The following is a 144,179-nucleotide window of genomic DNA, read 5'->3' as shown; positions in this document are numbered from 1 at the left end:
ACCTAGATGTGAAACACAACCTGTGTCTTGCTTAGTTTCAGGGTATTTTCTTAAGATACACTTACTTTAGTAGTGGTAGTAGTAGTAGTCACTCAGTCATGCCCGATTCTTTGCAACCGCATGGACTGTAGCTCGCCAGGTTCCTCTGTCCATGGGATTTCTCCAGGCAAGAATACTGGAGTGGGTAGGTATTCTCTTCTCTGGGGGATCTTCTTAACCCAGGGATGGAACCTGGGTCTCCTACATTGGAAGCATTTTCTTTACTGTCTAAGCTACCAGGAAACCACTTCACATTAAAACTGTTTTCCTGGGTACATCATTTAGGCCAATTGTTTCAGACTCTTCCTTCGCTCTGAAGCTATTAAGCAAAGCCACCAACAGGTAGAAAGGCAGAGTTAAGAGCCCCCTCCTCTCCCTTTCAGCATCCAATTAGTGGACATATTAATGAGCAATAAAGTGGCTGAAAGGTAGGCAGTTGGAAAAAGGAAAGAAGCAAGGAAAGATAATTTGTGACAAAAGAGATTTAGAGTCTCAGCAATTCAGACTGGGCTTCCCTGTGTGCTATGCCAGGCTGTGATCACTGGAATTTGGAGCCCAATTTCTTTCTTGCTTCTTTAGTCTTATCCAAAGAGAAAACTGGATTTCTACAAATTTATTCTATGCAAAGCAGCTCTGCTAAAGCTGCTTAAGTAGGAGCTCTTTTTGCCAGCCTTTCACTCTCAGAATAATAAACTACAACCACAGCCAAATTCAAGAAGCATCTTAACCTCTCTGACAAGAGATTCAGTGCTCTTTTCAGTTCGGTTCACTCCGACTCTTTGTGATACCATTGACTGCAGCACGCAGGCCTCCCTATCCATCACCAACTCCTGGAGTTTACTCAAACTCTTGTCCATTGAGTCAGTGATGCCATCCAACCATCCCATCCTCTGTCATCCCCTTATAATTCCACGTTCAATCTTTCCCAGCATCAGGGTCTTTCCAAATGAGTCAGTTCTTCGCATCAGATAGCCAAAGTTCAGCTTCAGCATCAGTCCTTCCAATGAATATTCAGGGCTTATTTCCTTTAGGTTGGACTGGTTGGATCTCCTTGCAGTCCCAAGGGACTCTCAAAAGTCTTCTCCAACACCACAGTTCAAAAGCATCGATTCTTTGGCACTCAGCTTTCTTTATAGTCCAACTCTCACATCCATACATGACTACTGGGAAAACAGTATCTTTGACTAGATGGAGCTTTGTTGCAAAGTAGTGTCTCTGCTTTTAAATATGCTGTCAAGATTGCCCATAACTTTTATTCCAAGGAGCAAGTGTCTTTTAATTTCATGGCTGCAGTCACCATCTGCAGTGATTTTGGAGCCCCCCAAAATTAAGTCTGTCACAGTTTCCATTGTTTTCCCATCTATTTGCCATGAAGTGATGGGACCAGATGCTATGATCTTAGTTTTATGAATGTTGGGTTTTAAGCCAACTTTTTCACTCTTCTCATTCACTTTCATCAAGAAGCTCTTCAGTTCTTCACTTACTGCCATAAGGGTGGTGTCATCTGCATATCTGAGGTTATTGGTATTTCTCCCACCAATCTTGACAGTTTGTGCTTCATCCATCCCAGCATTTCTCATGATGTATACTGCATATAAGTTAAATAAGCAGAGGCCTCTCGCCTTCTGAGATGATCCACACTCTGTCCCTTGAGTGTGTTTCTGCTATAGCCACTCTTGCCTTTTGAGATGGCCTGCAGTCTGTCTATAGAATCTGTATGTGTGTGTTCAGTTGCTCAGTCATGTCCAACTCTTTGTGACCCCAAGGACTGTGGCCTGCCAGGCTCCTCTGTCCAAGGGATTTTCCAGGCAAGAATACTGGAGTGGGTTGTCATTTCCTTCTCCAGGGAAACAAAACATAGTAATAGCTAAATCAGTGAATTCTTTGAAAATGAGGACTCGATAAAATTTAGCTAAAATAGAAGAATCTGTCATGAAAACACTGTAAGAAGGTAGTTTTCCTAAGATTTTGTGATTCTTGCTACAGTAAGGTGAAGAAGAAATCTGTGGACCAATATTCAAGAACATATTCTTAAGGCTTCCATACCATATAAGTACTGAGAGTGAAATTTTTGACTAATAACTGTTTTATTGGAACACATTCTTATCGAGTATACAATAGAGATACAATAGAATCTTTATCTCTATAAATAAACCCACTTCTTCACTATCACTTTGTCTCTCACTGAATTCTTTCTGAGCTGAGACATAAAGCACCTGAACTTCAGTACGTCCAGATACCAGGTGAGTGATTCTAATTAAAAGACCGTGGGTTCAAGTCCCAATCGGAGGTTGCACAGTTTCATTAGGATTTTGCCTGGTAAAACAAGGTAATCAAACCATTTACACAGCACAAAGCCTACCACCTAGAAGATTCTCTCCATTTTTTTCCTCCTGCCTCTTTCTAAAATATTGTCTGAGTTACTGTATGTTACTGGGATACATTGCATGCTAATAATGGGTTTGTTTCTGCTGATTAACAGGTTTTGGATTCAGGGACAATGAAAGAATACAGTCCACCACATGATTTGCTGCAAAACAGTAAGAGCCTATTTTACAAGATGGTGCAACAACTGGGTGAGGCTGAGGCCACTGCCCTCACTGAAAGAGCCAAACAGGTGAGGCTGCTGCAGGGAGTTGTAATTGAAGTTTGTCTCCAGAGTTCACACTCTTCACCTGATCTCCAACAGGCATCTGGTAACAAGCACTCTGTGCCCTTTTCAATCAGAAGCCTCTGGAGACTAAGCGTCATGACTGAGTCTTAATATTTTGTAGGTTGAAGGCAGGTCTGCTGAGAATCTGCAGCAGTGCTGGGGGTGGGGTCAGAACGTGTGCAGTCATGTGTGCATGAGAGAGATTTTGTATTGCAGAGTCCAGGTGGTTGAACTCTGGCTTTAGATTCTTACAGAGCATAGAACACTCTGCAGATGCTTTACATTTCATTCTGATAGGTGCTCAGTACATTTTTTCAAATATAAATTTATTTTTAGTTGGATGATAATTGCTTTACAGTATTGTGGTGATTTCTGCTGTATATCAACATGAATCAGCCATGGTATGCATATGTCCCCTCTCTCTTGAGTCTCCCTCCCACCACTTTCCATCCTGCTAAGTTGTCACAGAGCAGTGGATTTGAGATCCCTGCATGATACTGCAAATTTCCACTGGCTATGTCTGCATCTCCATTGCTGCTCTGCAGATAGGCTTATCAATACCATCTTTCTAGAGTCCATATATATGCCCTAATATATATTTGTTTTTTTTCTTTATGACTTACTTCACTCTGTTAAATATGTTCTTGGTTCATCCACCTTATTAGAACTGAGTCAAATGCATTCCTTTTTATGGCTGAGTAATATTGTGTACTACTCACACATCATAAGAGTACATCATGAGAAACACTGGGCTGGAAGAAGCACAGCTGGAATCAAGATTGCCAGGAGAAATATCAGATACCTCAGATATACAGATGGCACCACCCTTATGGCAGAAAGTGAAGAGGAACTCAAAAGCCTCTTGATGAAAGTGAAAGTGGAGAGTGAAAAAGTTGGCTTAAAGCTCGACATTCAGAAAACTAAGATCATGGCATCTGGTCCGATCACTTCATGGTAAATAGATGGGAAAACAGAGGAAACAATGTCAGACTTTATTTTTTGGGGCTCGAAAATCACTGCAGATGGTGATTGCAGCCATGAAATTAAAAGACACTTATTCCTTGGAAGAAAAGTTATGACCAACCTAGACAGCGTATTAAAAAGCAGAGACGTTGATTTACCAAGAAAGGTCCATCTAGTCAAAGCTATGGTTTTTCCAGTAGTCATGTATGGATGTGAGAGTTGGACTGTGAAGAAGGCTGAGCGCCAAAGAATTGATGCTTTTGAACTGTGGTGTTGGAGAAGATTCTTGAGAGTCCCTTGGACTGCAAGGAGATCCAACCAGTCCATCCTAAAGGAGATCAGTCCTGGGTGTTCATTGGAAGGACTGATGTTGAAGTTGAAACTCCAATACTTTGGCCACCTCATGCAAAGAGATTACTCATTGGAAAAGACCCTGATGCTGGGAGGGATTGATGGCAGGAGGTGAAGGGGACGGCAGAGGATGAGATGACTGGATGGCATCACTGACTTGATGGACATGAGTTTGGGTAAACTCCTGGAGTTGGTGATGGACAGGGAGGCCTGGAGTGCCGTGGTTCATGTGGTCACAAAGAGGCAGACACGACTGAGCGACTGAATTGAACTGAATATTGTGTGTATGTACCACAACCCCTGTATTCATTCATCTGTTGATGGACATATAGGTTGCTTTCATGTCCTAGCTATTTTAAATAGTGCTGCAGTGAACACTGGGGTACACGTGTCTCTTTCAATGATGAAACCGTACCTCAGGGTGTATACCCAGTGGTGGGACTGTTGGGTCATATGGTAGTTTATTCCTAGTTTTTGAGGAATCTCCATACTGTTCTCCATAGTGGCCATATCAGTTTACATTCCCACCAAGAGTGCAAGAGAGTTCCCTTTGGTTCACACCCTTTCTAGCATTTGTTTGTAGATTTTTTGATGCTGGCCATTCTGAACAGTGTGATGTGATACTTGATTGTACTTTTGATTTGCATTTCTCTAATAATGAGAGGTTTTAAGCATCTCTTCATAGGTTTATTAGCCATTTGTATATCTTCTTTGGAGAAGTGTCTGTTTAGGTTTTCTGCCCAATTTTTGATTGGGTAGTTTATTTTTTTGATATTGAGCTGAATGAGCTGCTTATATATTTTGAAGGATAATCCATTGTTAGTTGTTTCATTTGTTATTATTTTCTCCCATTCTCAGGGTTGTCTTTTCACCTTGCTTATAGTTTTCTTCACTGTGCAAAAGCTTTTAAGTAAGTGCCATTTGTTTACTTTTGCTTTTATTTCCATTACTCGAAGAGGCAGGTCATAGAGGATCTTGTCAAAGAATGTTCTGCCTATGTTTTTCTCTAAGAGTTTTTATAGTTTCTGGTCCTACATTTAGGTCTTTAATCCAATTTGAGTTTCTTTTTAATGTATGGTGTTAGGGAGTGTTCTAATTTCATTCTTTTATACATAGATGTCCAGTTTTCCCAGCACCACTTATTGAAGAAACTGTCTTTTCTCCATTGTATGTTCTTGCCTCCTTCGTTAAAGATAAAGTGCCCACAGGTGCCTGGGTTTATCTCTGGGCTTTCCATACTCTTCCATTGGTCTGCATGTCTGTTTTTGTGCCAGTACTCTGCTGTCTGATGACTTTAGCTTTATAGACTGAAGTCAGAAAGGTTGATCCCTCCAGTTCCATTCTTCTTTCTCAAGATTGTTTTGGCTCTCAGTACATTTTGGATGTAAGTCCTATCAAGGAACAGCTAGTTGACAAGTCTAGACAGCATATGGAAAAGCAGAGGCATTATTTTGCCCACAAAAGTCCATATAGTCAAAGTGATAGCTTATCCAATTGTCATGTATGGATGTGAGAGTTAGTCCATAAAGAAGGCTGAGCCCTAAAGAATTAATGCTTTTGAATTGTGGTGCTGGAGAAGACTTTAGAGAACTCCTTGGCCTGCAAAGAGATTAAACCAGTCAATCCTAAAGGAGGTCAATCCTGAATATTCATTGGAAAGACTGATGTTGAAGCTGAAGCTCCAATAATTTGGCCACCTGATGTGAAGATCCAACTCTTTGGAAAAGACTGATGCTGGGAAAGATTGAATGCAAAAGGAGAAGAGAGGCAGATTACATGATGGTTAGATAGCATCACCGACACAATGGATTGAGCAAACTCCAGGAGATAGTGGAGAACAGAGGAGCCTGGCATGCTATAGTCCATGCAGTCACAAAGAGTCAGACATAACCTAGCAACTGAACAACAACAACACGCAAATGTAGCTTGCCAATAAATACTCTTAAATTAGTTGCAAGATTGTTAGGCCAGGAATCAACAAGCTTTCTAATTCTATGACCTATGCCTCTTTTTACACGAATATTACAGTTGATTTGAAACACTTACTGAAAGAACAGATTTCTAATTCTGTGTCTGCTACAAACTAGCATAACATTAATTATGTGTATAGAGCCACTATATATGTGACTTTTGTGGGCAAAGTGATGTCTCTGCTTTTCCATATGCTGTCTAGGTTTGTCATATCTTTCCTTCCAAGGAGCAAGCATCTTTTAACTTCCTGGGTGTAGTCACTGTCCACAGTGATTTTGGAGCCTAAGAAAATAAAGTCTGTCACTACTTCCACTTTTACTCTTTCTATTTGCAATGAAGTGATGGGACAGGATGCCATGATCTTAGTGTTTTAATGATGAGTGGCAATGTATATGGTTATGTATATAGGGCCACCTTCCTCTTAAGGGACTTCCTCATCTATTATATATGGGTGTTGAAGCCAATATCTTATGATATCTGGACCCATCTAGAATTCAGTAATCTATTTCTCACTACTCAGTGTTTGATTATATGTAATGAAAACACATTTTTAAATTGAGGATTTTGACACATAGTTGGGGATATATCCCTCTGATGTGAAATTCCTAAGGTCAAAAGAACAAAAGGGTTTGTGGGATTTCTGGCTGTTTTTTGACTAGGTTTACAGGGACTCACAAATGCTTGTCATATCTTAGGAGGGAAGCTCTAAATGGGAGACACTATAGTGGATGAAAGTGCTCTGTGAATTTCAGGCATAAAAAATATAGGGCTCCAAGTGCAGTTTCCCTACATTTGCATAAAATGTAAGTACTTCTGAAAAGCTCAGAACACAATCTTTGTTGTCCCCAGTCTAGGCCTGAACAAGCCAAATTTGTCGACTCTTCCAACAGCTCTGTGATCATGGATAATTTCTTACCCTCTGAACAGTGGAAAGTACAGATCTTCTAAGGAGAAAGAATAAGAAGAAACATTGACAGAGGGAATATAGGCTATTTTCTATTTATTTTTATGTTTTTAGGCTGTCACCTCAGTTATCACATTTGTACAATGAGACCTCAGTTATCACATTTGTACAGTCGATTACTATCAACTCACCTTTGCTAGAAAGATTCTATGTGACCTGAATGTTACTCTTTGAGCACCTTTCTCACATCATATACAGTGCTTAGTGCTCTCACACACCTCATCTCTGAGAAAATGCTTTGTATACCTTTAAACACCATCCAGACTATAGAATTAAGGTATTGTGAATTCATGACTTATTCTGGTGACAACTTCCATCTTCCAGAAGATACAGGAAGCGTAAGGGGGTAACTGGAACTAATTATTTTTGTTTGTTTGGGGAGTTGAATCTGAACTTTACTGGTGGGACACAAATTTAAAATCAGAGCAGCACATTTGAGGAACAAGTCACTGCATACAATATTAAAGAGTAGAAATGCAATTGTAGAGGCATTTCACACGCAGAAAGTAATAAAGCAAAGACTGAGCAAGCAGACAGTATCATCACAGGAAAGGAGATCTCTAGAGTGCTAAACAGAGGTTTTGGTAGAGCAAACAGACCAACACTCTAACTGGACATAATACTAAACAACAAAGACTTATGGAGAAAATGATGTTAATATCATGTAGGATTTTTCTTCACAAATTAGAAAACAGAGGTGACCTACACTTTTTCCCAGTAGATCTTTCTAGACCCAATGAACAATATTCTACCTTTCTCCCCTCCAACTCTCATATTTCATAGCTTTCCTTCCAAGGAGCAAGCGTCTTTTAATTTCTTGACTGTAGTCATTGTCCACAGTGATTTTGAAACCCAAGAAAATCTGTCACTGCTTCCACTGTTACCCTGTCTATTTGCAATGAAGTGATGGGACAGGATGTGACTATCTTACTGTTTTTAATGTTGAGTGGCAAGCCAGCTTTTCACTCTCCTTTTTCACCCTCATCAAGAGGCTCTTTTAGCTCCTCTCCACTTACTGCCATTAGAATGATATTATCTGCCTATCTGAGGTTGTTGTTATTTCTCCTGGCATTCTTGATTCCAACTCATTACTCACCCAACCTGGCATTTTACATGATCTACCCTGCATTTAAGTTAAATAAACAGAGTGACAATACACAGCCTTGATATACTCCTTTCCCAGTTTTGAACCAGTCCATTTTTCCATGTCTGGTTCTAACTTTTTCTTCTGGACCTGCGTACAGGTTTCTCAGGAGGCAGGTAAAGTGGATTGGTACTTCTATCTCTTAAAGAATTTTCTACAGTTTGTTGTGATCCACACAGTCAAAGGCTTTTTAGCATAGTCAATGAAGCAGAAGTAGATGTTTTACTGGGACCCCTTGCTTTCTCCATGATCCAACAAATGTTGGCAATTTGATCTCTAGTTCCTCTGCCTTTTCTAAACCCATCTTGTATGTCTGTAAGTTATTGGTTTATGTACTGCAGAACCCTAGCTTAAAGGATTTTGAACATAATCTCACTAGCATGGGAAATGAGCACAACTGTGCAGTAATTTGAACATTCTTTGGCATTGCTCTTCTTTGGAATTAGAATGAAAATTGACCTTTCCCAATCCTGTGGCAGCTGCTGTTTCCCAAATTTGCCCTATTGAGTGCAGTACTTTAGCAGCAGTATCTTTTAAGATTTTAAATAGCTCAACTGGAATTCCTTCATCTTCACTGATTTTGGTCATAGTAATGCTTCCTAAAACCCACCAACTTCACACTCCAGGATATCCAGTTCTAGGTGAGTGACCACACCATTGTGATTATCTGGATTGTTAAGACCTTTCTTGCATAGTTCTTCTGTGTATTCTTGCCACTTCTTAATCTCTTCTGCTTCTGTTAGGTCCTTGAGTTTTCTGTCCTTTAGCATGCCCATCCTTGCATGAAATGTTTCCTTGATAGCTCCAATTTTCTTGAAAGAGATCTCTAGTCTTTCCCATTCTGTTCTTTTCCTCACTTTCTTTGCATTGTTCATTTAAGAAGACCTTTTTTTCTCTCCTTGTTATTCTGTGGAAACTCTGCATTCAGTTATGTATATATTTCCCTTTCTCCTTTGCCTTTTGCTTCTCTTCCTTCCTTGGCTATTTATGAAGCCTCCTCAGACAACCACTTTGCCTTCTTGCATTTCTTTTTCTTTGGGATGGTTTTGATCACTGCCTCCCATACACTGTTACAGACCTCCGTTCATAGTTCTTCAGATGTTCTGTCTACCAGATCTTATTCTGTGAATCTATTCATCACCTCCACTGTATAATTATAAGAGATTTGATTTAGGTCATAGCTGAATTGCCTAGTGATTTTCTCTACGTCCTTCTATTTAAGTTTGAATTTTGCAATAAGCAGCTGATGACCTGAGTCACAGTCAGCTCCAGTTCTTGTTTTGCTGACCATGTAGAGTTTCTCCATCTTTGGCTGCAAAGAACATATCATCTGATTTCAATTTTGACCAGCTGGTGATGTCCATGTGCAGAGTCATCTGCTGGGCTGTTGGAAAAGGGTGTTTGCTATGACTAATATGTTCTCTTGGCAAAACTTTGTTAGCCTTTGTCCTGCTTCATTTTGTAGTCCAAGGCCAAACTTGCCTATTACTTTAGGTATCTCTTGACTTCCTATCTTTGCATTCCAATCCCCTATGATGAAAAGGATATCTTTTTTTTTTTTTTTTTTTAATGTTAGTTCTAGGTCTTGTAGGTCTTCATAGAACCAGTCAGCTTCAGCTTCTTTGGCATCAGTGGTTGGGTCATAGACTTGGATTACATGTTGAATGGTTTGCTTTGGAAATGAACCAAAATCATTGTTATTTTTTAGATTGCACCCAAGTACTACATTTTGGACTCTTCTGTTGACCACAAGGGCTACTACATTTCTTTTAAGGGATTCTTGTCCACAGTTGTAGATATAATGGTCATCTGAGTTAGATTCACCCGTTCCTTTCCAGTTTAGTTCACTGACTTCTAAAATGTTGATGTTCACTCTTGCCATCTCCTATTTGGTCACTTTGAATTTACCTTGATTTTTGGACCTAACATGCCAGGTTCCTATGCAATATTGTTCTTTATAGCATCAAACTTCACTTTCCCCAGCAGCATCCACTATTGAGCATCATTTCCACTTTGGCCCAGCACTTCATTCATTCTGGAACTATTAGCAATTGTCTTCCCCTCTTCTCCAGTAGTTTATTGGACAGCTTCCAACCTGAGGGGCTCATCTTCTGGTGTCATACTTTTTGCCTTTTCATACTGTTCATGGGGTTCTCCAGGCAAGAATACTGGAGTGGGTTGCCATTTCCTTCTCCAGGAAATATACACAAACTACATTTGTGTGTTGTTGTTGTTGTTGTTGTTCAATCAGTCAGACATGACCAACTATTTGTGTAGTTCTTTATAATTTATTTTACGTAGTTCTTACATGTATGATTTCACTTTATTCTCATGATAGTCTTTTATTTTTGATCCCACATCATGGATGAGGTGATTGGGTCAAGGGTTCACCGAAGGTCAGAGAGCTGGTCCAGGGAACACATTATTTGTGTATTTTATAGATCCTATACTACTTTAGTATTATTGTTATTCCTTCTGCTTTCCTTTGGATTAAGTGATTTTTTCTAGGTCATATATTAATATTTGCAGGGCATCACTTCAAGCTAGAGGGGATTCTCTCTATTTAGTACAGAAGCTTCTTATAACCAAAAGAGAGAGAGAGAGAGACAGAGAGGATAAGCAAGGTAGGGAGAAATTGAGAATGAATATTCCCTAGCCTGCAGAGTTGGGTGGTTACAGTGATGCTTGCATTTCAGAATTTCTCTTCTCCAAGGTCCTTGACAGTGTATATGCTTCACACAAACACAGTGGTTTTTTTATGATACCTCATTGAAATACCTTAGAATTCACCAGTTAGTTGGAGAACTGCTCACCCATGATAGCTGAGATCTGTTTCCCTTAGGTAGCCTCTGTTTGTCTTGCCACAGCTGATTGTATCCTGTTGTCTAAGGCAGCCTGTTGAGATCTTTTTGTCTTTTGAAGTTTCAAATGACTCCTGATTTCATCAAGGATTACCCTTATTTTTTATCTACCAATATCCTTGATGTTTAGGGTGATTTCTGAGAGGATAAGGGGAGAGAAAATTCACTATTCAGTTAATCAAAAAGCAGAAATCTTAACTTGCTAGTACTCTTCAACTTTGATAATATACCTGCCAATATGTACACAAAGTTGCATGCGTATTAAGTTGCTTCAGTTGTGTCCAACTCTTTGTGATGCCATGGACTATAATCGGCCAGGCTCCTCTGTCTATGGGATTTTCCAGGCAAGACTACTGGAGTGGATTGCCATTTCCTTCTACAGGGGAATTTTACAGACTCAAGGATTGAACCCACATCTCCTGAGGCTCCTGCATTGGCAGCAGATTCTTTATCATTAGCACTACCTGGGAAGACTGTACACAAAGTTAGACTTGCTTTAAAGATGAGAAATTTAACCTAGAGTAATGGAAGCAAAAGCAAAAGTAAAAAAGTGGGACCTAAGCAACTTAAAAACTTTTGCAGAGCAAAGGAAACCATAAACAGAGTGAAAAGACAATCTATGGAGTGGGAGAAAATAGTTGTCAACTATGAGACTGACAAAAGCTTAATTTCCAAAATATATGAAAAGTTCTTACAACTCATAAACAAAACAAAACAAAACAAAACAAAAAATTACAACTCAATAGAAAAACGGGCATAAGAACTAAACAGACATTTCTTCAAAGAAGATGTACAGATGGCCAACAGCCACATGAAAAGATGCTCAACATCATTAATGATTAGGAAATCGAGTTCAAAACTATAATGAGGTATCACCTCACACTGGTCAGAATGGACATCATTTAGAAGTCTACAAATAATAAATGATGAAGAGGGTATGGAATAAAAGGTATCTTTTTATATTGTTGATGTGATTACAAATTGGTGCAGTCACAGTATGGAATTGCAGAACAGTATGGAAATTCCAGATTGCAGAACAGTCTGGAAATTCCTCAAAAAAACTAAAAATAGAGTTGCCATTTTATCCAGCAATCCCACTCCTGGGAATACCCCCAGACAAAACTATAATTCAAAAAGATACATGCATCCTTGTGTTCATAGCAGCAGTACTAAGAACAGCCAAGATGTGAAAGCAACTTAAATGCCTGCTGGCAGATGAACGGGTAAAGAAGATACAGTATGTGTATATACATATACATACATCTTCTTTATCTATTCATTCATCTAGGTTTGTGATATAGACACATGCATATACTGTATATACACATACAATGGAATATTATTCAGCCATGAAAGAGAATGACATAATGCCATTTGCAGTAACATGGATGGACCTAGAGATTATCATACTGTGTGAAGCAGAGAAAGACAAAAATCATATAGCACTTATATGTGGAATTAATAAAAAAACAAATGAACTTATTTATAAAACTCACAGAAATAGAAAACGAACTTAAGGTTAATAAAAGGGAAAGGAGAGGGAGGGATAAATTAGAAGTTTAGGATTATCAGATACATACTTTCACATATAAAATAGATAATGACCTACTGTATAGCATCAGGAACTATATTCAATATGTTGTAATAACCTACAATGGAAAAATAATCTGAAAAAGAATGTGTGTGTATAACTGAATCACTTTGCTGTACGCTAGAAACTAAAACACTGTAAATCAGCTATATACTTCAATGAAATAATTATTTAGCCAATTAATTAAAAAGAGGAGTTGGAGGATTATTGGGATTTAACTAGGGCCATGTAGCTCAGTAAGAATGAATGGTCAGAGTCTTGAGCCATAATTCTCTATATATTGAACCATTGATTCAGTATATTCAATATATTGATTCCTTTATCCATGCAGGAAAGCTTTTATTGCTCTATTGCTTTTAGTGATATCTAATTCCATGATAGTAGCTTTGTTTACAAGCTGGAGTATAAATACTAAATTTCAACCTATACTGGAGGAACTATAATGAGCCAAACCCAAGAGAAGAACCGAAAATGACTCAAGAAACCCAATATTGGGTCCTTTGTTCTGCTTGCCTTGAATTTGAACTTTTTTGACATCATCTTTTTAATCTTCACAACCATGCTGAGCTGGCAGTATTATCCTTTAGATGGAGAAACTGAGGTAGGAGAAGCTAAATGACTTCTTAAAGTCCCAGGTTAGAAAGTGTTAGTAATCTTTTATCATATTAAGTGAATTAATTGTGTCTTAACTTCTACTCTGAGCTTCTGTAAAGATAAAATCAAATGATTAACAAAAGGGCTTCCCAGATGTTTTGCTTTCATCCCATAAATCATGTGATATTGGTACTTTCTGTGGACTAAGGGGCCACATCTCTGAGCAGCATTGTAATCACACCCAACACTTAGCTCAGCCTGTTTTCAACCTGCAGTTTGTAGCCATCTCTTAGTTCCTATGAGGTAGGTCACTGTCTTGTTTCACCAATGAGGCAGCTGGTGCAGAGTGAGCTTAAGTGATCTTTCCAGGGTCAGCAGTGGTCCCAGGAGAGAGAGGTGAGACTGGGCTTCTCCATCCCAGGCTCAGCAGAGACCATGAGGTCTCTGCTAACAAGTGTTCAGTCACCTCAATGCCCTTTGTAACCTGCTCTTGAAAAAGATACCTTCTCTCACTCCTGCTGTCAGCCAGAGTGTGGTCTACACTAGGACAACAGATGGGAGAGAGGAAGGTCAAATCAAGGATTTTATACACAGGAAGCTTGTTTCATTATTTAGTTTCAAGTATTTTAGACCATGCAGTGAAGATCATTTTGGTTAAAAGTTGCTGCTAATAACATTTTTAAAAATAAAAATTATGTTGAGAAGGGCTATAGGGAAAGGAGCCAGCTAGTTTTGGGAGGACTGTCAACTGGGAGAAAATGAATTATATTTCCATGTGTTTTTTTCTTTTTTTTTTCATGTGTTCTTTTGGCTGTTTTTAGTTTCACAAAGAGAGTACATAAATATATAACCATACAAGCATGGCTAGCTTGAAAAAATGGAGGAGAGAGATGATATGCAATTAGCCCCCAAAAGCCTGACTTTTAAATCCTTGCATTTTGAATGAAAATAGTCTCAGATTTCACCCAGTGGAATCCAAGTACTTTTGGAGAATTTTATTTTTCTCCTTAAGTGGTCTTTTAAGATATAAACCACTTAAGTGGTCTATATATAGTGGTCTTTTAGTATATAATTTCATATGCAGTGTTGTTTTGAGGGTAGCAAGTATGCAAGCAAGAAGAGAAAAAGAATGAAGGTAGGGGTCTCAGAACTTTTGTATTCATGTATGAAGTCCATTATCTCTCATGATAACTTTGTTAACAACATCCACAAATGAACTTGGAGTCATCTTTTGTAAAATAGATCTGGAATCATATGACAAGAATGAGTCTCACATAGATGGTACATTTTCTGCTTTAAAGACAAAAGTTTTCACATTCTTATTTGGGGAAAAATTACTTTTGAAGTCTTTTCTTTACCCAGACACTTTTAGAGATAAGAGCTCACAAGTCTTGACATTATTTCATTTTGTTATGTGCATCTGTCAAGAAACTGAGATAGGATACAGCTACTCAAAAGTGATGGTTGTGAAACAGTGAAACTTGACAGCATTTCATTTCCTTTGTGTTCTGATTATACATTCATCAGAAAGCCTGTCTCTTCCAGTTCAGCTAGAAATTGGTAGAATTCAAAAAATCAAGCTGGCAAAGAACTGTCCTATTTTGGGTATCATCTTACATTTTAGAGAAGTTGCTTGGTTGAGTCATTGTTAAAGCTTTAGATTCTTCTTTCATTCTTGGGACAAATTATTCACAGATCACATTTCTATAGGCCCTCTAATAGCTTTTGCCACACAAATTAAATGCCAGGATATTTCATATATATATATATATATGTATCAATATATTTCATATATATATCAATATATTTCATATATCAGAGGAGGCAATGGCGACCCAACTGCAGTACTCTTGCCTGGAAAATCCCATGAATGGAGGAGCCTGATAGGCTGCAGTCCATGGCGTCACTAGGAGCTGGACACGACTGAGCGACTTCACTTTCACTTTTCACTTTCATGCACTGGAGAAGGAAATGGCAACCCACTCCAGTGTTCTTGCCTGGAGAATCCCAGGGATGGGGGAGCCTGGTGGGCTGCTGTCTATGGGGTTGCACAGAGTCGGACACAACTGAAGCAACTCAGCAGCAGCAGCATATTTCATATATATATATATATATATATGTGTGTATATATATATATATATATATATATATATATATATATCCAGCATTTCAATGTTGGTCAATCAGAATTTATAAAATACAGGGATTACAACTGGATACTAACATCCAGATTTATTGAGCTCATTTTATGTGTGAAAATGAGAAACCCTCATGCAGATGCTGGATTTCCTAGTGTCTTTGTCACTCTGTTTTTAATTTATCTCCAGGTTTTGAGTCAGTAAAATGATTTTGCTTTTAAATTTACTATAGTAACAAAGCATATCTGTGAATTAGAATGATCAGAACTCTAGTGAATCTACAGGTTATTTGGCATTAAGCCCAGCCCCACTGAGGATTCTAATGGGACTACTTCCTCCATAGAATAAGCACATCCCTGGTTTTTAAAATTGTGCCTCCAGTAGCTATGTGATTGTTTAATATGAAGATGTGGACATCTTCCACATGTATTCCAAATGCGTTGCCTTAGAAAGGAGGACTTTAAAATGCTTTAGACATTTTTTTTTAATTTGTTCTTTTTCCCCTTCAGGCACACACCAAAAAGAAATAACCAGATGTTACTCACAGTGGCCGTGTGGTTATGAATGCTTCCAATGGACAGCCCTCAGCCTTAATGATTGTTAAGTCAGCACTGTGATTCTACCACGATGTCAAGTCTATTCCAAAGGTGTTTTTCCAATAGTTTTTGTACTGCAAAAACTATATTATACTTTTTTTACACTAGTCCCAAATATTTACACATAGATGTTAGTTTATTTGGACTTCTTTTCTCCAATTTTACCCAATGGTTTCAAGCTCTAACAAAATGATTTATTATTTTTATTTATATATTATACTATTTTTTCTTATCCAAATCAGAGGTGAAGTCCACCAGTGAAAGCTGTCTACCAGGTTTAGTGCCTTGAGAGACTCCAGAACCAAAACTCATTTTATGAGGTATAAAGAAAGTTGTCACAGATGTCTTTTACTGTTCCTAAAATTACATATTACTTTCCAATTTTATCAGGGGTTCTATTTACTTGAAGACCATATGAAGTCATTATTTGTTTTACCACTTTCTTTAACAGTGCTAGGATCCATTATTGCACATAAATATTTCTGATTAAAATAGAGATATACAAAAGAAAAAACAAAAAAATATACTTTAGTTTATGTGAGATAGGAAAGAGAGGTATCCTCTGCCCAAATTTAAAAGATACTTGATTTAAAATATGTAAAGATAATATTTGATTATATGTTCTAAAACCGAAGGAAGAGAAAATATGCTTTCTCAAAATAGGAGCCCTTCTAGGTGATCACTTTCTTCTAGATGGAGAATTGTATTGTATTCTATATTTTACACTTTTTAAATTTATAACATAAAATTTTCTATGATAACCATTTTAACATACAATTCACTGCATTAGCCACATTCACAGTGTCATGAAACCATCACCATCTAGTTTATTTTTAGTGATTATTTTAGACCACTCAGACCACTATTATTTCTACAGTCATTTTTGGTAAGTTTCATTCTTTATGAATTAATCTATTTCATGTGAGTTTTCAGGTTGATTGGCTTAAAATTATTCATAAAATCTTATATGTTTAATATCTAAGTAGCTATAATTGGGTTCTATTTTGCTTTTTAATTTTCTTTGAGCCTTGTTTTTTTTCTTGAATAATCTTGCTTGATTTTTTCCTATTAATTTTCAAAGAATCAAATTCTGTGCTTGATTGATTCTGATTTTATGTTTTCTAGCTCATCATATTCTTCTGTTCCTTCAACTTTTTCTTCATTTGAGTTTTTTTTTCTCTAAATTCTTCAATTGGAAGCATATTAATTTTTAAACTTTTTTTTCCCCTATGCAAGTACATAAAACCTACTTTTTTATTCCACCTAAAGGCCCACTTTAGCTGTAGCCTACAAGTTTTGGTACTGAGCACTGATCAATAATCATAGTGTTATGTATTTTCTAATTATTAATTTGATTCATTATTATATATTTCACTCATGAGTTATTCATCAGTGTAATGTTCTCTAAACTCCAAATACTAATAGCTATTTTTCTCTTATATTAGCCATGTAAATTGCTAACTGTCAACCTTTATTGGCTCATAAAAATAGCAGTTTCTTATGATTCGATGTAATAGTTTTCTTTTGATATTAATATATAACTTAACTTCATTCTGGTCAGAGAACATTAGAGTGAGGATTTTAAATGAAAGGTTTAAAATATTGACACACAAAGTCCTTGTTTCCACCATTTTTGTTTTCTATTTGTGGGATTTTAAAATGTTATGTGTATAACCAGAAATTTTCAAATAAAAATCCTTCTCAAATTCTGGAATGTTTTTGATGTATGTTACAGATTGGTTCTTTGAGATATAGACTCAGATGGAGTTTAGTGTTGGGATGTTTATTAGGGGTGTTGTTGGAATTAGCACTCATGGAATTAAGAGTGAAGAAACTGGATAGAGCAGAGGGAAAAAACCAAGCTGGATCATGGGCCAGATGACCTTAGCTGACCCTTGAGGGCTCTGGAGTGAAGATGGCCCTTCAAAGTTGTCCTGACATGTCCACTGGCCAGGCCTTTATGCCTCCACCTGGATGGGTCATTGCACACAGGTTGCCCCCCAGAAGCTCTGGAGGCTGAAGATTGCCCACTGGCAGCACTTCCAACAACTAGGGAGAGAGTCCTTGAAGGGAGGTCAGAACAGCACATCTCCAGGTCTTCACGGTGTGTGTCGCAGCTCCAGAGGTAGGTGATGAGGATGTACTGTGAGCAAAACTCTTGGTGACTGATGTGTAAGTCAGAATGATGACTTGGTGATTCTCCTCAGTGCCCTGTGGTGTGAAAAAGAGCAGGAGCCCCATGTAGGGGAGATACTTCATTCTCTAGGATCAAACCAGTTGTTATTTCTCTGGAAAGATCAGTCCTCATCCTAGCTAACTCATATTTCTCTAATACCCTCTCATAGGTGGTCTGTTTTCTTAGAAAATCATGAGCTTCTCAAGACTTGGAACTGGATCCTATTCACTTTTTAGTTACATCCTCCAGCACAGTGTCTGTCACATAAGAGGTGCTCACTAAATGTTTTCTGAATGAATGATGACAAAGAAGAAACCTTCTTTCTAAACATTATAATTCTGAAATGTTAAGAGATAGCCTAGGATAACGCAAAACCCCGCTTTTGGAGTGTCACACTGATTGGCATGCCAGTTCTTTCTCTTCCATGTGCTAGAAATATGAGTGCCCAAAGAATGTACTGTCCAGAGTGGGATGCTTGAGAGTGAAAGGGAAGCAATAACCAGCAAGATGCCAGAAGAATACACTGGTATTGTCCTTGACAAAATGGGCTACGGTCCCCTTAGTTACTTGCCTTTGTGTCTCAACCTCTGAATCTTAGCTTCTTCATCTGGAAAATGAATATAATTCCTGCCCTTGAACCATTGCTTTGGTTGGGATGATGGATGGACTTTGGGTGTCTTTCCACCCAAAGACCAGGGTGGAATCATTGACCTTGGTGATTCTTAAACACCAGGAGAGGAAAGCAGGATAGGCATGGATAAAGGTAGGTTGGCCACCTGACACGAAGAGCTGACTCATTAGAAAAGACTCTGATGCTGGAAAAGATTGAAGGCAGGAGGATAAGGGGACGACAGATGAGGAGATGATTGGATGGCATCACCGACTCAGTGGACATGACTTTGAGAAAACTCCAGGAAATGGTGAAGAACAGGGAAGCCTGTAGTTCTTCAGTCCATGGTGTCACAAAGAGTTGGACACAACTGAGCAACTGAACAACAACAGCAACAACAACAAAGGTAGGTTGGAGACTGTAGAAGGTGTATTTGAGAAGGTCCTCATCCAATGGCCTAAACTGTTCTTCCTTCACATGTAGTTAAAATGACACAAGCACAGAGGGAGGAGTTCAAGCTCTGGAAGAACCAAGATGAAGACTTTGATACATATAGAATGTTTTACAGAAAGCTTACACTGGACAGTTCTAACTAAAATCACTCTTTCACTCAGCAACCATGCTCAGAAACCAACTCAGAATTATCTACCCCGATAGGTAGAAGCTTCGGGTATTCCAAAACACTGCTTGATCCCAAAGCTAATCATATTTAATTTTGGAAGATGCTACATGAAAAACATTTTTAAAATTAAATTTTGCAGACTAGATAAAAAAAAAAGACTTAATGAAACAGATTTTATATCTTAGCTTCCACCTATTGAGGTAATTATGAGCATGGTTGCTTATCTCAGTTAAATTAGAATCTTGGGGAAGGGAAGGCAGGAGTCAACACTTTTTAATACCCCACAGGTGATTCCACCCTGCAGCCAACTGAGAACCACTCTTAGAGGCAAAAGATCTCATTTCTTCATAATTTTCAGCTTCTTTCAATGTTAGAGGCTTCCTCCTCCAAGAAGCCCTCCTAATTAATTACATATTCTTCTCTTCCATCTGTCCATAGGTCTATCTGTAGCTGGGGTCAGCACTTTCGATATTTGATCATGCCTAAAGGTCACCTGCTGCTGCTAAATCGCTTCAGTTGTGTCCAACTCTGTGCGACCCCATAGACGGCAGCCCACCAGGCTCCCCAGACCCTGGCATTCTCCAGGCAAGAACACTGGAGTGGGTTGCCGTTTCCTTCTCCAATGTGTGAAAGTGAAAAGTGAAAGTGAAATCGCTCAGTCGTGTCCAGCTCCTAGTGACCCCATAGACTGCAGCCTACCAGGCTCCTCCATCCAGGGATTTTCTAGGCAAGAGTACTGGAGTGGCTTGCCATTGCCTTCTCCGCAGGTCACCTGGGGACACTGTTAACCTGCAGATTCAGACTCAGGAGGTCCATGTGGGCGGAAGTCCTGCATCACTAGGATGCTCCCAGGTGCTTCCCCCTGCTGGTGGGGGCCCCACGTGCAGGGTCTACAGGAAAGGCTCATTTGTTTGCGCAGGCGCATTTGTGATTGTTCTGGGGCTGTTCAGGCTCCTTTTCTAAGCCTTTCCTGAACAAGGGAGATGGGCGGCTGGTCTCCAGCTGTTTCCTGTCCTGGCTCTCATCCCATTCGGTCCTCACTACACTGCCCACGGTGTGGACACAGACCTATACACGCAGAAAGCTCCCCAATGAGTAAATGAACAAATGTGGTGAGAACCTCTATGGTGTTGTTAGCATACTGAAGGTCTTAGGAAGGTCGGTAGGAGAAACTCAATGTCCAGGGAGCCCTGGGTTCCAAGCACCGTGTGCGGTCAGGCTCCACACTGTGGTTGTGGTACCCAAGTCTAAAGATTAAAACATTTTATTGAAAACAAACAAACGAAGAACCTCAGCAAAACCGAATTCGTAGATACAAAGAACAGATTGGTGGTTCCAGAGGCAGGTGGTGGGTGGTGGGTGAAACTGAAGAGGGTGGTGGAAAGGTACAAACTTCCTGTTATTAAGGTCTGAGGCCAAGAGAAGCCCCTGGACTTCCCCTCTCCTCTATTCAGGACTCCCCAGAGTTCTGTCTCAGAACTGAAATCTTTCTCTAGCTAACTTCCCAGCTGTTTAAAAGCTTATCTCTTGATATTTGAGCAGCTTCACTCAGAAGGACAAAGCGGGAGGGTGAGGGTAGAAAAGGCGAGAGGGTCTGAGGTGTTGAGTGGTTTCTTCTCTTGGCTTTTAAACTAGGGTGTGGGCATGTAAAAGGCAGCCAAGGCAAACATCACAGCATTTTCACCAAAACCAGGTCCCTTAACAACTGTGAGAGAGAGGAAAAGTTATCTTTGTCAGCCGTGACCTCTATTTGGCAGCGCCTCCCGCCACTCCAGGCCTTTGGTAAATTTCTACTTCTCCTCAGAATAATTTTTAATTTCTGACTCCAGTTCTTGGGTGGAAAATTATCTCATTAGGTTAATATACAATAATGATGAAAGAGAAGGAGTGGTATCAAGAAAAGATTGAATCTTTTTATTCAAATATTTCAAAGGGAAGAAATGAATCATTCCAGAAACTGCTTCCATGTAAAATTCCAAAGTGCAGTATTAAACTGATGGTTTGTAATGATTTAGAAAAGGGAGCAGTGGTAACTGGGACAACCTCTTGGATTGTTAAGTAAAGAAATGTAATGCTGAATTAAATGCATATACTTATAATAACTGAGGGAGCAGAAGAAAACTCTAGTGAAATCCTAATATTAAAATTTTAGCAGTCATCTGACAAAGTTTCTCAAGGTGCTCTTGAGACGTAGTACTGAATGTGAGCACATACACACACACACACACACACACACACACACACACACACACATATATATTAATGTTAAGGTATTATTAAATGGAAATGGACTGTATTTATCTTTCTCAAGTCTTTATCTCTCAGAGGTGTGTACTGGAGTATCTATGGGTGAAATTGTATGTATTTAGGAGTTGTGTTAAATGCTGGAAGCACTCCAGCTTAATGAACCAAGATGTACAACATGTTAATAATTGTGCGGATCACCCCACCAACAAAGAATTATCTAGTCCTAGATGTCAGTAGGCCTGAGGTTGAGAAAGCCTGCTTCCAGTCCCCCTGCAGCTCCTTAAATACATATCCATGCTTAAAACCAGTCTCCAAGTCTCAAGTCTAAATCACTCTGTTGAACAAGGACCTATGGTATAGCACAGGGAACTCTGCTCCAGGTAGCCTGAATGGGAGAGGAATTTGGGGGTGAATGGATACCTGTATATGTATGGCTACATCCCTTTGCCATGCACCTCAACTATCACAACATTGTTGATTGGCTATACTCAAATATAGAATAAGAAGATAAATAAATCACTCGCTTGATTTATAGGGGTGTTTCTTGCTTCCCTGGTGGCTCAGAGGTTAAAGCGCCTGCCTGCAATGCAGGAGACCTGGGTTTGATCCCTGGGTTGGGAAGATCCCCTGGAGAAGGAAACGGCAACCCACTCCAGTATTCTTGCCTGGAGAATCCCATGGATGGAGGAGCCTGGTGGGCTACAGTCCATGGGGTCACAAAGAGTTGGACAAGACTGAGTGACTTCACTCACTCACTTGGGGCCCTGGTCAGAAGGGTGGGTGTGACTAAAGGAGAAAATGCTCAGTATTGTTGACTTCTGGCTCTAGTATGAGCCTGGGTCTCCCAGACAATGGATTTCCTTCAAGAATCCCACTCTCAGAGGTTAAGTCTTTGACCTGATAGAACAAGAAGGCCTACAAACCTCACCTGGGTGGGGTGGGGGGTGGGAGGGACAATGAATTTCCTAGGCTAAACATCACTTTTCAAAGTAGTGATGCAGATCACACTAGTATTTAAGAATCAAATAGTTTCCTAGGCTAGTCCAGTGCTTCTCCCTTATCTAGGTTTCTAGGAGAATCATACTCTGTTATTGGGCAGAAGAGGGTTTGATTTCTTCCTGTTCTGTTACCTAGAGTCCCGAGTCAGACTCCAGCAAGGGTCCTTCTGCCAGGTGTCCCTTGCACCCATAGAAGGAGAAATTTGATTCAGAATGAGAGGAGAGATTTATTCCCATTAAAACATGAGAGGTAGAAGCTTGTGGTCTAGAGCACATGCTCTCCCCCACACCAGCAGGGCTGTTTTATATGATATAAATATAAATTTATATGATTTATATGACAGCAGGGCTGTCATCTGGGAGCGGGGAGATTCTCATGGGAGGGCTTAGCTGTGCTGCTGTAGCTCTAGATCACAGTACTGGGTGCCGTGTCTCTGCACACGGCCCTTTGAACTGAAGTGTGGCCATTTTGCACCAGGGACTCTGGTCTGAAGGGCTGAATACCAGACCTCTGCGCAACAAACACTATGAGCAAATGAAACTCAACCCAACATAAAGGAAAAAAAAAAGCTTAGACTTTATAAGCAGATTCTATGTTTCCTCCCCGGGAACTGTTGATGGGCTTTGTGGGTGACACACCTCTCCCCTGTCCCCATCCTGCTCCTCATCCTGAGGGTGCTGAGGGCATAGACTCAGCTCCTGGAGCTGCTTTCTGCTGAGTGTGGGGTCCTCAGTCCCTGGGGAGGAGCAGGACTTCTCCTGCTGCCTGTGGACGTGTCTGGTGCCCCTGGGCCTCCTCCCTAACTGCTCTGCCTCTGAGCCACCACTGTCTGGAGTTTTCCAGATTCTGAGGGTCATGAAGGGGCACAGTAAAGCACAAATTCAGGGGTGCTCCAGTGCCCCATCACCCCAGCCTCAAATTGTTTCCTGGATCAGGCGGCCTGGTGTACGCAGCCCAGTGGCTCTCTCAGTGGTCCATCTGTGCCTTCTTCTATGAGGCCACATGCGTCCATGTGAAAACATCTCCACATGCCGCCCAGTGCATAGACCCCTCCCCAGGCATGAACGGGTGTTCAAGGTTAACTTGGTGCCCCAGGATCATCCCGGTCTGGGAGGCAGTGGGCTTGCATCACGTTGGAAGCCCTGGCTGTTCTGGTTGGTCACTGTTGCAAGGGTGACTGTTCCCTTTTTTATGGTGACAGGGTTGTATTTGTTCCCCCAACGAAGGTTACTAGCTCTTCTCTGAACACAGTGATTCCCAAAATTAGTCATTTGCTCTTTGGGGACACATTTTTGTTGTTTTTTGGAAGAGAAACTTCAGGTCAGAAGGAGGTTCACATGAGTACTCAAGGCGATCTGTTGACTTAGGTTGTCTTTCCAAAGGATGGGACTCAAGGCCCCCTTCACTTTAATGTGATGTCCCCACGGAGTGACCCCCTGCAACTTCGGGACAGACGGGTGGTTGGCATCACCAAGTGGGGTCCATTTCTCTCAGGAGTGACTGGGATTGAGGGCTGCTCTTTTGCAGGTTTTCAGAGCCACCTGGGCCTCTGGCTGGAAGGAGTGGCAGGCAAGTCAGTAGGTACAGGCATCAACTGGTTACCTTGGTTTCTCCTACAGGGAGGGCACACTTGAGTTGTCCCACTTCAAGGAAACTAAAGGGTCCCTTCTCTTGGCTTAGGAGTGGGTCTACCATGAGCTCAAACGCACTTGACTCTAACTTACCCTTGGGGCTAACAGCATGCAGATCAGAGCAAGTGGGAGTAATGTAACATTTTCTCCTGGCATAGCTTGGCTAAGGTGTCTTGGAAGGTGTGATTGGATCTCTCTTCTTTCCCTCATGATTGGGTCTCCAGGCTTAGTGAAAAGTCCATTTTATGCCCAGGGCATTTGTTATCCCTTTTGTCACTTGAGATGCTAATGCTATGCCATTATCACCTTATAAGGATCCTGGGAGCCCAAACCTGGGAATTATGTCTCTTTAGCCACTTTGTTTGCCATTTTAGTTCTAGTGGGGAGCCTTTCTACCCACCTTGAAAATATGTCCACTACTACCTAGAAATACTTGAAGTTGCCCTGTGCTGTTGGCATGACAGTAAAGTCTATCTACCAGTCTTCTCCCTGATATATCCCTCTAGTCTGAATGGGTTTTGTCTGGAGGACCTGGGGGTCTGGTGTTGGGGGTGTTCACTGTGTAGATGGTACACGTCTCCACTATCAGACTGGCTATACTTTTCATGCCACAAGTTATTCTGAGCTCACCTAACCAATTATACAGAGCTTCCCTCCTGTAGTGAGTTCCTACGAGTCTGCCTAGTGGCTTGACAAGCTGAAGTTTGGAGAAAAAACTATTGCTCATGTTCATTAACTAGCCTTCCATGGCCTCCTTGGAATAGGAAATGGCAACCCACTGCAATATTCTTGCCTGTAGAATTCCAAGGACAGAGGAGCCTGATAGATTACTGTCCATGGAGTTGCAAAGAGTTACAACTATTGTCCATGGGGTCACTAAGTTACAACTGGTAACTGAGCATTCATGCACCCACACATGGCCTCCTAGGTGTCTGTCTGTTACCAAACTGACTTAGGGTCAGCTTACCCTCTCATGTTGGGCTTCCCTATTAGCTCAGCTGGTAAAGAATCCACCTGCAATGCAGGAAACCCTGGTTCAATTCCTGGGTCAGGAAGATCCACTGGAGAAGGGATAGGCTACCTAATCCAGTATTCTTGGGCTTCCCTTGTGGCTGAGCTGGTAAAGAATCTGCCTGCAATGCAGGAGACCTGGGTTCAATCCCTGGGTTGGGAAGATCCCCTGGAGAAGGGAAAGGCTACCCACTCCAGTATTCTTGCCTGGAGAATCCCATGGACAGAGGAGCCTGGCAGGCTACAGTTCATGGGGTTACAAAGAGTTGGACATAACTGAGCAATCTTGGCACAAACAGGTTGCCAAAGAAACCCAGGACAGCAGCTCCTCACCTGTGTGCCTGCTCTTCCTCTGGGAGGGTATTCTTGCTTAAATAAACTCTGTAGGAATTACGAGTAGGGTTTAAGAATTAGGGACAAGTGGATGTGTGTCCTTGGCTTTGTTGACTGCCCTGAGGTTTCTCTCATTTGGGTTTCTCTCTCTCTTTAAAATGCTGCATTTACTAAGTCATCAAAAACCTCTGCTTTGCCAGATCCAATCATTACTGTTTCATCTTCATCTTACCCACCTCTCAGAAGCATGGTCTCCAGCTTCTCCTTCTGGAGACACTCTTCACTTCTGTGACTGCTCATTCTCTCCCACCTCAGTCTCCTTGGGTGAGTCTTTACCTGTGAATGTTGGAGGGCTTCAGGGCTCAGTCTGACTTCTCTCACTCTTGATGTTACTTCCTCTTTTTCATTTCCATAAGTCTTATTTCTTTCTTTTTTGTTTTTCATAAGTCTTATTTCTTTAACAAAAATTATTAAATAAGTAGGAAAATATCAGTATTTTATCCCACCTGCTTGGGATGTATATACTGCTAAAATATAAAAATTTGTATTTTCAGAAATCTTGAAATATTTCATATTAAAGAAAATAGAAATTTACTAACCATTTGGGGACACTATAAAACCATTAGCAAACCAGAGCATCCGATAACAGTCACTTCTCCAGCTGTCATTCTCTGGACAGTTTCAGTCTCATAGAAGACAACTGAGACCAAAAGGCATCTAGGTCTTCATTTGTCAATGAAGTTGACAAAATTATATGTCCAAAGTCATCATTATTATTCCTAGTGGAGACCCTCAGATGCTTACTTTAAAGCCTTTTAAATCTTACTTTACAAACAAGTTTAAAAGTAGTAAAAGCAAAATATTATTAGAAACATGAGGAGAAGAAAATATATTTTAAAAACAGACATGAAAATTTAAAAGTTAAATCATAGCTATTAAAAGTGTGTTAGTAAATCCATAAATCCCTATATCCATGTTTTGTTAGCCTCTAAGACTATTGGGGGCAGGAGGAGAAGGGGACGACAGAGGATGAGATGGCTGGATGGCATCACTGACTCAATGGACGTAAGTCTCAGTGTACTCCGGGAGTTGGTGATGGACAGGAAGGCCTGGCGTGCTGGGATTCATGGGGTCGCAAAGAGTCAGACACGACTGAGCGACTGATCTGATCTGATATGAAGACTATTGAAAGTGAAAATCACTCAGTAGTGTCTGAGTCTTTGCTACCCCATGGACTATCAAGTCCATGGAATTCTCCAGGCCAGAATATGGAGTGGGTAGTCTTTCCCTTCTCCAGGGGATCTTTCCAACCCAGAGATTGAACCCAGGTCTCCTGCATTGCAGGCAGATTCTTTACCGGTTGAGCCACAAGGGAAACCTTTTGTACTAAAGGGAAGACTATTGTACTAAATGGCACAACACTGCATGTTGGCAATGAAACCAAATAATATTTGTCATTATGTTCTGCAAACTCTTAAGAATGGAGGGACATCAGCAACACATTTTAGGAAAATGCCCATCAAAAATGTTAACATTATTTGTTTTAGTATTGAAACGTAATGGACTTCATTTCTGTTGTCCACATTATAATAAAAGCCTTCATGACAAGGTGTGACTCTAAGGATGGGAATTGCATACTCAGTATCTGTTGTAAGTTCTGTGAGGGTAGGAAACATGCATTTCATTTAGATTCAGTTTTCTACTTTTATACCTGCAGCTTCCCTGAGAATGCAGTTGAAAGGAGACCATTTATAAGGAATGAAGGGGAGTCTCTTCTCAGAAAACAAAACAAAACAAAACAAAAAAACAAAAAAATGCCTGAAGTTCTTTATATTCAGGAATAGCACTTCAGTTTTAACCCTGAATATCATATAACATACCTATGAATATTCAAAACTGAGATTAAATGTGAAAAATATGCAACGCAAGTTAATTTTATAAATGTATTTCTTAAATTCTGCTTCCCTTAATTAAATGGAAGCCATTTAATAAACACAAAAATATTTTAATGAAGAAAAACTGGATTCTCTTGATGGTGATTTGCAGGGGATGGAAAGAAAGTTATGATGATAACTCTGGTAGTGTTTTATAAATTACTTTAAAAAAATGACAACAGAAAGGCCAAGTCTGGACTTCTAAGTTTCTTGATTGAATTGAAGAAAGCTGTATCTGTATCAGATAATGAGTAAGCCTGTGAAATCCTCTATGATATCAATGGGATATACTGGTACTATAGAATCTATAACTATTAGGTCTATAACTTAAAAAAAACCTCTATATTTCTTATATTATAACATTTCACCATTTGGATATATAAGTAAGTAAAGTCGCTCTGTCATGTCTGACTCTTTGCGACCCCATGGACGGTAGCCTACCAGGCTCCTCTGTCCATGGGATTTTCCAGGCAAGGGTACTAGAGTAGGTTGCCATTTCCTTCTCCAGGGGATCTTCCCAATCCAGGGATCAAACCCGGGTCTCCATCATTTTCATCAATATCTTGTCAGTATTTCATTGACTTTTTTTCTCTTATGGGGGGGTAGCAATTGCAGAGGTGTCTCATATACCCCCTGCCCTCACACTCCAGAGCATCCCCATGACCAACATCCCTTTCTTTGCTACAACTGATGGATCTAGACTGACACATGATAGTCAGCCACAGTCCATAGTTTACATTAGGATTCACTCCTGGTTGCCCATTCTATGAGTTTAAACAAATGTATGACATTTTCATTATCATGTATCATACAGAGTATTTCCATTGTCCTAAGAATCATCTATGCTCCACCTATTCATCCCTTACTCCCGTCTCCACTCTCTGGCAACCACTGATCATTTTACTGTCTCCATAGTTTGCCTTTTTGTCATACAATTAGCATTATACAGCATGTAATCTTTTCATACTGACTACTTTCACTTAGTAATGAACATTTATGATTCTTCCATGTTGTTTCATGGGTTGGTAGCACATTTTGTGTGCGTGTGCGTGTGTGTGTGTGTGCTGAATAATTCTCCATAGTCTGGATGAACTAGATTAATTATCCATTCACTTATTGAAGGACATCTTGGTTGCTTCCAAGTTTTGGTAATTATGAAAAAACCTGCTATATGTATTTTACAGATTTAAAATTTTTGTTTCTCTTCCTTCAAAGTTAAACATATAATGAACCATTACTTCTAAATATGCATGCAAACCAGACTGAATAGGTACCTCCTTGCATTTACTTCATGCTTTCTCTATATTTACATTAGTTATATTATTTTTAATATGAACATATTCATTTTTTCCATCTTCCATTTACTTTGAACAATTCGGGGAAGTGTAATAAAACACACAAATAGATCTACAAAGAAGTGCCATCACAATACAGAGATGGTTGTTCTATGGAAACTGAACAAGTTGACTGATAGGCAGAGATGGATGGCAATACTTGATAGTCAGTTGCTGGATGAAAGTCTAAATTTGAAATAAGAATAGTGATTTGATGGTAGCTGAGGAAAAGTTGCAGTCCTATAGGACACACAGATGTGTACTATAAATAGTCTGGCTGTTTGTTTAAACAGTAAAGACTTGTCACCTGGACATTGAAAAATGATAACTGACACACATATACTCACCACTTGGTAAAAGGGAAAAAACGTTTGGCCCAGAATTTGATCTTTGTTTACAGAGTGGCATTTCTCACAGGACACAAGCAAGTTGTACTGTATAGTTTAATTCTGAACTTTGCATGGATACACGACATTGGGTTAAATGTACCCTTGCAGACAAGCTCATTTGAAGAGGCGGCACCTCAGGCTTTCTGACCAAAACTCCCAGCTTTGGGCCAAAGGTCAGCTGCCCTTTCTCTTTGCTTCTTATCCAAAGCTACTGCCTTATCTTGCAGCCACAGAAATATGACATGAACTATAACTTAAAATTTTTGTAATAGTCATGTTAAAAAGTAAAAAGGAACAGGTGAAATGGATATTAGTAAGACATTTTTAAACCAGTATGTTCACAATAATATCATTTCAACATGTAATCAATGTGACAAATCATTAATGAGAGAAAAATATTTTTACACTGTCTTTGACATCTATTGTGTTTTGTATATATATAGTACACCTCAGTTTTGACCAGATGAATTTGAAGTCCTCAAATGTGTTGGACAACCCAAGGTTTACAGTATTATTAGTTAGGACTTCTATGGATGCAAGGGAGTGAATATATTTCTCAGTAATTAGAAGGACAGTTTTGGTAGGTGTCTTGGTTTGGGTTCCCCAGTAGCAGACCCTGAGACAAAGATTTGAGTGGAAGTAGTTTATTTTGGAAGTGACCCCAGGAAAACACATTTAGGGAGTGGAAAAGTGATATACAGAAGGAAGGAAGTCAATAAAGAGTGTGTTAACAAACAAGTTACAGCTTGGGCTACTGGATTCCTTCTTGCTGGGTCACCATGGGAGAGAGAATTGCTTCAACTGATGGGCAACGCACTGGGGCATTTATCTACCAACTCCCCATTGATCGGTGGGTGAGGGTTGAATCCAGGGGTTTTGGCTTGTCTTGCATGTGGCCCCAATGTGCTCTACAAGCATAGAGCTCCCAAAACAGTGAGCTGCCTTAATTCTGGAGGAATGTCAGAGGATAGAAGCTGGAACGTGACAGTTTCTGCTCCATCAGATCACACCATCCAAGGAGAGATCCTGCTAGTCTCAGGAGCCCTGGAGGCCTGATGCCAAGCCTCTCCTATACATCACTCATCCTACTTACGTATCCTATCCCTGGCTTCTGGATCAGTCTTGCCACACAGTAGGTGTTTAATAAATAGCTGTTGACTTTCCTTTGGGTACCAGCTTTATTCTTTTAGGCATGTGTGATCATGCTAAGTCACTTCAGTCATGTCCGACTCTTTGCGACCCTATGGATAGTTGCCTGCCAGGCTCCTCTGTCCATGGGATTCTCCAGGCAAGAATACTGGAGTGGGTTGCCATACCCTCCTCTAGGGGATCTGCTCAACCCAGGGACGGAACCTGCATCTCTTATGTCTCCTGCATTGCCAGGTGGTTTGTTTAACACCAGCGCCACCTGGGAAGCTTTTTTATTCTTTCAGGCCTCTCCATGTAAATGGGGCACATAGCTACCAACAATCATGGGTCATGTCGTTATAACTCCCTCTCTAGAAAGGAAAGTGAAGTTTTCCCCTTTCTAACTCCAGGAAAAAACAAAAACAAAAAAGAACAGCAACAAAAATATCCTCAAGGAAGAAAGCCAATTGGCCTAACATGGGCCTTCACTTTATCTCTGGGCCAAACCCTTTGAACAAAGACATAGCATGCTCTTACTGGCTAGATTTGAATGAGATGTCCATTCCTGAGGTTATGGAGGTGGATATATTATGGGAAGGTGGAGTGACAATGAAATTTTAACCATATTCATTTAACTATGGATACTTGCTGGAATGTATTTAAATTGTGAATCCGATTTGTCTCATTTGTCTTGATAGAAAAATGCTTGAAGACCAGCACTGTCTCAGCTGAACCATTTTAGTACTGCTATTATATCTGCTGCAGATTTAATGATTGATGCTTTGACTATTTGACAGAGATACCATAGATCATTTAATAATTTATAGTTCCGTTCAGTTCAATCGCTCAGTCGTGTCTGACTCTTTGCAACCCCATGAATCACAGCACGCCAGGCCTGCCTGTCCATCACCAACTCCTGGAGTCTACCCAAACCCATGTCCATCGAGTCAGTGATGCCATCCAGCCATCTCATCCTCTGTCGTCCCCTTCTCCTCCTGCCCCCAATCCTTCCCAGCATTAGGGTGTTTTCCAATGAGTCAACTCTTCGCATGAGGTGGCCAAAGTATTGGAGTTTCAGCTTCAACATCAGTTTTCACACAATTATAAATTTGCATCATATGTCCCTGAGGTTTGTCTGGGAATGAATCAAGTCTGACAAGATTGAATCCCTTATTAGATGCTTTCTCATCATTTCCACTAGAATCAGTGGCTGGCTGCATTAACTCAGCATAATGTATTCATTGTTCATCCATGTTATAGCATGCATCAGTATTTTATAAAATGTCAAATAATATTCCATAGCCCGTAATACCATGTTTTATTTGTCCATTTATCAGTTTATGTACCCTTGGATCGCCCTGTCTCCAATTCACTTTTTCCTTTTATGAATAGTGCCACTATGACATTCATATGTAAGTTTTCATGTGTACATGGGCTTCATTTATCTGCCTTGGAGTAGAATTGCTGGATTATGTGGTAACTTTGTGGCTGTACCCCCTTATGTTCCCACTAGCAATGTATGAGAGTTTCAATTTCTCTACATCCTTTCCAACACTTGTTATTATTGCCTTTAGTTATAGTACTGAACATTTAAGATCAGAAAACACATGCAGATATAGACCTTAATACATCTTCTCTGTTTGTAAGCCCACTCATGGCAATGGCAACCCACTCCAGTATTCTTGCCTGGAAAATCCCATGGACAGATCCTGGTAGGCTACAGTCCATGGGGTTGCTAAGAGTTGGACACAACTGAGTGACTTCACTTTCACTTTTCACTTTCAGGCATTGGAGAAGGAAATGGCAACCCACTCCAGGGTTCTTGCCTGGAGAATCCCAGGGACGGGGGAGCCTGGTGGACTACCATCTATGGGGTCTCACAGGGTCGGACATGACTGAAGTGATGCAGCAGCAGCAGCAGCTAAACATGAATGGAATTTCCATTCCAGTGAATGGAAACCTTTTGGTCTGTATGTTGCTTTAGGTTTTAAAAAGTGCATTTACACATTATGAGACTCACAATAAACCTACAGGGAGTACAAAGAGTGGCAATTTCCCATTTTAGACCTTAGATGGGCTAGGTCAGAAAGGTTAAGTAATAAGTGAAGCATCTAAAGCTCTGGTCCCCTGGTTTCATGTTGAGTCTTCTCTATACAGTTCAATGCTGGATTTTAACATCTCTTCTAAGTATCATATTAATGTTCAGAACAAAATGCTGAGAAGTTTCAAAAGATCTTAGTTAAAAGCAAAAAAAGACAGCAGAAGCTGAAAGGACAGAGTGTATTTGACAGTTTGGAGATGCTAATTATGGTTCTGAGATAGTTGTGGGGACTGGAGAGAATAGTCTGTGGAAGCCTGATAAGGGAAGTCACTAGGCTTCCAGCTTCAGCAAGAGATTTAAGAGGACTGTAAATCAGGTGATGTTGGGTTATGTAAACTATAGATTGCATTCTCTCAGAAAGAGCTAACACCAGAAAGTAGGTAATTGTTATAAATTTCAGCTCTGTTTTCATTTTTTTTTGCAACAGAAAATTTTAAACATGCATGGAATATCAAAAAATAGTATAATAAATCCTCACAACGCCCATTGATAGAACATAATCAACATTCTGTCATTCTTAGAAGTTGACTTATAAAAATATTTGAATACATTAAGACTTTCCTTAAAATCATTTTCCCTCCAGCTGTATTGAGGTATAAATGACAATTAAAAATGTAAATATTGCAGATACAATCTAATGACTTGATACACATATATGCTCAGTTGCTAAGTCGTGTCTGACTCTTTGCAACCTATGGACTATAGAAAATACTCAACACAGCCAAGGCAATCAACATCACAGTCAATTCACATCCATTTTCCTTTTTGGTTTTTAATGTTGAGAATTTCCAAGATCTCTTCTCGTAGAAAACTGAAATTTCACAGTACATAATTGTTGACTGGAGCCACATTTCTGTATACCAGTTCTCCAGAACTTACTTGTATTTTGTAATTGAAGCCAAAAGTCATTATTAAAAAGGGAAATTATCAAAGAATAGCAACATGATCTTGTGATAAGCTCCACACATTTTGATCTTTCTTCATTTAGGGTGGAAGGAAAGAAAACCGCTGAGCTGGTAAGATGGCCACACAAATAGCTACATACTTATGGGTGGGAGCCCAACGTTTTGTTCATTCAGTCCTGGAGTCATTCGTTCATTTAAATAACACAGTCTAGGCAGTTTTGATGCACACTGTCCATCCACCAGTGAGACTGTCATGCTGGACTTGGGCTTGAGTCCAAATCAGGATTCATCATTTAATACATCTTTGAAGACTGTGGATAAGTGCTGTCCTTGAGCCTCATCTTTCTCATCCATAAAATAGGGATAATAAGTTGCTGAATAGGGTGTTGTTAGAGTTAAAAGTAAGGGGAGTTCCCCAGAAATATGCATGACCTGTGTTCTGTAACATATGCCACTGTTATTTGTCTAGGCCCTGAGCTCATGATGAAAGAAATCATGAGACAGTATCTCTCCCCTCAGATTTCCCTTTCGCAGACTAGAGAGCAGCAATAAGCTCACAGAGGTTCCCTGCACAATGCAGCATGTAAGATGCCAGAAAGCTGCCCCCATTAACACCATGCATTCATCTTCCAAAATCATCTGAGTTCTTCTAACTTTTTGTTACTTTTCCTTAGGTCTTGCAGCTCTACAAACATAATCTGTGCTAAACCCTGTTGTTGTCCAAGGTCAAAAAATCTGCTGGAGTTTGGAGCGAAGAAAGCTTTATTGAAAGAGTCAGGCAAGGAGTTCATGCTCAAAAAAATCCAAACTCCCTGATGGATTTCAGGGGAGACTTTTTATAGGGAAGGTGAGGGAGAAAGTGCAGTGTAAGTGATCACCTGCATCATTATTCTCCGATCGGTTGATGATGAGGTAACAGGGTCGTGTCATGGGGTTTAACATCTTCAGTCCTCAGGCTCCAGCTGGTGTGGGGGCTCCCTGCTCGTGTTCATCAGGCAGTTAACTTCTTCCACCTGGTGAGTGTTTTAGTATCTGCAGAACAACTTAGGAATGTGCATCAGACACTGTCATCTATATGATCTAAATCCTTCAGGGAAGGACTAAAGATTTTGTCATTGCAACACCTGGAGTAACAGGCAAATTCGGCCTTGGAATACGGAATGAAGCAGGGCAAAGACCAATAGAGTTTTGCCAAGAAAATTCACTGGTCATAACAAACACCCTCTTCCAACAACACAAGAGAAGACTCTATACATGGACATCACCAGATGGTCAACACCGAAATCAGATTGATTATATTCTTTGCAGCCAAAGATGGAGAAGCTCTATACAGTCAGCAAAAACAAGACCAGCAGCTGACTGTGGCTCAGATCATGAACTCCTTATTGCCAAATTCAGACTTAAATTGAAGAAAGTAGGGAAAACCACTAGACCATTCAGGTATGACCTAAATCAAATCCCTTATGATTATACAGTGGAAGTGAGAAATAGATTTAAGGGCCTAGATCTGATAGAGTGCCTGATGAACTATGGAATGAGGTTCGTGACATTGTACAGGAGACAGGGATAAAGACCATCCCCATGGAAAAGAAATGCAAAAAAGCAAAATGGCTGTCTGGGGAGGCCTTACAAACAGCTGTGAAAAGAAGAGAAGCAAAAAGCAAAGGAGAAAAGGAAAGATATAAACATCTGAATGCAGAGTTCCAAAGAATAGCAAGAAGAGATAAGAAAGCCTTCTTCAGCGATAAATGCAAAGAAATAGAGGAAAACAACAGAATGGGAAAGACTAGGGATCTCTTCAAGAAAATCAGAGATACCAAAGGAACATTTCATGCAAAGATGAGCTCGATAAAGGACAGAAATGGTATGGACCTAACAGAAGCAGAAGATATTAAGAAGAGATGGCAAGAATACACAGAAGAACTGTACAAAAAAGATCTTCACGACCCAGATGATCACGATGGTGTGATCACTGACCTAGAGCCAGACATCCTGGAATGTGAAGTCAAGTAGGCCTTAGAAAACATCACTATGAACAAAACTAGTGGAGGTGATGGAATTCCAGTTGAGCTATTCCAAATCCTGAAAGATGATGCTGTGAAACTGCTGCACTCAATATGCCAGCAAATTTGGAAAACTCAGCAGTGGCTACAGGACTGGAAAAGGTCAGTTTTCATTCCAATCCCAAAGAAAGGCAATGCCAAAGAATGCTCAAACTACCACACAATTTCACTCATCTCACACGCTAGTAAAGTAATGCTCAAAATTCTCCAAGCCAGGCTTCAGCAATATGTGAACCATGAACCTCCTGATGTTCAAGCTGGTTTTAGAAAAGGCAGAGGAACCAGAGATCAAATTGCCAACATCCGCTGGATCATGGAAAAAGCAAAAGAGTTCCAGAAAAACATATATTTCTGCTTTATTGACTATGCCAAAGCCTTTGACTGTGTGGATCACAAGAAACTGTGGAAAATTATGAAAGAAATGGGAATACCAGACCACCTGATCTGCCTCTTGAGAAATTTGTATGCAGGTCAGGAAGCAACAGTTAGAACTGGACATGGAACCACAGACTGGTTCCAAATAGGAAAAGGAGTTCGTCAAGGCTGTATATTGTCACCCTGTTTATTTAACTTATATGCAGAGTATATCATGAGAAACGCTGGACTGGAAGAAACGCTGGACTGGAAGAAACACTGGAATCAAGATTACCGGGAGAAATATCAATAGCCTCAGATATGCAGATGACGCCACCCTTATGGCAGAAAGTGAAGAGGAACTCAAAAGCCTCTTGATGAAAGTGAAAGTGGAGAGTGAAAAAGTTGGCTTAAAGCTCAACATTCAGAAAACGAAGATCATGGCATCCGGTCCCATCACTTCATGGGAAATAGATGGGGAAACAGTGGAAACAGTGTCAGACTTTATTTTTCTGGGCTCCAAAATCACTACAGATGGTGACTGCAGCCATGAAATTAAAAGACGCTTACTCCTTGGAAGGAAAGTTATGACCAACCTAGGTAGCATATTCAAAAGCAGAGACGTTACTTTGCCAACAAAGGTTCGTCTAGTCAAGGCTATGGTTTTTCCTGTGGTAATGTATGGATGTGAGAGTTGTTCTGTGAAGAAGGCTGAGTGCCAAAGAATTGATGCTTTTGAACTGTGGTGTTGGAGAAGACTCTTGAGAGTCCCTTGGACTGCAAGGAGATCCAACCAGTCCATTCTGAAGGAGATCAGCCCTGGGATTTCTTTAGAAGGACTGATGCTAAAGCTGAAACTCCAGTACTTTGGCCAACTCATGCGAAGAGTTGACTCATTGGAAAAGACTCTGATTCTGGGAGGGATTGGGGGCAGGAGGAGAAGGGGATGACAGAGGATGAGATGGCTAGATGGCATCACTGACTCGATGGATGTGAGTCTCAGTGAACTCTGGGAGTTGGTGATGGACAGGGAGGCCTGGCGTGTTGCGATTCATGGGGTCACAAAGAATCGGACACGACTGAGTGACTGATCTGATCTGATCTGATATGGCTGATCTATTGTTTAATATTTTGTTGCTGTTACTACAAATTCACATTCTTTCAATCATTAATTCTTGAGCCAACCTTCTGTGGCTCAGAGGAGGCCTGGGAGATTAAAGCTTTTCTACAAGCAAGAGGGGCTTCCCAGGCGATTTAGTGGTAAAGAATCCACCTGCCAATGCAAAGAGAAGCAGGACGCAGGCTATATTTATGGTTCAGGAAGATCCCCTGGAGGAGGAAATGGCAACCCACTCCAGTATTCTTGCCTAGATAATCCCATGGACAGAGGAGTCTGGTGGGCTACAGTCTATGTGGTTGCAAAGAGTCGGACAGGACTGAGTGACTGAGCACCGCATGCACAAACAAGAGGCAGGTAGAGGGCATGGGGTGGGGTCTATCCCAGGAAGGTCCCACAGGGTCCTGCTGTATAACAGCTGGACACCGTTCTGTAGCACCCTTATTTGGTCTTGATGAGGGCAGAGTGCCCTGATCAAGGGTTGCTATCTCCTTGTGCCAGCTTTCTCCTGGTCTTCACCACAGCTGAGGGAGCGTTTCTGATGCAGCCTGCCCCTCCCTCTCCGTCTTCTGGGTGGGGGCCCGGGCTCAGAGCGCGCCATTTCGTAGAATTTGCAGCCCGGTGCCCAAACGTAGGCGCCTCTGTCCAGTGCCTTGGGTGCCACAGTTTTCCTAAGTGGCTCCATCAAGCGCGCCTGCAGCCTCGCCTCACAACTGCGCGGCCCCGGGCAGAGTCCGCCTGGCCGCCCCTTGGTCCTGCTGCCCCCACCGCTCCCGACTCCAGGCTCCAGGGGCAGAGGCGCGGAGCGGGCGGCCCCCTGGTGCTCCACTCCTTGAAGCAGGTAGTTCTGTCTCCATAAGAGAGGACCGACCGCGCTGTGTCTGGGCCTCCAGCCTCCCCGCCGGCGCCTGCAGGAGCAGCTCCATCACCAAAGCAGCGCGACCCCGGCCCGCGGCCGCCCCCGCCGGCAAGATGCGGAAGCCCAACCCTCTGCAGGACGCGAACTTCTGCTCGCGCCTCTTTTTCTGGTGAGATCCTGCTTGGGCTGTGACACCTCCGCCGTCGTGGGGAGGGTGCTTGACGCCGCCGCTCCGCTTTTGGGGACCGAGGAAGGGGGTGGTCGGGGCGAGGTAGCGCTTTCCGCTGGCGTCCTGGGCACCTGGCTGCTTGTAGCCCGTGGGGCCACGTGGTCCCTGGCATCTGGCGAGCCGGGAGAGGGAACTCGTGGTGGGGCTCCCTGACTTGTAGCTCGCTGCCCCACCAGCAAACTCCTTAGGCCCTAGTAGGACGGGGAAGGGGTGAAGTAGGAGGGGCGGCGAGTGAAGCAGGAGGCAGGGAAGCTGAGAACCCAGGCTGCCCAAGGGGAGTCTCCCGACAAGCGGGAGGACTGGACCACCCTCTCCACATACCCAATACCACACACCCACACTCCATCCTTAGCCGGCTTCCCCAGTACTGCTCAGGAATTCGCAGTTCTAAACTAAATCCGCATCCTTATTTTTCCCCTAAGCAAGCAATTTATGAACAGCTTCCTTTATCCAATTAGTGCCCTGAACTGTTACCATCGTCCAAGAACGTCCCCATTTTCCCCATATTCCTTAGGTGACAGCTGAGTTCCGCCTGCACCAGGCTCCCTCGTCACTGTGCCTATGACAATGTCTCCCTTCCTCCCTCCCTCTCTCCCTGTACATCTCTCACTGCATTTCCTGGTATCTATTTGTGACAAGTTTCATGTGTGTAAAAACACTTGTTTTTAATGTAATGAATGGGGATACTATTCTTGAACACGTTTTGCTTTTGCCTGGGACACACAGCCAGGACTGGAGTATGTATTTGAACAGCCCCTTTCTCTACTGTGAATATCTCCACTTCCACATTTAAGGACCAAACCCTGGGGATTTGGTCCCTGAAACCTGTGGGGTTTTATGCAGATCTTTAGCCTTCAGAGAAGCAGTGCATGGTCTTGATGCAGGTGGTCCTGCCCAGGAGTCATTTGGTCCTGAAACCACTGAAGGGTCCCTGAACTGTGAGGAAACACCAATGAAAAACGCTACAGAGAGCTGAAGCTCTTACCTGAAGTCTTCATCTAATAGCTGGGACCTTTATTTTTTGGGGGCTCCAAAATCACTGAATATGGTGATTGCAGCCATGAAATTAAAAGAAGCTTACTCCTTGGAAGGAAAGTTATGACCAACCTAGATAGCATATTCAAAAACAGAGACATTACTTTGCCAACAAAGGTCCGTCTAGTCAAGGCTATGGTTTTTCCAGTGGTCATGTATGGATGTGAGAGTTGGACTGTAAAGAAAGCTGAACGCTGAAGAATTTATGCTTTTGAACTGTGGTGTTGGAGAAGACTTGCAAGTCCCTTGGACTGCAAGGAGATCCAACCAGTCCATTGTAAAGATCAGTCCTGGGTATTCATTGGAAGAACTGATGCTAAAGCTGAAACTCCAATACTTTGGCCACCTCATGCGAAGAGTTGACTCATTGGAAAGACCCTGATGCTGGGAGGGATTGGGGGCAAGAGGAGAAGGGGATGACAGAGGATGAGGTGGCTGGATGGCATCACTGACTCGATGGACGTGAGTCTGAGTGAACTCCCGGAGTTGGTGATGGACAGGGAGGCCTGGCGTGGTGCGATTCATGGGGTCACAAAGAGTCGGACACGACTGAGCAACTGAACTGAACTAACTAGGCAGGCCTGAACCTCTGGATTTTAATCACTCTTGGGTGATTATGAGGTCTTTTGTTTCTGGAACCTAACCCATTCATCTTTTCCCCAAAGTCTGATACTTCTTTTATGGGACAGCCTAAGGGATTCCCAGGGAATGGAAGCTCCTATGCTTGTTCTGATGGTGGTGTATTCAGTGTGTAGTTACATCTCTTGGTCACTTGGCGGCCCTTAAGGAAAGAGGGGCTTAGAAGAAGGAATGTGGGTGCAGTTACTCTAAATAATCTGAAACAGTCAAACATCTGCTTAAAGCAGGGCAAGAAACTCTCCAGTCATCTTCTGTCTGTGGATTTTCAAAATGTGTGTGTGGAAATGGGAAGATAAAGACTTCTCATTGATTTTGGTAGACACCCATTTCCAGTTTTCCTGCTGGAAGGAGAGAAGCTATTACCTCGTATTTCACACTTAAAGTTGCTGAACCAGAGAGGTTGAGTGAGTTGTCTACCAGCACACAGCTAGAAAGTGAAAGAGTTGGATCCCAAAGCAGGCAGTCTGGCTCCCTGTGTATGTAACTGCTGTATCGAGTAGGTTCTATTTGTGTACTTGTTTGTAAATGCACAGAGAAACTGATTCCAAACACACCTTTGGTCTTATTAGCAGGAGTCAATCAAGGGAAGTTCTTAAAGTTCTTGCTGTTGGAGATGATGCATGTGAAACATCTCTATAATCAAGCTTTAGGGCGACTCTTCTCAGAGTATAGCTCTTAGACCTGCTCATCCTCATCACTTGGGAGTTTGTTAGAAACACAAATCCCCCTGAACTCTTTGTAGACCAATTGTGTAAAGTTAGAAATTCGGGGGGGGGGGTTAAATAATCTCCAGGTGATTCTGATGGAAGGTTGAGACTGGCTTCTGCTTTCAGCCATCCCTCCCACTGGCATTACTACTTCAATGTTAACTTTTAAAAGGGGTCCGGACTTTGTGAAGTTAGTTGTTGACCACAATTTCCAGCCTGTACATAAAGTCTGAGGTACCCTCGTGATTTCCTTGTGTTCCCTACTCGCTGTCCTGGGGAAAGCTAACATGAGCCCAAGCAGGAAGTACTGCCCAGAGACAAAGTCTGCCTTGTAGAGAAAAACTGAGTTTTCATCTTCTCATTCGGTGTTTGCTTTTCTTCTCGTATTTCACCTGCTTTCTAAACTTGTAAATGATACCAGTAACTAGCTTATTGTGTTAATACAAATGATCTCACTGGAGTTTTAGTGTTTTCAAAGCACAGATGGGACTTAGGGTCAAAAAAGGCATGCATTATGGCTATACATAATTATTGTGGATTTTAGAAAATAATATATGCTTTACTATTTCTGTAATAAAATTAAAACTACAGAAGAAGAAATGAATAAAATTTAATTTCTGTTAGCCACGCACACTTATTGATAATTTGGCTGTTTTTTAGAAGTAGAATAACTGGTGAAAGCTGAATTCTGTTCCATCAGGTTTGCCCACTTAAAAACTGCTTGTGTGCTTATTTCACTGCTATTTGTGAGTATGTGAATTACATTTTTTATAGGCCTGAGGTGAAAAATGTCAAACAGTTACTTATTTATTGTTGTCCACTCTGAGCCATCATTGCTGCTCTCGTGCTTTTCTCTAGTTGTGTGGTGACTGGTGACTACTCTCTAGTTGTGGTGCATGGGCTTCTCTTGTTATGGAGCACAGGCTCTGAGGCGAGTGGGCTTCAATTGTTTTGGCTCATGGGCTTAGTTGCTCCATGCCACGTGGAATCTTCCTGGACCAGGAATCAAACCCATGTCCCCTGCATTAGCAGATGGATTCTTAACTACTGAACCATCAAGGAAGTCCAGTATCAGTTTTAATAAGAATTTATTTGATTTTTAGAGTTGTAACTATGTTTATTGATTATTTGTCTTTCTTTGAATTGTCTCTTCATAGACATTTTTTTCCCATGAGGCATTTTTATATTTAAATAATTTGCAATAGTGCATATAATACTTTTTCAGATTTTCATTTGTTCTTTAGAGGTTTTAAATTAGATATAATTAATTAAAATTTTCTTTTTGGTTTCTCCTATTGTTTTCATAATGTCTTTTTAAAATCCTAGCATCTTCTAAATCTCTGTAAGCATTCTATTTTGGCTCTCTTTTCTTTTTTAATTTCTAACAAAAAAGATAACTAGAATTTTTTTTTTTTTTTAGTATTTGGCAAAAGATAGACTCCATTTTCCCAAATAACCCATATTCCTATCATGGTTTATTGACTGATTCTTCCTTTTTACCATTACTGGAAATCAGTGGCACATTTTTTGAACCATGTCCAGTCTGCTGAGACTCTCTGTGGTAATGTCCCTGCTGCCCTGCACTGCAGCCTTGGAGGTGAGCTCTGCATTTCTTTCCCCCCTCATCCCAGAAGCCAGCAGGCTGGGGCTTGGTGCAGGGTCTGTCCCTAGAGATGAGGGTGGAGCAGGGTCTTGGATTAGTTGCACTTGGCCCATCAGGGAATGGTTATATCCTCGCTCCACTGACACTTGCCATGTCTCAGTCAGTGAACTGTCCCCTTGCAAAGTGAGTGTGGATGTGGAAACTGCCACTGGTGTCAAGTCAGACTCTACAGAGACTCTGATCAAGAGAAGCTGATGACATGAGGGGTGGATGTGAACTAGTCGATTGTTGAGATGGTTTAGGGAGATTGGTGCTGTTAGGCCCTCAGTAACTAATGCTTATGAATGCATCAGTCAGTCAGTTCCTTTGCTCAGTCATGTCTGACTCTTTGCGACCCCATGAATCGCAGCACACAGGGCCTCCCTGTCCATCACCATCTCCTGGAGTTTACTCAAACTCATGTCCATCGAGTCAGTGATGCCATCCAGCCACCTCATCCTCTGTCATCCCCTTCTCCTTGTGCCCCAAATCCCTCCCAGCATCAGGGTCTTTTCCAATGAGTCAACTCTTCGCATAAGGTGGCCAAAGTATTGGAGTTTCAGCTTCAGCATCAGTCCTTAAAATGAACACCCAGGAATGATCTCCTTTAAGATGGACTGGTTGGATCTCCTTGCAGTACAAGGGACTCTCAAGAGTGTTCTCCAACACCACAGTTCAAAAGCATCAATTCTTTGGCACTCAGCTTTCTTCACAGTCCAACTCTTACATCCATACATGACCACAGGAAAAACCATAGGCTTGACTAGATGGACCTTTGTTGGCAAAGTAATGTCTCTGCTTTTGAATATGCTGTCTAGGTTGGTCATAACTTTCCTTCCAAGGAGTAAGTGTCTTTAATTTCATGGCTGCAATCACCATCTGCAGTGGAGCCCAAAAAAATAAAGTCTGACACTGTTTCCACTCTTTCCCCATTTATTTGCCATGAAGTGATGGGAACCGATGCCAAGATCTTCGTTTTCTGAATGTTGAGTTTTAAGCCAACTTTTTCACTCTCCTCTTTCACTTTCATCAAGAGGCTTTTTAGTTCCTCTTCACTTTCTGCCATAAGGCACTTTCTGTCATCTGCATATCTGAGGTTACTGATATTTTTCCTGGCAATCTTGATTCCAGCTTGTGCTTCTTCCAGCCCAGTGCTTCTCATGATGTACTCTGCATAGAAGTTAAATAAGCAGGGTGACAATATACAGCCTTGATGTACTCCTTTTCCTATTTGGAACCAGTCTGTTGTTCCATGTCCAGTTCTAACTGTTGCTTCCTGACCTGCATATAGGTTTCTCAAGAGGCATGTTAGGTGGTCTGGTATTCCCATCTCTTTCATAATTTTCCACAGTTTCTTGTGATCCACACAGTCAAAGGCTTTGGCATAATCAATAAAGCAGTGTATGTGCGGCTCTTTAACCACCTGATGGTATCAAGAATGAGGCTTGCTGTTCCAAGCAGGGCACTAGGTCTGTTTGTCCCATTTCCCAGGAACCATTGTCCCACTCAGCTGCAGGTTTCTCTCCCAGCCCAGATGTGTGTGCCGGTTCTTCCTGCTGACAGCCAGCCCACTTGACCTCAAGTACCCTTTTCTTCTCTGTGATGTTGGCTCTTTTCACAGCCTTTGTTTTAAAGTCTATTTTATCTGATATAAGTATTGCTACTCCTGCTTTCTTTTGGTCCCTATTTGCATGGAGTATCTTTTACCAGCCGTCACTTTCAGTCTGTATGTGTCCCCTGTTTTGAGGTGGGTCTCTTGTAGACAACATATGTAGGGGTCTTGTTTTTGTATCCATTCAGCCAGTCTTTGTCTTTTGGTTGGGGCATTGAACCCATTTACGTTTAAGGTAATTACTGATAAGTATGTTCCCGTTGCCATTTACTTTATTGTTTTGGGTTCGAGTTTATACACCGTTTTTGTGTTTCCTGTCTAGAGAATATCCTTTAGTATTTGTTGGAGAGCTGGTTTGGTGGTGCAGAATTCTCTCAGCTTTTGCTTGTCTGAAAAGCTTTTGATTCCTCCTTCATACTTGAATGAGATCCTTGCTGGGTACAATAATCTGGGCTGTAGGTTATTTTCTTTCATCATTTTAAGTATGTCTTGCCATTCCCTCCTGGCTTGAAGAGTTTCTATTGAAAGATCAGCTGTTATCCTTATGGGAATTCCCTTGTGTGTTATTTGTTGTTTTTCCCTTGCTGCTTTTAATATTTGTTCTTTGTGTTTGATCTTTGTTAATTTGATTAATATGTGTCTTGGGGTGTTTCTCCTTGGGTTTATCCTGTTTGGTACTCTCTGGGTTTCTTGGACTTGGGTGATTATTTCCTTCCCCATGTTAGGGAAGTTTTCCACTATTATCTCCTCAAGTATTTTCTCATGGTCTTTCTTTTTGTCTTCTTCTTCTGGAACCCCTATGATTCGAATGTTGTAGCGTTTAATATTGTCCTGGAGGTCTCTGAGATTGTCCTCATTTCTTTTAATTCGTTTTTCTTTTATCCTCTCTGATTCATTTATTTCTACCATTCTATCTTCTAATTCACTAATCCTGTCTTCTGCCTCTGTTATTCTACTATTTGTTGCCTCCAGAGTGTTTTTAATTTCACTTATTGCATTATTCATTATATATTGACTCTTTTTTATTTCTTCTAGGTCCTTGTTAAACCTTTCTTGCATCTTCTCAATCCTTGTCTCCAGGCTATTTATCTGTGATTCCATTTTAGTTTCAAGATTTTGGATCAATTTCACTATCATTATTCGGAATTCTTTATCAGGTAGATTCCCTATCTCTTCCTCTTTTGTTTGGTTTGGTGGGCATTTATCCTGTTCCTTTATCTGCTGAGTATTCCTCTGTCTCTTCATCTTGTTTAAATTGCTGAGTTTGGGGTGTCCTTTCTGTATTCTGGCAGTTTGTGGAGTTCTCTTTATTGTGGTGTTTCCTCGCTATGTGTGGGTTTGTACAGGTGGCTTGTCAAGGTTTCCTGGTTAGGGAAGCTTGTGTCGGTGTTCTGGTGGGTGGAGCTGTATTTCTTCTCTCTGGAGTGCAATGAAATGTCCAGTAATGAGTTATGAGATGTCTATAGTTTTGGGGTGACTTTGGGCAGCCTGTATCTTGAAGCTCAGGGCTGTGTTCCTTTGTTGCTGGAGAATTTGCTTGGTATGTCTTGCCCTGGAACTTATTGGCCCTTGTGTGGTGCTTGGTTTCAGTGTCGGTATGGAGGCATTTGATGAGCTCCTGTGAATGAATGTTCCTGGAGTCAGGAGTTCCCTGGAGTCAGGGTTTGGACTTAAGTCTCCTGCTTCTGGTTATCGGTCTTATTTTTACAGTAGTTTCAAAACTTCTCCTTCTATACAGCACCATTGATAAAACATCTACATTAAAGATGATAAGTTTCTCTACAGTGAGGGTCACTCAGAGAGGTTCACAGGGTTACATGGAGAAGAGAAGAGGGAGGAGGGAGTTAGAGGTGACCCAAATGAGATGAGGTGAATCAATAGTGGAGAGAGTGGGCTAGCCAGTAGTCACTTCCTTATGTGCACTCCACAACTGGACCACTCAGAGATGTTCACGGGGTTATACAGAGAAGAGAAGAAGGAGGAAGGTAACAGAGGTGGCCAGAGGGATAAAAGGGGGGAATGAAAAGGAGGGAGACAGATCCAGCCAGTAATCAGTTCCCTAAGTGTTATCCACCGTCTGGAACACACAGAAATTCACAGAGTTGGGTAGAGTAGAGAGGGGTTAGGGAGGAGACACAGGCGACCTGGTGGAGAAAAAGGAGGGTCCAAAGGGAGAGAGAGCAGTCAAGCCAGTAATCTCACTCCCTAGTGAAAAATGGGTCCTGAAGATTGGGTCCTTAAAGGTACAAAATTGGTAACAAATACATAAAAGCAAAAATTAAAAATCTAGAGTAGAGTTTGGAATTTCAAAAAAACGATGTTAGAGAAAAGAAGAAGGAAAAGAAAGAGAGAAAGAACGAACAAACAAAAGCAAACAAGGTCGCGAAAATTATAAAGAAAGTACAGGTACAAAATTGATAACTAATACCAGACAGCAAAAATTAAAAATCTAGAGTAGAGTTTGGAATTTCAAAAATATGATGTTAAAGAAAAGAAGAAGGAAAAGAAAGAGAGAAAAAACGAACAAACAAAAACAAACAAGGTCGTGAAAATTGTAAAGAAAGTACAGGTACAAAATTGATAACTAATACCAGAAAGCAAAAATTAAAAATCTAGAGTAGAGTTTGGAATTTCAAAAATACAATGTTAAAAAAAAAAAAAAAAAAAGAAGAAGAAGAAGAAAAATAAAGAGAGAAAACAAACAAACAAATACGAACAATGTCACAAAAATTATAAAGAAAATACAGGTACAAAATTGATATCAAATACCAAAAAGCATAAATTAAAAATCTAGAGTAAAGTTTGGAATTTCAGATATACAATGTTATATAAAAGAAGAAGAGAAAGAAACAGAGAAGAAGAAAAAAAAAAAAAGTCACAGAAATTATATAAAAAAAAAAACTATAGGTACAAAATTGATAACATATACCAAAAAGCGAAAATTAAAAATCTAGAGTAGAGTTTGGAATTTCAAAAATACAATGTTAAAGAAAAGAAGAAAAAAACAAAAACAAACAAACAAAAAAAACAAGGTCAAAAAATTATAAAATATATATATATGAAGTTTGCTGAAGAAGAAAAAAATAGGGTCTTTTTTTTTTTTTTTTTGCAAAGTAATAGGTTATAAAAGTGAAAATTAAAGGAACAATAGAGGACTTAAAATTTTTTTTTTTTTAATTAAAAAAAAAAAGAAAGAATGATCGTAAAAATAATAAAAATATATCTAGGACTTTTTTGTTTTTGTTTTTTTTTGTGGGTGTTGTGGGTTCAGTTCATTTTTGGCTAGTTTCTTGGTCAGATTTATATTTCTCAAGATCTATAGGCCCCTTCCTATGTAGTCCGTAGTATCCACAGGGTTTTGATCTATTGCCTATAGCTTCCAAGGCGTTTCCCTCTGTTATATCTTCTTCTGTTTGCTAGTCTCTTCAGTATCTGGTTTCCGCCCTGACTCAAAGGGCACGGTGGAGGACACTTTTTTTTTTTTTTTTTTTTTTTAGGCTTACTTGTTCAGTCGCGCTGTGGGGAGGGAGGGAGGGATGCTGCAAACAAATAACACTGGCGTGGGCTCGCAGTGCCTCAGCCACCCTGGGTCTGCCCCTGCTCACGGCGCGTGTAGCCTCCCTGTCCACACTGCTCGGACTCTAGGTTGTTCCGCCGGCAACAATCCGAGGCTGGCCCTGGGCTGCATGCACCTCCCAGGTCCAAGCCGCTCAGGTTCAGGCACTCGGGTAGTCCTCAGAGGCGCAGACTCAGTTGGGCCTGCGTTTTGTGCTCTTCCCAGGTCCGAGCGCCAATTTGCTCTTCCCAGGCGAGCGCCAATGCTGCGACTTATCGCCTCCCCGCCACTCGGTTATCTGGATGTAAATCCGGCGCACCTTCTCAGGCAGATGTTGACCGTCCAGACCCCCAAGAAGTTTTAGTTAGCAAAGAAGCCTGCTTACAATTTTATAGATAATGTCTCTCTGGGGCTGCGATTGCCCCCTTCCGGCTCTGGCTGCCTGTCACCGGAGGGGGAAGGTCTGCAGCCGGCTATCTCTGTTCAGTCCTTTGTTCCGTGCGCGGGCCTGGCGGTCTTAGGTTAGGGCTGGCTTTTCGCGTGGTAGGTATCCCACAGTCTGGTTTGCTAGCCCAAATTATTTCGCTCAGATAGCGCTCAGGGTATTCAGGCCAGATTCTTACTCTCAGCGATGCAGCCCACGCCGCGCCTCCCTGCCCAGCCCCGGTTTGCTAATGGCGGATGCAGGCGTCTGCGCTGCTTCTCTGCTGGGGGAGTTACCGTAGGGCTCGCAATCTGCGAGTTTTAAATTGTTTATTTATTTTTTTCTCCCTGTTATGTTGCCCTCTGTGCTTCCAAAGCTCGGCACAGATTCGGCAGTGAGAAGGTTTCCTGATGTTTGGAAACTTCTCTCTTTTTAAGATTCCCTTCCCGGGACGGAACTCCGTCCCTCCCTCTTTTGTCTCTTTTTTTTTGTTTTTAATATTTTTTCCTACCTCCTTTCGAAGAGTTGGGTTGCTTTTCTGGGTGCCTGATGTCCTCTGCCGGCATTCAGAAGTTGTTTTGTGGAATTTACTCGACGTTTAAATGCTCTTTTGATGAATTTGTGGGGGAGAAAGTGTTCTCCCCGTCCTACTCCTCCGCCATCTTGGCTCCTCCCTCCTTCTCCTTTTCTATCTCCATGTAGGATTTACAGCTTTTGAAGGAAAATGATCTAACTGAGATAGGAGACCGGGGAACCCCACTGAGTGAAGGACAGAAAGCCCGGGTCAGCCTTGCCAGGTAAATGGGGTTTCAGTTGCCATCCTGCCCCTCCTCCTCTGCACCTCCCAGTGGACGTGAGCATGCAGACCCCGCTCACCGGGTTGGCCTGTGTGAAGCAGGGTCTTGGCCCTTTCCCTGGGCTCCTGGAATGAACCTGGAGTTGTTGGACGCCATCATGAATTCAGAGGTGGGACGCAGGGAGTGTGTAGTATCCTCTCCTGACGTCTCTCTACGTTTTCTAGAGCCGTGTATCAGGATGCAGACATCTACCTCCTGGACGATCCACTCAGCGCAGTGGATGTAGGAGTCAGCAGGCACTTGTTCAAACAGTGAGTTAGCTCCTGTTTTCTATCATCTCTGCTTTCCAGGAACCCTGTAGAGATTGGGGAAGAGAGCTCAGGAAAGCCTTTGTGCTTCAGGAGACTCAGCTCGCTCTGCCCTGGTGTCCCTCTCTCCCCTCCCTTCCCTCCACAGAAGATCCATCTTAGAGAATTTTGCATCATGATGAGGTCAGGACAGGAAAATACAGCAGATGCTTCCAATGTGTGAAGGACAGTGGGGTCTGTGCTTTAGGGAGTGAGGAATAGATGGGAGATTTCCCCGTGACCTGCAGTTGATAACCAGACACTGTGATGGATCCAGAGCCTTGAAATAAGAAAGATGGTGAATGGTTTTTAAATCGTAGAGTTGGACCCAGTAATCTAGTACTTAGTGTCAGTCCTTTTCCTCCATCATGTGTTTAAGGCACATCGGAAGCAAAATTTTCAGTACTGACACAGGGCTTCTGTGGAAAGGCGCTGTTGGTTTATGCTTATTATTCTGTAGGTTTGGAAATTCTTAATAAGGCCTAGAATTAAGACTAACTTATTCCACATCTAAGTATGAATTTAATCGTTTAGCGTTGCTTCATGGATGCTTATTTGATTTAATACTTAGACCCATGATGTAGGGTTAGCCTGAATGTGGAACTAGAGATCTAGAATCTGGTGGAAATCTTGACTCTCATTTTTGTGTTTCTGGAATACAAATTGCTTTTGCCTGGCCACAGAATGACTGAAGTAAAACAACTCTTACGCTTTTCTGTGAATAATGTGTCCTAATACACGCTGACTGAAGCCTCTGATGGAGTCTAGACTGGCCTTTTTGAAAGCTGCATGAGCTTGCTTTTGCTACAACAGCATCCACATCTACCCCATGGTTGCTTACCTTGCTGTTGTTCACCTTGTTAAAGCCAACAAGCCTTCCATCTGCACTTATTAATGCCCTGCTGTGTGCACTGGGATCAATGCCCTTACAGATGTCCCTGCACAAAACCTCTTAGTTTATAAGGAGGACGGAGAGCCAGGAGAGGGGAAGGACCCATACTGGGCAGAATAAGGGAGACTAGGATGCCCAGCTCTCATTTCTGCCTCTGAGGAACCTGTCTCAATGTGGAGCTTGTTAAGACAGATGCCTGGGAAAAGGTCAGCTGAGTCAGGGTTTAGAGGTTTCTGCTTCCCTGGTGGCTCAGAGGTTAAAGCGTCTGCCTGGAATGCGAGAGACCTGGGTTGGATTCCTGGGTCGGGAAGATCCCCTGGAGAAAGGAATGGCAACCCACTCCAGTACTCTTGCCTGGAGAATCCCATGGAGGGAGGAGCCTGGTAGGCTACAGACCATGGGGTCGCAAAGAGTCATACATGACTGAGCGACTTCACTGTACTGGATAGTAAGTGCTGAATGGAAGTGGATGTTGGAAAGCTCCCTGTGCCCCGGGCTGGGCAGGAAGTGCCCTGGGGGCGTGCAGGCTGGGTATGTATGTAGAGGCTGAAAATAAGACCCAGTTCCCTTTGCTGGAGGAAGAGTAGAAGCACAGGAAGCGAGGCTGTGAGAACAGAAGGCACGTCCTCACCTGGAGGAGGCAGGTTGTACAGCAGAGAGAAGCTGTTTGGGAATTCTCGCTATCAGGTCCTGTGTTAGTTTGCTGGGGCTGTGTCTGTCCAGGCTGATCTCACAGAGACCAGAGCTCAGGCAAGTCCAAGGTGAGGGTGTTGGCAGATTTGGTGTCTGGTGAGGACCCAATTCCTGTGTCCTCATGTGGTGGAAGGGGTAAGGGAGCTGTGTGGGTCCCTTTTATAAAGGCACTAGTCCCATTCAGGCAGACTCCACCCTCATGACCTGTCACCTCCCAATGGCACCATCTCCAGTACTTTCACAGTGGGGATTAGGTTTCAGTGTATGTATTTTGAGGGCGTAAACATTCAGTCACAGCAGGCTGCCAGAGATGGCAGAGCTGGGGGAGCAGTGCGTAAATAATAGAAATTCATTCTCTCACAGTTCTAAAGGCTAGACTCTCATGATCAAGGTGTGGGCAGTTTGGTTTCTCCTTAGACCTTTTCCTTATCTTCTGATGACAGCTTCCTCACTGTGTCCTCGGACATGGTCCTCCCTCTGTTCATGCACACCCCTGTGTTTCTGTCCTTATGTCTTAGTCTCCTCTTCTAAGAACACCAGTCATATGGGATTAGGCCCACTATAATTGAGGGTAACAACTACCTCTTTAAAGGTTCTGTCACCAGATTCTAAGGTTCTGGTGGTCAATGTGCCATCATATGAATTTTTGGGGGAACAGAATTCATTCACAGCAAATCTTAAATAGCAAATAAAGAGACTTAAGCAGATTAGTGGAGTGAGTGAGAGAGATATGTGAGGAGCTCTGAGCTCTGGATATGAGGAGCTGGGATTCCACATCCATTAAGCAGGGGTCATGAGGCAGGTACCACTGAAGGCTGTATGTGAAAGGTGCTTAGTGTTGGGGCAATGAAAGAGCTCTAGAGATGGATGGTGGTGATGGTTACACAATGATGTGAATGTACTTAATGCCATTGAGCTGTATGCATAAAAAATAGTTAAAATTGTAAATTTCATGTTATGTATATTTTACCACACACAAAAATGACACATTAGCATTGAATCTTTCAGAACAAAAGAGAGCAGGGCAGCTGACATGTGGCATGGCCCACACTCTGATCTGACCCCCCCTTTCCCACCCTCCTTTGATTGTGATTTGATAAATTTTCTCTTATTTAAAGCACCTAGTGGCTCAGATGGTTAAGAATCTACCTGCAATGCAGGAGACCTGGGTTCAATCCCTGGGTCAAGAAGATCCCCTGGAAATTTCTTGCCTGGAAAATCCTGGGGTTGCAAAGAGTCAGACATGACTGAGTGACCAATACTTTCACTGATGACTTTTCCCTTAGGTAGTGCCTTGTGGCTTGTCATGAGTTCAGTGATGGAATACTAGTAGTGAGACATGAGTTTCCATCCCCCACTCTCCTGGCATCATGAGTAGCTCAGCCTCCCTGTTCCCAACACTCCACCCTGAACTTGCAAGTGTCTGCTACCCTGTCTTGTGTGCCTCTGCACAAGTTCCCCATCACTGCAAGAGCAGTTTCTGCTGGCTCTTGTGTCTGTGTCACAGGGAGGGGAAGGGAAAGTTTATGGATTGCCATGTATCAGTGTGCTGAACACAAAAACTCTCTTAGGTGTTTATAAAGGTGAGGTGTTTATAACATGTTTATAAAGTTCTCTCCAACCTTTCGGTTTAATGACCTTGGATGTACACTTAATAGAAGCAAGCTTGTTAAGACTTGTATGCTAATCAGAACCACATTCTCTGGAGAAACTTAGGGCAGGAATCACAAAGGCAATTTAGGAAATCACTCAACAGCGACTGAGAATGTTCTCAATGAGTTAGGCATTTGGACAGAACAATATGCTATGAGAGATGGTGGTCGTGTTGAAGCTTATTTGTGGTGAATATTTTCTATTAAAAGTGAATGAATCACACTTCTACTTGCCATTTTCATCTTTCTTTAGTCATGAGTATATTAATATATACCAGGTTACTAATATTTGTGATTTTTATAACTATATTTTGTGATAATTAAGTGGGTTCTATTACCTATAGAAAGTGAGAGTCCTTAGATGAACTGATGCAGTCTCATTTGTGTCCAGCCATGGACCTTCTCCTGGATCAGCCCCACATCACCAGACCACTGCCTCCTGCATCATCAGCTTTTCAGGTCTGCCCTGATCAGACTCCCATGCTGCTGTCTACACAGCTCACCCTCCTGCTCCAGCCCTTCATAGACCTCCCCCTGCCCTCCCCTCCCATTCCTCCCATGTTTAGGAAGCAGCTCCAGGTCCTCAGAGAACAGGCTTCTTTGCCATCTGCCCCCATCAGCCTTTCTAGCTCTTCCCCACACCTACTCGGTAATCCACTGTGCTGGCTTTGTGGGGGTCCTTTCTCACCCCTCATCCCTGTCTGTCTATACATAGTGGTCCCTCTGTCCCAGAGCCAGGGAGCAGTGTGCCAGGACACAGAAGGAAGATGGAAGACGGGACCTGACATTCCCTCCTCCTCCTCCAGGTGCAGCCCGTGCCCTCTGTCTTTTCACTGCCCTCAGTGGGTGCACTTGACTATTTATGAGTCTCCCCACCCTCTAGAAGCTATGAATGCAGGAAGGTGCCTCAGCCCAGCATGTTCTGTCCCAGACCCCTGCACCTGCTCTGTCTTCTTCCAGGGATGTTTCCCCAGAGAATGTCGGGGCTCCTGTGTCTCCCCAACTACAGCAGCCCCCTTGCTTTTTCTTCAGAGCACACATCATGGCCTGATAGTACATGTCCTGTACTCATTCAGTGTATCCCCCTTTTACATGGTGCAAAGTAATGTCTGCTTTCTTGGCCTGCGTTGTACGTCAAGAGAGTGGCACCTCAGTAAACCTTTGCTGATTGAATGGATGAAGGTGCGGTTTCTGAATTATTTGTATCCCCTCTACCATGGAATGTATCTCCTCTTAACACAGCCCCTATAGAGAATGATACTGGATTGGCCAAAAAGTTCAGTTGGGTTTTCTGTAAGATGTTATGGAAAAACCTGAAGGAATTTTGTGGCCAACCCAATAAATAGAACACAGCCCTTATATAGATTTAATAGCTAACTTGTTTTTGAATCATTTTTATGACATAACTTGGAAATCTTTACTCTGAAACTTGAAAAATAGACTATCTTCTTCAGTTCAGTTCAGTTCAGTTGCTCAGTCATGTCTGACTCTTTGCGACCCCATGAATCACAGCACGCTCGGCCTCCCTGTCCATCATCAACACCTGGAGTTCACTCAGACTCAACGTCCATCGAGTCAGTGATGCCATCCAGCCATCTCATCCTCTGTCGTCCCCTTCTCCTTCTGCCCCCAATCCCTCCCAGCATCAGAGTCTTTTCCAATGAGTCAACTCTTTGCATGAGGTGGCCAAAGTACTGGAGTTTCAGCTAGAGATGGATAAAAAGCATTATTTAGGAAAATTTCAAAGTCATTAATTGGCCACTTTGTTGTAATTATTTATATTACTTCATCTCTGATGGAATGTTAGGAAGCAAACATTTTACCACTTTTGGGTGGCTCCATCTTGGACATAGAAACCCATTAGATTTGATTAACATCTGCCTTCAGGGACTGTTGGCAAGTAATTATGAATTAAGGAGAAACAGTTCCATTAAAAGCTTTAGTACTAAGTCTGAAGAGGTTTGCTCACTCAGGAATCTTAGATACAAATGCTGAACTAAGATATGTCAAAGGGCAAAATGAATCCTTTTGGACTTAATGAAGCAATGGTGTATGTGTCTACATCCTGGGGTCTTGCTTCTCATCACAGACCCAGTGTTCAGAGTGTCCCCTTAGGGACTTTTCTGTCATGAGTCCAAAGCACATGACTGCTCATGGTTAGGGAGGAGTGGAGAATGGGGCTGACATTTACTGAGTGGATTGGTGGTTTCATTTCTCAGCACCCGTGGGTGAGTTGTCCTTGGCCTTGTTTTGAGATGAAGAAACTGAGGTTTCATCACTCATCTGACATCAGGCTCGTGAGAGGGACTGAGCTGCAGTCTTCTGCCTTCACACTCTTCATTTGACTCACTCACAGACTGAGTTCTGGCCCAGGTTCCTGAGATTTGCTCTGTGAGGGACTTGGGCACCCAGAGTACCTGCTTGCAGCCCTGACTGTGGTCACCAGGGCCCCAAATCCAGCCACTTGCTTCCCTGGAGAGGTTGTGGACCTTGTGGGATGAGACTGGGGCTGAGTTCCTAGGGGTTTGCATTAAAAATGTGAAGCAGTTGGAGAAGTTACTATAAAAACACTTAAGGTTGGATACTGAGAGAGGTTGTTGGCCTTCCAGACCTGCCAGGCCTGTGACTTGCCCAGGTTAGACTTAAGAAAGAGCCCAGAATCAGTGACAAACACACATATGGTTTAATTATTAGGGCCCACTTACATGTGCAAAGGAAATCCTGGAAGGGCATCCTATCATTTGAGGCCCACGTTGGAAGAGGACATGGTGGTAGTCTTTGCTCCAAGGGCAAGGCGGCAGGAGAGGGGGGACATGACCTGTTATAGGGGAAGTTGATGTCAGGGTGGGCCATTGGTCACCATGAAAACCAGCAGAGGGTCATGTCCTTCTTGCCCCTTTGACAAGCATCATGGAGGATTGTGATCTGAAGCTAGAGCCGTCATTAGCTGGGACAAGCATATAGGAAGGTCAGTCATGTAAGTAGGTGTAGGTGAAGCAGACACTGGTCGAGAAGGGGATGTATAGAGAGCAAGAGAACAGCCATTTTGGGTGGCCTGATCACACAAGGGTCTTGGGTAAGAGAACTGGTGTGTCTTTTGGCCGTTGGATGATTCCCATTGTGCTTTGGGCCATCTGAATTCTGTTCTTTAATTTTCATATTTGGAAGGTGTTCAGTCCTTATGAAAGAAGACTGATTTCCTGGATGGGACTGGGACTGTTGTAGAGACTGATGGAGGCCACGTTGGCATTCATTTTCTGTTTAATATTATTTGGGAAGAAGTGTCTAGAAAAGGCACTCTAGCAAAGGTTACCAAGATTCTATTAATTTTTTGTTGTTAATGTATGCATCATAAATCATAAATAATCCCCTAGAAAATTGTCTAAGGAAAAGGCACACGTTTTTATATAACATAGATGCCTCTTTTCCCCTTCCCGCATAGTGATAAAATATTAAGTTCAGTCAAGTTTTGGAATCTCAGTATTGCTCAATTACTTTTCATTATGAAATGTAAATTATTGTTAAGCTGAGTTTTCAGAAAATATTTAGCAAGTGCCTCCTTCACTGGACTGTTTTTTAGAATTTTTTTTTTAGCAGAGCTGGGTTCACATTTGCTGCTGATAAATTTGAGGACCTATTCAGGATCATTGACATATTTGTATTTAATTTGTATTATTTGTTTTTTATTTAAACTATAGACCTTTGCTGTGTTGTTTTTGTCTCATTATGTTTTCAGAATATGTGTTTTCAGTTTGGAGCACCCCCATTAATGTGTATTTGCATTCTATACCTTTTACATTTGTAGGTGTATTCGTCAGGCCTTGAAGGAGAAGATCACAATCTTAGTGACTCATCAGCTGCAGTACCTAAAGGATGCAAGTCAGATTCTGATACTGAAAGATGTAAGTAGTTTCTAGAAGCCTGTGAAATTGCCAGCACTCAGGTGTGTTGAAGGCCAGACCTCCCAGCAGGTCACTCTCCTTGGATTCATGGTAAATGTCCTCTTCTCCCTCAATTTAACTCCCTCTTTTTCTCAGAGCTGATGCTATTCATGTTTTTGAGGATCAATCCAAAGACCTGTAAAGTGTCACTATTAAACTTGAAGCCACGTAAACACTAAAGCATATAGGAGTGCTACCACAGGACTACTGAAATATTACTGTTCTATTGAAATTTGTTAAGGATAATGATGCTATTTTATTTATAACTTGTGTTTTCCCCTTATATAACTTAAGTCAAAGTTTTTTACTTGGAAATTAGAGCTACTGAGACCTGTTTGTATCCACATGATTGTCAAGCACAATTTGCCTAAAGTGCATCTTCCATTAACACTAGAAGCAAGGTTGGGAAGCTAAGCACCTGGGTCAGAGATGCCCACTCTGCAGGTCTTCCTGCCCAGGTCTCTATGTGCCCAATATGTGTGGGAGCCTGTGCAGCAGGAGGACAAGGCCCTGCCTTCATGGGACTCCTGTTCTTATGGGGATGGATGTGACAAGGAGGATGACATACTGGCTGTCTCCTTGAGGAGCTGGTGCCTCATGGGGTCTGGATGACATGAAGGTGGGGGCCATGCAACACCTGGGGGAGAGAGTCTGAGGCAGGGTGTCCTAAGGAAGGAGCTGACCTGGCAGGTTAGAGGAACAGCGGGACAGTGTGTGTGTCTGAGGACAGTGAGCAGGGGGGCATGGAGGGAGCTGGTCTCTGAGCAGTGGGCAGCGAGCCTGGAAGTGGGATGGAAGCCTTGGATGGTCCAGAGCAGAAGAGCAATGTGGCCTGATGTTGGAGTTAAGAGATTCCTCTGATGGTCACTGGAGGGGCGACAGCAGAAGCAGTTAGAAGTCTTAGTAAAGCTGAGGAGACAGAAGTGTGGGCTCAGGATAGGGTATCAGTTTCTAGAGCTGCTGTAACAAAGCACTGCAAACTGGGTGACAAAACAACAGAAGTTTATCTTTTTCCTGTTCTGGAGGCTATAGATCCCAGATCCAGGTGCCGGCAGGGCCATGCTGTCTCTGAAGGCTCCAGGGGAGAATCCTTCCTTCCAGCTGGTGGTGTTCACGGATCTTCCTTGTGTTCCTTGGCTTCCAGCTGCAGCACTGTGGTCTCTGCCTCTGATGTCACATGGCCGTTGTCCCCGTGTCTGAGTCTCTTCTCATAAGGATATCAGTCACATAGGATTTAAGGTCACCCTGTTCCAGTGTGACCTCATCTTAACTTCATTACATCTACAAAGACACTGAATGCAAATCAGATCATGTTCACAGGCATCATGTTTAGGGCTTGAACTTACTTTCTAGGGGGCTACCAATCAACCCCAACTCCTAGCATGGCTGGGGATGGGGTGGAGATTAGTGAGAATATTTCAGGCTTACTGGTTGTTTGATGCTTCAGACCTTGGCTTCTTTGTTTCTGAGCCTCAGCACCTCCGTCATTAATCCTTGCCTGTTCCACAGGCCCTTGGTCAGTCAGTTCAGTTGCTCAGTTGTGTCTGACTCTTTGCGACCCCATGGACTGCAGCACGCCAGACCTCCCTGTCCATTGCCAACTCCCAGAGTCTACTCAAAGTCACTGAGTCGGTGATGCCATCCAACCTTCTCATCCTCTGTCATTCCCTTCTCATCCTGCCTTCAATCTTTTCCAGCATCAGGGTCTTTTCAAATGAGTCAGCTCTTCACATTAGGTGGCCAAAGTATTGGAGTTTCTGCTTCAGCATCAGTCCTTTCAATGAATATTCAGGACTGATCTCCTTTAGGATTGAGTGGTTTGATTTCCTTACAGTCCAAGAGTGTTCTTCAACACCACAGTTCAAAACCATCAATTTTTTGCTTCTCACATCCATACATGACCACTGGAAAAACCATAGCTTTGACTAGTTGGAACTTTGTTGGCAAAGTAATGTCTCTGCTTTTTAATATGCTGTCTAGTTGGTCAGATCCCTCATTTGTCAAATGAACTTCTGTCCTAAGAAAGATTATTAAATGCAGAACCTCTGCCTCTCTAGAAGCAATATCTCACGTCAACTGTTAACTGCTCTTTCAGGAATGGGGAGTTCAGGTTTCTCAGATTTGATAACAGTTAATTTCATGTTGGAAGAGGGTGATGCTAGTGTGTAAAACCTCAACGATGACAATATTATGAGCACAGGATCAGTGGGAGACAGAGTAACCTATTTAGTTTGTCCCTAGATCTTTTAGGGTCCCTTATTGCTTCTTTTGAGGACACTACCCTCAATTTTAGTGCTATTAGAACAACTATTTGTCCACTCGTGAGCACCCCTGGATGAGTTGGGGTCCATCCTTACTCTTTGTCTGGTTCATCTCTAACAGCAGAAAGGGAATGGTTGCCCTCTCAACCTCTCAGAGTTGTCTGTGCTTGGCTGCTCAGTGAAATTCCTATCCTTGGACCAATACTTGTTTCCTTGTGTGTCTTATAGGTACTATGTAGAAAAAGGTAATTTCATTAAATAAAGTCTTTGAATTTTGCTTCCCAAGTGGAACAAGGCACAGTATACCCTGAATAGTTTTCTAATTCTGTAGTATAGACAGTACCCAAATGCTTCATTGAGTTTCGCACAATGGATCACCTTAGGAGATAGGGTGAGAGAGGTCCCAGCTAGGGTCCTGGGGCACCTTCTTCCATCTGACCTGCCTTAACCAGAGATGCTCTCCTCTGTTTAGTTTTGCATCCTGTGATTTTTCTCTATATTTTGTTTGACATTGAGTGAATGAGCTGAGCCATATTTCGTGGGGTCAGAATATAGTGAAGATATTTGCACATTATTTTATAGGATTTTGTAAGAGAGGGATGAAGATGAGATGGTTGGATGGCATCACCGACTCAATGAACATGAGTTTGAGCAAACTCAGGGAGATATGAAGAACAGGGAAGCCTGGTGTACTGCAGTCCATGGGGTCACAAAGAGTTGGACATGACTGAGAAACGGAACAACAACAAAAGGAGGGAAACTGCAATGATGTGTCACATGTGTTCAAAGAAAATGATTAGATTGACTGTAGCTTAAACAGTTGCCTGAATAGAGGATACCTAGTTGACTGCTTGTGACTGGTTGTTCTTATGTTTTTATTTTTTAATTTTTTTGTTAGATCTGAGTGCATTGGTTCTTAGTTTTTGGTTTGCTGGCATGGGAAGTCAAGGATTTAGAGCCACCTCAGTCTCATGGCCTCTTTGTTTAAATACTATGGCAGGTAGAATATTGAATTTTCAGCTGGGAACTTCCTGCATTTGTGGGGAAGTGGTAAAGACCATGAAGATAAAGCTCATAGGTACTCTGTTTAGGGCTGGTTCCTACATGTCTTTCTCCCAGTGGAGCACATGATACTATAACAATGGTCTGAAGATTTGATGAGAGAGCATTACCTCTGGAGATGTGCTTGTTGCCACATCTGGGTCAGCCTTTTTAAGTTTCTTTCCTGGAATATCTTCCCCAATTAACTGTTTACTTGCATTTTAACATGATGCTTCTCTCAATTTCCATGTTGTCCAAAAACACTGTACTGATTCTTCTACCCACATCAGTAGTTTTAGCATCCATGAATTCCCATGGTAGTTATGTCAATGGCCTCCATTTTTAAAACATGAACATACATTTCTTTCATATCCCCCAGCACCTAGCGTAGGGTTTGACAGTGAATACCATGCTCATTTTGCTCTTTGGAAGAAAAGCTATGACCAACCTAGACAGCATATTAAAAAGCAGAGACATTACTTTGCCAACAAAGGTCCAACTAGTCAAAGCTATGATTTTTCCAGTAGTCATGTATGGATATGAGAGTTGGACCATAAGGAAAGCTGAGCATTGAAGAATTGATGCTTTTGAACTGTGGTGTTGGAGAAGAACCTTGAGAGTCCCTTGGACTGCAGTGAGATCAAACCAGTCAATCCTGAAGGAAACCAGTCCTGAATATTCATTGGAAGGACTGATGCTGAAGCTGAAACCCCAATACTTTGGCCACCTGATGCGAAGAACTGACTCATTGGAAAAGACCTTGATGCTGGGAAAGATTGAATGCAGAAGGGGATGACAGAGGATGAGATGGTTGGATGGTATCACTGACTTGATAGACATGAGTTTGAGCAAGCTCCAGGAGTTGGTGATGGACAGGGAGGCCTGGCATGTTGTAGTCCATGAGGTCACAAAGAGTCAGACGTGACTGAGTGGCTGAACTTAACTGAATCTAGATTTTTTTTACCAGAATTCCAAACCTAGAGATAATTTTCTTAGGAAAATAATAATTTGAGACTAGTTAACTTTTCTTAATTAGTATGTAGATTGGATTAATATTATCAAATGTAAATGAATTCCTCTCAAATTCTTTATTTTAGGGCAAAGTTACACAAAAGGGGACTTTTGCTGAGTTTTCAAAATCTGGGACAGATTTTGAAGATGTTTTCTGGGAGAAGGTAGAGAAGGCTGAACCATCTCCAGGTCCAGGAACACTCACTCTGATCTCCGAGTCTTCAGTTCAGTCTCAACCGTCTTCCAGACCCTCTTTGAAAGATGCAGCTCCAGAGGACCAAGATGTGAGTTTCTCATCCTGCAACATGCCCTTGTCTGTCTGCTCTTGGTGGCCTCGTGGACCTTCAGTCTGATTCTCTCGTGACATCTTTGTTTATCCCAAAGTAGATCCTAAGATTACAAGCCTAATTCCATGGAATTGGTAGAATTAGAAGAGCATGAAGGGAGCAAGCCTGCTTGGTGTTCTTTGGGTGTAGGATGAAGAATCTTATGGAGCTCAGTAGGGGGTGCACTGCTATGAATTTCCAGCTGTTTGTGGCTCATGCTGATATGAAAACCCATCAGTTTACCGTAGTTACATCTACTCACTCTGGTGGCTCCCAGCTTCCCTTATGCATCCAGAGGTTTAATGTGAAGATCTCTTTAGACTGAGTCTTTCTGTGACCACATAAAATCAGCTACTTTTCCTATATGTTGGAATGTTCTGCAGGTGATTGATGGTAATATTTTGCCCCTTTGTTAGATCATTTGTTGTAGGCCAGACACTTTAGAGTTAGTTCTTGTCTTCCTATTTTTTATTACCCTTTGAGACCTAGAGCCACATTGTATTCATCTTGAATGCCCAATGGTCAGCATAGAATTAAGTACATCTTTGGCTCATGTGACTCTATAATGCATTCTAGGTCCTACAGACAGAAATGAAGAAAAGCAGTAGCTCTCTCTTAAAAACATACACAGGTTCTCTCTTGGTATCCAAGCCCACAATATCCAGACCTAGGAACCTGGATGATTCTGATAAATATTCAAATTAGTCCATCACATTCCACATTCAGGAATCACTCCCTGAAATTCAGGAATTAAATAGATTTGGGTCATATGCCATCCTGTGCTGTCCAGACTCACATTATTTCAACTTCCTGTGTGGACTCATGTTGCTGTATTTGTCTAGGATTTGGAACACCAAGTATGGTTTACATTTCTATCACTGGAAGTGATACAAGTCATTTAGAGGGATATGTTAGTGCCATATCACTTTGTGTATTATTTTGGAAGAAGCTTCTGCATTTGTACTTGAATCAGGTAGTTGTGCTTGTGCTGAGTCATGATTGACTTTAAGCAAAGCCACCAACAGTGAATAATTTCATGCAAATGATGTTCTTTTTCTAATAGATTTCTGAAAGTAGGATGGCTGAGTCCAAGGGTAAATGCATATGTGGTTTGGCTAGACATTTGCCCACCCTTTTTTGTAGGAAATGGACCATCCTGCACTCCTACGAGCATATGAGATGTATCTGTTTCCTCACAGCTTTGCAGTGGAGGGCATTGTAAACTTTTGAAATTTGAGGGTTCCTTACTTAAAATTTTGTTTTCACTGCTGTTCTCCCTCCCAGACTGAGAATATCCAGGTTACATTACCACTGGAGGGCCATTTGGTTGGAAGAGTTGGTTTTAAGACCTATGAGAATTACTTCACAGCCGGTGTGCACTGGTTTATCATCATTTACCTTATTTTAGTGAACATTGGAGCTCAGGTAAATAAGAACATTTATTTTGGTTTTGTGCCCTCTTCATGGTATTTACATATTGTTTATACTGTATTTATTTAATTTATTAATATTAACATGTTTAATATATACTTTAAGAGATTTATTTCAGAGAATTGGCTCATGAGGTTGTGCAGTCTAGCTGGTCAATGTGAAATCAGAAAGGCAGGCCTACAGGCTGGAACCTCAGGCAGGAGCTGACCCTGCAGTCTTGAAGCAAAATTTCTTCCTCCTCCAGGAAGCCTCAGGTTTTGTTCATCAGGCCTTTGACTGACTGGACAAGGCCACCACAGTGTTGAGGGTGATCTCCTCTACTTCAGTTCCGAGGATGATGTGAATCATATCCGCTGAATACCTTCATAGCGACATCTAGACGAGGGTTTGGTTGAACCACTAGAGACTGGCCTGGCCAAGCTGACAAAGAAACTTGATCATCACAGTTTCTATCAAATTTTTTTTTCTTTGAAAAGTCCTGACTTTTATACTGTTTTTATTATGCTTTGCAGTCCATTTTGGTTTGCACTGAATGAAATCTGCGAGGAAAATAAGTGAGGCTTACTTATTGAGGTGAGGTTTTGTTTGTATATAACAGAAAGGTTCTAGGAAGAAAAAGAATGTCTTGTAAAGATATTAAAATGTAGCATGCCCTCCCCTGACCTGTGGTCATCTGGGGTGTGGGGCTTGGCACAAACCTGAGCTGGAAGGACCGTCTCCACGTTCTGGAGCCTTTCCATCTCCCAACCTAGTGAGCGGGGTGTGAGGCTCAGTGATGTCAGTGTGTGAGTGACTGTTGTTTCCTGCTCCAGGTTACCTATGTCCTGCAGGATTGGTGGCTTGCATACTGGTGAGTGATTCCTGGTCTGACCCAAAGGGCTGTGAAGTCTACATGAAGCCTCACTTTCCCACAGCAGGGGGGTTAGTTGGGGCTTGTTTAGCCTCTTCTTCGGACTCTCACATAGTTTCTCTGAAAAAGAAGTAAACTTCTGGCTGATGGAGTGAGACTATCCCCGTATTTGACCCTCAGCAGCTTCCTCAAATTCTTAGAGCTGAAAGTTGTGATTCAAATGGACTTTTTATAAGGTAGACAGACACAGGGCCCAGTGAGCTGGGAACCATTTTCCACCGTAAAACACGTCTTCTAAATCGAGGTCAATTTTTCTGTTATTTACCTAAATTCTATCTAGAGTGTAATACTTTTTCTTTGTCTTCCCTTTTCCCTAGGGCAAATGGACAGAGTACCCTATATGCCATGAAATATGGGAAAGGAAGGGTAATTGAGATACCTGATTCTGGCTGGTACTCAACAGTTCACTCAGGTAAATCATCTGGTCTGTTATACAAGAGTCTGAGGTGTTTACTAGGAGCCTGTGTGAACAACTAGAGCTCCCAGGAGTAATTCAGTAATGTCTTAACAGATGAAGAGTCTGAGTTGCATTTACTCTGTGAATTAATTAGAATGAGTATTTTTAAAATCTACTAGAATAAAGTGGGTGCATGAAGACTCTTAATTTGCTCTGTACTGGATTTTGGTTGTTAAACCAGAATTGCATATTGAGAAAATCAGTCACTGGAAATATGTGCTATTGTCTATTCTAATAGGTTGCTTTAGCTAAAGCTTACATCATTACATGAATGGGCAAGGGGATTAGAAATGGATCCCTACCCTGTTGTTTGGATTGTTTCAATTCTTTCTGAGTAAACCATGGCTTTTATTGATCCTGAGTGAAATCCTTTGTCAGCAAGTGTCCCACGTAAATGTGTTATTCCCTTGCAGGTATGCAAACTCCCCTTCACCACACTCATCTCTTGGGCTTCACTACTTAAGAAAGAAGTTAATCAGGGAGAAATACAGTGTCTAGAAATTAGAATTCCTTCTCTTTCTTTCCTTGAGATCACAATATTATTGTGTCCTCAACTATGTGATTAATATCTGGCTTGCCAGGCCAATATTAACACAGCTCTCTGTGTTTTTACAGGAGTGCTTAGAATATATGTAGCGTTATATACTTTTTAAAGGAAATCCTCACCTAAAATATTATATATTTCCACAGGAAACCTTCATACAAGCTTTCTACAAAGGTAGAATGTATTATGTTTGTTAGAACCCACTTATTGAAATTTGGTGTCTATTATGTTGATCACTTGCTGAGAAATGTGAATCTATTAGTTGTTTACCTTCTGAATTGAGGAACTATGGTAACTTAAAGAAAGATGGACTTATATTATATATTCATATAAGATGGTGTGTTAGTCGCTCAGTTGTGTCTGACTTTGTGACTGCATTGCCTGTGGCCCACCAGACTCCTCTGTCCATGGAGTTTCTCAGGCAAGAATACTGAGTGGGTTGTGATTTCCTACTCCAGGGGATCTTCCCGGCCCAGGGATCAAACCAGGGTCTCAATGCACTGCAGGCAAATTCTTTACCATCTGAACTGCCAGGGAAGCCCAGTAGGCTAAGGCAAATGCCCATTGATGGAATTCAGGAATTTGAACAGCTTTCAAAGCTGAAATAACAATGACACATCAGCTAAAGAGGAAAACAAAATATTTGATGGAATGTATATTACAGAGGTTTCTCCACTTTCTTTAGCATTGTGAATTCAAGAGATGTTAGGAGGGCTATTTTCATTTTTGTATGCATAGCAGGTACTAATTTATGTCATTAATAAAGTTAAATTTAGGTTATTGTATTCATTTCCAAATGCTTTGTGTTTCTGTTTTTAATTAATTTAATTGGAGGCTAATTACTTTACAATATTGTAGTGGTTTTTGCAATACATTGACATGAATCAGCCATGGGTGTACATGTGTTCCCCATCCTGAACCCCCCTCCACTCCCTCCCCATCCCATCCCTCAGGGTCATCCCAGTGCACTAGCACTGAGCACCCTGTCTTATGCATTGAACTTGGACTGGTGATATATTTCACATATGATAATATACATGTTTCAATGCTATTCTCAAATCACCCCACCCTTGCCTTCTCCCATAGAGTGCAAAACACTGTTCTATACATCTGTGTCTCTTTTGCTGTCTCGCATATAGGGTCATCATTACCATCTTTCTAAATTCCATATATATGCATTAATATTCTGTATTTGCTTTTCTTTCCAACTCACTTCACTCTGTATAACAGGCTCCAGGTTCATCCACCTCATTAGAACTGATTCAAATGCATGCTTTTTAATAGCTGAGTAATATTCCATTATGTATACATGCCACAGCTTTCTTATCCATTTGTCTGCCAATGGACATCCAGGTTGCTTTCATGTCCTAGCTATTGTAAACATTGCTGCAATGAACATTGGGGTACATGTGTCTCTTTCAATTCTGGTTTCTTCGGTGTGTATGCACAGCAGTGGGATTGCTGGGTTGTATGGCAGTTCTATTTGAAGCTTTTTAAGGAATCTCCATACTATTCTCCATGGTGGCTGTGCTAGTTTGCATTTCCACTAACAGTATAAGAGGGTTCCTTTTCCTTCACACCCTCTTCAGCATTTATTGTTTGTAAACTTTTGGATAGCAGCCATTTGACTGAAATGAGATGGTACCTCATTGTGGTTTTGATTTGCATGTCCCTGATAATGAGTGATGTTGAGCATCTTTTCTTTTTTTTAAATTTTATTTTATTTTTAAACTTTACAATATTGTATTGGTTCTGCCATATATCGAAATGAATCCACCACAGGTTTGTTAGCCATCTGTATGTCTTCTTTGGAGAAATGTCTCTTTAGTTCTTTGGCCCATTTTTTGATTGGGTCATTTATTTTTCTTGAATTGAACTGCAGGAACTGTTTCTATATTTTTGAGATTAATTCTTTGTCAATTGCTTTATTTGCTATTATTTTCACCCATTCTGAAGGCTGTCTTTTCACCTTGCTAATAGTTTCCTTCATTGTGCAAAAGCTTTTAAGTTTAATTAGGTCCCATTTGTTTATTTTTGCTTTTATTTCCATTACTCTGGGAGGTGGGTCATAGAGGATCATGCTGTGATTTATGTCAGAGAGTGTTTTGCCTATGTTTTCCTCTAGGAGTTTTATAGTTTCTCATCTTACATTTAGATCTTTCATCCATTTTGAGTTTATTTTTGTGTATGGTGTTAGAAAGTATTCTAATTCATTCTTTTACAAGTGGTTTACCCGTTTTCTCAGCACAACTTGTTAAAGAGATTGTCTTTTCTCCATTGTATATTCTTGCCTCCTTTGTCAAAGATAAGGTGTCCATAGGTATGTGGATTCGTTTCTGGGTTTCTATTTTGTTCCATTGATCTATATTTCTGTCTTTGTGCCAGTACCATACTATCTTGATGACTGTAGCTTTGTAGTATAGTCTGAAGTCAGGCAGGTTGATTCCTCCAGTTGCATTCTTCTTTGTCAATATTGTTTTGGCTATTCGAGGTTTTTTGTATTTCCATACAAATTGTAAAATTATTTGTTCTAGTTCTCTGAAAAATACCATTGGTAGCTTGATCGGGATTGCATTGAATTCATATATTGCTTTGGGTAGCAAACTCATTTTCACTATATTGATTCTTCTGATCCATTAACATGGTATATTTTCCCCTCTATTTGTGTCATCTTTGATTTCTTTCATCAGAGTTTTTTTTTAGTTTTCTATATATAGGTCTTTTGTTTCTTTAGGTAGATTTATTCCTAAGTATTTTATTCTTTTCATTGCAACAGTGAATGGAATTGTTTCTTTAATTTCTCTTTCTGTTTTCTCATTGTTAGTGTATAGGAATGCAAGATATGTTAATTTTATATCCTTCAACTTTACTATATTCATTGATTAGCTCTTGTAATTTTCTGGTGGTGTCTTTATGGTTTTCTATGTAGAGGAACATGTCATCTGCACACAGTGAGAGTTTTACTTCTTTTCCAATCTGGATTCCTTTCATTTCTTTTTCTTCTCTGAGTGCTGTGGCCAAAACTTCCAAAACTGTGTTTAATAGTAGTAGTGAGAGTGGGAACCTCTGTCTTGTTTTTGCCTTTAGGGGAAATGCTGTCAGGTTTTCACCACTGAAGATAATGTTTGCTGTGAGTTTATCATATATAGCTTTTATTATGTTGAGGTATGTTCCTTCTATGGCTGCTTTCTGGAGAGTTTTTATCATAAATGGATGTTGAATTTTGTCAAAGGCTTTCTCTGCATCTATTGAGATAATCATATGGCTTTTATTTTTCAATTTGTTGATGTGGTGTATCACATTGATTGACTTGCGGATATTAAAGAATCCTTGTATCCCTGGGATAAAGCCCACCTGGTCATGATGGTATGATTTTTTTTTTTTTTAATAAGTTGTTGGATTTTGTTTGCTAGAATTTTGTTAAAGATTTTTTCATCTATGTTTATCAGTGATATTTGCCTTTAGTTTTCTCTTTTTGTGGCATCTTTGTCTGGTTTTGGTATTAAGGTGATGGTGACCTCATAGAATGCGTTTGGGAATTTACCTTCCTCTGCAATTTTCTGGAAGAGTTTGAGTAGGATAGATGTTAGCTCTTCTCTAAATTTTGGTAGAATTCAGCTGTGAAGCCATCTCATCCTGGGCTTTTGTTTGCTGGAATATTTCTGATTACAGTTTTGATTTCCATGCTTGTGATGTGTCTGTTAAGATTTTCTATTTCTTTCTGGTTCCGTTTTGGAAAGTTATACTTTTCTAAGAGTTTGTCCATTTCTTCCAAGTTGTCCATTTTGGGGACATATAGTTGCTGATAGCAGTCTCTTATGATTCTTTTGTCTGTTGTGATTTCTCCATTTCTCCATTTTCATGTCTAATTTAGTTGATTTGATTCTTTTCCCTACTTTTCTTGATTAGTCTGGCTAATGATTTGTCTATTTTATTTATCTTCTCAAAGAACCAGCTTTTAGCTTTGTTGATTTTTGCCATAGTCTCCTTTGTTTCTTTTTGATTAATTTCTCCCCTAATTTTTATGATTTCTTTCCTTCTACTAAACCTAGGGTTCTTTATTTCTTCCTTTTCTAGTTGCTTCAGTTGTAGAGTTAGATTATCTATTTGATTTTTCTCTTGTTTCTTGAGGTAAGCTTGTATTGCTATGAATCTTCCCTTTAGCACTGATTTTACTGAGTCCCAAAGGTTTTGGGGTGTCGTGCTTTCATTGTCATTTGTTTCTATGCATAGTTTGATTTGTTTTGTGATTTCTTCTGATTTGTTGGTTATTCAGAAGCATGTTGTTTAGCCTCCTTATGTTTGTATTTTTAATAGTCCTTTTTTTCCCCTGTAGTTGATATCTAATCTTACTGCAAATATCTAATCTTGTGATCAGAAGAGATACTTAGAATGATTTCTTTCTTTCTTTCTTTTTTGTTTAATTTACTAAGGCTAGATTTATGGCCCAGGATGTGATCTATCCTCGAGAAGGGTCCGTGTGCACTTGAGAAGAAGGTGAAAGTCATTGTTTTGGGGTGAAATGTCCTATAGATATCAATTAAGTCTAACTGGTCCATTATATCATTTAAAGTTTGTGATTCCTTGTTAATTTTCTGTTTAGTTGATCTATCCATAGGTGTATTAAAGTGAGTGGTGTAGTAAAGTCTCCCACTATTACTGTGTTGCTATTAATTTCCCTTTTCATACTTGTTAGGACCTTACATATTGTGGTGCTCCTATGTTGGGTGCATATATATTTATAATTGTTATATCTTCCTCTTGGATTGATCCATTAATCATTATGTAGTATCCTTCTTTGTCTCTTTTCACAGTCTTTATTTCAAAGTCTATTTTATCTGATGTGAGTATTGCTACTCCTGCTTTCTTGTGGTCTCCATTTGCATTAAATATATTTTTCCAGCCCTTCATTTTCAGTCTGTATGTGTCCCTTGTTTTGAGGTGGGTCTCTTGTAGACAGCATATGTAGAGGTCTTGCTTTTGTGTCCATTCAGACCATCCCCATGGAAAAGAAATGCAAAAAAGCAAAATGGCTGTCTGGGGAGGCTTTACAAATAGCTGTGAAAAGAAGAGAAGCAAAAAGCAAAGGAGAAAAGGAAAGACATAAACATCTGAATGCAGAGTTCCAAAGAATAGCAAGAAGAGATAAGAAAGCCTTCCTCAGTGATCAATGCAAAGAAATAGTGGAAAACAACAGAATGGAAAAGACTAGAGATCTCTTAAAGAAAATTAGAGATACCAAGGGAACATTTCATGCAAAGATGGGCTCGATAAAGGACAGAAATGGTATGGACCTAACAGAAGCAGAAGATATTAAGAAGAGGTGGCAAGAATACACAGAAGAACTGTACAAAAAAGATCTTCACGACACAGATAATTACAATGATGTGATCACTGACCTAGAGCCAGACATCCTGGAATGTGAAGTCAAGTAGGCCTTAGAAAGCATCACTACGAACAAAGCTAGTGGAGGTGATGGAATTCCGGTTGAGCTATTTCAAATCCTGAAAGATGATGCTGTGAAAGTGCTGCACTCAATATGCCATCAAATTGGAAAACTCAGCAGTGGCTACAAGACTGGAAAAGGTCAGTTTTCATTCCAGTCCCAAAGAAAGGCAATGCCAAAGAATGCTCAAACTACCACACAATTGCACTAATCTCACACGCTAGCAAAGTAATGCTCAAAATTCTCCAAGCCAGGCTTCAGCAATATGTGAACCATAAACTTGCTGATGTTCAAGCTGGTTTTAGAAAAGGCAGAGGAACCAGAGATCAAATTGCCAACATCTGCTGGATCATTGAAAAAGCAAGAGAGTTCCAGAAAAACATCTATTTCTGCTTTATTGACTATGGCAAAGCCTTTGACTGTGTGGATCACAATAAACTGTGGAAAGTTCTGAAAGAGATGGGAATACCAGACCACCTGATCTGCCTCTTGAGAAATGTGTATGCAGGTCAGGAAGCAACAGTTGGAACTGGACATGGAACAACAGACTGGTTCCAAATAGGAAAAGGAGTACGTCAAGGCTGTATATTGTCACCCTGCTTATTTAACTTATAATCAGAGTACATCAGGAGAAACGCTGGACTGGAAGAAGCACAAGCTTGAACCAAGATTGCCGGGGGAAATATCAATAACCTCAGATATGCAGATAACACCACCCTTATGGCAGAAAGTTAAGAGGAACTCAAAAGCCTCTTGATGAAAGTGAAAGAGGAGAGTGAAAAAGTTGGCCTAAAGCTCAACATTCAGAAAACGAAGATCATGGCATCCGGTCCCATCACGTCATGGCAAATAGATGGGGAAACAGTGGAAACAGTGTCAGACTTTATTTTTGGAGGGCCTCCAAAATCACAGCAGATGGTGACTGCAGCCATGAAATTAAAAGACACTTACTCCTTGGAAAGAAAGTTATGACCAACCTAGATAGCATATTCAAAAGCTGAGACATTATTTTGCCAACAAAGGTCCGTCTCGTCAAGGCTATGGTTTTTCCTGTGGTCATGTATGGATGTGAGAGTTGGACTGTGAAGAAGGCTGAGCACTGAAGAATTGACGCTTTTGAACTGCGGTGTTGGAGAAGACTCTTGAGAGTCCCTTGGACTGCAAGGAGATCCAACCAGTCCATTCTGAAGGAGATCAGCCCTGGGATTTCTTTGGAAGGAATGATGCTAAAGCTGAAACTCCAGTACTTGGCCACCTCATGCGAAGAGTTGACTCATTGGAAAAGACTCTGATGCTGGGAGGGATTGGGGGCAGGAGGAGAAGGGGATGACAGAGTATGAGATGGCTGGATGGCATCACTGACTCGATGGATGTGAGTCTGAGTGAACTCTGGGTGTTGGTGATGGTCAGGGAGGCCTGGCATGTGGTCACAAAGAGTTGGACACAACTGAGTGACTGAACTGACTGAACTGAGCTGAGGCAGTCTTTGTCTTTTGATTGGGGCATTCAACCCATTTACATTTAAGGTAATTATTGATAAGTATGATCCCATTGCCATTTACTTTGTTGTTTGGGGTTTGAATTTATACACCTTTTCTGTGTTTCCTGTCTAGATAAGATCCTTTAGCATTTGTTGAGGAGAAGGCAATGGTACCCCACTCCAGTACTCTTGCCTGGAAAATCCTATGGACAGAGGAGCCTGGTGGGCTGCAGTCATGTGGTTGCTAAGAGTCGGACACGACTGAGTGACTTCACTTTCACTTTTCACTTTCACTTTTCACTTTCATGCATTGGAGAAGGAAATGGCAATCCATTCCAGTGTTCTTGCCTGGAGAATCCCAGGGATGGGGGAGCCTGGTGGGTTGCCGTCTATGGGGTCGCACAGAGTCAGACACGACTGAAGCGACTTAGCAGCAGCAGCAGCAGCAGCATTTGTTGAATAGCTGGTTTGGTGGTGCTGAATTCTCTCAGGTTTTGCTTATCTGTAAAGCTTTTGATTTCTCCTTCATATATGAATGAGATCCTTGATGGGTATAGTAATCTGGGTTGTAGGTTTTTCTCTTTCATTGCTTTAAGTATGTCCTGCCATTCCCTTCTGGCCTGAAGAGTTTCTATTGAAAGATCAGCTGTTATCCTTATGAGAATCCCCTTGTGTGTTATTTGTTGTTTTCCCCTTGCTGCTTTTAATAATTGTTCTTTTTGTTCAATATTGGTTAATTTGATTAATATGTGTCTGGGATATTTCACCTGAGGTTTACCCTGTTTGGGACTCTCTGGGTTTCTTGGACTTTGGTGACTATTTCCTTCTCCATTTTAGGGAAGTTTTCAACTATTATCTCCTCAAGTAGTTTCTCATGGCCTTTCTTTTTGTCTTCTTCTTCTGGGACTCCTATGATTTGAATGTTGGGGGCATGTGACATTGTCCCAGGGGTCTCTGAGGTTGTCCTCATTTCTTTTAATTCTTTTTTCTTTTTTTCTCTCTGCTTCATTTATTTCCAGCATTCTATCTTCCACCTCACTTATCCTATCTTCCACCTCACTTATCCTATTTTCTGCCTCATTTATTCTACTGTTGGCTCCATCCAGAGTGCTTTTGATCTCAGTTATTGCATTATTTATTATTGATTGACTCTCTTTTATTTTTTCTATGTCCTTGTTAAATATTTTGCACATCTTCTCAATCCTTGTCTCTAGACTATATATCTGTAACTCTGTTTTGTTCACAAAATTTTGGATCATTTTTCCTATCATTATTCTGAATTCATTTTCAGGTAGATTCCCTATCTCCTCCTCTTTTGTTTCATTTGTTGTGCATTTATCATGTTCCTTTACCTGCTGAATATTTTTCTGCCTTTTCATCGAGTTTAGATGTCTGTGTTTGGGGTGGCCTTTCTGTATGCTGGAACTTTGTGTTTCCTCTTTATTGTGGAGGTTCCTCCCTGTGGGTGTGGTTGGAGGAGTGGCTTGTCAAGGTTTCCTGGTTAGGGAAGCTTGCGTCGATGTTCTGGTGGGTGGAGCTGGATCTCTTCTCTCTGGAGTGCAATGAAGTGTCCTGTAGTGAGTTTTGAGTTGTCTATGGGTTTGGTGTGACTTTGGGCAGCCTGTATTTTAATGCTCAGTGCTATGTTCCTGTGTTGCTGGAGAATTAGCTTGGTATGTCTTGCTCTGGCACTTGTTGGCTCTTGGGTGGAGCTTGGTTTCATTGTAGTTATGTGTTCTCCACCGTCTGGAACACACAGAAATTCACAGAGTTGGGTAGAGTGGAGAGGGGTTAGGGAGGAGACACAGGCGACCTGGTGGAGAAAAAGGAGAGTCCAAAGGGAGAGAGAGCAGTCAAGCCAGTAATCTCGCTCCCTAGTGAAAAATGGGTCCTGAAGATTGGGTTCTTAAAGGTACAAAATTGGTAACAAATACATAAAAGCAAAAATTAAAAATCTAAAGTAGAGTTTGGAATTTCAAAAATACGATATTAAAGAAAAGAAGAAGGAAAAGAAAGAGAGAAAAAACGAACAAAGAAAAACAAACAAGGTCGTGAAAATTATAAAGAAAATACAGGTACAAAATTGATAACTAATACCAAAAAGCAAAAATTAAAAATCTAGAGTAGAGTTTGGAATTTCAAAAATACAATGTTAAAAAAAAGGAAGAAGAAAAATGAAGAGAGAAAACAAACAAACAAACAAAAACAATGTCGCAAAAATTATAAAGAAAATACAGGTACAAGATTGATATCAAATACCAAAAAGCATAAATTAAAAATCTAGAGTAGAGTTTGGAATTTCAGGTATACAATGTTATATAAAAGAAGAAGAGAAAGAAACAGACGAAAGAAAAAAAAAAGTCACAGAAATTTTTTTTTGTTGTTTTATTTATTTTTTATTTTTTATTTTTTTAATTAATTTTATTTTATTTTTAAACCTTACATAATTGTATTACTTTTGCCAAATATCAAAATGAATCCACCACAGGTATACATGTGTTCCCCATCCTGACCCCTCCTCCCTCCTCCCTCCCCATACCATCCCTCTGGGTCGTCCCAGTGCACCAGCCCCAAGCATCCAGCATCGTGCATTGAACCTGGACTGGCATCTCGTTTCATACATGACATTTCACATGTTTCAATGCCATTCTCCCAAATCTTCCCACCCTCTCCCTCTCCCACAGAGTCCATAAGACTGTTCTATACATCAGTGTCTCTTTTGCTGTCTCGTATACAGGGTTATCGTTACCATCTTTCTAAATTCCATATATATGCATTAGTATACTGTATTGGCGTTTTTCCTTCTGGCTTACTTCACTCTGTATAATAGGCTCCAGTTTCATCCACCTCATTAGAACTGATTCAAATGTATTCTTTTTAATGGCTGAGTAATACTCCATTGTGTATATGTACCACAGCTTGCTTATCCATTCATCTGCTGATGGACATCTAGGTTGCTTCCATGTCCTGGCTATTATAAACAGTGCTGCGATGAACATTGGGGTACACGTGTCTCTTTCCCTTCTGGTTTCCTCAGTGTGTATGCCCAGCAGTGGGATTGCTGGATCATAAGGCAGTTCTATTTCCAGTTTTTTAAGGAATCTCCACACTGTTCTCCATAGTGGCTGTACTAGTTTGCATTCCCACCAACAGTGTAAGAGGGTTCCCTTTTCTCCACACCCTCTCCAGCATTTATTATTTGTAGACTTTTGGATCGCAGCCATTCTGACTGGTGTGAAATGGTACCTCATAGTGGTTTTGATTTGCATTTCTCTGATAATGAGTGATGTTGAGCATCTTTTCATGTGTTTGTTAGCCATCTGTATGTCTTCTTTGGAGAAATGTCTATTTAGATCTTTGGCCCATTTTTTGATTGGGTCATTTATTTTTCTGGAGTTGAGCTGTAGGAGTTGCTTGTATATTTTTGAGATTAGTTGTTTGTCGGTTGCTTCATTTGCTATTATTTTCTCCCATTCTGAAGGCTGTCTTTTCACCTTGCTAATAGTTTCCTTTGATGTGCAGAAGCTTTTAAGTTTAATTAGGTCCCATTTGTTTATTTTTGCTTTTATTTCCAATATTCTGGGAGGTGGGTCATAGAGGATCCTGCTGTGATGTATGTCAGAGAGTGTTTTTCCTATGTTCTCCTCTAGGAGTTTTATAGTTTCTGGTCTTACGTTGAGATCTTTAATCCATTTTGAGTTTATTTTTGTATATGGTGTTAGAAAGTGTTCTAGTTTCATTCTTTTACAAGTGGTTGACCAGATTTCCCAGCACCACTTGTTAAAGAGATTGTCTTTAATCCATTGTATATTCTTGCCTCCTTTGTCAAAGATAAGGTGTCCATATGTGAGTGGATTTATCTCTGGGCTTTCTATTTTGTTCCATTGATCTATATTTCTGTCTTTGTGCCAGTACCATACTGTCTTGATAACTGTGGCTTTGTAGTAGAGCCTGAAGTCAGGTAGGTTGATTCCTCCAGTTCCATTTTTCTTTCTCAAGATCGCTTTGGCTATTCGAGGTTTTTTGTATTTCCATACAAATTGTGAAATTAAATGATAGGTACAAAATTGATAACATATACCAAAAAGCTAAAATTAAAAATGTGGAGTAGAGTTTGGAATTGCAAAAATACAATGTTAAAGAAAAGAAGAAAACAAACAAACAAAAAAACAAAAACAAAACAAGGTCAAAAAATTATAAATATATATATATGAATTTTGCTGAAGAAGAAAAAAATACGTTTTTTTTTTTTTTTTTGCAAAGTAATAGGTTATAAAATTGAAAATTGAAGGAACAATAGAGGACTTAAAATTTAAAAAAAAATAAAATAAAAGAAAGAAAGAATGATCGTAAAAATAGTAAAAATATATCTAGGACTTTCTCTGGTTTTGTTGTGAGTATTGTGGGTTCAGTTCATTTTTGGCTAGTTCCTTGGTCTGACTTATATTTCTCAAGATTTATAGGCCCCTTCCTATGAAGTCCATAGTAACCACGGGGTTTTAATCTATTGCATGTAGCTTCCAAGGTGTTTCCCTCTGTTATAGCTTCTTCTGATTGCTGGTCTCTTCAGTGTCTGGTTTTCACCCTGACACAAAGGGGAAGGTGGAGGACACTTTTTTTTTTTTTTTTAAGGCTCACTTATTCAGTTGCGCTGTGGGGAGGGAGGGAGGGATGCTGCAAACAAATAACACTGGCGTGCACTCGCAGTGCCTCAGCCGCACTGGGTCTGCCCCCGCTCACGGCGCGTGTAGCCTCCCTGTCCACACTGCTTGGGCTCTAGGCTGTTCCGCCGGGAACAATCCGAGGCTGGCCCTGGGCTGCATGCACCTCCCAGGTCCAAGCCGCTCAGGTTCAGGCACTCGGGTAGTCCTCAGAGGCGCAGACTCAGTTGGGCCTGCGTTTTGTGCTCTTCCCAGATCAGAGCAGCTCAGGTGATGAGGTGTTTGGCGAGCGCCAATGCTGCGACTTATCGCCTCCCCGCCACTCGGTTATCTGGGTGTAAAACTGGCACACCTTCTCAGGCAGATGTTGACCGTCCAGACCCCCAAGAAGTTTTAGTTAGCAAAGAAGCCTGCTTACAGTTTTATAGATAATGTCTCTCTGGGGCTACGATTGCCCCCTTCTGGCTCTGGCTGCCTGTCACCAGAGGGGGAAGGTCTGCAGCCGGCTATCTCTGTTCAGTCCTTTGTTCCGTGTGTGGGCCTGGCGGTGTCTTAGGTTAGGGCTGGCTTTTCGCGTGGTAGATATCCCACAGTCTGGTTTGCTAGCCCAAATTATTTCACTCAGATAGCACTCAGGGTATTCAGGCCAGATTCTTACTCTAAGCGATGCAGCCCGCGCTGTGCCTCCCTGCTCAGCCCCCACTTGCTAGTGGCGTGTGCAGGCGTCTGCGCTACTTCTCCGCTGGGGGAGTTACCGTAGGGCTCGCAATCTGCGAATTTTAATTATTTATCTTTTCTCCCTATTATGTTGCCCTCTGTGCTTCCAAAGCTTGGCACAGTTTCGGCAGTGAGAAGGTTTCCTGGTGTTTGGAAACCTCTCTTTTTAAGACTCCCTTCCCAGGACGGAACTCTGTCCCTCCCTCTTTTATCTCTGTTTTTGTCTTTTATATTATTTCCTACCTCCTTTCAAAGAGTTGGGTTGCTTTTCTGGGTGCCTGATGTCCTCTGCCAGCATTCAGAAGTTGTTTTGTGGAATTTACTTGATGTTTAAATGCTCTTTTGATGAATTTGTGGGGGAGAAAGTGTTCTCCCCATCCTACTCCTCTGCCATTTTGGCTCCTCCTCCCACATGTTTTCTTGTAATTCAATTATTGAAGAGATTGTCTGCTTGCAACTTAATATGGTCTTTTTATACTCTCTAAAGCTGCTTGGGCATGGAAATAGTTACTTTACATGGAAGTAAATTTCCATATACATTTACCATTTATAAAGGAAATGGTAAGTCATCTCTCTTATTCCCTTTTAATTCATGGTGGTATCAAATCTCAGTTTTAGATTATGGGACATGTTGTAAATAATGAGATTTGAAATATGGCAAAAGGAAGATACTAGTTTTTATCATTTTCTTTCTTCTGAGGTTTTATTAGTACTTGTAATTGGATTAGGAAAATCTGAGTTTGTATTTTACACCTGATTTTTTTCTCATGTTGTTTCTATTTAATAAGAGAACCATACTTATTTTTATATTCTTCTTTGTAAATATACCTAGTGAATGTATTAAACTCAAATAGAATCCATTATATATTTATTCTATAGTCTGTAGGTGAATTTATATATAAATTATATTTATAGAATAAAGCGCATAACATTTTTGTAAGCTGTCTGCCATGCTTTCACATAATTGAAGGAAAGACAGAGATCTTTTGTTGAGTGATGCTACTTTATTTCAGTTCTAACCATAGGTATCATCCTTTATGGCATCATAAGATCTTTGTTGATATTCTACGTCCTTGTTAATTCTTCACAAACTTTGCACAACAAAATGTTGGAGTCCATTTTCAGAGCGCCAAAGCTGTTCTTCGATAGAAATCCAATAGGTAAGTCAGACACCAAGTTTCTCAGTAAGTATGTCTTATTAATGCATTTAGTTCCTGATTACATTTGATATTTGACAATGGATGAGATACTTAGAAGATAATCACTGTGCATATTGATCTATTTTCTACATAAAACTTTACTGATCTGAATACAGGGGCATATAAGTTTTTATTCCAATTTTTGTGTGTAAAGATAAATGTTCACTTTGCAGAATGACTTAGAAACCCATTTGTTATGTGGCATATAAAATATCCTATGTTAGATGCAAACATGTTTTAATGTTGTTGACCAGTTTCTAAAAGCTGGCTGTGTCATATAGTGTTAAGTTAGGCTGTTGTCTAGATAGGACCTTCTTACAATGAATCTGCAAGAGACAGGCTGTGTGTTTCTTTCTTTTCCCATCCATTTCTGGAATCACAGAGCTCTGACATATGCCCATGCATTGAGGTTTACATAAAAATAGTAATAAAAATTCATTAAAATATCAAATTGGTAAAATGTAAGCATCTTTTTCAAAGAAACTAACTTTATAGTTTTACAGTGGACACTTGGTGACATGTAAGACCCTTTGTAGTACATAGCACATGGATCTTCAGTAGTAAGTTTCTCAATATGAGTGTCCCTGGAGGTTTCTCAGTGGTTTTTTCTTCCACCTTGAGGCCTTTGACTTGTTTTGCTTCTGAAGGTAGCCTCCTGACCTGGGTTTCTATGAAGCGTTATTTCATCAGTGTACATGCTCCTTTGTTCAGTTGGTTGGACTTGTGCTGAGGTCCAGGGCAGCTTTATTTTTGTAGGCGATGATTGACAGGACTTGTTGAGGCAGGTATGTGGACTGGAGGGAGGATAGGAGTAGCCTTGGCCTGGCCATCAACTCACCATGTGACCAAGGCCAAAGCAGATGGATCCTATTGGACAGGCAAATCTCAAGGCAGGATGTGGTCTGTCTTGATTTAAAAGTGTGACTCTGCCTGAAGTCAGCTGCCTGGGTTCAGTCCTGGTGCTAGTTACAAATGGTAATAATAGGTTATAGTTATATTAATATAATTCTTATGTGCTGGTTACTTAATTTCTTTGTGTCTGTTTTCTTATCTCTAAATGGGGATTCTATTAATACACTTTTTGACTGTGTTAGAAATAAGCTTATTGATATACTCACAACACTTAGCTCATGGTCAGTGACTAGTGAACCTTACTGATGAGGAGGAAATGCTATCTGGAAACTTCCTTTCCTGTGAAATGGGAGTAATTTCGCATGCCCTTCCTGTTTCACAAGACTCTTGTGAGGATTAATGCAAACTATTCAGGGAAGCATCTTGTGTAGATGTATTCAAAACATATTGTTTGGTCCAGGTAGTGAGCCAAGTACAGAATGGTTAACTACAAAGGCCCATACAGATCTCATTTTATTATGAAGCTGTAGTGAGGAAGTATTTGGAGAAGTCCATACTATTATGGCTGTGAAGTTGCTCCACTTTGTCAGTTAACGTAAAAACTATGGGCATCAAGTTGGGAGCCTCTGTTATTTCAGCCTCTGGGTGCTCATGACCACAGTTAACCAGGTTTTTCATGTTTAAGACCTGTAGGCTTCTCCAAATGCTGATTTATTTATTATTCAAGGATTTGGGATCAAGTTTAAATCTTCAAAGTCTCTAATCTTAGAGCAGTCAGCACACTGGTGCTTGTCTTCCTCCCCTTCCTCTATCTCTTAGCAGAATCTCATTCTTTCAGGAAAATAGAAGCCCAAATAAGTATTATACTGCAAAGATTATAGGCCTGCTTTGCACAAAATGCTTCAGGGCCATCAATTATTTACTCCTTCAGTGATATATTCAGTTGAACTCTTTCCTATAGTTTATTGTCAAAGTAAAATTTACAATAGATTATTTATGGTGGACTTGATTGCTGGTTTGTGATCACATGAAGAGAAAACCACATGTATTTATACTCTGGAAGCTCTGGTTCCTAGAACCAGACTATCTAAGCTTCCAAATTCTGTGTCTGTCAATCAAGGAAATGAAACCGTCAGACATGTAATACATTTCCCTGGGGTTTAGTTGAGCATTGAAGGCAAATCGTGGTGCTTATGTGGGTGAAATATTTGGTGCCTAATAGTTTTGTCTTTGGAAAAGGCAATGGCACCCCACTCCAGTACTCTTGCCTGGAAAATCCCATGGACAAAGGAGCCTGGAAGGCTGCAGTCCATGAGGTCGCTAAGAGTCAGACATGACTGAGCGACTTCACTTTCACTTTTCACTTTTCACTTTCGTGCATTGGAGAAGGAAATAGCAACCTACTCCAGTGTTCTTGCCTGGAGAATCACAGGGACGGGGGAGCCTGATGGGCTGCCGTCTATGGGGTCACACAGAGTCGGACACGACTGAAGTGACTTAGCAGCAGCAGCAGCAGTTTTGCCTTACAAACTAAAGGACATTAAGAAATAATGAGGAATTCAGCCATTTTTAAACATAAGTAGACATTTAAAAACTATTATTGGACAGGCTTCAGCAATATGTGAACTGTGAACTTCCTGATGTTCAAGCTGGTTTTAGAAAAGGCAGAGGAACCAGAGATCAAATTGCCAACATCCGCTGGATCATGGAAAAAGCAAGAGAGTTCCAGAAAAACATCTACTTCTGCTTTATTGACTGTGTGAAAACCTTTGACTGTGTGGATCACAATAAACTGTGGAAAATTCTGAAAGAGATGGGAATACCAGACCACCTGATCTTCCTCTTGAGAAATTTGTATGCAGGTTAGGAAGCAACAGAACTGGACATGGAACAACAGACTGGTTCCAAATAGGAAAAGGAGTACGTCAAGGCTGTATATTGTCACCCTGCTTATTTAACTTATATGCAGAGTACATCATGAGAAACGCTGGACTGGAAGAAACACAAGCTGGAATCAAGATTGCCGGGAGAAATATCAATAACCTCAGATATGCAGATGACACCACCCTTATGGCAGAAAGTGAAGAGGAACTCAAAAGCCTCTTGATGAAGGTGAAAGTGGAGAGTGAAAAAGTTGGCTTAAGGCTCAACATTCAGAAAACGAAGATCATGGCATCTGGTCCCATCACTTCATGGGAAATAGATGGGGAAACAGTGGAAACAGTGTCAGACTTTATTTCTTTGGGCTCCAAAATCACTGCAGATTGTGATGGCAGCCATGAAATTAAAAGACGCTTACTCCTTGGAAGGCAAGTTATGACCAACCTAGAGAGCATATTCAAAAGCAGAGACATTACTTTGCCAACAAAGGTCCGTCTAGTCAAGGCTATGGTTTTTCCTGTGGTCATGTATGGATGTGAGAGTTGCACTGTGAAGAAATCTGAGCACCAAAGAATTGATGCTTTTGAACTGTAGTGTTGAAGAAGACTCTTGAGAGTCCCTTGGACTGCAAGGAGATCCAACCAGTCCATTCTGAAGGAGATGAGCCCTGGGATTTTTTTGGAGGGAATGATGCTGAAGCTGAAACACCAGTATTTTGGCCACCTCATGCGAAGAGTTGACTCATTGGTAAAAATTCTGATGCTGGGAGGGATTGGGGGCAGGAGGAGAAGGGGACGCCAGAGGATGAGATGGCTGGATGGCATCACTGACTCGATGGACATGAGTCTGAGTGAACTCCGGGAGTTTGTTATGGACAGGGAGGCCTGGCGTGCTGCGATTCATGGGGTCGCAAAGAGTCAGACACGACTGAGTGACTGATCTAAACTGAACTGAGGACTGATTCTTGTTAATGTATGTCAGAAAACCATAAAATTCTGTAAAGCAATTATCCTTCAATAAAAAATTTAGAAAAAGAAAGAAATTAAGAAGGAAATTTCTTTCTTTCTTATATGTAGCCATTATTTTTAGAATTTTGTTCTTTTTTCTCCTGTTGGTGTCAGCATGCCTGGACTCATAAAATTTAATTTCCTTTGGAGAACTATAAATTTATTAGTCTTTATTTTTGGAGAATAAAATGATCCTATTAATAACATTTTAAAATTATGCCTCATCCTAGTATAAATCTTCCCTATATTCTCCTTTTTATTTAGCTGAAAAGTGAAAAGATTATCAACTATGGCTTAATCCATTGTACCAATGGGTGATAGAGTAGGCAGAAATATTTATTATTGGTATCAACTTTTAAATGTTAGTCTTGACATAGTTCTATCAATGGAAGAAAAATAAATGCTGATTTTAAGATGATGAATAATTTGTATTATTACAAAATTGTCCTTCCTTGATTCAAAATTAAATAGGTATTTGTTGACAGAAATATCCAGGGAAATAAAAGGTAACACCTGTGTAATCCAGCTAATCATAGATTTATCAGATAAGCTACAATCAGATGAGCTCTTGTTTATTAAGCAATTGTTAAATCTTTATACAGGGTGAGTAGATTTCACTCCTACATTGCTGCTGCTGCTGCTAAGTTGCTTCAGTCGTGTCCGACTCTGTGCAACCCCATAGACGGCAGCCCACCAGACTCCACTGTCCCTGGGATTCTCCAGGCAAGAACACTGGAGTGGGTTGCCATTTCCTTCTCCAATGCATGAAAGTGAAAAATGAAAGTGAAGTCGCTCAATCATGTCTGACTCTTAGCGACCCCATGGACCGCAAGCCCACCAGGCTCCTCTGTCCATGGGATTTTCCAGGCAAGAGTACTGGAGTGGGGTGCCATTGCCTTCTCCACACTCCTACATTAGGAAGTTCTAAAACTCGAATGCAGAAAGTTTAATTTCACTTGGTGCCAAATGCTCTAACCATTCACATCTTTCACAAAGGAGGCACTATAGGAGTTTCATACCTAATTGAGCTAGCCTTCAAGCTAGCCATCATCTCTTGGTTCCTGTTATATCCAAGTTGCTAAATTTTTTAAGGTGAGGTTAAGGTTTGTAATATTAGGTAAAACAGTGAATACCTTATATATTTTAGATAAACATTAAGTATTAAATATATATATAGCTTTATTTTCTCTCCCCTTAGTTCTTATATCCATTTTTGTTGTTGTTGTTGTTGTTGTTTGATATAAGAGAGACAACTTTGGTTGTCACTGGTAAGCAGTTTTAAACTATTAATGGACAGGGAGTTGGGATGTAGGTGGAGATGTTGTGATGTTTCAGTTCTGCTGGAATAGAGCTTCAGAATAACTTTGCCAGTCACTTCAATGGCACAGTCAAGATCTTGATTGAAGCACAGTTAACTTAAGCAGCACTATGTGGGATAGCTGTGTGTGTGTGTGTAGACCTCTTTTGTGTTAGATCATCACACAAGTATAAGCTTCAGATTATTAGATTCCATTAAAGAGATGTGAAATTTAAAGTTTGAAAATTGCCCAACAAAAAGATTGGTCATTGACTTTACCCAGAGTAAACTGAATGGATTTCTTTTATTTTTCAATGGTGGTTTTGAACCACTGTGTAATTTGAGATCTGTGGTGCCCTGTGCTCAGAAAAATAGACTTTGGTGTGAGGTCCTCTGAATGTGAATCCCAGCCCAGATGCTGACAGACAGCCTTTGTCAAGCAATTTAACCTCTGTCTCCCTCAACTCTCTGTACAGTAGGGATGAAAGTACAATAATAATCTCAACAATTTTTGTGTGTGTGAAAATCAAGAGAATTAATGTATGTAAAGCATTTAAAGCAATGTCTGGCAAATAGCTGACTTAACTTGTTTTTTGGACTAAGTGACCTGATGAAATTTTAGAGATTTTAAAATCTCTCTTTTTCCTACAAAACTGAATGAATATGATAACTTGATAAAAAGGTTGAGAGTGGGGAAGGATATGTGTGTTTTCCCAGACGCAAGAGAAAAACAGATAAGTGAGTAAAACTACCAAGTCACAAAACAAAATCTGCAGATTGCTTTCACTTTGCTTGTTTTTGTTTTTGTCAGGGCTTGACTTCATTCCTGAGCTCGTTTTATTTTTTTTAATTTATTTATTTTAATTAGAGGCTAATTACTTTACAATATTGTATTGGTTTTGCCATACATCAACATGAATCCGCCATAGGTATACACGTTTTCCCAATCCTGAAACCCCCTCCCACCTCCCTCCCAATACCATCCCTCTGGGTCATCCCAGTGCACCAGCCCCAAGCTTCCTGTATCCTGCATCAAACCTGGACTGGCGATTCGTTTCTTATATGATATTATACATGATTCAATGCCATTCTCCCAAATCATCCCACCCTCTCCCTCTCCCACAGAGTCCAAAAAACTATTCTATACATCTGTGTCTCTTTTGCTGTCTCGCATACAGGGTTATCATTACCATCTTTCTAAATTCCATATATATGCATTAGTATACTGTATTGGTGTTTTTCTTTCTGGCTTACTTCACTCTGTATAATAGGCTCCAGTTTCATCCACCTCATTAGAACTGATTCAAATGTATTCTTTTTAATGGCTGAGTAATACTCCATGTATGGATGTGAGAGTTGGACTGTGAAGAAGGTTGAGAGCCAAAGAATTGATGCTTTTGAACTGTGGTGTTGGAGAAGACTCTTGAGAGTCCCTTGGACTGCAAGGAGATCCAACCAGTCCATTCTGAAGGAGATCAGCCCTGGGATTCCTTTGGAAGGAATGATGCTAAAGCTGAAACTCCAGTACTTTGGCCACCTCATGCGAAGAGTTGACTCACTGGAAAAGACTCTGATGCTGGGGGAGATTGGGGGCAGGAGGAGAAGGGGACGCCAGAGGATGAGATGGCTGGATGGTATCACTGACTAGATGGACGTGAGTCTGAGTGAACTCTGGGTATTGGTGATGGACAGGGAGGCCTGGCATGCTGTGACTCATGGGGTCGCAAAGAGTCGGACATGACTGAGTGACTGATCTGATCTGAATACTCCATTGTGTATATGTACCACAGCTTTCTTATCCATTTATCTGCTGATGGACATCTAGGTTGCTTCCATGTCCTGGCTATTATAAACAGTGCTGTGATGAACATTGGGGTACATGTGTCTCTTTCAATTCTGGTTTCCTCGGTGTGTATGCCCAGCAGTGGGATTGCTGGGTTGTATGGCAGTTCTATTTCCAGTTTTTTAAGGCATCTCCACACTGTTCTCCACAGTGGCTGTACTAGTTCGCATTCCCACCAACAGCGTAAAAGGGTTCCCTTTTCTCTACATCCTCTTAAGCATTTATTGCTTGTAGAGTTTTGGATCACAGCCATTCTGACTGGCATGAAATGGTACCTCATAGTGGTTTTGATTTGCATTTCTCTGATAATGAGTGATGTTGAGCATCTTTTCATGTGTTTGTTAGCCATCTGTATGTCTTCTTTGGAGAAATGTTTATTTAGTTCTTTGGCCCATTTTTTGATTGGGTCGTTTATTTTTCTGGAATTGAGCTGCAGGAGTTGCTTGTATATTTTTGAGATTAGTTGTTTGTCAGTTGCTTCATTTGCTATTATTTTCTCCCATTCTGAAGGCTGTCTTTTCACCTTGCTTATAGTTTCTTTTGTTGTGCAGAAGCTTTTAATTTTAATTATATCCCATTTGTTTATTTTTGCTTTTATTTCCAATATTCTGGGAGGTGGGTCATAGAGGATCCTGCTGTGATGTATGTCAGAGAGTGTTTTTCCTATGTTCTCCTCTAGGAGTTTTATAGTTTCTGGTCTTACGTTGAGATCTTTAATCCATTTTGAGTTTATTTTTGTGTATGGTGTTAGAAAGTGTTCTAGTTTCATTATTTTACAAGTGGTTGACCAGTTTTCCCAGCACCACTTGTTAAAGAGATTGTCTTTTTGCCTTTGTATATTCTTGCCTTCTTTGTCAAAGATAAGGTGTCCATAGGTGTGTGGGTTTATCTCTGGGCTTTCTATTTTGTTCCATTGATCTATATGTGTGTCTTTGTGCCAGTACCATACTGTCTTGATGACTGTGGCTTTGCAGTAGAGCCTGAAGTCAGGTAGGTTGATTCCTCCAGTTCCATTCTTCTTTCTCAAGATTGCTTTGGCTATTCGAGTTTTTTTTGTATTTCCATACAAATTGTGAAATTAGTTGTTCTAGCTCTGTCAAAAATACCGTTGGTAGCTTGATAGGGATTGCACTGAATCCATAGATTGCTTTGGGTAGTATACTCATTTTCACTATATTGATTCTTCCGATCCATGAACATGGTATATTTCTCCATCTATTAGTGTCCTCTTTGATTTCTTTCACCAGTGTTTTATAGTTTTCTATATATAGGTCTTTAGTTTCTTTAGGTAGATATATTCCTAAGTATTTTATTCTTTTCATTGTGATGGTGAATGGGATTGTTTCCTTAATTTCTCTTTTTATTTTCTCATTATTAGTGTATAGGAATGCAAGGGATTTCTGTGTGTTGATTTTGTATCCTACAACTTTACTATATTCATTGCTTAGCTCTAGTAATTTTCTGGTGAAATCTTTAGGGCTTTCTAAGTACAGGATCATGTCATGTACAAACTCAGTGAGAGTTTTATTTCTTCTTTTCCAATTTGGATTCCTTTTATTTCTTTTTCTGCTCTGATTGCTGTGGCCAACACTTCCAAAACTATGTTGAATAGTAGTGGTGAAAGTGGGCACCTGTGTCTTGTTCCTGACTTTGGTGAAATGCTTTCAGTTTTTCACCGTTGAGGATAATGTTTGCTGTGGGTTTGTCATATATAGCTTTTATTATGTTGAGGTATTTTCCTTCCATTCCTGATTTCTGGAGAGTTTTTATCATAAATTGATGTTGAATTTTGTCAAAGGCTTTCTCTGCATCTATTGAGATAATCATATGGCTTTTATTTTTCAATTTGTTGATGTGGTGTATTACATTGATTGATTTGTGGATATTGAAGAATCCTTGCATCCCTGGGATAAAGCCCGCTTGGTCATGGTGCATGATCTTTTTAATGTGTTGTTGGATTCTGATTGCTAGAATTTTGTTAAGGATTTTTGCATCTGTGTTCATCGGTGATATTGGCCTATAGTTTTCTTTTTTTGTGGCATCTTTGTCAGGTTTTGGTATTAGGGTTATCACGGCCTCATAGAATGAGTTTGGAAGTTTACCTTCCTCTGCAATTTTCTGGAAGAGTTTGAGTAGGATAGGTGTTAGCTCTTCTCTAAATTTTTGGTAGAATTCAGCTGTGAAGCCATCTGGACCTGGGCTTTTGTTTGCTGGAAGATTTCTGATTACAGTTTCAATTTCTGTGCTTGTGATGGGTCTGTTAAGATTTTCTATTTCTTCCTGGTTCAGTTTTGGAAAGTTGTACTTTTCTAAGAATTTGTTTATTCCTTCCACATTGTCTATCTGAGCTAATTTTAATTTGGTTTCACAGGGAGAGCTTAATTTTGCATATAAACACTGAGCATTTGATTTATTTTTGTTTGAATATGATATGGCAAAGTTTATTACAGAAGTCTATTGTATAATTAAGGAAAGAGAGTGGGAAATTTTATAAAGTTGGTTCTGTTTAAATGGAACATTGTAATTATTCCAGGAAAGTGGATGTAGTTATTAGTAGTGGTAACTTAACTATTTTTTAGAAAATTCTTTAACTGGTGAAAATGGAGAGCTTCTATGTATTCACCTTTTTCAAATAGCATGGAAAATGGCAAATTTCACAAGTGAAAGTTGAAGTTGACCTAAGGTAAACGCTGGGCTGGATGAAGCACAAGCTGGAATCAAGATTGCCAGGAGAAATATTAATAGCCTCAGATATGCTGATGATACCACCCTTATGGCAGAAAGTGAAGAAGAGCTAAAGAGCCTCTTGATGAAAGTAAAAGAGGAGAATGAAAAAGTTGGCTTAAAGCTCAACATTCAGAAAACTAAGATCATGGCATCTGGTCCCATCACTTCATGGCAAATAGATGGCAAGACAGTGGAAACAGTGGCAGACTTTATTTTTGGGGGTTCCAAAATCACTGCAGATGGTGACCACAGCCAGAAAATTAAAAGATGCTTCCTCCTTGGAAGGAAAGTTATGAGCAACCTAGAAAGCATATTAAAAAGCAGAGACATTACTTTGCCAACAAAGGTCTGTCTAGTCAAGGCTATGGTTTCTCCAGTGGTCATGTATGGATGTGAGAGTTGGACTATAAAGAAAGCTGAGCACTGATGAATTGATGCTTTTTAACTGTGGTATTGGAGAAGACTCTTGAGAGTCCCTTGGACTCCAAGAGATCTAACCAGTACATCCTAAAGGAGATTAGTCCTGGGTGTTCATTGGAAGGTCTGATGTTGAAGCTGAAACTACAATACTTTGGCCACCTGATGCAAAGAGCTGACTGATTTGAAAAGACCCTGATGCAGGGAAAAAATGAAGGCAGGAGGAGAAGAGGATGACAGAGGAAGAGATGGCTGCATGGCATCACCAACTCAATGGATATGAGTTTGGGTAGGCTCCGCAAGTTGGTCTTGGACAGGGAGGCCTGGTGAGCTGCACCTCCTGGGGTCGCAAAGAGTTGGACATGACTGAGCAACTGAACTGAATTGAACTAAATTTTAGATTTTCAAGCCTTCAAATGTTATTTACAGAATGTTTTTAGAGACATTTAATGCTTGTTCACTCCAGTTAATTTCAAGCAGCTCTTCTACATTTCTATTAGATGGGCATTCTGATACTTAGGAACTTCTCCTTTGGTAAAATATGGTTAAAACAGCCTGGGGCAAAAATAGGATTCTTGGTTAGTTCTTATCAGATCAGATCAGATCAGATCAGTCGCTCAGTCATGTCCGACTCTTTGCGACTCCACGAATCGCAGCACGCCAGGCCTCCCTGTCCATCACCAACTCCCGGAGTTCACTCAGACTCACGTCCATCGAGTCAGTGATGCCATCCAGCCATCTCATCCTCTGGCGTCCCCTTCTCCTCCTGCCCCCAATCCCTCCCAGCATCAGAGTCTTTTCTAATGAGTCAACTCTTCGCATGAGGTGGCCAAAGTACTGGAGTTTCAGCTTTAGCATCATTCCTTCCAAAGGAATCCCAGGGCTGATCTTCAGAATGGACTGGTTGGATCTCCTTGCAGTCCAAGGGACTCTCAAGAGTCTTCTCCAACACCACAGTTCAAAAGCATCAATTCTTCGGTGCTCAGCCTTCTTCACAGTCCAACTCTCACATCCATACATGACCACAGGAAAACCATAGCCTTGACTAGACGAAACTTTGTTGGCAAAGTAATGTCTCTACTTTTGAATATGCTATCTATGTTGGTCATAACTTGCCTTCCAAGGAGTAAGTGTCTTTTAATTTCATGGCTGCAGTCACCATCTGTAGTGATTTTGAAGCCCAGAAAAATAAAGTCTGATACTGTTTCCACTGTTTCCCCATCTATTTCCCATGAAGTGGTGGGACCGGATGCCATGTTCTTATAAACTGTCAATTATATTTTAAAGCTGTTAAAGGCATAATGTACACAACAGAACAAATACAACTCTCCTATAAATACTGCCCAATTAGCACTAATAAATGAATCATTTAAATGCAGTAAATTGCTGGCTGGGTTATATAGTGGTATTGAGGGAGATGAAGAAATATATAGTTCTTGGTTAAGAGTTCTGAGTGAAAAAAGAGAGCACTTACTTCATTAACACCAAGCTGCTAGTAGCTGTTAGGCAGGCAGGAAGTGAGTCTTGACCTCAGTCATATCTGAGAGGCCTGAAGCTCTGAAATCCAACGATTCTATCATCCTGCAGAACTTACTTGGAAATAATTATGTGAAAAAGAAAGCCAAAATAGGTTGTAAGGACTTCAGAGGATTTTTGTGATAGTAGTTTCTGTACACTGTCTAATGTTTCAGAGATCTGATGAAGGACAGAGGTTTCATCTGTTGGCAGTTAAAATTCTCCCAGAGATATGAGATGGAGACTGTGCATTTTGCCTTGAAAGATAGTTGAGATGCACTGTGCCAGCAAAAATACCCTTCTTGAAGATAGTTGTGCATTTTTGTAGCAGGAGGAGCCTGTGACAGGTGGTGTCCTGTTCCCTCAGAATCAGCAATTCTTACCTGGTCCACACCTCTCTGTGGCCACCCCACTTCCTGTGGTTTATGGTTTAGGAATCCTCAGAAATCATGAAGCTGAGTCCATGAGCATTTTCTAGCAGACATGCTCCATAGCTTTCATCAGATGTGCAGTGTTTCAGAGTCACTGTCTTAGAGACTTTTCTGCCTGTTAATTTCTCCACTGTCCATTCCTGACAGTGAGTGAGCTGTTAGCCAAACTCCTCTATGATAGTGGTGTGTTATGTATGGATGGGATCCACAGGTAAAGGAACTAATCTGGTCTAGTTTCCCAGTACCCTACCCCTGCCTCTGATACTTAGGAAAAGTAAAGTGTCAGTTACACCCTGTTGCAAAGCATTTATGGTGGCTGTAGCAGAGGTGTTCCCTGGGGCCATGTGTGAGGTGTGTCTGCTCCTTCAAGGTCAGTCTCCTACCATATTTAGCAACAGGCAATGTGACTTGCCCCAAGTTACAGGACATAACACGACCTGGGATGAAGGGGTCTCAATTCCTGGACTTTCCTAATCAATTATGCTTTTTTTAGACCATCTGTCCCAATTCATTCTTTCAGTCGTTTGTTCAGTTGTTAATCAAATAATACAACCGTAAGTAATTTACATAATATAATTTTGAGGTGAAGTTATTTTAAATGTTTTACTTTAATTATGCTTTGGTAAGAGAGAATTCCTCTAACTTTTTAAAACTCTTTTAATATTTAAGGTATTCAGCATCCAGTGGAGCAGGCAGTACCCAATCAGAAGGGCCCAGGCTGTCAAAGGCTGGTTGGCCATCACTGTTCATATCAACTTAACACCAGCCCTGCCTATGATGTTACTGGCTTATCTTTAGTAGCAGATATTTAATAGAGGTTTCCAGTGTGTCCAGTAAAATGGCTGTGTATCATAGATGTGTTGATATGAATTCTCTGAGTCTCTATAACCTGGGTGAATCAGTCTCCAACATGTGTCTTTCTACCTGGTGTTGCTTGTGCCAACAGAATGAGGCTGAGTTCAGTTCAGAAGTAAAGGAAATCTTTATTCCTTGATCAGAGAATGGAGAGGTACGAGCTTGCACTCTAAAGTTCTTGTTCTCTCCCCTAAAGGTGGCCCTAAACAAGGATGCTTTACAGGTTTCTTGTCATTGCACCTGCCCTCCACCACCATCTTAAAGCCATTTCCCACTAGGGACTCTGATCTGAAGAGTTAGGTGCAAAGCTTCTGCACGTAGTACTCTATGAGCACATGAAATTTGACTAAACTGAAAGGGAAAAAGGAGTTAGACTTTATCTTATTTCCCAGATTCTACCTTTATTTCATGAGAATCATCAATGAGTTTTGTTGGTGACAATATGATGGACCAGATACTTCACTTTGAAACGAATTTCCCCAGGTTAGAAAACAACAGATTAAAGAGAGAGAGAGAGAGAGGGAGAGAGGGAAAGAGGGAGAGAGGGAGGGAGGGAGAGAGAGAGGGAGAGAGAGAGGGAGGAAGAGAGGGAGAGAGGGAGAGAGAGGGAGGGAGGGAGAGGGAGAGAGAGGGAGGGAGGGAGAGGGAGGGAGGGAGGGAGGGAGAGGGAGAGAGAGGGAGGGAGGGAGAGAGAGGGAGGGAGGGAGGGAGAGAGAGAGAGGGGGAGGGAGAGAGAGAGAGGGGGAGGGAGAGAGAGAGAGAGAGAGGGAGGGAGGGAGAGAGAGGGAGAGAGAGGGAGGGAGGGAGAGAAAGGGAGAGAGGGAGAGGGAGGGAGATTGTTTAAAATATCAGTAGAGACTGGAATTTGAGGACAAACTGCTTATTTAGAGCAGAAGAGCTTGTTTTATTGATTCACTCAAAATATTCAAGTGCCTTCTATTTGAGGTGTTCCAGTGAGGCATTGGTCCAGGCACTGGGGTAACAGCAGTGAATAAAGTAGACAAAATCTCTGTCCTAGCAATGTCTGTTATTATTGTTAGTTGCTAATTCATGTCTGACTCTTTGCAACCCCATAACTGCAGGACACCAGGGTTCCCTGTCCTTCACCATCTCCCCAAATTTGCTCAAACTCATGTCCATTGATTTGGTGATGCCATCCAATCATTTCATCATCTGTCATCCCCTTCTCCATATTCTAATTTAATTTGTGTGAATAAAAAGAAGACAAGGGGTTGTTAGCCCCTGAAAGTAAAGAATGGAATTTAAAAGGGCAATAGTTATACATGTAGATAAGACAAGATCAATTTAAATATTCTTGAGACAGAAGGTATAGCTAATTCCCATTGGGTCAGTGACTCCTGAATGGGTTCTTTGCCTGGAATCACAAATGCTACTTTTTAAGCCCGGTTGTGTATAGTAGAGCAGAAACTTTATTCATTGATTAAGGAATAAAGGGAGAGCTCATGCTCTAAACACACCTTCTCCCCAAGGGGAGAGGGGAGTAGAGGAACTTTAAGGGATAGGAGGCAGGCATGCCACTGGGGCTCTAGGAAAGGGGCAGAGATTTCTGGGAACAGCCAGGTTAGCTGGAACATGTGTAGTCTTCCACACTCCTTTGCACATGGCAGGAATTGTGCCTAGGCCAGTACAAATTCCCACCTTGGGTAGAAATCTTAACATGGTAATGAAGCAAAAATAACTTTCAGACAGTTCCAGTCTCATCTGTGCATGGCCATTCCTGTAGTTAAGTCAGAGGTGGTTCAGGGCAGTTGGCCACAGCATCTCTCTCAAAACACAGCTGCAAAACATCTCTGTCAAATACTAGATGCTTTAAAAACAAACACAGAGGTAAATTAAGACAAAGATCCTTTAGCTGCCAGGGGTAGGTATGAGTGACAAAGGAATGTTATCAGAAATGTTTAGTTTCTTCCTTGCTACTCAAAGTGTGGTCCTTGGACCCAGCAACATCAGCATCACCCTAGAGTTGTTAGCAATCCAGAATCTCAGACCTCACACATGCTCTTGAGAATTTACATTTTAAGCAGATCCCTGGGAGATCTAAGGAAGACACAAGCATTGGTAGACTCCATAGTGATCAGAATTAATCTTTCCAACTTTTCCACATACTGACACGTACCAAGATGGTCACTGAGTGGGTTACACGTCTTACAATCTCATTTCAGTAAGAGCCACTTTTAAAATACTCATTTTACTAATATGTTTTCTATTTTTGTGTAAGAGTCCAGAAGCACAGAAGTCTTCCCATCTTAAATCAAAAACGGTTGGAAAGCCACTGGGTTTATGGTGTATTATTAGTAAATGCCAGTTGACCACTAACACCTGGCAGTTTCCTTTTTGTTATAGATTGTATGTGAAGTGTGGTCCATGTTTACAAAAGGTGTATAATCTAGATGTGAGTTCAAGGCTAGTAGACATAGACAGTAGTTAAACCACTAAATAGATTATACCATAATATGTCCTGAGGATAGACCCAGGTCTCTGGTGGAATCTGAAAGGACACTGAAACAGTTTCTCATCAAATGAAGTGTCAGAAAAACTATGTCTTTAAATATGAGAGTTGCTTATGGCTTTTCTAAAAGCCTGTGAAGTCTTCTTCTGGGCCCCACTTGGTTTCAGGATCTCCTTGATTCTCAGCTACAAACATAAAGATTGAGGGTGGAGTCAGATGCTGACAACAGCAAAATGTATCAGCTGAAAGCATAGTGTTATAAATTTTTTAAAGAAAATAGTGGATAGGTGGGGGTTGGGTGCATTTTAGGCAACCAATATTAACCCCAAAGGACATTGCCATATTTAAAAACAATTAAATCAGACCAAAAGGGGGGAAAAGAAGAGAAAAACCCAATGAGACCATTGATGCTCAAAAGTTTAGATCTGAGTTTCAAGAAAAGATGTATTTCTGTTAGCTTTTAAGATGACAAAACTATGCAGTCCTCATGAAGAAAGGTTCTCACTAATAGTTTCTTCCTAAGTAGTAATTTGAAAATTTAACTTTACAAAAACATCTCATTTTCCCAACTAATTTTAGTATGCAGTCTTTTGTTGTACTTGTGGTAACTGTTTTAGTCAAGGCTTTTGGGTTGCTAGTGGCAGAATCTGCCCAGGTTAGTTCAAAGGAAGAGGGCTTGATGGAAAGGAAATGGGCGTCTTGCGCAGCTGGAGCAATGCTGACTTTCCTGGAGCTAGGAACTGGGGTCCTCGTGGGTATTGGAGCCACTGCCACAGGATGCATGCATGTGCCCAAGCTTCCTGGTCTCTCAACTTTGCTGGGTGCGGTGACTCTGCTCTACTTTCCTGCTTTTTCCTGGCCTTATAATTCTCAGGAGGGGAAATCAGAATGACTTGGTGGCTAGTCATGGGTTAGGATCCCCTGGTACTTTGGTCCATTAGCTGTGGTCAAAGCTCTAGCAGTTTCCTGGGAGAGGAGCAGTTATTCCAAGCCCGTCTGATAAAGTTAAAGGAGTTTAAGTGAGTGGCAGATTCCTGGGAGCTATATTTGTCATCAAGAGTCTTAGGAAAAGAAAGGGCTAAGGTTGAGATCTGGACAGAGTGGGTGGGGACTTAAGGACCTTCTTAGTGGGTGAACAGAGGAGAGAAAAGAGTATTTTATCAGAATAAGGGTACACAGTCAAGAGTGATGGGAGGTGAGACGGGCACTATCCCTAGTGAAAATAAGAGGCAGTGAATGATATTGCAGGAAATTGCCCTGAAAAGTGAGGTTCCTTGTCTCCTCTCTCTGCTGGATGGAAATCTCAGGATGGCCTGGCGGTAGCACCCACCCCATGATGAAATATTGTATGCTTAATACTATTTCATCATCCTGAGCAAGGTGGGACCTTGTCTCCTCCATCATCAGAAGCTTGGTCTACAAAGGGATTTGAATATTTCTGTTTGCTGTAGAACCCCCTTCTTGAAATACCATCTCTAAGATGAACATCCAGATGAATGAAAAGGGCTCTGTTTGCAATGGATGGGCAGTAAGGGAGACAGATGGGGTGTCTTTTTCTCTACTTCTTCTCCTTCATTTTCCAAGGCACCTCTGTTAAATCTCAGATGCTTCCCAGGATAAACTTTGGGAAGACTAGGCATGGTTATCTTTTATGTCCCCTCAAAGCTCTAAAATCCCAAAAGGATAATAAGAATAACACATGAGAGGTGGCAAGAAAACTAGAAATAACAGAAAAACTATACAAAAAAGATCTTCATGACCCAGATAACCATGATGGTGTGATCACTCACAAACATCCTGGAATGTGAAGCCAAGTGGGCCTTAGGAAGCATCACTACAAACAAAGCTAGTGGAGGTGATGGAATTCTAGTTGAGCTATTTCAAATTCTAAAAGATGATGTATGGAAAAACCAATACAATATTGTAAAGTAATTAGCCTCCAATTAAAATAAGTAAATATATATATATATAAATAATAAAAATACAAAAAATAATATATACCTCAATAAAAATATACCTTGATATTTTATGATACATAAATATTTAATTTTTGTAGCTTAACAAAGATAGAGCAAAGACCAGATGTAGGAACTTCAAAATTTTAAGTTACAGTTTGGTTATAACTAAGCTGAGACATTCTAGTTGTGGGTCAGGTGTCAGAATTCTAAAGGTGACTGAATCCAGCTTAGAGTATAGACTTGATTCTTAAAATACAATCATTATGAATTTGTATTTTGACAAGTTCAATGGCATCTTTTGTGATATTCTGTCTTATGGACAAGACAGAAAACTGTGAACCAGAGCAGTTAGGAGGACCTTGATTGGTTCTTGGATGTCATGGTCTTCAAGGGGGGTTATCTCTCTACCCCTGTTTCTCTCTGCCTTTCTCTCTTCCCTTCCCCTGATCCTCCATATCACCCCTTTCTTTCTCCTCCTTCTTGTCCCCCCTCTACTTTACATTTTTACACAAGTAATACAGTGTAGAGAAATAAGAATGGAAAGAAAAAAAATTAAAATTGTGCGTAATACATTACAGACTTGTTTCAGACTTGTTCAGGTTGTTTTCTACTAGTGACTTTATAAATATGCCACATTCAACAGATTGATGCACTTACTGACTCCTGGGGATGTAATCCCAGACATGAATTTTCTGGGTCAGAAGGGATGCACTCTTAGAATGGTTTACACATATTGTTCAATTGTTCCCAAAAATCGACCTGTGCTTACAGATGGAAGTGATCTGGCCTGTAGAATTTACTGTGGTTGTAGCTTTGTGACCGGCTATGCAGGACGAGGGGAGGTGGTGATACCACTTTACCCTAAAGTAATCAAGACTTGGGCACAAGGCATTAGCTGAGACTGGCTCTCTGAGTCTGGTCAAGAGACTGCAGACAATATAGGGCCATGCCTTATGAGGGAGCATTGAGGCACCAAGGAATAGTTGCTAGAAAGAATATGATTCATTTCATTCAAGTATTTGAAAGGCTGTCATATCAAGAGAAATTAGATTCACCTTGTGCGGCTATAAAGGCAGAATAAGTAGGGATGTTCCAGGAAGACAAGATTCAGTTTAATGTGAGAAATCCTCGAACACAGAACAGTCCAAAAATGGATTGTGTTCCCACAATTCATCTGAATTCCTCTTCCCTCTACATCCCTGGAGATCTTCCATCAGGGGCCTCATGTTATTTGGATGAAGAGTTATGGCATATATGAGAAAGGAATTCATGATAAGGATTTAATATTTCATTTGGAGACTTCTGAGAAAACTTTATTACTACAAGGCTGTGGGCTTGAAATCACAGCTGTAGTTAAAATGTGCTCAGTCGCTCAGTTGTGTCCTCCTTTTTGCGACCCCATGGACTGTAGCTCACCAAGTTCCTCTGTCCATGGGATTTTTCAGGCAAGAATACTGGAGTGGGTTGCTATTTACTCCTCCAGGGGATCTTCTCAAACCAGGGATTGAACCCCTGTCTCCTGCTTCTCCCTACACTGGCAGGCAAATTCTTTACTACTGAGCCACTTAGGAAGCCCAGTCTATCCCAAAGCCAGAGGAAATATTCTGCAAACACCATATGTTCTCTTAATGTTTCTTAGAGCAAGGAAGAAACTGTTGAACTTTCTGATCTCACATTACTTTACACTCAGCTCACTGCTGAATAAGTGCTTAGTTTTTTGATGAGCTTTGATATTAGGTTCAGTTTGTGTAGTCACCGTGTGGGGAGATGTTTTTTCTCATTGTTTCTGTTCTTCTTGTATTTTGCACTCTTTGCCAACCCTTTGTCTCTCAGACCTTAAGGTTCACATATCCGGAGAAAGATAAAGTGGTGTGTGTGTGTGTGTGTGTGTGTGTGTGTGTGTGTGAAGTCGCTCAGTCGTGTCCGACTCTTTGTGGCCCCATGGACTGTAGCCCGCCAGGCTCCTCCACCCATGGGATTCTCTAGGCAAGAATACTGGAATGGGTTGCCATTTCCTTCTCCAGGGGATCTTCCCAACTCAGGGATCGAACCTGGGTCTCGTGCATTGCAGGCAGACGCTTTATCCTCTGAGCCATGCAAAGCAGCCAATTATATCATTCTCTGCAAACTTGTCTCCATAGTTTTCAAAGCAGCTATTGGTGGACTTCTTCCCAGTGCCTCTGTAGCCATAGGGGAAAGGCTCTTCACCTAGCTGAGTGCTGAGCCTTACACACTGTTCATTTAATCTTAAAAAGTTTTCAATACTTCCTTCAACACTTTCTAAGCCAAATCATACTTGTAGTGTTTCTGAATCTTGCCAATGTTAAAAAGTTGCATTTTTCAAAGAATTACAAGCACTTAAACCACATTTTAAATATTTTTGACATATATTTTCTTTATTTAAAAATTGCTACTTTGAGAAGTATAAAAATGACCAGAGTGGTCACAACTTTTGTAAGAGTATCTGCAAAACTGCCCATCTGATTTTAATGTTCCTGAAGCACAACTGATTAAATAATAACCAGTTTCTTGCCCCTCAAAACCGCCTGGGCAATAGCAGAAAGGGCGTCACCTGCCAGCTTGGAGGGAATGCAGACTCTCTGGCTCCCCCAGCACTCCTGAGTCAGAATCTGCATTTTACCAGGTTGACCTTCCTGCAGCTCCTGGTGGACTTTCCCAGGAGACGTGTTGCTGCAGAACCTGGGGCTCAGAGTCATCATCTCACATTGGTGGTTGAGCACTTGGTAATTTATGTGGCATCATGACTGGGTTTTTTCACCTGCATGAGCCTGTTAAATCCTGAGATTTGCCCTCTAAAGCAGGCATTCCTAGAGGCTCAGAAAAGTTGTCACTGGGCCTGCAAAAGTGTCACTGAGAGACAGTTTCTGGAGTCTGTATTTCCTAAACCTGAGAAAGGAAAATTGAGACACAGGCTGTGATGGCCTGGCCAAGGGTGAAATATTCCAGCAGCTCCAGCTCCTGGCATGGGCACACCCTGTGCTTCTGCCAGCTAGATGCCCTGTGGAGGAAGCAGAGCCACATTCAGGCCACATAAATTCAGCCCTCAGCTGCTGCTCATTCATGGTCTTGCTATGGCTTGCTGTGCAGGCCTCGAGAGGAAGTCATCTCTGACAGAGGTCAGGAAGAGCAGGTCAGGTTCCCACATCTCACCTGCAGCCTGGCTTCCTGGAGTCTCAGTTATAAAAGAAATTCAGGGGTCTAGGTAACAGGAGTTGCTATACCAAAGTCGTGTGTGTCTGCACGCATGTGTGTAGCTTCAATTTCTTTAAATTTGATCATGAAAGGACTAGATATTCATTAGAAATCAATTCTAATCTTCCAGTCTTGCAGCCTTTAGGATATACTGTTTTAGTGGATTTTGAGAAGGGAAATAAAATCAATAATGATAAGTGATCTTTAGTCATTACATAATATTGCCATTTTCCTGCCTACGTCCCTCTGGTCTTCTTGGATGCTTAAGCATGAGTCTATGTTTGTCACATCGGGTACACCTGTGAAAATAATGACATTACCATGATAGTAAACTCACAACATGAAGACGACAGGAATCTACAATTTCCTGAAAGGTGAGTTGTTGGGAACCATTTTGTGGGGGAAAAAAAATTACAGAGAGATTATAATAGTGTTTATTTTAAAAGTATCACGTCAAAATTAATTTTGATAACTAAAGCAAAATTAGTGTAATGATTGGGATTAATTGAAGTATTTTGCAAGTGTTTATTCACTGACTTAGCACTTGGAATGAGTCTTAGATAGGATGGATCTAAAAGGAGAGAAGATTCTCAAATCCACCAACTCTTCTTGATGCTGCCACAAGATTCCCCCCATTCTTTTAAAAATCAGGGCTCAATTTCAACATCCCACCCACTGCTATTTGGTAGAATTTTATCTCTATTTAGATATCATCCTATTTTCTCTTTCTTTACCACTGACATCAGCTTATTTCATATGACGCTATAATAAATGCATATAGTTTAAAAATATTGTTTTAGTTTGTTCATGAATTATTTCTCTTAAAGGGCTTATCTGGGGAAGTAATTTCTTGTGTCCTGTTCTTGCAGGAAGAATTTTGAATCGTTTCTCTAAAGACATTGGCCATATGGATGACTTGCTGCCCCTGACATTTCTTGATTTCATCCAGGTAATGTAACAGTCCTGTCAGAGTTCTCACAGGAGGAGCACAGAGTCTGTTTCTCAAGGTCTTTTCACAGGGGCTGAGGGTGATCCTTTCAGCCTGGCAATGTGTCCGGTTATCTTAAGTGAAAGGTCATGTTTGTAAGAGAAAGGTGCAGTTGTGATTGGGAGGCTGAGTTAACATGAGGAACACCTGGGGCAGGAGTGTCTACACAGTCACGTCAAGGTTGGTCTGAAGCAGTGACATGCTGGGTAAGTGGTTCTCCCTCTGCCTTCCAGGTGTCTGGCATGGATTCCTTTTACTGTGAGGGCATTTAATAACAGGATCACCTCTCATGGAAAGATAGCCTAGATGAACTAAATTATGTGTCTTATGACCACAGAAAAGAGAAAGTGTTAGTTGCTCTGTCATTTCTGATTCTTTGTGACCCCATGAACTGGAGCCACTAGTTTCTTCTGTCCATGGAATTCTTCAGGCAAGAATACTAGAGTGGGTTCAGTTCAGTTCAGTTTGGTTACTCAGTCATGTCTGACTCTTTGCAACCCCATGGACTGCAGCAAGGCAGGCCTCCCTGTCCATCATCAATTCCCAGAGCTTGCTCAAGCTCATGTTTATAGCGTCACTGATGCCATCCAACCATCTCATCTGCTGTCATTCCCTTTTCTTCCTGTCTTCAATCTTTCCCAGCATCAGGGTCTTTTCCAATGAGTTAGTTCTTTGCATCAGTTAGCCAAAGTATTGGAGCTTCAGCTTCAGCATCAGTCCTTCCAATGTATATTTAAGACTGTTTTCCTTCAGGATACACTGGTTTGATCTCCTTGCAGTCCAAGGGACTCTCAAGAGTCTTCTCCAGTACCACAGTTCAAAAGCAGCAGTTCTTCGGTGCTCAGCTTTCTTTTAGCCATGCCCTTCTCCAGGGGTTCTTGTGAGCCCCCAGGGAAACCCATTACCACAGAAGACAAGTATTTGTTGCACCATTTTTTTTTTTTTTGATAAGGCCAGGTGTGGTTACTTACAAAGAAAAGGTTAATAAACGATAAGTTGAAAAGTAATAGCTGAACAAGGACAATAAAGAGCAGTTATTGAGGATACAAAATCTTTAAGCCAATAATTTGAGTAAGGGATCAAAGTCATCTCAGAAAATGTCTTTTTTGTTTGTGTAAGCATTTCTTTTCAAGTGGAAATTGCTCTGTTGTAAGGTGTCTTTAAAACAAAAAGTTAGAAATACCACAGACATACCTTCTATCCAGCCTTTGTTTTGTCTGTGAACTTGAGATTCTAAAGAATGGTGTTGGATCCTCTCAGCTCTCATCTCCTCATTTAGAATGCTTATTTGGAATGATTTTTTGTTGTGGTTTAGTTCTGTCTGCTTTTTAGTGATTCAAGCTGTGGCAACTTTCCACATGTTCATTTTGGAAGTGAAATGCATTTATCAAAAGCTACACACAGAAATGCAGCAATGAATTTCTGTGCAGTGCAATCTACAGGCAAAGGCTTCCACTGTTACCAGTGATAAGTAAGCTGAGTCTCAGAGGCAGAGTACTTTTACTGCAAAGATATATCTTTTTATTTTTTCTGTGCTGCAAACTTATTTTGTAAAGGTGGCCTGTTGGGTTCAGCTATGTTACTTATCCCCAGAAGCAGTCTTTCAGTAAAGCAGTGTCACATCTTGACAGTGATTGCTAATTTGAAAAGATTTTGTGAAAGTTCTGTTCCTTAGCTACAACAAGCTAGGCCAAGGTTGGTTTTCCAAAGCTGGCTGGCCTGCTGTGTGCTTAGCACATGGTTCATTAGCCCTTATAATAGAATCGATTGCATGTTTTTGTATGATGTATAGAAGGACAGGGATAGATACTGCCTGATTTCAGGATAAAACATTCTCAGTAATGAGGAGAGAAAACTTCAGTTTCATTGATTTCGAATCCCAGCTCCTTTGTACTTCCATTGATATCAATATACCAGTTCATTGTGCATGAAATAGAAAAGGTCAAATTGATCTTATCTTTGGAATATATTATTGAATAATCTTGTTTGGTTTAGTTAATTCAAAGGTCCACCACTTTTTTCGTTAGTCTCCCATAAATGCTCAAGAGTGTCATAACAGTAAGTCTTTACCAAGAAGAAGCAGAGCTTGAAACAGAGAATATGGAATAAGAAAATAAACATCTCAAAAAATGTTGACTTGCTGTCATATTCCTGAGGTGATCAATCTTTGGAAGGCCTAGAGCTGAGAAGAAAATACAGAGAGGACAAAAACTGTAGTAGGCATGAGGTTTATTGGCCATAGTATTTTTGAAAGTACATCTTCAAACAAAATAGACGTCAGATTCAATTATCTTTGTGGCCAGAGAAAAGCAACAGTCACTTTAGTACACGTGACATCATCACCACATCTAGAAAAAAATAACACCACTATGATACGTCCTTGGATATACGAGGCTGTTCCAGTGGTGAGCATGAATGGCCTCTAAGGGTCCAAATTCATTGGATTCTTAAGCCTTTTGGGCCTTAAATCTATGAATACACCATCTTTCCTCTCCCAATTGATGGCACCCAGAGTACACTGAAAGGTGGTAACAATGGGCTTAGAGTTTCTATTCTATTTGTCATACATAGAATGGCAAGCACTTTATATACATAATCTCATTTAATTCTCACCACCGTCCTTTTAAAGTGTTGATATATCCCAGATTTTCCTAAAATTAAGAGTGGGTGTATGGTCTTACCATCCCTGTCAATTTTTGAGAGAATGAGCCCTAATCCCTGTCTCAGATACCTCAATATTTGGCTAATGGGGATTTCTGCTCTAGGTGTAGGTTGTCATTCTCTGCAAACTAAAGAATTATTCTGACTGATGAAAATCACCATGTACTCTCAGTGACTTTATCTTAGAATTTTTGCACTTATTCATATGGAATCATAGGCTTTGGCTAGAATTCTCAAATGGTATGCTCCAAATAGATTATAAACATATTAAATAACGATTCCCCTTATTTCTTGGGGCATCAGGACTAGGGTCACTTGGTTCTGGGTCAACATGTTTCTTGTGTACACATCATTGTCTCTGTGCCGTAGTGAGACAGATTGCAGAAGCATTGCCCATGGTGAGGTGGGCCATCAGGTGGGCCTGAAATCCAATCAGATGGTGAGAATTGTGTGTGTAGCTTGGATTAGGCTCCTTGGAATTCCTAGGAATGTGGAAGGAAGAAATAAAATGGGCTTCAAGGAAGGGACGTTTATTGCACCCAAGAAATCTTCTGTTTCCTTCTTCAAGAGTGTTGACATTTTGCTTAGATACTATTGTTGCCTTCTACCAACTTCTGTAAAGGCTTTGAGAGAGCTGGCAATAAATAAAAGATGCACAAATATGTATACATATATATACACACACAAATATAGATGTAAACCCATATATTATATACATATGTTTGAATAATATAATACTTAATCCTCTGTGAGACTGTATATAGTATGATCTGTAAGTAGGAAAAAAAAATCTTAGAGAAAGTCTATTTGAATTGCTTTAGAATTTAGGGGCATGAAATCTGAAGGACTTAACTTAAGCTGGGAGCAGGAGCTTTGGAGAACAAGTTACCAGTCTATAATTGGTATTCAAGGAAAGAGCGTTGGCATAGTTCCCTTCATTTTGATCTTACCTCTGCTTCCCAGGTTATCTGCCAGGCTGGGCTAATCATTAAAGGCTTTAAATTATATAGAAAAACAGATTACTGAAACTGGTGAATATTGTCCAATCAAATAATGTGAATCTGCTAAACTGTAATTGGGGTTTTTCCTAATTGAAATTTCAGCAGATATTTTTCCCCTGACAACCACTGATAACACCCCCAGTGACTTTACTTAAGATCAGATGTGGAAGGAGCTGGAAGGACCCTTCCCCATGAATATGAAGGTTGTAAAAGGGTGGGATGCACAGTTAAACCAGTGGTTGTTAAGAAATTGTTCATATGTAGGTCTAATAGAAGAGAGAACAGACAGCCCTGTTTTTCCCCATTTATGATTAGAATTTATTCTTTCAGAATTCTATCCTCTTAGCTTTTTTTTATGTTGATACCATGACACAGATGCAGTTTTGGTTCACAAGGGTTCTTGGCCACAGAGTCACAATTCTGGACATTTCCTCCTCCTTCCAGACTCCTCTACCTGCAGTGGTGGGTCTGGAATTCCATGACTGCAAACTGTTCCTGGCTTTCTCCATGACCTATAATACCTTAGGAAAACTTAGGACACCACGTGGCCTTCCAACTTCATGTCCTATCTGTAAATAGAAACAATAGTACTTACTTTGCTCATTCACAAGGTAGTTGTGAGGATCCTCTGAGAAAGCTGATCAGGAAGAGCTGTTACCGGGGTCCAGCCCCAGTTGGATCCAGGGATTCCCTCGGGAGGACGGCATTGGCGTAAAGGATAGCACAGCAGAGAGATCAGAGGCTTGATATGACTGGTTTACATGGGAAACTAATAAAGTTCGTGACACCGAACTTGCTAGGACTATGGAGGCCGCAGGCACTCTCTTGAATCGCGGAAGGTGCCCCCTCTTAGGCACCTTCTTGAGTGGGTCTTAGAAACCCAGGCAAATAAGTAGTCTCAAAGAGCCCCCACGCTCCAGTCATTCATCCTGAAGGAAGAACAGAGAAGAAAAGGAAGGAAAAGGAAGCAAGAATGACACGGTGAGACCAAGCCTGATGAGCAAGGCCCACACTTTATTTTCCAAAGTAGTTTTTATACCTTAAGTTGTGCATAGAGGATAATGGGGGGGTGGGGGGGGGGTGGGTAGAGTCATGCAAGGTCAGCAGTCCTTGATCCTTATCGAAGCCAGGCTTTCTTTCTGCAAACTTATCATATGCAAAAGCTTTAGGTGATTTGCATCATCTTCTGGCCAGGAGGCCTGTTAGCATTTTATGACCCTTTCTTCAGAAAACTTATTTTTCTCTAAAGGTGATTATTCTAAAGACAGGCGCCACCCTCTGAAAGCATTAGATAAAGTTGCATTCCTATAGGGCAAAAGTGTGGTGGGCTATAACAAGAAAAGAATTAACTCAAGGGTCCAAGGTTATAAACATTAAAGCTATTACTTACATTTCTATATACCAACTATATTAATCAGTACACTCCCAGGGACATAGTAGGTAAGGGATATGGAAACTTGGCAGCAAGCATTAGCTCAACAAAGAAATCCTGTACTAATTCTATTCTAACAATTTTAACTCTCTGAGAAGATCTGCGTTGTTAGAATATCTTAAGCTTCCCGTACCTCTCATGGTTGGGAGACTGTGAACAATCACATGCATAGCTGCAGGAATCTGAACAAACCTGTCAGGCAAGCTAGAAAGTCATCAGAGGGGTTTGAATTGAAACACTCCTATTATGCCCAGGAGACTTATTAACTAGAGCTCTAAGCTAATTTTCTTCAGAGAAAGGTGGTCAGGGATAGCCCCCCGTTAATGTCAGAGGAGTTGGTAAAAGTCATAAAATAGTAAAACAGACAGATTCTGGTTTTGGAGTAGACGCTCAGGCAGATCCAGGGGGGCCCTTGAGCCCTGACTCGCCTTGCCTATCAGGGCTCTCCCGCATGACCTTGTCATGGGTGGGAACTCCCGTGCTGGCTCCCAGCAAGCTGTGAAATGATAAAACACAAATCTCTGTGATACAGGCATTATCTACCAACCCATCCCTTAGAGATGCATCAGGGCCAGGGACCTTGGGTGACAAGTTGGCGAGGCCCTGGGCTGGTGAGCACAGGATTCAGGTGCTGGTGCTGAGAGGACCCAGAACAACCAGTGTTAACTCAGACAAGCATCTCAACCTTCTTATCCCAGCTTCTTTTTGGTCAAAATTTCTATCAACTGTGATTCTGACAGAATGTGGTTCACTGGAGAAGGGAATGGCAAACCATTTCGGTATTCTTGCCTTGAGAACCCCATGAACAGTATGAAAGTACAAAAAGGTAGGACACTGAAAGATGAACTCCCTAGATCAGTAGGTGCCCAATATGCTACTGGAGATTAGTGGAGAAATAACTCCAAAAAGAATGAAGGGATGGAGCCAAAGCAAAAACAACACCCAACTGAGGATGAGACTGGAGATAGAAGCAGGGTTTGATGCTGTAAAGAGCAATATTACAGAGGAACCTGGATTGTTATGTCCATGAATCAAGGCAAATTGGAAGTGGTCAAGCAGGAGATGATAAGAGTGCACATATACATTCTATGAATCAGCGAAATAAGATGGGCTGGAATGGGTGAATTTAACTCAGATGACCATTGGATCTACTACTGTGGGCAGGAATCCCTTAAAAGAAATGGAGTAGCCATCGTGGTCAACAAAAGAGTCCAAAATGCAGTACTTGGATGCAATCTCAAAAACGACAGAATGATCTCTTTTCGTTTCCAAGGCAAACCATTCAATATCATGGTAATCCAAGTCTATGCCCCAACCAGTAATGCTGAAGAAGCTTAAGTTGAACAGTTCTATGAAGACCTCTAAGACCTATTAGAACTAACACCCAAAAAAGATGTCCTTTTCATTGTAGGGGACTGGAATGCAAAAGTAGGAAGTCAAGAAACACCTGGAGTAACAGGTAAATTGGCCTTGGAGTACAGAATGAAGCAGGGCAAAGGCTAATAGAGTTCTGCCAAGAGAATGTACTGGTCATAGCATACACCCTCTTCCAACAACACAAGAGAAGATTCTACACATGGACATCACCAGATGGTCAACACCAAAATTAGATTGATTATATTCTTTGCAGCCAAAATGGAGAAGCTCTACACAGTCAGCAAAAACAAGACTGGGAGCTGCCTGTGGCTCAGATCTTATTGCCAAATTCAGACTGACATTGAAGAAAGTGAGGAAAACCACTAGACCATTCAGATATGACCTAAATCAAATCCTTTATGACTATATAGTGGAAGTGAGAAATAGATTAAAGGGACTAGATCTGATAGAGTGCCTGATGAACTATGGACGGAGGTTCATGACATTGTACAGGAGACAGGGATCAAGATAATCCCCAGGAAAAAGAAATGCAAAAAAGCAAAATGGCTGTCTGAGGAGACCTTATAAATAGCTGTGAAAAGAAGGGAAGCTAAAAGCAAAGGAGAAAAAGAAAGATATACACATTTGAATGTGGAGTTCCAAAGAATACCAAGGAGAGATAAGAAAACCTTCCCCAGTGATCAGTGTAAAGAAATAGAGAGAAAAAATAGAATGGGAAAGACTAGAGATCTCTTCAAGAAAATTAGAGATACCAAGGGAACATTTCATGCAAAGATGGGCTCGATAAAGGACAGAAATGGTATGGACCTAACAGAAGCAGTAGATATTAAGAAGAGGTGGCAAGAATACACAGAAGAACTGTACAAAGAAGATCTTCATGACCCAGATAATCACGATGGTGTGATCACTCACCTAGAGCCAGACATCCTGGAATGTGAAGTCAAGTGGGCCTTAGGAAGCATGACTACAAACAAAGCTAGTGGAGGTGATGGAATTACAGTTGAGCTATTTCAAATCGTGAAAGATGATACTGTGAAAGTGCTGCACTCGATATGCCAGCAAATTTGGAAAACTCAGCAGTGGCCACAGGACTGGAAAATGTCAGTTTTCATTCCCATCCCAAAGGAAGGCAATGTCAAAGAATGGTCAAACTACCACACAATTGCACTCATCTCACATGCTAGCAAAGTAATGCTCAAAATTCTCCAAGCCAGGCTTCAACAATACATGAACCATAAACTTTCAGATGTTCAACCTGGATTTAGAAAAGGCAGAGGAACCAGAGATCAAATTGCCAACATCTGTTGGATCATCATAAAAGCAAGAGAGTTCTAGAAAAACATCTACTTCTTCTTTATTGACTATGCCAAAGCCTTTCACTGTGTGGATCACAACAAACTGGAACATTCTTCAAGAGATGGGAATACCAGACCACCTGAACTTCCTCCTGAGAACTGTGTATGTAGGTCAGGAAGCAACAGTTAGGACTGGACATGGAACAACAGACTGGTTCCAAATCGGGAAAGGAGTATGTCAAGGCTGTATATTGTCACCCTGCTTATTTAACTTACATGCAGAGTACATAATGTGAAATGCTAGGCTGGATGAAGCACGAGCTGGAATCAAGATTGCCAGGAGCAATATCAAGAACCGGAGATATGCAGATGACCCCACCCTTATGGCAGAAAATGAAGAAGAACTAAAGAACTTCTTGATGACATTGAAAAAGAAGAGTTAAAAAGTTGGCTTAAAGCTCAACATTCAGAAAACTAAGATCATGGCATCCAGTCCCATCTTTACTTCATGGCCGGTAGATGGGGAAACAATGGAAACAGTGACAGGCTTTATTTTCTTGGGCTCCAAAGTCACTGCAGATGGTGACTGTGGCCATGAAATTGAAAGATGTTTGCTCCTTGGAAGAAAAGCTATGCCCCACCTAGACAGCATATTAAAAAGCAGATACATTACTTTGCTGACCAAGGTCCATCTAGTCAAAGCTATTGTTTTTCCAGTAGTTAGGTATGGATGTGAGAATTGGACTCTAAACAAAGCTGAGCTTGGAGAATACTCTTGAGAGTCCTTTGGACTGCAAGGAGACCAAACCAGTCAATCCTAAATGAAATCAGTCCTGAATATGCATTGGAAGGACTGATGCTAAAGCTCCAATACTTTGGCCACCTGATGCAAAGAACTGATTCATTGGAAAAAGACCCTGATGCTGGGAAATATTGAAGGCAGAAGGAGAAGGGGATGATAGGGGATGAGATAGTAGGATGGCATCACCGACTCGATGGGCATGAGTTTGAGCAAGCTCCAGGAGTTGGTGAACGATATGGGAGCCTGGCATGCTGTAGTCCATGGGGTCACAAAGAGTCAGACATGACTGAGCGACTGAACTGAACTGAACTGAATACTTAAGTCTAATGATAGAAGGATGGCTGTATGTTGGGGGTTTAAATGTGTTGTAATGGCACATGACATGGGCTTCCCAGCTCCATGACTTAGTCTCCATCAAGTTGCTTCTTCTCACCCTGTGCCTCACTCCTCCATTTCTAAACTTAGAAAATACTATTACTGAATATTTTACACTGAATTTGTAATTAACCACTTCTTTATCCCTACATGCATAGCTAAGGTGTCTGGATTCCTTATCTGTGATACCTGCTCACTCATCTTTTTAGTAACACCTGATGACTCCTGATAGTTTGGGATTCAACTTCTACTCTCTGAACCTCATATATTCTAATCTGTTGAAACTAGTCATGCCTGCCTCAAAGGACTACTGAGTGTATCAGAAGAGCTGATACCTAGAAAGTTCTTATCAAAGTGTTGGTGCATGCAACAAATATCATGAGGGCCAACTATAATTTTATTTCTTTGGAAGGGAAAGCATTCCCTGCTGTTCGAACAAGTTTTTCAAGGAAAGGAGTTTAATCTTAAGAGCAAATCATTAAAGTTTATCTTTGGAAAGTATCCTTGACATGCAGGCCTCTGTATTTTTGCTATTTCAGACATCTCTACTTGTGATTGGTGTGGTGGGTGTGATGGTGGCTGCAATTCCTTGGATTGCTATACCTGTGATTCCCCTTGGCATCCTTTTCTTTGTTCTTTGGCGATATTTCTTAGAGACATCACGAGATGTGAAACGCCTGGAATGTACAAGTGAGTACCTGGGCTCTCAGTTTGGGATGACAGTGCGTGCTGGCTTCCATTTGTACGGCAATTAACCAGACCCCTGAAATTCCTTAGACTGTTCTGTGGAATTTCTTACTGTTAACATTAGGTGATTGAAAGTTATGGCCCCTGAGAGTAGGTTTGGCCCTTAAGGTAAATGGAGCTGATGGTGGGTCATCTGCACTTTGCATTTTAGCCCAAGGAGGACAGGTGTGAGCACCATGAGGACAGGGACCATTTCTGTCTTGTTCACGACACACTTCCTTACACAAGAGTATCCACCCTGTGAATACTGTTCTTGAAAGTATTTCATCATGTTGGAACTAATATAGAGGATTTTTCTTCTCCTGAAGTTACCAGACCTGACAAAGAAAGGAAAAGATTAGGAGACCTCAGGAAATACGTGTCAGAAGTGATACATTTGAAAAATACATTGTTTAACACATTCAAGTAAATTGTAATTGTTAAATGTATTGAAAAGATGTGTGTTAGTCATCAGTTATGTCGACTCTCTTTGTGACCCCATGGACTGTAGCCCACCAGGCTCCTCAGTCCATGGATTCTCCAGGCAAGAATACTGGAGTGGGTAGCCATTCCATTCTCCAGAGGATCTTCCTGACCCAGGTGTTGAACCCAGGTCTCCTGCATTGCTGGTGGATTCTTTAATGTCTGAGCCACCAGGGAAGTTCTATTGAAAAGATAAGCCCTGTTAGTTTCAGGTTTGTTCTTTATCATTACCAGTATTTGGGTGATACCACACTGTTTGTATACCCCTTTCTCAAAACTATTTATATAAATGATGCTGAAAATAATCCCCTATGAGAACACAGGATGGGGATCTGTTCAGTATGCATTTAGTTGATTACTCCATACACCTTCCTAGTTTTAGAATAATGGGGAACAGGGACTTCCCTGGAGGTCCTGTGGTTAAGACTCTGTGCTTCCACTGTGGGAGCCACTACTTCAGTCCCTGGTTGTGGAACTAGATCCTGCAAGGTCTTGGTTTTGGCTGCAAGGTGCAGCCAAAAAACAAAATAATGGGGAACACATTTTATGATTAATTATTCTATTCTACAGGTAATCACAGATGATGAAAGAATTGAATTTATGTCATTCTTAATGCATACATTTCATCAATATTAATAAATAATTAAGAAAATACATTGTTACATATTTTTTAAGTTATAAAAACAATAGCTAAAAAGTAAGGAGAGAATATGTTTGTAGCAGAGACCTCAAACATGAATAATTATTGCAAATTCATACCAACTTTACTTTCTAGAAACCAAGCCAAGAACAGAAGCATATTGAATCCTATGATTCTCTGTACTTACTAAATGGAAAAAAGTCTCAGTTAATCCAGTCAAAGGAGTTTCGTGTGTGTGTGTGTGTGTGTGTGTGGCAATTGTGTGTTTTGTTTTTAATAGTAAACACTTGAGGTACTTATCTTTATTTGTGAAAAGGATAGTGATCATCAATTTCATAAAATCTATAAAAGAAACTTTCATTCATCAAGAGAAGCAGGTGACCTCCCATGAGGTCTGGTCTTGTGAGGTGTTTGGATGGAGGGAGAGCAGTAGAGTCCAGGTGTGTGTGACATTCTGCTGATGACTTGGTAGGATGGTAGGACCTGGGGAGGCAGAAGAGGAAGCGATGAGCTCCATCCAATCTTCTGTGTAGTCAAGGTTTCAGATGTTTTATACTTTGAGGCCACCCATGAAAGGAAGTCCATTCAACAATTTTGTTGCAAAGCAGGTCTATGGTACGTTCAAAGAGGGTTTATTCCAGAAAAAATGTTTGACAGAAATTTTTTCCGGGGACAAGGGCCATCACCCATTCATATGAAAGTGGAGAGAAGAATTTCTCCTGAGGCTTTTATCAAGAAGCAGTACAGAATTTTCTCAATATTTGATCTGGAGAGTCTGAGGACTTTGGCACCATCACTGTGGAATATTTGGATTTTTTGCACCTAGTAGGCTGCAGTAAGTTAGACAATGAATTTAATCCAGGTACTCCTCCTGCACACCCCAGATAACCACATGTGATGGCCAGTTGATTAGAACTGTTTATGTTTTCTCTCTAGCTGCTGGTGGTGGTAGTGTTCGGTCCCTAATTCAAGTCCAAGACCTCATGGTCTGCAACACACCAAGCTTCTCCGTCCTTCATTACCTCCCAGAGTTTGCTCAAACCCATGTTGGCTGAGTTGGTGATGCCATCCAACTATCTCATCCTCTGTCATCTACTTCTCCTCCTGCCGTCAATCTTTCCCATCATCACGATCTTTTCCAATGAGTCAGCTCTTCACATCAGGCAGTCAAAGTAGTGCAGCTTAAGCTTGAGCATCAGTTCTCCAATGACTATTTAGGGTTGATTTCTTTTAGGATTGACTGGTTTGATCTCCTTGCACTCCAAGGGACTTTCAAGAGTATTCTCCAACACCACAGTTCAAAAATATCAGTTCTTCTGTGTTAAGCTTTCTTTATGGTCCTACTCTCACATCTATATACGACTACTAGAAAAACCATCAGTTCAGTTCAGTTCAGTCCTGTCTGACTCTTTGCAACTCTATGGACAGCAGCACGCCAGGCCTCCCTGTCCATGACCAACTCCTGGAGTTTACTCAAACTCATGTCCACTGAGTCGGTGATGCCATCCAACCATCTCATCCTCTGTTATCCCCTTCTCCTCCCACCTTCAATCTTTCCCAGCATCAGGGTCTTTTCCAATGAGTCAGTTCTTGGCATCAGGTAGCCAAAGTATTGGAGTTTCACCTTCAGCATCGGTCCTTCCAATGAATATTCAGGACTGATTTCCTTTAGGATGGACTGGTTGGATCTCTGTGCAGTCCAAGGGGCTCTCAAGAGTTTCCTCCAACACCACAGTTCAAAAGCATCAATTCTTCTGCACTCAGCTTTCTTTATAGTCCAATACTCACATCCATACATGACTACAGGAAAAAATATAGCTTTGACTAGATGGACCTTTGTTGGCAAAGTAATGTCTCTGCTTTTTAATATGCTGTCTAGTTTGGTCATAGCTTTTCTTCCAAAGAGCAAGCATCTTTTAATTTCCTGGCTGCAGTCACAATCTGCAGTGATTTTGGAGCCCAAGAAATTAATGTCTCTCACTGTTTCCATTGTTTCCCCAAACCATGAAGTTATGGGACTGGATGCCATGGTCTTTGTTTTCTGAATGTTGAGCTTTAAGCCAACTTTTTCACTCTCCTCTTTCACTTTCATCAAGAGGATCTTTAGTTCTTTGCTTTCTGCCATAAGGGTGATGTCATCTGTATATCTCAGGTTCTTGATATTTCTCCTGGCAATCTTGATTCCAGCTTGTGCTTCCTTTAGCCCAGCATTTCTCATGATGTACTCTACATGTAAGTTAAATAAGCAGGGTGACAATATACAGCCTTGATGTACTCCTTTCCCGATTTGGAACCAGTCTGTTGTTTCATGTCCAGTTCTAATTGTTGCTTCTGCACCTGTATACAGATTTCTCAGGAGGCAGGTAACGTGGTCTGGTATTCCCATCTCTTGAAGAATTTTCCACAGTTTTTTGTGATCTACACAGTCAAAGGCTTTGGCATAGTCAATAAAGCAGAAATAGATATTTTTCTGGAACTCTGATGATCCAATCGATGTTGATGATCCAATGATGATCCAATGGGCGTTGGCAATTTGATCTCTGGTTCCTCTGCCTTTTCTAAATCCAGCTTAAACATCTGGAAGTTCATGGTTCATGTACTGTTGAAGCCTGGCTTGGAGAATTTTGAGCATTACTTTGCCAGCATGTGAGATGAGTCCAGTTTTGTGGTAGCATTCTTTGGCATTGCCTTTCTTTGGGATGGGAATGAAAAGTGATCTTTTCGAGTCCTGTGGCCACTGCTGAGTTTTCCAAATTTGCTGGCATATTGAGTGCAGCACTTACACAGCATCCTCTTTTAGGATTTGAAATAGGTCAGCTGGAATTCCATCACCTCCACTAGCTTTATTGGTCGTGGTGCTTCCTAAGGCCCATTTGATTTCACATTCCAGGATGTCTGGCTCTAGGTGAGTGTGATCACACTATCGTGGTTATCTGGATCATAAAGATCTTTTTTGTATAGCTCTTCTGTGTTTTCTTGCCACCTTGTCTTAGTATCTTCTGCTTCTGTTAGGTCCATACCATTTGTGTCCTTTATTGTGTCCATCTTTGCATGAAATATTCCCTTGGTATCTCTAATTTTCTTGAAGAGATCTCTAGTCTTTCACAGTCTATTGTTTTCATCTATTTCTTTGCATCGATCACTGAGGAAGGTTCTCTTATCTCTCCTTGCTATTCTTTGGTACTCTACATTCAAATGGGTATATCTTTCCGTTTCTCCTTTGCCTTTTGCTTAACTTCTTTTCATAGCTGTTTGAAAAACCTCCTCAGACAACCATTTTGCCTCTTTGAACTTCTTTTTCCTGGGGATGGTCTTAATCCCTGCCTCCTGTACAATGTCAGGAACCTCTGCCCATAGTTCTTCAGGCATTCTGTCTATCTGATCTAATCCCTTGAATCTATTTCTCACTTCCACTGTATAATCATAAGGGATTTGATTTGCATCATACCTGAATGGTCTAGTTTTCCCTATTTTCTTGAATTTAAGTCTGAATTTGGCAATAAGGCATTCATGATCTGAGCCACAGTCTGCTCCTGGTCTTTTTTCTGCTGACTCTATAGAGCTTCTCCAACTTTGGCTGCAAAGCATATAATCAATATGCCTTCAGTGTTGGCCATCTGGTGATGTCAATGTGTAGAGTCTTCTCTTGTGGTGTTTGAAGAGGTTATTTGCTATTACCAGTGTGTTCTTTTGGCAAAACTCTATTAGGCTTTCCCCTGCTTCATTTTGTACTCCAAGGCCAAATTTGGCTGTTACTCCATGTGTTTCTTGACTTCCTACTTCTGCACTCCAGTCCCCTATAATGAAAAGGACATCTTTTTTTGGGTATTAGTTCTATAAGGTCTTGTAGGTCTTCATAGAACGATTGAACTTCAGCTTCTTCAGCATTGCTGGTTGGGGTATAGACTTGGATTACTGTGATATTGAATGGTTTGCCTTGGAAATGAACAGAAATCATTCTGTCATTTTTGAGATTGCATCCAAGTACTGCATTCAGACTCTTGAATGTGATGGCTACTCCATTTCTTCTAAGGGATTCTTGCCCACAGTAGTAAATATAATGGTCATCTGAGTTAAATTTATCCATTCCAGTCTATTTTTGTTCACTTATTCATTTCGATGTTCACTCATTCATTTCGATGTTCACTCATTCATTTCGATGTTTACTCTTGCCGTCTCCTGTTTGACCACTTCCAATTTACCTTGATTCATGGACATAACATTCCAGATTCCTATGCAATATTGCTCTTTGCATCAGCAGTCACATCCACAACTGGGTGTTGTTTTTGCTTTGGCTCTGTCTCTTCATTCTTTCTGGAGTTATATCTCCACTGATCTCTAGTAGCATATTGGGCACCTACTGACCTGGGAAGTTCATCTTGCAGTGTCCTATCTTTTTGCCTTTTCATACTGTTCATGGGGTTCTCAAGGCAAGAATACTCGGTGGTTTTCCATTCCCTTCTCCAGTGGACCACGTTTAGTCAGAATTCTCCACCATGACCTGTTTGTCTTGGGTGGCCCTACACAGCATGGCTCATAGTTTCATTGAGTTAAACAAGGCCGTGGTCCATGTGATCAGGTTTGTTCATTTTCTGTGACTGTGGTTTTCAGTCTGTCTGCCTTCTGATGGAGAAGGATAAGAGGCTTATGGAAGCTTCTTGATGGGAGAAACTGACTGAGAGGGAAACTGGGTCTTGTTCTGAGAAAACCCTAGCTTGACTAGACAGACATTTGCCTGCCAAATATTCCACTCTCCTCTTTCACCTTCATCAAGAGGCTCTTTCATTCCTCTTCACTTTCTGCCATAAGCGTGGTGGTATCTGCATATCTGAGTTTGATATTTCTCCCAGCAATCTTGATTCCAGTATGTGCTTCATTCAGTCTGACATTTTGCATGATGTACTCTGCATAGAAGTTAAATTAGTAGGGTGACAATATACAGCCTTGACATACTCTTTTCCCAGTTTGGAAGCAGTCTATTGTTTCATGTCTGGTTCTAACTGTTCCTTCTTGACCTGAGTACAGGTTTCTTAGGAGGTAGGTAAGGTGGTGTGGTATTCCCATCTCTTGAAGAAATTTCAGTTTATTGTGATCCACACAAAGGCTTGAGCATAGTCAATGAAGCAGAAATAGGTGTATTTCTGTAATTCTCTTGCTTTTACTATGATATGATGAATGTTGGCAATTTGATCTCTGGTTCCTCTGTCATTTCTAAATCAAGCTTATACATATGAAAGTTCTTGGTTCACATAGTGTTGAAGCCTGCCTTGAAGGGTTTTGAGCATTACCCTGCTAGCATGTGAAATGAGTGCTACTGTGTGGTAGTTAGGACATTCTTTGCCATTGCCCTTCTTTGGGATTGGAATGAAAACTGACCTTTTCCAGTCCTGTGGTCACTACTGAGTTTTCCAAATTTGCTGGCATCTTGAATGCAGCACTTTAACAGCATCATCTTTTAGGATTTGAAATAGCTCAACTGGAATTCTATTACCTGCACAAGGTTTGTTTGTAGTGATGTTTCCTAAGGCCCACTTGACTTCACATTCCAGGATGTCTGGCTCTAGGTTTTTTTATCCCACCATAGTGGTTATCCAAGTCATTAAGATATTTTTGTATAGTTCTTCTTGTATTCTTTCCCCCTCTTCCTATTATCTTCTGCTTCTGTTAGGTTCATTCTATTTCTGTCCTTTATTGCACCCATCTTTACATGAACTGTTCTTTTGTTATATCTAATTTTCTTGAAGAAATCTCTAGTCTTTCTTATCTGTTGTTTTCCTCTATTTCTTTGCATTGATCACTGAGGAAGGCTTTCTTATCTCACCTTGATATTCTTTAGAACTCTGCATTGAAATGAGTATATCTTTCCTTTTCTCCTTTGCCTTTAAAGTCTCTTATTTTCTCAGATATTTGTAAGGCCTCCTCAGACAACGACTTTGCCTTTTCACATCTCTTTTTCTCAGGGATGGTTTTGATCACCGCCTCCTGTACAATGTCATGAACCTCTGTCCATAGTTCTTCAGGCATTCTGTCTACCAGATCTAATCCCTTGAATCTATTTGTTACTTCTACTGTATAATCATAAGGGATTTGACTTAGGTTGATTTAGGTTATACCTGAATGGTCTAGTGGTTTTCTATACTTTTTTCAATTTAAGTGTGATTTTTGCAATAAGGAGTTCATGATCTGAGCCACAGTCAACTCCCGGTCCTGTTTTTGCTCACTGTATAGAGCTTCTGCATCTTTGGCTGCCAAGAATATAATCAATCTTATTTCAGTACTGACCATCTGGTGATGTCCACGTGTAGAGTCTTCTCTTGTGTTGGTGGAAGAGGTTGTTTTCTATGACCAGTGTGTTCTCTTGGCAAAACTCTGTTAGCCTTTGCTCTGCTTCGTCTTGTAATCCAAGGTCAAACTGTTACTCCAGGTATCTCTTGACTTCCTACTTTTGCATTCTAGTCCCCTATGATGAAAATGACTGTGTGTGTGTGTGTGTGTGTGTGTGTGTGTGTGTGTATTAATTCTAGCATGTCTTATAGGTCTTCATAGAGCCATTCAACTTCAGCTTCCTTGGCATTAGTGGTTGGGGCTTAGGTTTGGATTATCGTGATATTGTATGCTTTGCTTTGGAAATGTATGGAGATCATTCTCTAATTTTTGAGATTGCATCCAAGCACTGCATATTGGACTCTTGTTGACTATGAGCGCTACTCCATTTCTTCTAATGGATTCTTTCCCACAGTAGTAGATATAATGGTCATCTGAATTAAATTCTCCCATTCCCATCCATTTTAGTTCATTGATTCCAAAAATGCCAATGTTCACTCTTGCCATCCAGCACCTATTTGACCACTTCCAATTTACCTTGATTAATGGGCCCAACATTCCAGGTTCCTATGAAGTATTGTTCTTTACATCATTGGACTTTTTTTCGCCACCAGACACGTCTACAACTAGGCATTGTCTCTGCTTTTGCTTAGCCTCTTCATTCCTTCTGGAGATATTTCTCTGTTCTTCTCCAGTTGCATATTGGACACCTACGAACCTGGGGAGGTAGGTCTGTGCTGTAAATAATAACACTGCTGCTTCCTTTAAATAGTAACTGATAGTGTATTTTAGGGCTTCCCAGGTGTCTCATTGATAAAGAATCCACCTTTCAATGTAGGAGACACAGGAAACAGGTTCAATTCCTGGGTTGTGAAGATCCCCTGAAGGAGAACATGGCAATCCACTCCAGTATTATTGCCTGGATAATTCGAGGGACAGAGGAGTGTGGCAGACTACAGTCCATGGGGTCTCAAAGATTCAGACATGATTGAGCAACTGAGAAAGTGAGAATGATCCTAATCCATGATCCTAATACACCTGTTTTAAGGGGCTCTCATGCCAGATTCCCAGGGGCTTTGTTCAACATAAGGTAATTAATGGGGCTTCCCAGATGGTGCTAGTTGTAAATGCAGGGGATGTCAGAGATGCGGGTTCAATCCCTGGGTTGGGAAGATCTAGGTATTCTTCCGTGGAGAATTCCATGGACAGGGAGCCTGGTGGGCTACACAGTCCATGGGATTGCAAAGAATTGGACATAACAGAAGCGACTGAGCACAAGGTGATTAATAAGATATGCAATAATGGCTAAGGCTGTTGGATATTAGCTGAGTAAGATTTGGTGGTTTTCTGAACACAAATAACAAAGTCTGGAGAAAAATGCACATCATCACACACAGGCATTCTTAACCCTGATTATTCTCCCTCTGAGACACTGCAGCTGTGATTAAAAGCACAACCTTGGGAATAAGATAGTGTGGGTCTTATGCCCAGATCTATCACTTAGATGGGTTAATATAGTTAATACTGGGCAGTCAGTGCTCTTAATCCCTTAGTCTCTGGGGGTCTCAAGAGGATTTCTTGAGTAGATTCTTGTAGAGTGCCTTCTGGCCACTACCAAAGGCATTAGAACCTTGAACAAGAGGCAACTGAGAACTTATTCAAAACTAGCAGGTCTCACATAGCTTGAATAATAACCTGCAACAGGGCTATCAGCCAGAGAGATTCCCCTGTCAAGGAAGATCTGCACCCCACACTTGCGGGATGTGTTCCCAAATGTCCTCAGGGTTATGGGAAACACAGCTGTCAGTCCTGTGAACAGTAGGTTTATACATGTGACTGTGGGCTGAAGCTATGGCTGTGACATAGTCTGCTTCAAGACAGCGAGCTCAGTGCTTGTGGGAAAAAGATGCTACTTTGGGCAACATAACAACAGAGCCTTGACATCCCCTCTCCCCATGTTCTACTTAACTTTTTGGTAGACCTTCCAGTTCACTCATCCTGGCATTCTTCTCAGCCCTAATGGGGTTTGAAAGAAAAAGGATAGATTTTCATGGCTCCAGATTCCCTGGACTATAACTCTTGGGTTTGAGGTGAAGTAGGTGATGGGGTGTTTGGGTTCCCTGGTTTTCAAGGATGAGATGATACCTGGTTTATAAAGTCAACCCCACCTTCCATCCCTGCTGGAGAGAATCAGCTGCACTTTGATCTCCTGACAGGGAAGCAGGTGAGGGAGGCCACGCCGAAGAGTTCACTCCAGGACTTTCCCTGGGGGAACAGCCACGTCTGCTTCCTGTTCAGAAGCCCTGTCTGTGATGAACAGTGTTGATGTCACTCTCTGTGGAGTGGAAATGGGAGCCTGGTTCTTGTGAGTTTTCTCTGCTCTCTGGAGCTGGGTTTTCAGGTCCTCCTGACAGAGTGATGAGCCCCAGAATTCACCTGTATCATCCCTGTGAGCACCCAGTGTCCAGACTGGATGAGTTCTGAGGGTGACTGGGACACCTGGTAGGGATACAGAAAAGACCTGAACACAGCTCCCAGAATTTCTTATTTGGAGCTTGAGCTCAATCTGAGTTTATGTTGCTCTTACAACACAAAGTTATAGGCAGCTAAAAAGTTACTCAATAGAGTGAAGAGAGAGCAGTGTGGATGCTGAAATGAGAACACAGGTACATAACTGTATGATCAAAAGCATCACTGAATCACTTTCAGCTCTGTGCCTAAATGAAGTAAAAAGGGGAAAGATTAGAACATATCGCAGGTCAGAGAAGGGTTTTTCTTTAAAGCAATATTACAGCTGAGCATCTAAGAGTTAGGTTCCCGGTCAGATGTCCCAGGCAGGAAAGAGTCCCACTCAGAGCTGAGTGGATGGTCACCTGGCCCCTAGCCCAGGCTGTCTTCCCCTAGCCCAGGGCTTTCCACCCTCTCTGAGCCCCAGTGACTTACAAGAGGAAGCAGCTCCTTCCATCTTTTTTTTTTTTTTTTTAATTCATTTATTTATTTTAATTGGAGGCTAATTACTTTACAATATTGTAGTGGTTTTTGCCATACATTGACATGAAACAGCCAAGGGTGTACATGTGCTCCCCATCCTGAACCCACCTCCCACCTCCTTCCCATCCCATCCCATCCCTCAGGGTCATCCCAGTACACTGGGCCTGAGAACCCTGTCTCATGCATTGAACCTGGACTGGTGATCTGTTTCACATATGGTAACATACATATTTCATACTACTCTCTCAAATCATCCCACCCTCGCCTTCTCCCACAGAGTCCAAAAGTCTGCTCTTTACATCTGTGCCTGTTTTGTTGTCTCTCATATAGGGTCATTGTTACCATCTTTCTTCACTTCAGTTCAGTTCAGTCACTCAGTCGTGTCCAACTCTTTGCAACCCCACGAATCGCAGCACGCCAGGCCACCCTGTCCATCACCAACTCCCGGAGTTCACTCAGACTCACGTCCATCGAGTCAGTGATGCCATCCAGCCATCTCATCCTCTGTCGTCCCCTTCTCCTCCTGCCCCCAATCCCTCCCAGCATCAGAGTCTTTTCCAATGAGTCAACTCTTCGCATGAGATGGCCAAAGTACTGGAGTTTCAGCTTCAGCATCATTCCCTCCAAAGAAATCCGAGGGCTGATCTCCTTCAGAATGGACTGGTTGGATCTCCTTGCAGTCCAAGGAACTCTCAAGAGTCTTCTCCAACACCACAGTTCAAAAGCATCAATTCTTCAGTGCTCAACTTTCTTCACAGTCCAACTCTCATATCCATACATGAACACCGGAAAAACCATAGCCTTGACTAGATGAACCTTTCTTGGCAAAGTAATGTCTCTGCTTTTGAATATGCTATCTAGGTTGGTCATAACTTTTCTTCCAGGGAGTAAGCGTCCTTTAATTTCATGGCTGCAGTCACCATCTGCAGTGATTTTCGAGCCCCAAAAGTAAAGTCTGACACTGTTTCCATTGTTTCCCCATCTATTTGCCATGAAGTGATGGGACCAGATGCCATGATCTTCGTTTTCTGAATGTTCAACTTTAAGCCAACTTTTTCACGCTCCTCTTTCATCTTCATCAAGAGGCTTTTTAGTTCTTCTTAACTTTCTGCCATAAGGGTGGTGTCATCTGCATATCTGAGGTTATTGATATCTCTCCCGGCAATCTTGATTCCAGCTTGTGCTTCTTCCAGCCCAGCATTTCTCATGATGTACTCAGCACATAAATTAAATAAGCAGGGTGACAATATACAGCCTTGATGCACTCCTTTTCCTATTTGGAACCAGTCTGTTGTTCCATGTCCAGTTCTAACTGTTGCTTCCTGACCTGCATACAAATTTCTCAAGAGGCAGATCAGGTGGTCTGGTATTCCCACCTCTTTCAGAATTTTCCACAGTTTATTGTGATACATACAGTCAAAGGCTTTGCCATAGTCAATAAAGCAGAAATCGATGTTTTTCTGGAACTCTGTTGCTTTTTTGATGATCCGGCAGATGTTGGCAATTTGGTCTCTGGTTCCTCTGCCTTTTCTAAAACCAGCTTGAACAACTGGAAGTTCACAGTTCACATATTGCTGAAGCCTGGCTTGGAGAATTTTGAGCATTACTTTACTAGTGTGTGAGATGAGTGCAATTGTGTGGTAGTTTGAGCATTCTTTGGCATTGCCTTTCTTTGGGATTGAAATAAAAACTGACCTTTTCCAAATTTGCTGAGTTTTCCAAAACTGCTGAGTTTTCCAAATTTGCTGGCATATTGAGTGCAGCACTTTCATAGCATCATCTTTCAGGATTTGGAATAGCTCCACTGGAATTTCATCACCTCCACTAGCTTTGTTCATAGTGATGCTTTCTAAGGCCCACTTGACTTCACATTCCAGGATGTCTGGCTCTAGGCCAGTGATCACACCATCGTGATTATCTGTGTCGTGAAGATCTTTTTTGTACATTTCTTCTGTGTATATTTGCCACCTCTTCTTAATATCTTCTGTTTCTGTTAGGTCCATACCATTTCTGTCCTTTATCAAGCCCATGTTTGCATGAAATGTTCCCTTGGTATCTCTAATTTTCTTGAAGAGATCTCTAGTCTTTCCCATTCTGTTGTTTTCTTCTATTTATTTGTATTGATTACTGAGGAAGGCCTTCTTAACTCTTCTTGCTATTCTTTGGAACTCTGCATTCAGATGCTTATATCTTTCCTTTTCTGCTTTGTTTTTCACTTCTCTTCTTTCCACAGCTAAGGCCTCCTCAGACAGCCATTTTGCTTTTTTGCATTTCTTTTCCATGGGGATTGTCTTGATCCCTGTCTCCTGTACAGTGTCACGAACCTCAGTCCACAGATCATCAGGCACTATATCTATCAGATCTAGTCCCTTAAATCTATTTCTCACTTCCACTGTATAGTCATAAGGGATTTGATTTAAGTCATACCTGAATGGTCTAGTGGTTTTCCCTACTTTCTTCAATTTCAGTCTGAATGTGGCAATAAGGAGTTCATGATCTGAGTCACAGTCAGCTCCTGGTCTTGTTTTTGTTGACTGTATAGAGCTTCTCCATCTTTGGCTGCAAAGAATATAATCCATCTGATTTCAGTGTTGACCATCTGGTGTTGTCCATGTGTAGAGTCTTCTCTTGTGTTGTTGGAAGAGGGTGTTTGCTATGACCAGAACATTTTCTTGGCAAAGCTCTATTAGTCTTTGCCCTGCTTCATTCCGTATTCCATGGCCAATTTTGCCTGTTACTCCAGGTGTTTCTTGACTTCCCACTTTTGCATTCCAGTCCCCTATAATGAAAAGGACATCTTTTTTGGGTGTTAGTTCTAAAAGGTCTTGTAGGTCTTCATAGAACCTTTCAACTTCAGCTTCTTCAGCATTACTAGTTGGGGCATAGACTTGGATTACTGTGATATTGAATGGTTTGCCTTGGAAATGAACAGAGATCATTCTGTCGTTTTGAGATTGCATCCAAGTACTGCATTTCAGACTCTTTTGTTGACCATGATGGCTACTCCATTTCTTCTTAGGGATTCCTGCCCGCAGTAGTAGATATAATGGTCATCTGAGTTAAATTCACCCATTCCACTCCATTTTAGTTCGCTGATTCCTAGAATGTCGACATTCACTCTTGCCATCTCTTCTTTGACCACTTCCAATTTGCCTTGATTCATGGACCTGACATTCCAGGTTCCTATGCAGTATTGCTCTTTACAGCATGGGACCTTGCTTCTATCACCAGTCACATCTACAACTGGGTATTGTTTTTGCTTTGGCTCCATCCCTTCATTCTTTCTGGAGTTATTGCTCCACTGATCTCCAGTAGCATATTGGGCACCTACTGGCCTGGGGAGTTCCTGTTTCAGTATCCTATCATTTTGCCTTTTCATACTGTTCATGGGGTTCTCAAGGCAAGAATACTGAAGTGGTTTGCCATTCCCTTCTCCAGTGGACCACATTCTGTCAGACTTCTCCACCATGACCCGCCCATCTTGGGTGGCCCCATGGGCATGGCTTAGTTTCATTGAAGTAGACAAGGCTGTGGTCCTAGTGTAATTATATTGACTAGTTTTCTGTGAGTATGGTTTCAGTATGTCTGCCCTCGGATGCCCTCTTGAAACACCTACCATCTTTCTTGGGTTTCTCTTACCTTGGACGTGGGGTATCTCTTCAGGACTGCTCCAGCAAAGCACAGCCGCTGCTCCGTACCTTGGACACGGGGTATCTCCTCACCACTGCCCATTCTGATCTTGAACATGGAATAGCTCCTCTAGGCCCTCCTGTGCCCACGCAGCCACCACTCCTTGGAGGTGGGGTAGGTCCTCCCGGCCGCCGCCCCTGGCTTGGACTAGGGTAGCTCCTCTCGGCCGCCACACCTAACCTCAGATGCGGGGTAGCTCCTCTTTCTAAATTCCACATATATGCATTAATATACTGTATTGGTATTTTTCTTTCTGACTTACTCCACTCTTTATAACAGGTTCCAGTTTCATCCACCTCATTAGAACTGATTCAAAAGCATTCTTTTTAAAAGCTGAGTAATATTCCATTATGTATATGTACCACAACTTTCTTATCCATTCATTCACTGATGGACATATAGGTTTCTTCCATGTCCTAGCTATTGTAAGCAGTGCTGCAATGAACATTGGAGTACATGTGTCTCTTTCAATTCTGATTTCCTCAGTATGTATTCCCAGCAGTGGGATTGCTGAATCATATGGCAGTTCTATTTGAAGTTTTTAAAGGAATCTCCACCCTATTCTTCATAGTGACTATACTAGTTTGCATTCCTACCAACAGTGTAACAGGGTTCCCTTTTCTCTGCACCCTCTCCAGTACTTATTGTTTGTAGACTTCTGGATAGCAGCCATTCTGACTGGCATGAGATGGTACCTAATTGTGGTTTTGATTTGCATTTCTCTGATATTGAGTAATGTTGAGCGTCTTTTCATGTGTCTGTTAGCCATCTGTATGTCTTCTTTGGAGAAATGCCTGTTTAGTTCTTTGGCCCATTTTTGATTGGGTCGTTTATTTTTCTGGAATAGAGCTGCAGGTGCTGCTTATATATTTTTGAGATTATTTCTTTGTCAGTTGCTTCATTTGTTATTATTTTCTCCCATTCTGAAGGCTGTTTTTCACCTTGCTAATAGTTTCCTTCATTGTGCAAAAGCTTTTAAGTTTAATTAGGTCCCATTTGTTTATTTTTGCTTTTATTTCCATTACTCTGGGAGATGGGTCATAGAGGATACTGCTGTGATTTATGTTGGAGAGTGTTTTGCCTATGTTTTCCTCTAGGCGTTTTATAGTTTCTGGTCTTACATTTAGATCTTTCATCCATTTTGAGTTTATTTTTGTGTATGGTGTTAGTGTTCTAGTTTCATTCTTTCACAAGTGGTTGACCAGTTTTCCCAGCACCACTTGTAAAATAGATTGTCTTTTCTCCATTGTGTATTCTTGCCTCCTTTGTCAAAGATAAGGTGTCCATAGGTGCGTGGGTTTATCTCTGGGCTTTCTATTTTGTTCCATTGATCTATGGTACTTTGTGCCAGTACCATACTGTCTTGATGACTGTAGCTTTGTAGTATAGTCTGAAGTCAGGCAGGTTGATTCCTCCAGTTCCATTCTTCTTTCTTAAGATTGCTTTGGCTATTCGAGGTTTTTTGTATTTCCATATAAACTGTGAAATTATTTGTTGTAGTTCTCTGGGAAATACCATTGGTAGCTTGATAGGTATTGCATTGAATCTATAGATTGCTTTGGATACTATACTCATTTTCACTATATTGATTCTTCTGATCCATGAACATGATATATTTCTCCCTCTATTTGTGTCATCTTTGATTTCTTTTATCAGTGTTTTATAGTTTTCTATATTCAGGTCTTATTGTTTCTTTAGGTAGATTTATTCCTAAGCATTTTATTCTTTTCATTGCAATGGTGAATGAAATTGTTTCCTTAATTTCTCTTTTTGTTTTCTCATTGTTAGTGTATAGGAATGCAAGGGATTTTTGTGTGTTAATTTTATATCCTGCAACTTCACTATATTCATTGATTAGCTCTAGTAATTTTCTGGTGGTTTTTAGGGTTTTCTATGTAGAGGATCATGTCATCTGCAAACAGTGAATTTTATTTCTTCTTTTCCAATCTGAATTCCTTTTGTTTCTTTTTCTTCTCTGAGTGCTGTGGCTAAAACTTCCAAAACAATGTTGAATAGTAGTGGTGAGAGTGTCTTATTCCTGATTTTAGGGGAAATGCTTTCAATTTTTCACCATTGAGGATAATGTTTGATGTGGGTTTGTCATATATAGCTTTTATTATGTTGAGGTATGTTCCTTCTATGCCTGCTTTCTGGAGGATTTTTATCATAAATGGATGTTGAATTTTGTCAAAGCCTTCCTCTGCATCTATTGAGATAATCATATGGTTTTTATCTTTCAATTTGTTAATGTGGTGTATCACATTGATTGATTTATGAATATTGAAGAATCCTTGCATCCCTGGGATAAATCCCACTTGATCATGATGTATGACCTTTTTAATATGTTGTTGGATTCTGTTTGCTAGAATTTTGTTTGAGGATTTTTTGCATCTATATTCATGAGTGATATTGTCCTGTAGTTTTCTCTTTTTGTGGCATCTTTGTCTGGTTTTGTTATTAGGGTGATGGCAGCCTCATAAAATGAGTTTGGGAGTTTACCTTCCTCTCCAATTTTCTGGAAGAGTTTGAGTAGAATAGGTGTTAGCTCTTCTCTAAATTTTTGGTAGAATTCACCTGTGAAGTCTGGGCTTTTGTTTGTTGGAAGATTTCTGAATACAGTTTCCATTTCCGTGCTTGTGATGGGTATGTTAAGATTTTCTATTTCTTCCTGGTTCAGTTTTGGAAAGTTGTACTTTTCTAAGAATTTATCCATTTCTTCTAAGTTGTCCATTTTTTGGCATATAGTTGCTGATAGTAGTCTCTTATGATCCTTTGTATTTCTGTGTTGTCTGTTGTGATTTCTCCATTTTCATTTCTAATTTTGTTGATTTGATTCTTTCCCCTGTTTTTCTTGATGAGTCTGGCTAATGGTTTGTCTGTTTTATTTATCATCTCAAAGAACCAGCTTTTAGTTTTGTTGACTTTTGCTATAGTCCCCTTTGTTTCTTTTTCATTAATTTCTGCCCTATTTTTTATGATTCCTTTCCTTCTACTAACCCCTGGGTTCTTCATTTCTTCCTTATCTAGTTGCTTTAGGTGTAAAGTTAGGTTATTTATTTGATTTTTCTCTTGTTTCTTGAGGTAAGCTTGTATTGCTATAAACCTTCCCTTAGCACTGCTTTTACTGAATCATATAGGTTTTGGGTTGTTGTGTTTTCATTTTGATTTGTTTCTATGGGTATTTTGATTTCTTCTGTGATTGTTTGGTTATTCAGAAGTGTGTTTTTTAGCCTCCATATGTTTGTATTTTTAATAGTTTTTTTCCCCCTGTAGTTGACATCTAATCTTACTGCATTGTGATCAGAAAAGATGACTGAAATGATTTCAATTTTTTTGAATTTACCAAGGCTAGATTTATGTCCCAGGATGTGATCTATCCTGGAGAGGGTTCCGTGTGCACTTGAGAAACTTCTTCTTTGTCTCTTTTCACATCCTTTATTTCAAAGTCTATTTTATCTGATATGAGTATGGCTACTCCTGCTTTCTTTTGGTCCCCATTTGCATGAAATATTTTTTTCTAGCCCTTCACTTTCAGTCAGTATGTGTCCCTTGTTTTGAGGTGGGTCTCTTGTAGACAGCATATATAGGGGTCTTGTTTTTGTATCCATTCAGCCAGACTTTGTCTTTTGGTTGGGGCATTCAACCCATTTACATTTAAGGTAATTATTGATAATTATGATCCTATTGCCATTTACTTTATTGTTTTGGGTTTGAGTTTATAAACCTTTTCTGTGTTTTCTGTCTAGAGAAGATCCTTTAGCATTTGTTGAAGAGCTGGTTTGGTGGTGCTAAATTCTCTCAGCTTTTGAGTGTCTGAAAAGCTTTTGATTTTTCCTTCATATTTGAATGAGATCCTTTCTGGGTATAGTAATCTGGGTTGTAGGTTTTTCTCTTTCATCACTTTAAGTATGTCTGGCCATTCCCTTCTGGCCTGAGGAGTTTCTATTGAAAGATCAGCTGTTATTCTTATGGAAATCCCCTAGTGTGTTATGTGTTGCTTTTCCCTTGATATTTTTAATATTTGTTCTTTGTGTTTGATGTTTGTTAATTTGATTAATATGTGTCTTGGGGTGTTTTGTCTTGGGTTTATCCTGTTTGGGACTCTCTAGTTTTCTTGAACTTTGGTGGCTATTTCCTTCACCATTTTAGGGAATTTTTCAGCTGTTATCTCCTAAAGTATTTTTTCATGGCCTTCCTTTTTGTCTTCTTCTTTTGAGGCTCCTATGATTCGAATGTTGGGGCGTTTAACATTGTTCCAGAGGTCTCTGAGATTGTCCTCATTTCTTTTAGTACATTTTCTTTTTTCCTCTCTGCTTCATTTATTTCTACCATTCTATCTTTGACATCACTTATCCTATTTTATGCCTCAGTTATTCTACTGTTGGTTCCCTCCAGAGTGCTTTTGTCTCAGTTATTGCATATTCATTATTGATTGACTCTTTTTTATTTCTTTTAAGTCCTTGTTAAAATTTTCTTGCATCTTCTCAATCCTTGTCTCCAGATTATTTATCTGTAACTCCATTTTGTTTTCAAGATTTTCGATCATTTTTACTGATCATTCAGATCATTATTCTGAATTCATTTTTAGGTAGATTCCCTATTTCCTCCTCTTTTGTTTGGGTTGGTGGGCATTTATCATGTTGCTTTACCTGCTGAATATTTCTCTGCCTTTTCATTTTGTTTAGATTGCTGTGTTTGGGGTGGCCTTTCTGTATGCTGAAAGTTTGTGGTTCCTCTTTATTATGAGGGTTCCTCCCTAGGAGTGTGGTTGGACGAGTGGCTTGTCAAGGTTTCCTAGTTAGGTAAGCTTGCGTCAGTGTTCTGGTGGGTGGAGCTGGATCTCTTCTCTCTGGAGTGCAATGAAGTGTCCAGTAGTGAATTTTGAGATGTCTATGGGTTTGGTGTGACTTTTGGCCACCTTTATTTTAATGCTTGGGGTTATGTTCCTATGTTGTTGGAGAATTAGCTTGGTATGTATGTCTTGCTCTGAAATTTGTTGGCTCTTGGGTGCAGCTTGGTTTCAGTGTAGGAATGGAGGCTTTTGGATGAGCTCTTGTTGATTAGTGTTCCATGAGTTTTCTGGTGTTCTCAAGTTTTGGATTTAAGCCTCCTGCCTCTGGCTTTCAGTCTTATTCTTACATCCCATCCATACAGACTTTCCCATCCATACAGCACCAATGATAAAACATCTAGGTTAATGATGAAAAGATTCTCCACAGTGAGGGACACCCAGAGAGGTTCACAGAGTTACATGGAGAAGAGAAGAAGGAGGAGGGAGATAGAGGTGACCAGGAGGAGAAGAGGGGGAGTCAAAAGGACAGAGACCAATCTAACCAGTAATCAGTTCCCTACGTGTTCTCCACAGCCTAGAACACCCAAAGAGATCCAACAGATTTAGGCAGAGAAGAGAAGAGGTAGGGAGGAGATAGAGGTGACCACCTTTCAAAGAGAATGGGCTGCCTTTCTAAGTGGCTGGCATCCTCTGCCAGCATTCAGAAGTTGTTTTGTGGAATTTGTACAGCATTCAAATGATATTTTGATGAATTTGTGGGGGAGAAAGTGGTCTCCCCATCCTATTCCTCTGCCATCTTAGGACCACCCCTGCTCCTTCCTTCTTTATAGAACTGGGGACACTAAACACGAGAGGAGGTTCTGTGTCTTTACTTGTTTGTACCTCAACCCCTCCAAATGTGCAGTGCCCAGGTACACGTCTCTACTGACTGAACTGTCACCAGACCAGCATTCAGATACTGGACTAAGGAGTGAGGATCTGAAAACAGTTTGGAGTTTCCCCCTGGATTCTTTCCCCTATCATTTTATAAAATCTCTGTAGCCTCATGTAAGATGCATTACTAACTTCCCATAAACAACCTAGTTGTACTAACAGGTCTTCTCTAGAACCCACACAGGTAACAAAGTGATGTTAGTATTTCCTGCTGATACAGCTCAAGTTATCACTCATTCCAGACAGAGGTCAGAGGCTCACCATGTGCCCCTGGCAATAGCAAGTTGCATCCTCATTCATGGTGGGGAATGAGAAATGTAAGGGTCCTCCCTGTCTGGCAGCCTGCAGCCCAGCTATTCCCTGACAGGCAAGAGCCTGACCCTGGTGCTCATGGTCAGTGTGCTTTTAGAGAAGATGGCAGGAAATGAATGGGAAGTCATGTGACATCAGGCCCCCAACCACATGAAGTCACTCAAAAGATGGACACTGAGGCCACTGTCAGATTCTAAAAGGGTGATGTGAATATCACAGGCCACAGTGCCCCCCAAACAACAGGACAGGTGTCCAGCAGGCAGATATAAAAACATCCATCATGTTCCTGGAGCAGAAGTCAAGACTATTCAAAGGCTCCTCATCTGCCAGGTCCTGTGGGCACAAGGGCAGTGCAGAACCAGGTGCTCCGTGACCCATACAGAGAATCCTGGCGCAGGTGCAGGGAGAGTCCCAGGATGGGGGAGGTGGCAGACTGTCCACTTTCTTACTCATCTCATTCCTGTCCTATGTCTGGCTCCGGTCCAGGGTGGGAGATGCACTGACTCTATCTCAGCCCTTGGTTACTCATCTAAGGTGGAATCAATGCACAGGTAGCTCATCAAAATTCAGTGTGGTGAGGACTCTAATGAGGAATTAAAGTTTAAAATGCTACTGGTTAAAAAATTAGTGAATGATAATTACTCACCTATGGGGAAAAAAAAAGAAATATTGCCATTTGCAGCAACATGGATGGATCTAGAGAGTATTATTCTTAGTAAAGAAAGTCAGAGAAAGACACATATGATATCACTTATACATGAAATCTAAAAATAATACAAATGAATCTATACACAAACTAGAAATAGACTCAGTGGCATAAAAAAACAAACTTGTGGTTACCAAAGGGCATTGGGAAAGAGTGAGGAGCAAATTAGAAATATGGGATTAATAGACACACTACTATTAATACATCAAATAGATAACAAGAATTAAGTGTAAAGCACAGAGAATTTTGTTCAGTGTCTTGTAATAACCTATAATGGAATATAATCAGAGAAAAGAACTGAATGACTATACTGCATACCTGAAACTAGCAGATTATTGTAAATCAATTATACTTCACTATACTTTTAATAAATTGTGAGCAATTTCCACCTGGAAAGATACCAGAAGAATATGGAGGGAGAAATATTTGAGAGGATGTTGATGAAAGAACCAGTAAAGAATTTCTTTATCTAAATCTAGCTGGGATTTTGAATTTGATCAAAGATAGTTTCAAAGAGAATCTCTCATTCCCAGGTCATTAAAGTGTAGCATGGTGTGAGCAGGAATTTGAGGGTCGCATGGAGGATTCCCTTTGGTAGGACGTGTGACCTCAGAGCCCGGGAGGCAGTGGTTTCCTCGCATCCAGCCTCCCTGACTTTCTCTGATGTGTGTCTGTCTCTGCTTCCCTAGCTCGGAGCCCGGTGTTTTCCCACTTAGCATCTTCTCTCCGGGGACTCTGGACCATCCGGGCATACAAAGCTGAACAGAAGTTTCAGGAGCTGTTTGATGCATACCAGGATTTGCATTCAGGTCTGTAAGTTTCTGGAGATGATTTCTAAGGATGGGATGTGCTCCCTTCTGAGGCCTGACCTCTGTCTCAGGTAGCCTGGCTGGCCAGCGCCTCTCTGTGTGTTAGCCCATGTTGCCCTCTGCACACATGCCTCCCCCACTCCTTCCTCTCAACATCCCCTCTGTGCTCCCCTCTTCCCCCTCACAGCCCTGCTTTTCTCCCCTGACTGGCCTGCATTGTCCTTCCATCACTGTGCCCTGTGGATGTCTGTCTCTTTAAGGCAGGATTCAGTAAGCTTTTCTTTTTTCCAAAGGTCCAGATAGAAAATATTGTAGGCTTTGTGTGCTGTCTCTATTGTAACTACTCATCTTTGTCATTGTAGCACAAAGACAGGCAAAGATCATACATTAGTCCATGGCTGTATTCCAATAAAACTTTATTTTCAGAACCAGGTGGTGGCTGTTCTTCCCCCCTCAGGGTGTGCTTTGCCAAGTCTTTTGAGAGCATAGATTGAGGGTAGCAGAAGTGTTGGGGAAAATAAGCTCCTGATTTGCTACCCACTTGAGTATGCTTTGTATCAGTGAAGTTTGTTTGTTTGTTTTCCATCTCGGTAGAAAATTCAGAATTTCTTCTAAGTATATAAAATCCTGGCCAAACTTTCCAATCATTAATATATTTTGAAGGTAACATGGCATTTGAAAGTCACATACAGACCCTGTTAGCTGATGGTCATGTGGACACTGACTCCTAAGAATAACCACTGCAGGCCCTGTAGTGAGGGCAGAAGGTGCTGGAAATGGTGTGAGCTGTGCTCTCTGCTGTCAGAGCTGGGAACAGCTGACCCTTTGAGAGGAGGATCTTCATGTTGAGGCCCAGCACTGCAGGGAACACACCAATGAGATGTTTTTCCAACTTCTTTCTTATGATGGTATTTCTCTTGATAACCCGTGGGTTGAAGTTTTCAAAGCATGCTTCCTGGACTGATTCCTCCGTGTCTCATATGTTGTTTTGTGTTGAACCTAGTTTTCTGGAATCTTTAGGTTCCTTTGAAGTTACAGGTGTGTAACTTTGCTGTCCTACCTTGTGTAAAATCTTCTGTAGCTTAACTAAGAAAATGCTCTCCCTCATGAGAAGCAGCTAACATGTTTTTTCTGTTTATGTATTACACTTATTATGGTTTACAAATGCAGAGGCTTGGTTCCTGCTTTTGACGACGTCCCGATGGCTCGCTGTGTATCTGGATGTCATCTGTGCCATCTTTGTCACTGTTGTTGCCTTTGGGGCCCTGATTCTGGTAGAATGTAAGTACACATGTGAATATTTGTGGTATGTTTGCATTTGATAGCTTTGTTTGTAGTTATTAAACTGTTGTCATCTTGTCTAATATATACTCTTTGGTTCTAATGAGTTGTATTAAAATGTCTGCAGCAGGAGACTCCACAGTGTGTCCATGTAAAGTAATTTGTGTCTTGATGAGAACTTCTATCATTTTTTTTACTTTTAATTATTTATTTACAGTAAGTCCTTGTTGAGATAATTTAAAATATTTTTTTGATTGGCAAATGTTTGATTTATGATGTGTTGGCTTCAGGTGTATAGCCAAGTGAATCTGTTATACATATATTCACTTTTTTAAAAGATTTTTTTTTCCCATACCCCATGAATATTGGGGTGCCTGTATTCTTTTTAGTAATTTGCATTTTGATTAATACTTCAAATGAATAGTCCTTTAGAAAAGAATTTCTGGTTTTGACTTTTGGAATCTTCAGGAGCAAAGACCAGGTATGACATGCCTGCTGCAACAGACCTGTGGTGCCTTGGGCCCCTGCTTTGGCTCACTCAGGCCATTCTTTCATTTTTATTTTAAGTTTTATTGGGGTATAGTTCATTTACACTGTTGTCTTAGTTTCCGATGTACAGCAAAGTCAATCTGCTATACACATACATATATCCACTCTTTTTTAGATTCTTTTCCCATATAGATCATTACAGAGTTCTCTGTACTTTACAGTAGTTTCTTATTAATTATCTATTTTAATATTTTATATATAGTAGTATGTATGTGTCAGTCCCGGTCTTCCAATTTATCCCTCCCCTCCCATATCCCCTGGTAAACATAAGTTTATTTTCTACACCTGTTACTCTACTTCTGTTTTTTAGATATGTTCATTTGTAGCCTTTTGTCATATTCCACTTGCAAGCAATATCATATTCTACTTTTCTCAGACTTATTTCACTCAGTATGCAAATCTCTAGGTCCAGCCATGTTGCTGCAAATGGCATTATTTTGCCCTTTTTTATGGCTGAGTAACATTCCATTGTATATATGGTACCGCATCTTCCTTGTCCATTGCTCTGTTGACAGGCATTTAGGTTGTTTCCATGTCCCGGCTGTTGTAAATAGACCTGCAGTGAAGACTAGGGTGCATGTATCCTTATAAATTATGGTTTTCTCTGGATATAGGCCCTGGAGTGAGATTGCTGGATCTTAGTAGTGAGAGAGTCAATTCCTAGGCAGATTGATAAGTCCAGGGGTCCCCAAGGAGAGAGGGGTCTGGAATTCTTAAGGAGGAAGAAAGGACAAACTTTTTTTGTCCCTCTACATTCCTTAGGATTATATAATAATGTATCCTGCTTGAGGACAGTCTCTGGAAAAAAACCTTCTGGCTAATCCTGTTATCTTAAGGTGCAAATTATGGGAGTAGACCTATTGAGGTCTTTACAACCTCCAGACATTCTTTTGATTAACTGTAATAACTAATTAGAGAGTATATAACTCCATGGCTAACACTAGCAAGGGGGTACTCTTTCTGACCCCTTCTGATGCCTATCTCAGAAGTTTCTCTATCTCCTTTATACTTTAATAAAACTTTATTACACACAAGCTCTGAGCGATCAAGCCTCGTCTCTGGCCCTGGACTGAATTCTTCTCCTCCAGAGGCCAAGAATCCTGGCATCTTTTTGTGTGTCTATTTTTAGTTTTTAAAATAACCTCCATATTGTTCTCCATAGTGGCTGGACTAATTTACATGGACTAATTTACATGTACTAATTTAATTTTCTCCACATCCTCTTCAGTACTTATTGTTTGTAGACTTTTTGATGATGGTCATTCTGACTGGTGTGAAACCTCACTGTAAGTTTTTTGCTTAAAAAATGTTTTTTTTTACTGTAGTTTTGATATTCATTTCTTTAATAATGAAATGTTGACCATCTTTTCATGTGCTTTTTGGCCATCTGTATGTCTTCTTTGGAGAATGTCTGTTTTAATCTTCTGCCCATTTTTTGATTGGGCTGTTTACTTATTTATTTTTGATATTGAACTGCATGAACTGTTTATATATTTTTGAGAGTAACCCCTTATCAGTCACTTAATTTGCAAATATTTCCCCCCATTCTGCAGGTTGTCTTTGTTTGTTTGTTTTTTTGCTGTGTAAAAGTTTTTAAGCTTAATTGGGTCCCGTTTGTTTGTGTTTTATTTATTTTCATTGCTCTAGGAGGTGGGTTAAAAAGCTTGCTGCAATTTATGTCAGAGGGTTCTCCCTATGTTTTCATCTAAGAGTTTTCTAGTGTCTGGTCTTACATTTAGGTCTGTAATCTATTTGAGTTTACTTTTGTTTATGGTCTTAGGGAGTGTTCTGATTTTATTCTTTTAGATGTAGCTGTCCAGTTTTCCCAGCACCAATTATTAGAGAAACTGTCTTTCTCCATTGTATATCCTTGCTTCCTTTCTCATAGGTGACACAGGTGCATGGGTTTATCTCTGGACTTTTGTCCTGTTCCATTGATCTATATTTCTGTTTTTGGTGCCAGTAGCATATTGTTTCAATTACTGTAGCTTTGTGGTATAGTCTGAAGACAGGGGACATGATTCCTCCTAGCTTCATTTTTCTTCTTTGTTTTTCTCAAGATTACATTGGCTATTCATGGTATTTTGTATTTCCATACAAAATGTAGATATTTTTGTTCTAATTCTGTGAAAAATGCCGTTGGTAATTTGATAGAGATTGCACTGAATTTGTAGATTGCTTTTGAGTAGTTTGCTTGTTTGTTTACAGTAGGTCTTCATTGAGATCTTTTATCTTTTTATCTTTCTTTGAATGGGTTGAAATCTACATAACTGTAACAAGATGACCTCTGAACATCCTAGGTAGTGTCCTATAGCTGGATGGAAAGAACCAGGTTTACTATTAAGCTTTTTGTACAGATTAGGTTTTAGGTTTTAGCTTTTGGGTTACTTGGAATCCTTGGTTGTAGGGGTCTGAGAAAGATTCTCTATAGCAAAAACAGTATCCTCACTGCTGTGTGGGTCCCAGATAAGAAGTTGTTGGATTGTGTGGCATGAATTCACCACCCCTCACTATACCATAGGAATAGCCCTGAATTACAGTCTTTAATAATGGAAAAATGAAAGTAATATTTTAGATTTAAAAGCACTGGCTCTTAGAATCCATTGCCTTGTGTTTGTGATTTCAACTGCAGCTACACTGGATGTAGAAAGTGAAATTACATAATGATAATTGTAGTATAAGGACAAAAATCTGAACAATGGCATCCTCAACTATATTATACTGTCAAGTGTATCTCACTCCAGGTGGGATTAAATGATAAAGGACAAAAATGGTAAGGACCTAAGAGAAGCAGAAGAGATTAGGAAGAGGTGGCAAGAACACACAGAAAAATTGTACCAGAAAGATCTTAATGCCCTGGATAACCATGATGGTGTGGTCACTAATCTTGAGCCAGACATCCTGGATTGTGAAGTCAAATGGAACTTAGGAAGCATCACTATGAACTAAGTTAGTGGAGGTAATGGAATTCCAGCTTAGCTATTTCAAATCCTAAAAGATGATGCTGTTCATATAATATGCCAGAAAATTTGAAAAACTCAGCAGTTGCCACAGGACTGAGAGTTGTTTTCATTCCAATCCCAAAGAAAGACAATGCCAAAGAATGTTCAAACTATCATACAATTGCACTCATTTTACATGCTAATAAAGTTATACTCAAAATCCTTCAAAGATTTCAACAGTATGTGGACTGGGAACTTCCAACTATACAAGCTTGTTTTAGAAAAGGCAGAGGAATCAGAGATCAAATTGCCAACGTTCATTGAATCATAGAGAAAGCAAGGGGGTTCCAGAAAAAACATCTCCTTAATTGACTATGTTGAAAGGCTTTGACTCTGTGGATCACAATAAACTGTGGAAAATTCTGAAAGAGATAGGAATACCAGACCATCTTACCTGTCTCCTGAGAACCTGAAAGCATTTAAAGAAGAATCAGAACTTGACATAGAACAATGAACTGATTCAAAATTGGGAAAGGAGTATGACAAAGCTATATGTTGTCACTATGTTTATTTAACTTATGTGCAAAATACATCATGCAAAATGCCAGGCTGGATGAAGCATAGCTGGAATCAAGATTGCTGGGAGAAATATCAATAACCTCAGATATACAGATGATACCATTCTAATGGCAGAAAGTGAAGAGAAACTGAAGAGCCTCTTGATGAAAGTGAAAGAGCAGAGTGAAAAAGCTGGCTTAAAACTCAGCATTCAAAGATCTAAGATCATGGCATCCAGTCCCATCTCTTCATGGCAAATAGATGGGAAAAAATTTAAAGCAGTGACAGATTTTATTTTCTTGGGTTCCAAGAATCACTGCAAACTGTGACTGCAACCATGAATAAAAAGACGTTTACTAACGCATATATATGGAATTTAGAAAGATGGTAACAATAACCCTGTATACGAGACACTGATGTATAGAACAGTCTTTTGGACTCTGTGGGAGAGGGAGAGGGTGAGATGATTTGGGAGAATGGCACTGAAGTATGTATAATATATATGAAACGAGTCGCCAGTCCAGGTTCGATGCACGATACTGGATGCTTGGGGCTCATGCACTGGGACGACCCAGAGGGATGGTATGGGGAGGGAGGAGGGAGGAGGGTTCAGGATGGGGAACACGTGTATGCCTGTGGCAGATTCATTTTGATATATGGCAGAACCAATACAATATTGTAAAGTTTAAAAATAAAATAAAATAAAAAAAAAGAAAAGAAAAGGACGTTTGCTTCTTGGAAGGAAAGCTATGATAAATCTATACAGAATATTAAAAAAAGCGGCAACATCACTTTGCCAGCAAATGTCCATATTGTGAAAGTTATGTTTTTTCCAGTAGTCATGTAAGAGTTGTCAATGGATGTAAAATATGGGCCATTAAGAAGGCTGAGGGCTGAAGAATTGATGCTTTCAAGTTGTAGTGTTGGAGAAGACTCTTGAGAGTCCACTGGACAGCAAGGAGATCAAATCATTCAATCTTAAAGGAAATCAACCCTGAATATTCACTGGAAAGACTGATGCTGAAGCTGAAGCTCCAATACTTTTGCCACCTGACTCAAAGAGCTGATTCATTAGAAAAGACCTTGGGTACTGGGAAAGATTGAAGGCAGGAGAAGGAGGTGACAGAGGATGAGATGGTTAGATAGCATCACGAACTCAATGGACATGAATTTGAGCAAACTCTGGGAGATAACAAAGGACAGGGAAGCCTGTAGTGCTACAGTCTATGGTGTCACCAGAGTCAGACATGACTTAGTGACTTAACAACAACCACAGCTTTGTTAGGTCTTTCTAAATTCATATTTAAAAAAATTTACTTAATTATTTGGCTGTATCGGGTCTTAGCTGGGCATGTGGGACCTTCAGTCTTAGTTATAGTAGGCAGGACTTTAGTTGCAGCACGTGAACTCTTAGTTGTGGCATGTGGAGTCTAGTTGCCTGACCAGGAATTGAACCCGAGCCCCCAGCATTGAGAGTTCGGAGTCTTAGCTATTGGACCACCAGGGAAGTCCCTCATAGCGTTTTTTCTTTTTTCTTTTTTTCCTACTGTACTATTGTCTCATGCAGCAGAAGTAATATTATGAATGATACTATCATTACATGCAAATGATTTAAATATTATAAAGAAGTCTTCTCACTACTATATAATAAAATAGATAACTAAAAAGGACCTACTGTATAGCACAGGGGATTCTATATAATACTCTGTAATGACATATATTGACTTCCCTGGTGGCTCAGATGGTAAAGCGTCTGTCTACAATGCGGGAGACCTGGGTTCAATCCCTGGGTTGGGAAGATCCCCTGGAGAAGGAAATTGTAATCCACTCCAGTACTATTGCCTGGAAAGTCCCATGGACAGAGAAGCCTGGTAGGCTACAGTCCATGGGGTATGGACTGTATGTAATGACATATCTGGTAAAATAATTTAAAAAGAACAGATTATATGTATATATCTGGCTAATTCACTTTATTGTACACCTGAAACTAATACAACTTTGTAAATCAACTATATACTCCAATAAAAATCATAAAAATAAAGGAGTCATCTTTCTAAAGTGACAGAAGGACCTGTGTGTGGGGTTGAGAAGTAGACTAATTTTATTCCTCTTCTTCCTCATTTAGCCTTGGATCTCGGGCAGGTTGGCCTGGTCCTGTCTCTCTCTCTAGTACTCACGAGGATGTTCCAGTGGTGCGTCAGGCAAAGTGCTGAAGTTGAGAACATGGTGATGTTTATTTTTCTGTTCTTAGCCTTTTCAGGTCTCCTTGCTGTTATATGGCCTAAAAGCAATTCTTACATAAAATAATAAAACTTTTTTTTTTTTTTTACATTATCTTACAAAGTTTTTTTTATGTTCTCCTCCATTTGCTTAAGGGCTTCCCTGGTGGCTCAGATGGTAAAAAAATCCGGCTGCAATGCAGGAGCCACAAAAGAGAAAGATTTTATCCCTGGGTTGGAAAGATCCCCTGGAGAAGGGAATGGCTACCCATTCCAATATTCTTGCCTGGAGAATCCCCATGGAGAGAGAAGTCTGGCAGGCTACAATCCATAGGGTTGCAAAGAGCAGAACATGACTGACCGACTTTCACTTTCCATCTGCTTAAAGTTAATAAAAATATATACATATTTTCCCACATATGTATGTCATGTCAGAGGGTTTTATATTCATCACAAACTGTCTTCAAATACAATAAATGTCTCTGTAGGAGAGAGGTTCTGAAATTCTGGAGACAACATAAGCTCATTTCTTAGCAGCTAGTTTATCTTTGCTTCTTAATGGGTAATTTCTTATTTTTGGTAAAAGAAAAGAATCCAGTATTTTAAAATTTATTTAATTAGTATGTTCCTCCACCCCTCCCCTCCATTTTGTCACTTATTCATGTGTGTATTGAGCACCTGAATTTGCTGAGAGCCCTTCTCTCTGGTAGGATAAGCTCTCTCCCAAAATGTGCTCTTAAAGGTGTGGAGTTATGGTTGTTTAAGCCTTTGACTGTGTTGATCACAATAAACTGTGGACAATTTTGAAAGAGATGGGAATACCAGACCACCTGACTTGCCTCTTGAGAAACCTGTATGCAGGTCAGGAAGCAACAGTTAGAACTGGACATGGAACAACAGACTGGCTCCAAATAGGAAAAGGAGTACATCAAGGCTGTATATTGTCACCCTGCTTGTTTAAATTATAGGCAGAGTACATCTTGAGAAACGCTGGGCTGGAAGAAGCACAAGCTGGGATCAAGATTGCCGGGAGAAATATCAATAACCTCAGATATGCAGATGACACCACCCTTATGGCAGAAAGTGAAGAGAAACTAAAAAGCCTCTTGATGAAAGTGAAAGAGGAGAGTGAAAATGTTGGCTTAAAGCTCAACATTCAGAAAACTAAGATCATGGCATCTGGTCCCATCACTTCATGGAAAATAGATGGGAAAACAGTGGAAAGAGTGTCAGACTTTATTTTTTTGGGCTCCAAAATCACTGCAGATGGTGATTGCAGCCATGAAGTTAAAAGACGCTTTCTCCTTGAAAGGAAAGTTATGACCAACCTAGATAGCATATTCAAAAGCAGAGACATTACTTTGCCAACAAAGGTCCGTCTAGTCAAGGTTATGGTTTCTCCAGTGGTCATGTATGGATGTGAGAGTTAGACTGTGAAGAAAGCTGAGCACTGATGTATTGATGCTTTTGAACTGTGGTGTTGGAGAAGACTCTTGAGAGTTCCTTGGACTGCAAGGAGATCCAACCAGTCTATTCTGAAGGAGATCAGTCCTGGGTGTTCTTTGGAAGAACTGATGCTAAAGCTGAAACTCCAATAGTTTGGCCACCTCATGTGAAGAGTTGACTAATTGGAAAAGACTCTGATGCTGGGAGGGGTTGGGGGCAGGAGGAGAAGGGGATGACAGAGGATGAGATGGCTGGATGGCATCACTGACTCAATGGACGTGAGTTTGAGTGAACTCTGGGAGTTGGTGATGGACAGGGAGGCCTGGCGTGCTGCGATTCATGGGGTCGCAAAGAGTCGGACATGACTGAGCGACTGAACTGAACTGAACTGAAGAGGCCTTAGTCATTAAGTAAATTATACACTTTTGAATATTTGTACCTTCTCCTAAAGGGAGAAAAACAATAAAAATGAAGTTTCTCCATTTATTTCTTCTAACAGAGTTAAAAGTGACTAATTATTAAAATGATGTTTGATGACTGTCCAGTTCTGGACATCTGTAACACGTGGCCCTTCTGTAGCCACACACACTGATTGATGTCCATAAGTGTTCTTCTCTTTCAAAAAATTCTTGTATTTTTTTTTTTTATTTAGATGTGAAAGGTGGATCAATAAAATCTTACCATTCATTTCTCTATTTTTTTTTAGCTTTTATATAAAGTTGAAGGAAGTAGTCATGTGTAAAAGTGTTGAAGATGATGAGCAAGTTTGCAAATCATCCAAGGCCTCATCAGACTCCTACTTCTGTCCTTTGTGGATGTTGAGACCTGAGATATTCTGAACCATAAAAAAGCAGGAGGTTTCATTTACAATCTTTGAACACCTATAAACTAGATCCTCTGATACTAACTCATGTGATGTCATATGTCTTTCAGATGATGTCAGTAGAAAGGGTAATTGAATATACAGACCTTGAGAAAGAAGCGCCCTGGGAACTTGAGTATCGTCCACCACCATTCTGGCCCCCAGATGGAAGGATTTCCTTTTTCAGTGTGAACTTCAGATATAACTCGGACAGTCCTCTGGTATTGAGGAACCTGGAAACATCCATTTACTCAAGAGAAAAGGTAGTTTAAGCCATTCGCCTCTTTGAATCCAGCTAAAGATTTAGCACCACATCTGTTCTTGGCTTCCTTACCACTATGTCAGGGGGACTGTTTGCTCCTAATGGATGCAGATTATATCAGTGACATTGTAGGTGAATCTTTCTTGGAAACTGACCATGGCATGGGTATACCAGCAATTTTTCCCCTGTGTTGTGAGCTCCCTCATGGTGGTTGATGGGCTCTGGGGTTCCATCTTAACCTGACTCAGGACACTATATGTGACACCTGATTATTCATACAAAGTCTGGAACGTCAGCCTTGTCTTCCTGGCCCTAACTCTCCAATATCTCATTCCTTTCCATCTTTTCTTGTTTGTATTTCTGAGATCTCCTCCTCCTCCCATGGTGCCCTCTGGTTGCAGCTTCCTTCCCTATCCCTTAGCCCTTCCTGTAGCCTTGTCCTCCACTCACCCACACTGAGCTGCTGCCCCCCTGCCCTCCCCCAATAGACTGCTTCTTTCTTAGCCCAGATCTGATCCTTACTGGGCTGTGTGAGCTGCTGCTGGAACCATAGCATAGCCTCAAGTCCACTCCTGCAGGGGCCGTGAGGTGACCTTGTGTCCACCAGAGAAGAGCCTCAATAATGACCCAGTCAGGAGTGAGGAACCAGGGCCTCAGATAGAGGTAGGGTCTAAAGACTGGCTCAAAGTCAAAAGCAAATTGAAGGGAGCAGAGAAGATCCTTGTGAAAGATGGCAGAGAGGCTTGTGACCTGGACCTGTCAGCATCCATATCTGCTGGTGATGTTCTTTCTGCACTCAGCTTGAGGCCCTCAGCTGGGACCAGGACAGAGTCTTGAAGAAGACACTAAACCAGAACAGACAAGGTGTTAGGAGCTCTTCCCCACCTTACTCTGCAGCCAGTTTGTCTGACACACACCCCCCTGCAATGGGACTGCATGCAGGTTCTCCCAAAGCACCACGTCCTCCCTGTTCCCTGTGCACATACTGGTCCTCTGCCTCAGAGACCCAGGCCCTCCATCATCTGGATGGTGAAAATCTCATTTTTGGAGTCAACTTGAATGCATCTTCAAGACCCTCAGTTTAATGTACCCTTAATATACCCTTATATATACTAATATACTAATATATATTATATATATTTAATATACATACTTAACATATACTTAATGTACTAACATATACTTAATATACTAATATACATATTAGTGTATATATATAATACTTTTAGTATTAGTGTATATATATACTTTTATACACACACACACTAATATACCCTTAGTGTCTTTTATATTAAGGTAGCATTTATGGTACACCTATGTTCATAGCAGCCAAAAGTTGGAAGGAACTAGATCCTTACAATCAAGTATTATTCAGCCTTAAAAAGGAAGAAAATTCTGACCTATGGATAAACCTTGATGACATCACAAACCTTGATGACAGACACAAAAGAAATGAATACTCTCATTCCATTTATGTGAGATTCCTAGAGTAGTCAAATCCAAGAAGACAGGAAGTAGGATGGTGGTTTCCAGGGACTGGGGAAGGGGAAATGGGGAGTTGTTTTTAATGGGTAAGAATTTCAGTTTTACGAGGCAAAAAAAAAAAAAAAAAAAAATCTCAAGCTTGGTTGCACAACAATGTGAATGTACTGAACACCAAACTATCCACTTAAAAATGGTTAAATCTTATGTTATGTGAATTTCATCATAATTAAAAGATAGCACCTGTGGTATGCTTTGTAATTTGGGATCTGCATCTCACAGTACTTTGAGGCTTTTTATAATCAGGGAGCCTCTTGTTTTCATTTTTGTTCCCAGAAAGTAGCATTTTGCAAGGCACAGAGAGGGTGCTGAGGGACTGCTGGTTGTGAGGGTGAGTGACTTACACAGGTGTGAGCAAGCAGGAACCAGCACACAGACACATGACAACTCCGTAAATAACTGAAAGAACTGCTCTTTAAAACTCTTAACCACCCCAGACCCATCTAATGGCTGTAGCTGTGATTTAATGAATGAAACCCTTGTAATATGAAAGAATATTCAATGTAATGCCCGAATGCTACCCAGGGAGCAGCTTCAGTTAGTCACAGGGCAAAAGCTCCCTCCTAATTATTTCCAGTTTCAGTGTAGGTCAGGAAAAATGTGAACTGCTGTGTCAGGAAAACATTAACCACAGCTCTTAATATAATCTTTTCCCTGAGAGCACTGTAGGTGGTGTTTACTTACTCTCAGACAATGTGTGTGTCAGATTTTCTGTTGTAAATGTAATTCTGTTAACCTGCACTTGTCTTAAATTCTCCCCAAAGCCATAAAATATGACTTATACGTAGTATAACTTCGGAATATAACAGATTCTTATTCTTCCTTCTAAAACCTGAAAATCATGGGATTGAGATTCTGAAATGTTTGAGGGAAAATTGAATTTGGAGACTGAATTAATAACTGCAGTAACTTGATTTTTGATCTGTACCTTGGTCCACTCAGTATCACTTTTAGTTTCATTTCTGTGTTTGGAGATGATACCTGGGCAGTGTGTTCATGAATTGATTTCACTCTACCTGTCTACCTTCTAGGTTCCCTCTCAAGCTCACCTGTCCCAGCCCTCATCACTCCAGGACAACCCTTTGGTGTTGGATTTGATTGAGAGAGGCTGTTGTGGAGGGGGGGGTGGGGAAGGGTGTGGTGGGCAGGGGACATGAGAGTGAGCCAGCCCAGCAGAAGTGGGGCTTTATTCTCTTTCTCTTATTTCCTCTTCTGTCCTGATTTCTGGAAGTTAGTCAATAGGAAAGTATAGTAGGCACTATTCAAGATTGCCAGGAGAAATATCAATAACCTCAGATATGCAGATGACACCACCCTTATGGCAGAAAGTGAAGAGGAACTAAAAAGCCTCTTGATGAAAGTGAAAGAGGAGAGTGAAAAAATTGGCTTAAAGCTCAACGTTCAGAAAACTAAGATCATGGCATCTGGTCCCTTCACTTCGTGGGAAATAGATGGGGAAACAGTGGAAACACTGTCAGACTTCATTTTTCTGGGCTCCAAAATCACTGCAGATGGTGATTGCAGTCATGAAATTAAGACACTTACTCCTTGGAAGAAAGTTATGACATCCTAGATAGCATATTCAAAAGCAGAGATATTACTTTGCCTACAAAGGTCTGTCTCGTCAAGGCTATGGTTTTTCCAGTGGTCATGTGTGGATGTGAGAATTGGACTGTGAAGAAAGCTGAACGCTGAAGAATTGATGCTTTTGAACTGTGGTGTTGGAGAAGACTCTTGAGAGTCCCTTGGACTGAAAGGAGATCAGTCTTGGGTGTTCATTGGAAGGATTGATGCTTAAGCTGAAACTCCAGTACTTTGGCCACCTCATGCGAAGAGTTGACTCATTGGAAAAGACCCTAATGCTGGGAGGGATTGGGGGAAGGAGGAGAAGGGCACGACAGAGGATGAGATGGCTGGATGGCATCACCGACTCGATGGACATGAGTTTGAGTGAATTCCAGGAGTTGGTGATGGACGGGGAAGCCTGACATGCTGTGATTCATGGGGTCACAAAGAGTCGGACACGACTGAGTGGCTGAACTGAACTAATGCGGGATTTTAATTTACAGAAGAAATAGCAAGTAAAAATAAGGAACTAGGACTCCCCTGGTGGTGCAGTGGATAAGAATTTGCCTGCCAATGCTGGGGACACTGGTTCAATCCCTGGTCTGAGAAGATTCCACATGCTGCAAAGCAACTAAGCCCTGTACCACAACTACTGAGCCATGTGCCACAACTACTGAAGTCTTTGCTCAGCATCAGTAGAAGCCCCCTCCGTTAGAATCCCGTGCACTGCAACAGGCAGTAGCCCCTACTCACCACAGCCAGAGACAGCTCTTCGAAGACAATCAGGACTCAGAACAGCCAAACATAAAAGCCAACGTGAG

At 40.9% G+C, this 144,179-nt stretch overlaps 2 protein-coding genes and 1 long non-coding RNA gene across 3 annotated transcripts in view; all 3 read left to right on the top strand.

Moving 5' to 3' along the window:
* Window positions 1-17,579, top strand: part of LOC139182031 (ATP-binding cassette sub-family C member 4-like) — a 404,344-nt gene extending 386,765 nt beyond the window's left edge. Inside the window, exons 23-24 of the mRNA XM_070785515.1 lie at window positions 2,522-2,656; window positions 15,779-17,579. Of these exons, the coding sequence (XP_070641616.1) occupies window positions 2,522-2,656; window positions 15,779-15,799 (156 nt within the window). The 3' untranslated portion in view covers window positions 15,800-17,579. The remainder of the gene's footprint in view (window positions 1-2,521; window positions 2,657-15,778) is intronic.
* A 28,357-nt stretch (window positions 17,580-45,936) lies between these two features.
* LOC139182034 (uncharacterized) lies at window positions 45,937-55,733 on the top strand. The gene is made up of 3 exons (XR_011565616.1): window positions 45,937-48,319; window positions 48,544-48,630; window positions 55,709-55,733. It is a non-coding gene; the product is annotated as an uncharacterized lncRNA (long non-coding RNA).
* A 6,876-nt stretch (window positions 55,734-62,609) lies between these two features.
* On the top strand, window positions 62,610-137,740 carry LOC139182030 (ATP-binding cassette sub-family C member 4-like; the record flags this gene model as incomplete). The annotated part of the gene is made up of 8 exons (XM_070785514.1): window positions 62,610-62,764; window positions 63,142-63,236; window positions 77,143-77,289; window positions 98,664-98,743; window positions 108,265-108,415; window positions 130,012-130,131; window positions 131,302-131,412; window positions 137,587-137,740. Coding segments are annotated over exons 2-8 (830 nt in total), but the record flags the coding sequence as incomplete, so codon positions are not given.
* Window positions 137,741-144,179: the final 6,439 nt, after the last annotated feature.

Source organism: Bos indicus, unplaced genomic scaffold (assembly GCF_029378745.1).
Source record: "Bos indicus isolate NIAB-ARS_2022 breed Sahiwal x Tharparkar unplaced genomic scaffold, NIAB-ARS_B.indTharparkar_mat_pri_1.0 scaffold_64, whole genome shotgun sequence".
NCBI lineage: Eukaryota > Metazoa > Chordata > Mammalia > Artiodactyla > Bovidae > Bos > Bos indicus.
Note: the sequence above shows the minus strand (reverse complement) of the source record. Positions and strands in the feature narration are given on the sequence as shown.